Source organism: Sander lucioperca, chromosome 24 (assembly GCF_008315115.2).
Source record: "Sander lucioperca isolate FBNREF2018 chromosome 24, SLUC_FBN_1.2, whole genome shotgun sequence".
Lineage (NCBI taxonomy): Eukaryota > Metazoa > Chordata > Actinopteri > Perciformes > Percidae > Sander > Sander lucioperca.
Window position 1 is genome coordinate 2,143,960 of NC_050196.1, and position 144,179 is coordinate 2,288,138.

A 144,179-nucleotide genomic window follows, 5' to 3' on the forward strand; every position below is an offset into this window, starting at 1 on the left:
CTTGGCAACAGGAGCCGTTTTGGCTTTGCCGCTTGTTGTCATGCTGACCGATTGTGATTATTTGACTGAACTCTCAACCCCACGATGTTTGGGCATTTCTTTTAAAACGGGAATCTCTCTCTTTCTCTTTCTCTTTTTCTCTCGCAGCACCAACTGCTCAACCAAGCAGCCGGCAACCGCAAGTTCAAATGCACCGAGTGTGGCAAGGCCTTCAAATACAAGCACCATCTGAAGGAACACCTCCGGATTCATAGCGGTGAGTGGCGGGAGGGATGCTGCCCTGCTCTTTGAATATTCATAACCGTGATTTAAGAACACCATGAATCTGCAGAAATCCCTTTGGGTTTATTTTGGACCCTCCCTGCTGTTGATGGACACTCAACTCTGCTGTGTTAAGAATCAGTCCAGTCGCCAAATACAGTATTTGCTTAGATGTGTGTGTGTGTGTGTGTGTGTGTGTGTGTGTGTGTGTGTGTGTGTGTGTGTGTGTGTGTGTGTGTGAAGCATACAGTATCAGCAAATTTCATTTCAGTTATTAGTTTGTCAGGGACAATTGATCAGCAGAGACACTAAGTGAGGCAGAGTGTTTTTTGATTGCTTAATTTCCCAAATTACCAAACTTTTATTTCCTTTTTCTTTTTTTTGAAAATATGGGGGAATTTATTACTGCACTGTAACTTTTACTTAGTCTTACTTGTTCTAATGCGTTCCTTTACCTTATGTAAAGCGCTTTGAATTGCCTTTATGTCAAATGTGCCTTAGAAATATTCTAATCGCAAATGAGAAAATGACAAGTTGAGCTTAACTTGAACATGTCATTGTTGATTAATGTGCAGTGTCCCCGTAAAAATAAAAGATATAATTCATATCAGTCTTTCTCATTGCGCAATATATTTTTTTGTTCCAGGAGAAAAACCGTATGAGTGCCCCAACTGCAAGAAGCGTTTCTCCCACTCTGGCTCCTACAGTTCCCACATAAGCAGCAAAAAGTGCATCGGTCTGATCGCCGTCAACGGCAGGATGCGCGGCAGCATGAAGACGGGCTCCTCCCCCACATCTTCCTCCTCCTCGCCCACCAACACCGCCATCACCCAGCTTCGGCAGAAGCTGGAGAACGGCAAGCCGCTCAGCCTCGCCGAACACAACAGCCACCTGAGCATCAAGACTGAGCCGCTTGACTTCAACGACTACAAGCTGATGATGGCGTCGCACGGCTTCGGCGCCCCCGGGCCGTTCATGAACGGAGGCATGGGAGGGAACAGCCCGCTGGGGGTCCACCACAACTCAACGGCCCAGAGCCCCTTGCAGCACCTGGGGATGGGCGGGCTGGAGTCGCAGCTTCTGTGCTACCCGGGGCCGCTGGGGAACAACCTGAGCGAGGTGCAGAAGGTTCTCCAGATCGTGGACAACACCGTGTGCAGGCAGAAGATGGACTGCAAGCCCGAGGAGCTCTCCCGGCTCAAGGCCTACATGAAGGAGCTGGGCTCCCAGGTGGAGGAGCACAAACAGGCGCTGACATCCGCGGGCGCTCAGGTCGGTCTTCCGCTCGTCGATCACAACGGCGCCACTAAAAGCATCATCGACTACACGCTGGAGAAAGTGAACGAAGCCAAAGCCTGCCTCCAGAGCCTGACGACAGACTCAAAGAGGCAGATTAGCAATATCAAACGAGAGAAAGCCAACCACATGCTCGAGGGAAGCGTGGACGAGAAGGTGCAGGAAAATACCATGTTTACACCTTATGCTTGCCAATATTGCAAAGAAAGCTTCAACGGGCCAATACCTTTGCATCAGCACGAGCGCTACCTGTGTAAAATGAACGAGGAGATAAAAGCCGTGCTGCAGCCCAGCGAGAACTTGATGCCCAACAAACCAGGGATATTCATGGAGAAGAACACCCACTTGTCCTCCTCCATGTTGTGCGAGAAGGGACTCACTGGGCCCCTTCACCCTTACAGGGACCACATGTCCGTGCTGAAGGCGTATTTTGCCATGAACATGGAGCCCAACTCGGAGGAGCTGCTGAAGATTTCCATAGCGGTCGGCCTTCCTCAGGAATTCGTCAAGGAGTGGTTTGAGCAGCGAAAGATGTACCAGTACGGCACTACCAGAACCCCACCACTGGAGCACAGGCACAACATGGATATGGTCGCCGGAACAAACAACCACCACACTCCGCAGAAAGACTCTATGGCAGCTAGGTCACCTGTGTCTCTCATGAAACCTACGGACCGCATCACATCGCCCTCCATAGCGGAGCTCCACAACAACGTCAACAACTGTGACAACGCGCTCAGACATTTGAAAAACCACCAGTACGGCACTGGCAAACCCGCAGGTGAAAAGTTGGACCACTCCCGCAGCAACACCCCCTCGCCGCTAAATCTGTCCTCCACATCTTCCAAAAACTCTCACAGCAGCTCCTACACTCCGAACAGCTTGACTTCCGAAGACCTGCAGGCCGAGCCGCTGGACCTCTCTCTGCCGAGACTAATGAAGGAACCCAAGCATGCACTGACTGTCAAAAGCAGACCTAAAGTCAACAGCATCGCCATCGACCATAACAGCATCCCCTCTCCTCGCGAGCACTTCGAAGAGCCTTTGAACTTGGCCTATCTGAAGAAGGAATTCTCAGGCTCTACCAACAACGGAAACCTTGAAAAAAGCACTAGCCCCCTCTTCGGCATGAACCCATTTGCTGCCAAACCCCTGTACTCACTTCCACCTCAGAGCGCTTTCCCACCTGCCACATTCATGCCCCCGATGCAGGCCAGCATACCGGGTCTCAGGCCCTATCCGGGCATGGATCAAATGGGCTTCCTACCACACATGGCCTACACTTACGCAGCAGGGGCAGCTACCTTTGCCGAGATGCAGCAGAGGAGAAAGTACCAGCGGAAACCAGGTTTCCAGGTAAATAAGCCACCTGTGGTTTTGTAAAAAAGCCCCAGGCTCACTCAGATTCCCTAAAATGATCTGAACTCATTTCTGTACTAATTAAAAAAAAAAAAAAAAAAACGATTTCCGAGCCAGGAGCGCGAAACGCTCACCTGAAGTAGACCGAACTGGCAAAGGAGAGGGAGATAAACAGCTGGGAGGGGTGTGAGGGGAGAAGTGAAATGTAGTCAGTGGTGTCATGGAGGAACAGGGGTCTTTAAGAGGTTCAGGTGTTTACAGAGCAGGATAGATATATGGAGGGGATGAGCCCAAATAACAACAGCTTCAGTTGGGTTTTTGCACCCCAAGTTAATGAACATTTGAATCATTATCTGGCGAAAATGCCAAATAATTGCTGTCAACAGCTTCTCAAATCTACTGCATCTTGTGATATATACTGTTGTAAATGAAATGTTTTTGGGTTTTGGACTGTTGGTTGGAAGAGCAAAAAAATAGGCAAATTGAAGATGCAATATCGGGCCCCTGGAAGCCATTTTCTGACATTTCGTCGATTATTCCAAAACATTATCTACCTATGAATTAATAAGAATGCAAATAATCTTTAGTTGAAGTCCTTTATTTTATTTTTTTTTTTTTAACAGCTGTCAGATAGTGTAATGAAACTTGCCTCTGCCTCCTAACTTAATAAGTCTCTAAACCCGGAGTTACATTTGTTGATATTTTTTATAATTGTCCATATAAAGGGTTAAAATATATAGAGAATAATACAATTTTACCATCAAAGAGGTCTAATGTAAGCTTTAAAAAAAGCATATTGGCACAAAACATTAGACAGCATCAGCTTCAAATAAACAACAGGAACGATATTGGCCCTTAAAATCTCATCTCCGTATAAAGTCATAATTGTTACCACTCTGCACATTAAATTTCTCCCTCTGCTGTATGTTGAATACATTAATGCTCCTGACTCCAGCGCTGGCCCTGAACTCAGACATTTTGTTATTAAATATGGGTGAAAGAAAAAAAAATTAAAAAAAATGACAAAGGTGAGCCCCGGAGCTGTGCACTTTCTCTGAAAATTTCCCCGTCGCAACTTTGCTGCATTTTAAAAGCGAGCCACAGCCCAAAATGAGCTTCTCCATGTGGATTAATAATGCACAATGTCTCCATGTTCATTACCACTGAATGCTGAAGGCTGTTTAACATAGAGGGGAACCATTTTGATGAAGAAAAAAAAAAAAAAGTATTAATAATGTTTCCTATTCTAAGTTATTAAATTAGATTTTAAAAATACAGCTACGGGCGTTTAGTTCAAATTGATTGCCGAGTGATATGGTCCCTTCTTAAAACACAGTGTCCTCACATTATCACACACACACACACACACACACACACACACACAGAGAGCTTCATGGCTCAATATTGGCCATTAAGGTGCACCTTTTGATTTGAATCATTATATGAGATTGCAATTTTCCTCCTAATGTTGTAATATTGTTCCCCATCAATTCATAGTTTGAGACTAATCTTCGTCATAAAAGATCATTTTAAAGGAATCTAGCGGAATTAACACTCCTGTACAAAATGAGACCACCATTAGTGGCGGAGTTTCATAATGGCCGAGCGTGTCAGTTATAGATGGGCGATATTACTCCGGAGCTGAAAGTTTTATGAAGAAATCAACGCTGGTAATTAAAATTGCATGAGAAACATGAAGCATAGTGTGTGATTGTTTGGGAGTTCTATCTAGTGACATATATATATATATATATATATATATATATATATATATATATATATATTTTCTAAGAATTAAACTTGGGGTTTTTGTGTTTTTGGTGTTTTCATGTTAACAATTAGCACATGAACACATCTTCTTGTTGTACTTGCTACATGCTACAAACATAGGTGTAATTTAGGGGGGGTTACAACCCCTCCCCCCAACAATCAAAACTGGGCTTTTTTCCCCTAATTTCTTGTCGCTCTTTTGGACATTTTCCCGATGTTTTTGTCACCTTTTTCGAGTGTTTTGTTGGACACTTTTTTTTCGAAGTGTTTGCCGCCTTTTTGAGTTTTTTGTTGTTGAAGTTTTTGTCGCCTTTTGACGTTTCTGCTGGTTTTTTTCGAGTGTTTTTTTACGCTTCTTTCAACATTTTTGTCTCTTTATTTCGAGTTTTTTTGTGACAGTTTTTAGTCCTTTTTTAGACCTCCCCCCCACCCCCAAATGTTAAACCCAAAGTTACGCCCTTGGCTACAAATGACCTTACTGTGCAGCATATAGAAATCACATCAAGAGATTACACAGCTTTCTAGACAAAATAATACGCTAAAAAAACCCTCAAAAATAAAAGCTGAAGTCAGTAAATGTTGCAGCTTTCCTTCAAATGATTCCAAACCAAGTGACTTGCTGAGCGACTAATTTAATAGATAAAGTGCAACCCTTTGTCACGCACCCAACTCATTATTTCTTTGTTTTTCTCTTTTTTTTCTTCCCTCTCTCTGTTTTCTAAAGGGGGACCTGCTCGACGGTACACCAGATTACATGTCAGGGCTGGACGACATGACAGACCCCGACTCCTGTCTGTCGCGGAAGAAGATTAAAAAGACCGAAAGTGGTATGTACGCGTGTGACTTGTGCGACAAAACATTCCAGAAGAGCAGTTCCCTTCTAAGACACAAATATGAACACACAGGTATATACTGTTCTAGACCCTTATTTTAAACCCCATTGCTTTATTTTTTTTTATGTTTCAAATGTTTGTGTTTTCCAAATCCTCTTCACTATGAATATATATATATTTTATGTTACCCCCCCCCTTTTTCTCCTTCTTTCCTTTCTTTGTTTGAACCCTTAAGTTGTATAATGTAAAAACTTGCGTCTTCGTCGACAGGGTTTGAGATTCTTTGACTTTGCAATGCGTTTGAAAGCTTTGTGTTCTTTTTCTAAAATATCAAGAGCCATATATATATATATATATATATATATATATAAAGTCTGTAATGAATGCAGGTAGGCAAGCAAAGGGAGACTTCAGCTATCTTTCCAAGCCATTGTACTCTTTATTTTCCCAATCATATCCTGCCGTATTAACCATTTTGCTATCTTAAAAGACACACATCAATTCACCTAGATATAGAAAGCCAGAAAAAAAGGCCCCCCGAACGCCTTCATCGGCACCCATTATTGGCGATAGATCACATCAGGCGAGTATTGCTCAGAAGCTTCAGAGCGCTGATAACAAGCCTTTCATTGTAGTTATTATACAGAGATCCTCTTTCATGAGGTTGCATCATTTGTTTTATCCGCTATCTGTAGCCGAGCGCTGCGTGCTTCATGCAGCCTCCGCGTTATCTGCTCGGACATAAAAGGAAAGGGAGGGTGCACCGTCAGAACAGTGCGCTGAACTCTTTACAAAAAAAGAGGAGAAAAAAAGGGGGTGCGTTATCGCCACAACGCCCCTGCGTCTTGCTCAGAACGCGGCGCTTTTCATGATCGCGTCAGCGTGTGTGTTTGTTTTGAACACTATTAGAAGTGCAGTTCAACCGGCCACATGTTGGACAGAAGTGCAGTTTTATAAAGCCTGTCGGCTTGCGGACCCTCGATTTGTGTGAGGCTCACAGCCATTTATATTCCCACCCATGCTGAGCGGCAGTGAATGAGGAGATGAAGAAAATGAGATGTTTGGGAAGTTATTAGTAGTAACCCTAACCCTAAAAAACAAAAGATGCAGGTAACTTTAGGTCTAAGAGGAACTCTTAAGTGTAACAGCAGCCGTGTGGCCACATTACAAGCCAGAGGGACAATTATTCAGCCAGACAGTTTATGGCCCCGTGTCATAACAACTAGCTCACCCTGCCTTTGTGGCCAGCTCGGGTTTCTCATTTCAGCTTTGGCATCCAAAAGCATCCCGTCACATTTTGGTAGACGGTGGAGCCCCAGCCAAAAAACCTAACGGAGGGCCAGGCATCCCCATGAACTTGAATTGTGTTAGGAGATAAGCAGGGTAACCCCCTCGGTGCATCGGTGCATCCATTCTCCTCCACCCCCCCACCCCCCCAACAGCACATTTCAGATTTGTTTACTCCTTTGTCGAGCCTTCTGTTTGTTTGCTTTGCGGTAGGATTTCTGTTGCATTCATCAGTGTGGCACGCAGGCCCAAAATAAGTAGTTGTGGTTGAGTTTCTCCATGCTTTAACCACAGGAGGGAATTTCCATAATGTAGGCCCGTGAATGCGAGCGCACTTTCTCATTTTGAATAAACAAATAGCCCTAAGTCGTAAGTCAAAGTTTGATTTTAATGCTCCGTGATGTCATTTTCTTACTCCATGCCATCCAAGTCATCCGAGTTTTTCCTCAACATTTTATGCTTTTCTTCTGACTCGTGTGATGTGTTGTGTAGCAGCAGGACAAGCGGGGCAGGCTCACTCACGTTCCCCCTTCCCCCCCCTTTGGGTTTTGTGTGTCTCTGCAGGCAAGCGGCCGCACCAGTGCCAGATCTGCAAGAAAGCCTTCAAACACAAACACCATCTCATCGAGCACTCGCGGCTGCACTCGGGGGAGAAGCCCTACCAGTGCGACAAGTGCGGGAAGCGGTTCTCGCACTCGGGCTCCTACTCGCAGCACATGAACCACCGCTACTCCTACTGCAAGCGGGAGGCAGAGGAGCGGGAGGCGGCGGAGCGGGAGGCCCGCGAGAAGGGCCACCTGGAGCCCACGGAGCTGCTGATGAGCCGGGCGTACTTGCAGGGCATGACGCCTCAGGGCTACCCGGAGATGGCGGAGCGCGAGGCCATCCTGAGGCACGACGGCGTGAACGGAGGGATGCGAGAGGGACGGAAGGAAGTGGACGGAGCGTACGCGAAGATGGGACGGAGGGACGAGGAGTTCGAGGAGGAGTTTGAGGAGGAGAGCAAGAGCATGGACACGGACGCGGACACGTTGCGGGACGAGGAGGAGAACGGAGAGCACTCGATGGACGATAGCTCGCTGGACGGCAAAACGGAAACCAAATCGGATCACGAGGACGGGATGGAGGACGGCATGTGAATCGGCGAAGGGCGTTTTTTTTTTTTTTTTTTTTTTTTCCTTCGAAAAAGCTTCCCATCTTAAGAGTTTTTAAGTTTCTCTCTTTGGGTTTCAGTATTCTTACCTGCTCGGCTTTAAAACCAAACGCCGTGTTTTAAGCCGTAGACGTGCACGTGCCTGAAGCTTCAGGGAAGCTTTCTTTGACAGACTCCTCGAGGGAGGGAGGGAGGGAGGGAGGGAGGGGGAGGTGGGGGGAGGTAAAGATGTCTGCTGAACAATACATGGACTCAAAAGTCAATCCGGAGGAGGGCGTCGATGGGAAGGGAGGCATGGGTTTGTGAAATAAGCTGCATTATGCAAACCGAACAATGGACAAATGAATACATTTAAAAAAAAAATGTACAGTACTAAGGCCTAAAAATATGTGTGGTGCTAACCTCCTCAAATAACCCCATCCCCCCGCCCCCCGTGTTCCATAGTATTTATAGCACAACTAGTGACTTGTACAAATTGCACTCCGCTTCTATAATCATGAACAAAAATAATAAAAAAGTATTGCCTATGTATATATTTATACAGTGTTGGAAAAAGAGCAGTAGTGTCTGCACTACAGTCCTTCGATATTACCTTTTGTTATCACCTACCTACCTTCCTACCTACCTACGGTGTTGTCTTTAGTTTTTGCCATGTTGCCGGGGCCACAAACATCTCCAGCCACACTATGTTAGGCCTCTGAATCAAACGTCAAAATGAAGGAATTTAAACAAAAAGACTGTAATGAAGGAGCTTTCTTTTTTTTTTTTTTAAAGAGGATGAAGTTTTAAAGAGAGACCTTCGTTTTAAGGGAAAATACAGTTTATGGACAGATGGTATTTCGGGGTGGGGGGGGGGTGAAGGACGAAGCCTTTGTAAGGTGTTTTTGATAAGAAAAAAGAAGCCTTATATGCAAACCTTTTAACCTGTGTGTTTTTCTGCAAGTGCCACCCTCGTATTGTGTAAAAGGAAAGGTTAATTTTTAGTTTCACCAGCTTTCAGTATTATGAAATGGTTCACCGTTGTTCTTTGAAGCATCCGTGTCAGTATTAATAAGACGTGTAGGCAGCAGTTCCTTAGTTTACATTATGTTGTGCAATGTTTTCTCAGTTTCTTTGAACTTTTGTCAGTATTACACCAAACCTTATTTTTTTTTATTTTTTTTTTGAAAACAATAAATTGCATTTCATTTTATTTGTAGGTTGAAAAAAAAAAAAAAACATTATTTATGTGGCCCATTTTATATTTCCTAATTTTATTTATTTCCTACTGTTGTGTACAGTACTATAGTTCTTCAATATATAGATATATTTTAGTAAAAAGGAACATGGTGTCGATCATAGGGGCAAATTTTACGTAAAGAGAGCATTTATTGTGTTTTGAAACATTGTGAAATGCGAAAGTTTAATCTTATTTTATTTTTATTTTTCCTTTTATTTTCCAGCTTGTGGGAAATTCCAAAATTTGGGAACTTTTATACAATTGTGAAAACACTGTATTTTCGACTGAAAAAAAAAATTCCACTTTCTTCATCTTTGTTTTCTTTTTTTAAGCTGAAAAAAAAAAATGAAGAGGGACTGTTAAATACTATGTATGATATCATGACTGAAGAAGAATCTTTCCTGAAAATGTCTTTGTAAAAGTATTATTGAATTCTTAATTTGTAATTTCTCTTGAAAATGAACCCTGCTCGAATAAAAAGTAGCCAAATTACAGAGTACCAAACCGTCAGCGCTTCCTGTTTCTTCACCGAGAGCAAACTCCGCTCACTTTAAATTCTCTCCCAAAAACCGGAGATCTTTCTCTTCTCATATCCACTTTACACAGAAACCACTTTGGAACAAGTCGGTGCTCTCTCATTATTATGTTAATGGCATACAGTTTCATATTCCCGTTTCAAATGGATCAAAGTGAAATTGACCCCGGCCCTGCTGCTTATTAAGTCTCATTTTAAGGAAAAAAACCAGACATATATTCCACATCTTTTCACCTGTATTTGTATTTGTCAGCGGTGGGATGTAACTAAGTACATGTACTCTACTACTGTACCAAAGTCCAAATGTTGAGGTACATTTACTTTACTTGAGTCTTTTCTTTTCATGCCACTTTCTACTTATACTCCGCTAAAAAAAATGTAAGATAATTTTTGGGGCATTTTCGGTATTTATTTTTGACAGGACAGCTGAAGACGTGATAGGGGAGAGAGAGAGGGAATGACATGCAGGGGGGCCGCCAAATTATTGTACATATTCAAAAACTATACATCAGCCTGTATCCAACCTATTTGTAAAGATAAATATTTTTTTATTTTTTATTTTCCACAACATTTATGAAAGGCTTACTGGCCTATAGCTAGTGTATATATATATATATATATATATAATTATAATATATATAGTAGCCATAAGGTAGCCATCCACAGATACAGTTAATCCTAAGGATTCACTGTGCCACATTTCAACATTAAAACATGATGTATAAATATATGAATATGTTAACACTTATTTGAATAGCTTAGCATTGTATGCGTGATAAATTGGTATGTGTAAAGGCTCTAGGCCACCCTACACGTTATTGTAGGCCCAGTTTAATATGCAACTTCATTTTATACAATATTATTAGAAGGGGGTTCCTGCTCCCTCTGAGGTCTAAGGGCATTTTCACATAACTTCTTAAATTTACCTTTTTAAGGTATTTGCATATAACTGATCCCCCTGTGTTTCATATCAAAATGATCAGAACAAACTCAGCTTTCTTTACACTTGTTCCAGAGCAAGGTGTAAAGAGATAATTTGGCGCTAAAGCCGAGACGTTGACATCCGCTTTTTGAAATTCCTCAAATCTCTTTTGAAAACAAACCTTAACTTATGACGTGTTGTACAAATTGTTTCGGTGCTTGAACTGAGTTTACCAAAGTCTTTAGGTTATATATGATTAAAGATAGTAAATAAATGTCTGAAATGAAATGTGACATCGCTTTTTGAGTAGGAGTGTTGTCAAACATCGTGTAGTGGAGCGTCTTTCGTCCTCAGAGGGTTAACGGGTCCTTGGCCTAAAAAAAAACAAACGCTGTAGACCTCTTGGACTAAATTAATTATCAAATACCAGAATAATGCAAATCTAACCGATTGATGACATTAACTGCTAGCTGCAGCCCTGAAATGATCAGTAGTTGTGTGCGTTGCTCACTGAGCGAGACAGGATCGAGTCGTCGTTCCATTTCTGCTTTTTCCAAATCTCATTTTGGAAAGTTTTCTTCAGGGCCTGACAGGTGGACTCCAGCAGCGCTGAAGGAGACGCTCGACTCCATTAGCCACTCTCACTGCGTTATGCAGATTCAAAGCAACATCAAAAGGGCCGAGATGAAAGCGCCGAAAGGTTGAGGGATGCCAAACATCAGAACGCGATTTGCATATTCCGATTCTCCTATCGATCGGCGTGCCATCGGATCATTCACCGACCGTCTCGCAGATAAAAGAGCGGGGTCTTAAATGATTAGCTGATGAATTTGATAATGTGCTGTGAACCCCGCCTGAACAATTACACATGCGGAGAAAAAAAAAATATGTGCCTGCGTGTTCGAGGCGAGCCAGAGCGAATCCTCTGGAGGGAATTGCTATCACTAAGAGAGAAACTTCAACCTTCCTCTGCTTTCATTTACATTTCACATCTATTAGACTCGCACACAAGCTTGGATTCGCAAGCAACTAACAGAAAAGGTCAAAGGTCGAGATGGGTGTGATGAAATATTCCTGCAACCGTAGAGTAGGTAGAGGCAGAGGAAAGCAAAGAGAGGATGCAGAGAGGACTCAGCTTCAGGATAGGACACAGAATAACTCCACTGCCATCCCTCTGTGTTGTCCGTTTGGATTCCAGTTGTCACTCTTTGAATATTGGCTGATACTGATGTTGATCCAATCCACGGATCAATACTGTCTGAGGCTATTAGCCCGGGCTCAAAGGAGGACGGCTTTTAATTGCATCGGGGCCGCATGATGGTGCCCTCAATCGATTTTTTGTGTACGTAATCATTTTGTTTTTCCCATAAATATGTTTTAATTGACGCATCATGCGCTTCATGCTTAATTTTCAAATGCAAAAAAAACATGAGCATTGCATCAGACAGTGATACTGAAAACTGATTCTAGTGTCCTTCTAGTCCTCTGAATAATCTGCAGCACTTAATCCCAGTCCTAGGCATTTTAAAAACATATTTGAACAGATTTGTATGATTGTACGTCTGCAGTTAAGTGCTTTTTCAGTCCTGATATGAAAGCAGTGCAATGTAGATGTTAGAAAACACATCAGAAATGTAATCAGGATGGTCCTCGCGCGAGGCAAAACATCCATTTTTTTTCATGTTTTACATTCTGCAAACATCTTTCAAATGCTTAAACCTGATCAGACCTCTTTAAAATTGTTCATATGTTGGAAAATGCAGACCTGTCTTGTCTCTGTTCTCAGTGCAGAGATTGTGATGTCTGCTCTGATGTAAAAATGGCGTTGGGAGTGCTGCCCGCCCGGCTCATAGAACATTTAAAAGGGAGGAAAAACAACAACACGAGCGTGTAGTAGTTATTCATACGAGTGTCATGCAGCCATATGCCTGGGCCAGATTGGTGGTGTATTTTGGACAGCTGAGCGCTAATGATTCACTGCTGGGCCTTGCATAGACCAAAGCTAAGTGTACATTTTGCCTCAGGCAACTCTGCTGCCTCCACAGATACACTTAGTAGTAAAACCGACTTGTTTGCATAGAAAACACTTCTCTGTCTCGTTTTTACTCGTCGTCTTCAAAACGTCCTCCTCTACCTGCATTTCTCAACTTTCTAGGGACAAAAAAAAAGACCATTTGTCATCATGCGGTATGTAGTTAAAGGCGCAGTGGCTCTCGGTTGTCAAGTTGACTTTATTTACACACCGCTTTAAAAACCAGCACGTAGATGTGCTTTAAGAAACAGGAGGGTTACAATATGGAAAAAGGGAGGCAGCGCATGGAACATCGGCAGCGAAATGAAGACGTAAGGGGGGGAAAAAGAGCACGCTTTAATGCACAAAATAAGAGCGATAGAGCATGACAGAACACGTCGGAGGCCAGTGAATGAAATGAGGTCTGAGGTTTGGTTGCAACTGAGGATTTGAAGTGTATGTTTTCCATGTTGAAGTCAGTCGGAGCTACACTGCAGAACAGATCAGTCTGTGAAACGGAACAAAAAAGTGACTCAGTGGTAGTTTTTACCACCCATGAAGAGGAGAAAGCTGCTCTCGGACGAATCAGGTAAACACTGGATGCTGCAGGGCAGGTGTAACCTACCAACACATTCTCACTCCCATCGCGTCAGAAAGTGACGCTTGGTCAGGTGCATTCGGCGTTTGTTATGGACGCAAAAAGTCTCCTTGAGCGTTTGGCCGGGACTCTTGGCATCACTTTTTGACGCTCTGGGTCGGGACGTATGTTTAACTGATATGCTGCACAAGAACGGGACAGTTAGGTTTAGGGAAAGATGGTGGGTGGGGTTACATAATGTATGTTTCAGTGACACGGGACATGAACCCCGGTCTCTTGGGTGAAAGTCCTGAGTTGTTTGATCCATACTACTCTACTGTTGTCTCTCTACATACTACTCTCTACTGTTGTCTCTCTACATACTACTCTCTACTGTTGTCTCTCTACATACTACTCTCTACTGTTGTCTCTCTACATACTACTCTCTACTGTTGTCTCTCTTCATACTACTCTCTACTGTTGTCTCTCTTAATACTACTCTCTACTGTTGTCTCTCTTAATACTACTCTCTACTGTTGTCTCTACATACTACTCTCTACTGCTGTCTCTCTTCATACTACTCTCTACTGCTGTCTCTCTACATACTACTCTCTACTGTTGTCTCTCTACATACTACTCTCTACTGTTGTCTCTCTACATACTACTCTCTACTGTTGTCTCTACATACTACTCTCTACTGTTGTCTCTCTACATACTACTCTCTACTGTTGTCTCTTTACATACTACTCTCTACTGTTGTCTCTCTACATACTACTCTCTACTGTTGTCTCTCTACATACTACTCTCTACTGTTGTCTCTCTACATACTACTCTCTACTGTTGTCTCTACATACTACTCTCTACTGTTGTCTCTCTACATACTACTCTCTACTGTTGTCTCTCTTCATACTACTCTCTACTGTTGTCTCTCTACATACTACTCTCTACTGTTGTCTCTCTTCATACTAGTCTCTACTGTTGTCTCTCTACATACTACTCTCTACTGTTGTCTCTCTACATACTACTCTCTACTGTTGTCTCTCTACATACTACTCTCTACTATTGTCTCTCTACATACTACTCTCTACTGTTGTCTCTACATACTACTCTCTACTGTTGTCTCTCTACATACTACTCTCTACTGTTGTCTCTCTACATACTACTCTCTACTGTTGTCTCTCTACATACTACTCTCTACTGTTGTCTCTCTACATACTACTCTCTACTGTTGTCTCTCTTCATACTACTCTCTACTGTTGTCTCTCTACATACTACTCTCTACTGTTGTCTCTCTACATACTACTCTCTACTGTTGTCTCTCTTCATACTACTCTCTACTGTTGTCTCTCTTCATACTACTCTCTACTGTTGTCTCTCTACATACTACTCTCTACTGTTGTCTCTCTACATAGTACTCTCTACTGTTGTCTCTCTACATACTACTCTCTACTGATGTCTCTCTACATACTACTCTCTACTGTTGTCTCTCTACATACTACTCTCTACTGTTGTCTCTCTACATACTACTCTCTACTGATGTCTCTCTACATAATACTCTCTACTGTTGTCTCTCTTCATACTACTCTCTACTGTTGTCTCTCTACATACTACTCTCTACTGTTGTCTCTCTACATACTACTCTCTACTGTTGTCTCTCTTCATACTACTCTCTACTGTTGTCTCTCTTAATACTACTCTCTACTCTTGTCTCTCTACATACTACTCTCTACTGTTGTCTCTCTTAATACTACTCTCTACTGTTGTCTCTACATACTACTCTCTACTGCTGTCTCTCTACATACTACTCTCTACTGTTGTCTCTCTACATACTACTCTCTACTGTTGTCTCTCTACATACTACTCTCTACTGTTGTCTTTCTACATACTACTCTCTACTGTTGTCTCTACATACTACTCTCTACTGTTGTCTCTCTACATACTACTCTCTACTGTTGTCTCTACATACTACTCTCTACTGTTGTCTCTCTACATACTACTCTCTACTGTTGTCTCTACATACTACTCTCTACTGTTGTCTCTCTACATACTACTCTCTACTGTTGTCTCTACATACTACTCTCTACTGTTGTCTCTCTACATACTACTCTCTACTGTTGTCTCTCTACATACTACTCTCTACTGTTGTCTCTACATACTACTCTCTACTGTTGTCTCTCTACATACTACTCTCTACTGTTGTCTCTCTACATACTACTCTCTACTGTTGTCTCTCTACATACTACTCTCTACTGTTGTCTCTCTACATACTACTCTCTACTGTTGTCTCTCTACATACTACTCTCTACTGATGTCTCTCTACATACTACTCTCTACTGTTGTCTCTCTTCATACTACTCTCTACTGTTGTCTCTCTACATACTACTCTCTACTGTTGTCTCTCTACATACTACTCTCTACTGTTGTCTCTCTACATACTACTCTCTACTATTGTCTCTCTACATACTACTCTCTACCGTTGTCTCTCCTCATACTGCATCATCTTACAGCGCCGCGTTTGAGCTGCTCCTCTGCCCGGTGCGTTCCATACAGATGCTAAAGGGGGATTTTGGCGTCGGTATCTGACGCTGAGAGACACTGACCAAGGGTTAGTATTTTACGAGTTAGGAGTGAGAACGGGTTGAGCCTACCAGGTGTCTCTCCACCACTTGCTTACACAGGCTAAACTCCCAAACTCTCAAAGAACGTTTCCTGTTCTCGTCCCTTTCCCATCGCAGATTGGACAGGTCGTCACCTCACATTTCTGGGAATTGAAGTTCCAGCAGTTAATCAAATGCTAGTGTCGCGTTGCCAGACCTTCCTCCACAGCGCTGCGTAGGAAGGTCTGGCTAGTCCACACAGCATTTAAGGATGGGAGAAGGAAAAAAAAGTGCTCTGGTTTATTGGCCTTTCTTTAAACCAATCACAATCGTCCTGGGCGGTGCTAAGCGCCGGATGGAGCCACGGTGCCTCTGGGACCAATAATCAGTCTGGAGGAGACCCAGGGCATTTTTATCAGAATACAGCAGAGAAAATCTGCTTAGAAATATATAAAATATTGGATAGGATAGAACAACACAATGCAATTCTGCTAAATAAAACATCACATTCATTATTCATTTCACTTGTTTTATTTTCAACACATTGTGTATCCAAAACCCATTTTCTATCAGGCTTTTAAGGCAGAAATTTGGATAATCATCATGGAAACATTCATTGGTCATGTGACATGAAACTTGCCTCAAACTTCAACAGAGAAAAGCTTGCTGTACACAGTTTCCAGATAATAGGAAACAGAACAGAAATAAAGTACAATACACAATTTATTTCTTACAGCAACAAGTGCTCTACGGCAAGCTTAATATGTTTCTACTTCTAAACTGGCCTCAAAATTTCAACAAAGTACACAGTTGCCATACAATGTGTGTTTAAAGTTTGGGAGGGTGGGGGCAATCATATTTCAGGGGGGGCAGGTGCTGGCATTACAAGTCGATATTGGACCCCTATATTGTTAGTGTGAACATTCTTTTATTATCCATGATGCCATGGAAGGAGGGTTTGGATGATGAGGGGAAAAGTAGAGGAGACTCTCACACTTTTGACCTCATTAAATTATTTACATATCCCCATATGCCACCCGGGCCATTTCGCAGGGCACATGAAGGACGGGCCTGGGCAAAGACGAGAGAGAGAGAGGGGGGAGAGAGAGAGAGAGAGAGAGAGAGAGAGAGAGAGAGAGAGAGAGAGAGAGAGAGAGAGAGAGAGAGAGAGAGCACTCCTCGGACCTGGCACTCGGCGAGAGAAAGTTCAATGACATGCAGGCAGGGAAAGGCGCAAGTGACCAGCAGGGATTAGCCAATCAGAGCGTCAGAAGAGCAGCCAGCTGTTCATTCTGGCCGGAGCGAAAAGAGCCCTGGAGCAGGTGGTGCAGCCCGGTGCCAGCGGTGCTACAGAGGAGGGGGAAAAAGAAAAAGAAAAAGGAGAGGAAGAAGAAGATGAGGATAAAAGACACTCATCCTCGCCCTAATGTCGGGACGTTACTGCAATACTTTTGGACTCTGTCTCCTCTTTTTTTTTTCTTCCTCTGCCTGGCACTTATTGCTTTGCCTAGCATCATTATGTATAAATATTCCAGGGACACAAGGATGTCTCTGTTTTCTCTAAGATGAGCTATACCCGTCTCTCTTGAAAGGAGAATCTCAGTCTTTATTTTTGTGCCATTTCACTGGAGCAGATTCAAAAGGGCTTCCCAAAAGCACAAACAAAATAATCAATGAGCCGAAAGGTAGGACAGGTGAAAGGAATCATACACAGAAGGTCAACAATGAAGTAAAAGCTAATTATTAAAATGTAATTGAAATGAGTTTAAAAGCAGTATTATTTTCTGATGAAATGATATGTTTCTCAGAGTGCCAAGAAGACATTTGGGGCTCTCTGGGTGAAGGGTTAAAGAAAAGAAAAGAAGTTTATTAAACCCTGGCACTGTTGGCATTAGCATCTTGTTTTTTATTTATCATCGCTTGAGTTTTTATGGTGTTTAATAAAGTCGCCCAAAACCTGTTTATTAAATAAATTGCCCTTCCAATCAAAATTTTAAAAAAGTCTCTGTATTTTATCATTAGTGGGGAACCTATGGCAATATTTGATTAGTCATTGGTGGATTTGAATCCCCACCACTCGCCTCGGTTACAATATTGTTTTTTTTTGTTTTTCCCCAAGTGACCGTACACAGAAACCGTTCAAATATACTGTACATTGTGACCTATTACATGTGTATGTTTTGCAGAGTGAAGCCATTAAAATGAGTTTTAAAAGCACTATTATGTGGCCGGGTTGGTTCAGTAGGTAGAGCAGGCGCACCTATAATTAGAGGTTTATGCCTCGACACAGAGGTCCAGGGTTTGAATCTGACCTGTGACGATTTCCTGCATGTCTTCCCTCTCTCCCCTTTCTCAACTAGCTGTCCTGTCAATTAAAGACAGAAAAGCCCAAAAAATTATCTTTAAAAGCAGTATTATTTTCTGATTTGATGAAATGTTTCTGTAGTGATTTTCCTACGTTTCCCAGAGTGCCCAGAAGAGAACGGTCTCTCTAAGGTGTAGGGGGAGAAGGAAAGAAAAATCTATAAAGAAGTGTATTTTCCCAAGTGAACCGTACGCAGAAACTGTTCCAAATATACATTGTGACTTATTATTTGTATATGAGAGTGGCATGTGAACCAGAGGTGACAGTGTGAGTCTGAGAAGGCCATCGCCACCTCTTCCAGTGAATGCAGCAGCTGCGGAGCGTCACAAAGACAACAATGCTCTCGCCGTCCGAGGGGGGTGTTTGGTGCACCGTGGTGATGTTGGACAGCTCTGCAAAGACCCATGCGTGGAATTTTATTAATTTGCATTTATGGTTTTATGCTCTCGCTCCCACCGAAACACCAGGTTTGGCACATTTGGCCGTGTCATGGTATGGCATGGCGATGGTAAAAAAAAAATCCACGCTCCTGCAGAGATCTGGGAGGGGGAAATAAATAGAGAAAAAAGCCACACTACATAAAAGTGCTTAGTTGGATCAACTTCAAATAACGAGTGAACTAGTTTGACTCGTCATGAATTGTTTTGAGTTTTAACAACTCTTTCTGGATTGTGCGGCCAACGTTACCAGAATAGTTGAGGGTACAGAAATAATTTGTCCCTCCAACTAATTCCCATGTTTCTATAATAACTAATATCAACAACTTGCAATTATAATAGTCAGAACAAGGCAATGTTTCAAGTCCCTTCGGACAAAAATATTTTATTTTGTTGACATAACATGAAATAACATGTATAGCTTGCCTTGGTTTAATAGTAATCTCTGGGAACTAATGAAAAAAAGAGATGCCTCTCTAAAAAGGTTTCTAAAATCGGGGTTTAACTAGTGATCATCTAATTTATAAAGGTCTGAGAAATAAGGTCACAGTGCAGCTTAGAAAGGCAAAAGCATCCTTTTTCCTTGACATCATCAGAGAAGCAAAAGGGAGTAGTAAAAGACTATGGAAGAGCATTGACAAAATAACTGGCAAGGATAAGCCCAAGTATGATAGCACACAGCTCAAAATAAATAGTACTATTCAAAACAATAGCCTAGCTATTGCAACAGAATTTAACGATTACTTTTTTAAATTCTGTGGAACTACTGGGTCAGAATTTTACAAAAAAAACACCTCTTTACTCTTTAGTCTGTGGCAGGGCTAATTTTATTATGACAGGCACAAATGATAGAAAGGTTGGTAAAATACTCTCAACACTGACTAACAGCAAAGCGTGTGTGTGTGTGTGTGTGTGTGTGTGTGTGTTTGTGTGTATTGGGAGAGGTAATGATTTTGATTGCATAGCGTTGTTGGGAAGGGGTAAGGGGACTGGTTTTAGGAAGGGGGAACGATGGACCCTTTTCACAGCAGACATGTTGACATGTCATAGTAGGAAAAGCACAGGTGTATTAAAACCCATTAATGATGGCTGCATTCCACTTAGCAGAGGTCCTGGTGTTGTTCATGCTGACTCACTGAAATAGCTCACTGGGACACTTGATGGAACTGAGCCATCGTTAAGGTTATCAATTTCAGCTGTGCTTTTCCTATGACAAGTCAACATATCTGCTGTGAAAAAGGTCTATTGAGCCCATGTTAGTTTTTTTTTTTATTGTAAATTACGTGTGACTGTGGTTGTAAAATTGTATATTCTGATGTTTTGTATTTCACTTGCGTTGCATATTTATTGTTTTACTGACCTGCCAAGGGACTATGGGCAGAAAATAGCACTTGTGCTACAACCTGGTACAATGCATTTCTCATTTTTATACGAGGTTAATGTTAATTTGTGCATTGTCCCTGTTTAAATAATATAAATTATACTGCTGACTTTTTTTTTTGTGCACTCTGCTGCTGTAAATGGTAAACTGAGGTAATCGTTTAGCAGTTAGAAATAGACCCAAAGTAAAGCAACTTAACGATAGATTCAAGAATGCATTTTAATGTCAAGTTAAGATTTTAGTCCCAGTGTGAGTCCCCTTTTAGTGTAAGTGGAACCCGTTTTCAAAAGATAATCTCATTATTCAACAGTTTCAAGGCCCTGAACACCCACACAGGTGTTTTCAGTTAATGTGGCTGATTGGACCTTTCCCAGGACTGTGTGGGTGTGATTGACATCTTCCTGAGTCCACTGTTAGTGCTGTTGCACCTGTTAGGGCGGGACAAATGACACCTTTTGTCATCCTTATTGGTAGAAAGAATTTGTGACCTAATAAGCTCCTGAAAAGAGTCTAATCAGCCAGAATAACTGAAAGGCTTTAAATGAGCATTGAGGACATATTTGCATCATTTTTTCCAAGCTTGGCCAGAAGCCAATGAGCCTTTCACATAGTTCCTGTTGATGAGCCCCCCTGCTGGCTGACACGTTGCAATAATTGATCATTTAAATAAAGTTGTATTTTAAATTTTTTTCCCCCCAGTGGATTCTAGTCCAGTTTGTCAACGTGATCACTGGGAGAAGCATCCCTCGACATCCTGGTTTGTTGAACCCAGTGGGAAAATCAGCTGCTGTGGGAATAAAGACCACCCAGTCACTGAGGGGGACATGTGAGTATTAGAGATATGTTACCCTCAGGGGTCCAATAGGTTTCATCATAGTATCATAACACATGGTTAGAATCAATTCTATAATCCCAATTGCAACCCACATTTACTTTTTGATATGTTGAAGATTGCAAAGAAAACTCCTGCCTGCACACTGTTTAACTTGCAAAAAATATATAAAGTTTAATAGTAGGTGTTAAATGTGCGTGGTGAACGTTGTTGGAAAATGTGGCACCAAAATGAGTTCTTGGGCCAGATCTGCTTGAATACCTGCGTGCTTTATGTGAATGCTCCCATATTGGCTGTATAATTCCTAATTTTTATTTTGAAAAAAAAAAAAAAAAAATCACATTTAACCGTGACATCACATCAGTTTTTTTAAAGCCGTGTTCTTCTTAGGGTCGACGTGTACTTGGCTTCCTCCTGCACGTCTCCATTCAGTCCTTGTGTGCTCTCGGGCAGCGTGTGTGTGCGTGCGTGCGTGTGTCGTTTTTTCTCTCTCTGTCCCTCGTTCTGCCCTCCTCCCTCTCCATGTTGCACACCTGAGCGTAATCAGTGTTCAGGTAGAGGGGGGGGGGGGAAGGTGATTAGAAGGCAGAGAGTGACGGGACAGAGGCACATGGAGAGCACACAGCAGCACACTATTTTTGTTTGTGTTTCCCAACCTCTGGAGTTTTATTATTTTAGTTTATTGTTAGTTTGGGCTGGAGATTACCGGTAGTTCAGTTGTGGGTCTATTTTGTTTGTTCTAGGATTAGTTTACCTTTTTTTTTTTTTTTTAGCTAATTTAGGGGGAGACGCGGGGAGACGCGGGGAGACTCGGGGAGGGACGGCCCACTGCGAGGTTGGTCCAGCGTCTTCCCATCTTTTAGTTCATTTTGGCCGGTGTCTCCAGTCCCTTTGTTTCTTTGTTTGCTACTTTTGGGAATATTTTTTGCATTATTTAATAAAGCTTGTTGGTTAATTGTTAACCTTGTGACTGGCATCCTTTTTTTATATGTTGCATCCTCCAATCCCTTTTGAGCCTTGGTTTGTTTCTTTAAATGGACGTATAAACGTTTAGGTACTAGGCCATCTTCAGGTAAATGGTGTTACATCCTGAGAAGCCATCTTTTGTAGGAGGGGATGGTTTTTATTGTGTGCACCAATCAACTTCCACATGAAATCAGGCATAAATACATAACATTCATTCACATATCCATTACTATAGATGGAGGATAAACTTAAATACAACACTCTCTATAGTAACCATCATAATATATCATAGCAGAGCAATCTATAGTAGATGGATGTAAATGATGTATATTATTGTTACTGTGGAGCAGGGGGTTCAAACTCAACTTCACTAAGGGCCACACTCTCTCAATGAGAATCACCTTAAGAGCCAGACATGTAGAGTTTATTAACATGCTTTTATTTAATCTAAAAAGTCAAACATCTTTGACTGTATTATTGCATGTCTCATATAGTCTTCTCACCAATGGTTTGGTCAACATAAAGCCCTAAAAAAATCAGCAAAAAAAGTTCCTCAGCCATCATAGAAAAAAGCGCCCCCAAAAAGTGACAACGTCGGGAAAAGCGACAAAAAACTAGGTGGGCCAAAATGTGTTGTGAACCTAAATTTATATGTGGGCCGGATCAAAATCTGCGAGGGGCCGGATTTGACCTACGGGCCTTGAGTTGGACACATGCTATAGAGAGTGTTGTATTTAAGTTTAAGCTCCATCTATAGTAATGGATATGTGAATGAATGTTATGTATTTATGCCTGAATTCCATGTGGAAGTTGTTGATTGGTGCACAAAAAAAAAAAGTCCCCTCCTACAAAAGATGGCTTCTCAGGATGTAACACCATTTACCTGAAGATGCTCTAGTACCCAAACGCTGCCTACTATTAAACTTTATATATTTTTTGCAAATTAGACAGTGTGCGGGAGTTTGCAATTTTTCACCTGCTTGTCCCCCCCCACCTCTGACGCACCTGTCTCACTTTGTAGATGTGCGAAGTTGTTTTCCTGTACTGATAGGAAGCTTCCAAAGGTCTGTTGAAGGCCAGGACATGTTTTTTGTCTTCATTCTTGTCTTTCTAGTGTGAAAATGTCATGTCTAAGATTCTTGCTTTGCTGTGATCATCTTTCTTGCTCTGGTTATTTGTGTAGTCCCGGCACAAACACACCAGGTAAATGTAAAGAACTTGATAGCCAAGTGATTATTTGTTGGTGGTTTTTCTCTGCTTAGAGGTGCCAAAACGTCCTGTTTTCTATATTTTTTTCCGATACTGTAGTGTGTCGAGTCTGACATTGCCGCTGCTCCGCTCACAGAGAAGCACTGAACCCGTAGGATGTGAAACACACAACCTACTAGCTGCAAAAAGCTTTCACGTGACGACAGTGATTTCCTTCAAGACTCAAAGGAAATGCTCTGTCAGTCTGTCTCCCCCCCCGTACCTCTGAGGGGTAAGTGGTGATTATATGTTTAGTCAATGCAGTTTGTGGATATCTTTCGATATGCACAAACACAGATTCTAATGCGCCAGCAAGAGCAGCTTTTTTTTTGGGGGGGGAGTTGGCTAACGGCTGATTAGGATGCCGGCTCATGGCTGAGTCCGCGGGGCCCCAGCTGGGTGCAGGGAACATCGCTCATTACACATTTTCTAGAGAGGGGGAGGCTAATTCACACTGCAGCGCAGCATGCCGGTGTAGGTGTAATCATATCATTCTAAATCAGCGGTCAGTTACGCGCCGGCAGAGCCTCGGCTCGTGCCAGAGGGGCCGGCTGGAGCCTGATTAAAGCTCGGCCAAAGACAAAGTGACACGTCCTCAACCTCATCAGAGGAGACGTTAAGCAAACCATCACTAACCGTCAAGGTGCGAGGCTCGCCCCTCCGCCCCGATTGAATTTTCAGCCTCTTCCTCCTCTTTTTTTGTTGTAAATTAGAGCTTTCTTCTCGGGGAGCTGCATGCATTTTTTATGAAGGCATCATGGCCGATGGTGGATGGCTGCCTGGGCGTTCCCATCACTAATACGCCACTGTCCCTTTTGATTTAATTAGACGTTGGCCCCCACTATTTTCGACAAAGAAATATCTGCTCTAATTAAGCGGTATACTTCACCAGAGAATGAACAGACAGTGCAATTCAACGCAGGGTTAATGTGGTCATAAAAAATCCATGATTTCTTGCCCTTTGCCCTCCCCTTTTTCTGGCGTTTTCCTCCTAAATTCTCAAGAAAATGAACTTCAAATGTGTCTTTTGTCTCTGTGTATTTTTGTCTTCTGAACAGGCCAATTACTTTTTTTTTTGGGGGGGGGGTTTGGTTTATGATTATTCATGCTAGAGAGACTCCCGGCCATTAATGGACTTAGCACTGTTTTGTACTCTCTCGCTGGAAATAGATAATTACTCCATTGAGGAGGCGAACCTTCGCAGTCCAACCTTCCTGTTGAAAAGGAATGAATGTAGCGTTACATGTATGTAATTTCTTAAAGGAAGCATTGCCTCTGTAGCCTGCAGGGATTAGGCCTAATGACAGAAGTTAATTATATTAAGAGTAATTTTCAAAAACAGTTCATGAACTGCAAATTATACTTAAAACTGCTCCTTAATGCTCTTAACTGTAATTAAATTGCCTAATATCTTAAGAAAATGAGCATGTGGGATAGGAGTGATGGGTGAGGGAACTTTTAGGAGTTGCGGGGGTTAATGGTCCATGGATGAAATCAGTAATGTGATATTCAGATGGTTGTTGTTTTTTGTTGTTGTTACACTGTTTCAATCAGAAAACAATCGAGCTTGAAATGCTCCAACCCCTGCCCCAGTTTTGGCGACAGGTCCGACTACAGACCTCATGTCTGGGGAGCCAATGTGCAGAGAGTTGATCCCCGGGTGAAAACAGGTTTACTTTCCCTGCGATTTCATCTCTTATAGGTGAGCCTGGGCAGCTCACCTGGTAGAGTGTGCGCCCCATATACACACTCTCAGGCTACAATTACATTGCTAGGTTTTTGGTTTAAAAAAAGTTGAATCTTCTGCTACGTTTCCCCCTCTCATTCCCCCTGCTCTGGCGTTTCCCCCTCTCATTCCCCCTGCTCTGGCGTTTCACCCTCTCATTCCCCCTGCTCTGGCGTTTCACCCTCTCATTCCCCCTGCTCTGGCGTTTCCCCCTCTCATTCCCCTTGCACTGGCGTTTCCCCCTCTCATTCCCCCTGCTCTGGTGTGTCCCCCTCTCATTCCCCCTGCTCTGGTGTATCCCCCTCTCATTCCCCCTGCTCTGGTGTGTCCCCCTCTCATTCCCCCTGCTCTGGTGTGTCCCCCTCTCATTCCCCCTGCTCTGGTGTGTCCCCCTCTCATTCCCCCTGCTCTGAGTTGTGTTTCAGTCTCAACGGCTGCAAACGGAGACCTTTGGCAACACCGACACTGAAGCCAACGTTTCTCCTCCTGATTGGGTCTTACCGGTCACGACATGTCGTTCTCTGAGACTAAAGCTACTAACGTTACCATGGCAACTACCAGAAGCAGGCGGAGTCTCTGTGTTGCCTCTTGTTTATGCCCAGTAATGTTGATGAGATATGAGGTTTGGGCGTGTTAGTTTAAACAGAGATTAGTTCTTCTACTGGAGATAAAAACACTTGTGTGCACAGAGATCACTTTTGGCTCAAATTAATGTAGCCTCATGCTGCGTGCTTATTGGCTCACTGACGCTGATGAGATTAGTTATTGTTGGGTATTGAATGACGAGGCATTTTTCGATACTTTAGATGCAATTCATCGGTGTCAAAAAAGTATTGAATTCAGTACCCATTCCTTCCAGTGAGTTGAAAGAATGCTTGAACAGCTAGCTTGTCAACATATAAATGAAGAATGTGGATCCTCCCACTCTCTCTCGCAGTTGTATCGCTGACAGCATTCACCCATAATGACACGCTAGTAGTAAATTCATAAATGCATGAGATGAGTCGGCCGGGTGTCACCGTCTGTGTTGCAAAGACTCGGGCTGTGCCGCTACTCCAGACGCCTCCACGCACTCCACTGCAACTGCTGTCCTTCGTGGAATTAGTTTTATTGTAAAAAAATTAAAAAAAATAAAAAAGAATTCTCTCCTCTTCAAGCCAGTGAAACCTCGACACGTAAAGTGAAAAGTGCTTGAGCTGTTGTACGTTTTAATCCCTCAAAAACGGTTGACGACATGCATTTTTTTAAGCATTTTTGAGCTCTACAGGAGGGGGGGGGGAGGGGGGTACAGGAGAATGATGTGCATTTATCTGCCCGTAATTAGGTGTATTTCTTCCCTGAGTTTTTATTTAATGATTGGCTTTTACAGCGAGGGCCAGCACTTTTGAAGTGTAATGAATCTCCTCTCAGGCGACTTAAGAGTTAGAGAAGAAAAAGGGGGATGAAAAAAAAGAAACTGCCGTCATTCTGCAGCTTTGAACAACCCTTAATCTGTACAAAATGTAGGTTTGCTTTGCTTTTTTCTAGATCAAAGACTCACGAGAAAGTATTATTCACTCATAACTGGTATGTTAAACCAGCAAAACGCCATTGTTAAAGTACTTACAGGAGGTTTTTCACCTCAGAAAGAGAGGTTTTGGAAGCTTTCCGAGTCATGCCATTTGTGCAACTGTGCATATTAAATCTACTTGGAATTTCGCGTTGCCGGGACTGTATGTTCTGTGTGGCTGAAGTGCACGTGAATGTGTGTGCGAGGGGGGGGGGGACTTTTTTCCTCCCTCTCCCACACTTGCATGCAAAACTAGGCTATGCATGCACATAAACACACTCGCGGTGTGTTCCATCTCCGCCATGAAGCCAGACCCCCCTCGGCTTTTCTCACTTGTAATCATGTCCAAATTTGCACAGGAAGGCAGGGGGAAGGGGAGAGCCATGTGAACTTGTGTGGGTGTTTTCTGTTTCTTTTTTTTTCCTACAAAAACCCGCTTCTGATTACCACCGATCTCCGATGCCCGGGCTCTAAATTCACCTTCTGAAGCCTTTTCAAAAGGCTGAAAGGCTCGAAAAAACATTTTTCCTCTCCGTTCTTTTACAACTAAATGTGAAATTTGGCTCGGGGAGGGAGAAACAGTAGATCTGCCAAGCAACAAGTGCATCAAATATAAATGTAAAGAATGCAGAGAGAAGTCCTCGCTGTTCGAAAGGCTTAAAGGTAATTGGTAAACTAGTACAGGAAGTGGAAATGGCACAACATGCTCCTGGAACATTTGAATGAATCCAGCAGCATCTCAACACAATCTCAAGTCTGAATCTTTTGTGCACCAAATTCGCTGCAGTGATATTTAAGCAACTCATGAGGCAGATTGCTGAATTTGTACTGTAATAAAGCAAATAAATAAATAAATAAAATGCATCTGCTTTGCATCATTAAAGTGTCAATTAGCATATTTAAAAAATCTCTTACTTTGAATTTAAACGCACCACAAGTTGTGTAGTTCTACTCCTGTATTCTCTGTTTTATCTCCATCTCCTGGTCTTATCTCTGTGGACCAATTCCTTTCTTCTATTCTTTCTAAACGATTAGTTATTGTTAATTATTAAGTTAATCATTGTACTGAGTTGCTTTTGGCAGTATTTGTTCTTTTACATCCTTGCTTGTGAAGCCTATTAGACCTGAGCTGATAATTAAAATTAGCTCCGTCGTTGGAAAACGTGGCACCAAAATAAGTTCTCGGGCCAGATCTGCTTGAATACCTGCGTGCTTTATGTGAATGCTCCCGTATTCGCTGTATAATTCCTAATTTTTATTTTGAAAAAAAATCACATTTAACCGTGACATCACATCAGATTTTTGTTTAAAGCCGTGTTCTTGTTAGGGTCGACGTGTACTTGGCTTCCTCCTGCACATCTCCATTCAGTCCTTGTGTGCTCTCAAGCAGCTTGGAGGAGTGTGTGTGTGTGTGTGTGTGTGTGTATGTGTATGTGTGTGTGTGTGTGTGTGTGTGTGTGTGTGTGTGTTCGGGCAGCTTGGAGGTGTGTGTGTGTGTGTGTCTCTCTCTCTCTCTCTCTCTCTCTCTCTCTCTCTCTCTCTCTCTCTCTCTCTCTCTCTCTCTCTCTCTCTCTCTCTCTCTCTCTCTCTCTCTGTGTTCGGGCAGCTTGGAGGTGTGTGTGTGTGTGTCTCTGTGTGTGTCTCTCTGTGTGTTCGGGCAGCTTGGAGGTGTGTGTGTGTGTGTGTGTCCAGGCCCACCTTGGCAGGGGCACTAGCTATCAGCAGGGCCCAGCCGGCGTGCTAGCAGTGAGAGCGTAGTGTTTGTAACAAAGCCGGTCTGACTGTAACGCTTCACATTTGTCCCCTGGGCGAAGCGAGGTGGTACCTTCCAGAAAAAAAGAGGCTCTAAATGGATCTGTAGAGGGCGGCGGTGAGGGTGGCATCCGAAGCTGCGCAGGACGCAGGCGGCCATGTGTGCTGAGGAAAGTCTGCGACGCCATTCGGACCTCGCTCATAAACACACAGCCAGGATGCCGTGCCAACGTGCCACACGAGACGCGACAATGACATGGAGGAAGACTTCACTCCATCCGGAGCAGTTTTCTCTTTCTTTCACCACATGGTTTCCTTCCCTCCAGTTTCTTTTTCTTTTTTTTGACATTCATTCTTAACCCTCCTGTCAACTTGTAGCACATAAAACACAAACAGAAAATGTAAACTAGGGCGTAATTTCCACTTGGGGAATCAAATTTGTTTGATATTATTTAATTTAGACATCTCAAGAAAGTAAGACATATTTTTCTTATACATGTAGTTCAGTACTAATCTTTCTAGAATAATTTATCATTATATCAACTGAATTATTTCCTGGATTTTGTATCATCACAGTCCCAAAATGTATGGAGAAATGGGATTCAAATCGAAAACATTTCTGTTTTGTGTGATTTTGACTAATAATTAACCCTCCTGTTGTCAAATTTGACCCATTTTCAAAAAAGATTCCATATCAGAAATTTGGGTTTCTTTCAACCACATTGTTAAAGAAATAAATAACATGGATGGTTCCCTACAACGCTCTTCACAAGTAAAATAAATGATCAGTTCACTACTTTCATTGAATGTGAGTGTTTTATTCAATTTAATAGCATTTAAAGTGAAAGTGACAAAAATGTCGGCGATAAAACAACAAAAACGTCAAAAGCACAGGAAAAAAAAATCGACTTTGGGAATAGTGAGAAAACGTGACAAAAATGTCGGGAAAAGCTTCAAAAACTTGGTACAAAAACGCAGAAATAGTGACAAAAACACCGGGGAAAGCAACAAAAGTGTCTTCTTGTTTTCATATAAAAATTTAAAAATTTTGATTGATTCATTCATTGAATGGCAGCTGATGACCGTTGCCGGGCCAACTTGCCCAAAAACACATCTGCGACATTCTCCACACTCTAACCACCGCGGCAGACATTCTACATGTAAAGACCAAAAATACAACTGTGAATCACTTCTATGGAGAATGTCTGTTAAAATGTACATACATACAAACTGTTAATACACAGATATTTCTTCAAGTGTACTGAGAAGTTTGTCAGAAGTTTTCTTCATTACAACGATCCGTCTTTCATAAACACCCCTGCTGCCGCCCTCATTTGGGTGATCACGGCGAGCATCAATCTGCTGTCGGTGACAATGTGGGTGCAAGGGTATGACGCTGCCTCTGATCGGGTCTGAAGGCTTTAAATAGCTACGTGGCTCAGATTGCAGGGTGTCAGGGCCGATTGGCCGAGGCAGGGAGGATGCTGATGGGGATGGGGATGATGATGATGATGGGGATGGTGGTGTAGGTTGGACTGGCTGAAGTGGGTCAGGTCCGAAGTGAGCGGACATGCGAGTGACACCGGCGTGTGTGATGTGACCCGTTAGCGGTGAAGGGGTTGGATGGACTCGGGGGCAAGCTCTCGTCCTGGCTGTCTCGGCCGATCCAGGACGCTGGTAGCCACGGGGCAAACAAATCACACAGAGTCAGAGTGATGCTGGCTGAGAAGTTTACTGCTCGGAACTTCGCTGCACTCGGTGTCCACTCAGAGCTGCACAGTCTCTGCTGTAGGGTCCTCACACACTCTGAGCAAGTAGCTGTGTATTAACCCTACTGTTGTCCTCGGGTCAAATTTGACCCCAAAGTTTCTATGTCAGAAATTTGGGTTTTATTTCAACCAAATTGCCCAAAAATAACATGGATGTTCCATACAACGCTCCTCGCCGGTAAAATTAAGGATCGGTTCACTACTTTTTTTTTTAGATTATTTTTTGGGCCTTTTCCACCTTTAATTTTGACAGGACAGCTAGGTGAGAGAGTCGAACCCTGGACCTCTGCGTCAAGGCATAAACCTCTCAGTATATGTGCGCCTGCTCTACCACTGAACCAACCCGGCCACAGGTTCACTACTTTCATCAAGTGGTTTAAATGGTTTCTAGAACAGTATCCTCAAACTAAACTTTGACCAAACTCTTCCTAACTTAACTATTAGTCCAAATAATTCATAATTTCAGCTATTCTAACACAAAATTAGATTAAATCAGGTTTATTGACCACAAATTTGAAAAAAATAAGTGTAAAACTATTGGTAATAAGTTGGTGTAAGTGGTGTGTACAGTATACTGATGGTAGTGTAAAAAGAAATAAAGGAAATGTTGAAAAAAGCGTCAAAGAAAGTGTTCAATTCCTGCATAAACTGTATGCAATACCTTCAAATTGAAGATTATAAATATCTTTACCTCATGTTCATTTTAAACATGACTTATTATGAGTAATGCAAAGTTTTCTAACATTCAAGTTTACAACATATGACTCTTGCTCGTCTTTCACAAACCGAGGCTGCGGGCCGTATGAAATCTGGCCATGGGCTGTGATTGGCCCCCGGGCCGGACTTTGGACATGTCTGGTATATACTGATTTGGTCTTTTTTCATACTTTGTTTCTTCACTTATTTCATTTTTTTCTCTGTTATTGATGTATTTCTCCACATGATTTGTATATTATGCAAGACTGGAAGATGTCTGTTAAATAGACTGGGGGTGATTTGTAATCCCCCATATTTTCTTGATTTATTAAATTAGTTGTTTGGTCTCAAATATATCCGAAAATTGGAAGAAAAATGAATCATTGATGTCCTTAAATGTCTTGTTTTGTCCACAACTGGAAGATATTCAGTTTACACTCTAAGAAATATCTGTGTACGAACAGTTGCATGTCTGTATATTTTAACAGAAATTGACCGTAGACAGTGATTCACAGTTGGATTTTTGTTTTTTACATTTTGAATTGTATTTTTTTGCTCCCATAACTTTTTTCATTTTTTTTTTTTTTGGAGATAAGAGAAGTTCACGTTGTCACTTTTTACTTTTTTTTAATTTTTGAAGTTTTTCTTAAATGTTTTGGTCGCTTTTTTTGACGTTTTGATGGTTTTTTTTTCAGTGTTTTCAGAAGTTTATTAACTGAAGGAATTTTATAAAGGCCTAACAGAAAATGTTAAATTTTTTTTATTTCACAGATTTATTTGTTAGAGTGCACAGAGGGGGGAAGAAAACTAGAAAATATTCACATTTAACAAGCTGGAATCGGAGAAAGTTTGACTTTTTTCCATAACAAATGACTCAAACTGAGTAGTGGATTATCAAAACAGTCGGCGATTAAATGAATAGTTGACTGATGATCTTAACTAATCGATTAATCTTTGTAGCTCTACTTGTAAACGAGTGCAGCTGCAGGAGCACGGAGAAAGACACGGCACAACAGAGCTCCAACAAAACCCGACAATAACCACTTAAAAAGATATCTTTTGCTAATTTGTGAACGTTTTCTTTTGCTGCTGTTGCGTCTCTGAAGGGCCAAACCCAAAAGACTTTGGCATTCCAGTCAGTGTTGAGCGATGATTAGATTGCTTCGCCCAATTCCTCTATCATCTGTCTCCCGGTGCCTTTAATATGCAAATTATAGGTATGCAAAGCTCTGATGCTTTTATTTAAAAGACATGTCCTCAGGCGATAGCAGTGGGCTTCCAGGGAGAGCTCTGTTTCAGCATGAAATAAATAGTTGTTAAAGGGATCACACAAGTTTGCATCTTGGAAGATGAAAAGCTAATTGACATGAATAATTTATTTGTATTGCAGTATCTTAAAGATATGAAGTAGCGTAGGATAAATACAACTTTGAGTTCAGACACGTTATCAAGTCGGTGCGGCCTTTCTGAATATATTCAGAGGGAATTACATCTTTCAGATTAGTCGTGATCCTTCAAACTCATAATGGCATTTGTCCTAAGGTCACTCGGCTGCAATTATCAAATATTACCAGAATACTCAGAGGTATTAGGAATAATGATCTGAATATGAATCATTATGTTGCTGCTGCGGTTCAGGATGGTAACGTCAGGTTTTTTTTGTTTTTTTTTTTTGGGGGGGGGGGAGGCATTAATGAGAGATGAGATTCAAACTTGTCATCAGGTGTACAGTCACTTTAGAGTCTGACACAGCAATGGACTATTCCACAGAGTACGTTTACATGCACACTGATATTCCACATGTATTCTGAACATGAAAATATTCTGAATTTGATACCGGTCATGTAAATAGCATATTCTGTTTAGATATTCAGAATAAGACCTGTTTTCCAAATTTAGCATTTCTCAGATTAAGACGTGTGATATTCTGGTATTATTCAGGTTTTAGAAGCATTCTTTGGACATGTATACAGCGCGTTTAGAATATGCGTCTCAACTGGGGTTTTTACTTGGAGTGTTGAAATTAATTATTGCATCGATGCATCGTGATGTGAACCTGGGCGATTCTGCATCGATGCAGCGACAGACCATAAGGAGTTATTGCCTACTGATGTTACTTGTTGATTTTCCGGCTGCTGCTTTTTCTGTGTTTGCTTTTTGTTTGCTGTCTGCTGTGTTCAGACTCTGCTACATTCAGGAGTGTCTTTTTTTGAGAGCAGATACAATAAAAAGGGGAGTTTGTGTGTATATATATATATACACACAGTATGTGACTGCTTGAATTTGTTGATGTAAACCATGTGTAGCAATATATAATAATTTTGAGGATGCATCGTGATATTGAATCGATGGAAATCATTGACAGGATAATCGTTATCGACTCGTGAGACCAGTGAAGTGTTACTGGACACAAACCAACCAGCCGACAGTTTGCAGGGCCGCGGTAGAGATGCACGGCCAAAAGAAAAGAAGGAGGAACACAGCTACTTTTAAACATTATCAGAGACTTGGATATCAACAGGTTTTTGGATATGAGCCGACCTTTTCTAGAAGCTGGTTGAAGGAATGTTCACACCGCTGGAAAACTTAGAAAAGAATCCTATTTTGCACGGCTACATGTAAACGGAAATATTAGTGGAATATTCTCTCTCATTAGCCGTGTAAACAGCTTAGTCGGGATATCGTCTTTTTCAGAATAAGAGCAAAAACCGGAATATTATGTGCATGTAAACGTAGTCATTGTTTGACTTTTTGCTTCTCTAATGTGCGTTATTCCACTGTGTCATAGTCCTTCCACCTTTTTAAAATGGAATTACATTTGGAGAGTTCATATTTCAGTTGCCGCTGTGAATTAGAAAGGTCAAAGGTCAACATCAGATACATAACAGCACGCTGGGAACTGGAAGGGATTGCACTTCACGGATGTCTTCTCTAATGTTTAGACTTTTTGAGGACGTTTTGTTACAGATAATTAGGCCCATTGTCTTCTTGACTAGGCGATAAGATGTCAGAAATGTGAGATAGTGAGGAATGTCCCTTACACTTTAAGTGGTGTTCTACTTTCCCTCTGTGACGTTTTACTTTCCCTACGTGACGTTTTACTTGGTGCAATACATGGGCTGTTGGATTGTTCAATATATCATTGTGTACTGCATAGGTTATGTGGAAATGTGTCATTTGTGCAATATGCAGGCTATTTGGGTTGTGCATTGTTATTTGTGCAATTCGTAGGCAATTGGGGTTGTGCAATATGTTAGTTGTGGAATCCGTAGGCTATTGGGTTGTGCATTAGGGGTTGGTGATGGCGCAGTGGATATGACACATGCCTTTGGTGTGGGAGACCCGGGTTCGAATCCCACTGCGATACATCAACCAATGTGTCCCCTGAGCAAGACACTTAACCCCTATTTGCTCCAGAGGAGTGTGACCTCTGACATATATATATATATATAGCAATTGTAAGTCGCTTTGGATAAAAGCGTCAGCTAAATGACATGTAATGTAATGCATTATGTAGGCTATTGGGGTTGGGCAATATGGTAGTTGTGCAATATCTCATTGTGCAAGGGCTGTGCTATACTTATTGCGGAGAATGCAGCCGACAGGGTTGTTAAATTAAAAACTGCCACTGAAGGACTTAATGTGCTTACTCTATAGGTATCTTTCTAATGTTTATGGAAGCATGTTTTGTGTTGCATGAGAGTATGTGTTGAGAGATACTTATTTTCTGTATTTTGTGTTGTCTTTGTAAAGCATCGGAACGGATAGAGTCCAAAACAAATTTACCTTTGAGGACAATAAAGTATATCTTATCTTATCTTATCTTATCTTATAGAGCCTAAGTTAATGTCTTGAAACAACTTTTCCAACCAATAGTCCAAAACACAATGATTATCAATTTACTATCACATAAGATTGGTAATTTCTCACAGTATAAAAGTGAGATGTGACTTCAATTTTGAAATCTTCGGAAAAGTGATCACTTTCTACTCACATAGCTTCTAAAATAGTTTTTCCTGACTGAGTCGTCGCTGGAGAAGTTGCATCACCGTTTTGACATTGTTTGAGTTCTTTCCAGGCTGCTGTTCCCACCATGGTTTTTTATTATATCGTGTTAAAATGACACATAAAGCACCTTTTTGTTACTTTGAATTCTGGTGGGTTTTTGGCTTTTTGAGAGAAAACTTTTAAATAATAAGCTGAAGCTGCTCTCAGTTTTGGGAATAATTTATGAGAAAATGTACGCTTGTTCCCACTGATTTCAGTCTGACGTCCAATCAAATCTCTTTCTGTGACCGACTGACATTTACACAAAATGACGAAGCCCGCCCACCCACCAAGCCCTCCGCCCGGGCTAATAAGCGAGCGTTTAGAGTATTTTAAAACTGCAGTTTGACCCCGGCACAGAGGAGGGTCCACACACTGAGTTAAATCCTACTCCATATCTCTGTTGGCATAGTTAGAATTCAGAAGTGCTCGGCTCTAACTGGAAGGTCCTTCTGATTAGAGAAAACCCACAATGCCCTCTATTGTTGCTGTGAACTTTTGACTGCGTGGGCTGGGGCCTCGACAGCGGCGAGCTGCGCTGAGGAGTCGGCAGCGGGGCGGAATACTTGACATTTCTCCGTGATGACAGCCTTGTTACTACTCTGGTTTGCGTACTGTATGCATCCTCTCTCTCTCTGTGTGGACCCACATCTCCTGTGGCAACACAAAATCTGATTTGGATGACAAATGCTTTCCGGATCTTGAGGGTGGATTGCTTTTGACAAACTCCACCCAGCTTGTACTCAAATTTGAAGGCCTGGCCACTTTATTTTCAAGGACTGTTTGACATACGCTGGGCGTAAATGTATTCCCCTTAGGGACACAGCGAGCATGATTAGGATAAAGTATCAGAAGCTTCTTTTTGTTGTACACACAAGAGGTGCGAGAACAACAGGAGCTAAGAGAATACACGTCATGTACAACACTGTAGTTATATGAATACCTCGCTCCAGTTGTGGTGATGTAAAACCCTTTAAATGACCTGACAGGCTGTTATTTGGAAAGGCTGACATTTTGGAGATATTCTTTCCTCTTCCTTAACACCCACCCAGACAAAAATCAAGAAAAAAATGACACAGTAACGACAATATTCAAGACCATTCAACAAAATAGTAACAAAATAGACAATAAACCAAACATATGTATAAATGAAAACACCATAAGCCCATCATACACGTCTCTCCCCGCCACAAAGCTTCTTAGGAGCCCTCTAGAAAGCTCAGGTACATTCCCCGTTTTCTAGTGTAGACATCTGATCTGGCAAACCGTTAATAGGACATCTTTCCAAACTCCGCCACCCTAGCCCCCTAGCCATCTCACAAGCCCACTCCTGGATTGAAGGCGGCACCCCTTCATTCTTCCATCCTCTTAAAATAATCTGTCTGGCTATCATTGAACTACTCTGGACCCACCTTCTTATGTGCTTATCCATCCTGTTTAGGATCGACCCATCTCCTAGAACAAATAATCTCGGGCTGAATGGAACCTGGGAATCCCTGAAATCCGACATAAGTTATCATGTATCCCGGTCCAAACTTCCTGGACCTTATCACAGGACCATGGGACATGAAGTAATTGGCCGTCCTCTGTCGACATTTTGATAGATTAGATATGACGTTTTTATCTGTACAGAAGGAATGATGTGAAGGAAAATTACTAACATTATTTCTAGCAGGACTGCTTCTGCCAGTACCACTACTTTCACTACTGCAGCTGCTACAAACCACCACTGTTACAACTGGTGCTACTACTGAAAGAAGTATTCAGATCCTTCACTTAGCCTAAGTAAAAGTACTACTTCAACACTGTTCAAATACTGTGTACAGTAGTTTTTTAAAGGCTAACTACTGTTTTTTTCAACCTGGACCTATATTCCTATGTTTTTGTGTCTAAGTGACTGATGGAAACAACAAACAAAAATGTAACTGGCAGCCACAGACCGAGCTGTAATGTAACCCTACAGGACTAATGTTCAGCATCAGTTAGCGTCCACTAAAAGTTCTGTTGTTGCCGCTGACAGGCTCACATTAATATTCTAAGTGTCTGACAACATTATGGAAAGGATCCCTACAGAGATAGACCTTTAAAACCTCATTAAGACCTTTTTATTCAGCTCTGAAGTCGCTAGTGCTAAACCCACCAGACTCCATTTAAAAAAGCAATACTTTTAGCGTGTATAGAGCCAACATATTTTCACATTCAAATCTGTAAACTATGTGTTTATTTCAACCAAAACTAGAGTTGTGATGGTTGAAAAAGTGGAAAGACAGACCCAAAACGGCTTTTCATAGTTTTATTTAGTTTCTGTCGACTTTGAGTTAAGTGTATTTAACGATGCTAAAACGATACTGAAACTGATTTTCATTATGCGTTAATCTGCTGATTATTTTCTCCATTGATCGATCTTGTTTGGTTTGTTAAAAAAAATCTGAAAAGTGAGGAATGCCGTCACAAATACCCTGAGCCATTTATATGTTTTGTCTTCATAAATCTTAATTTGTAAAGTAACTGAAGCTGTCAGATGAATGTAGAGATTTTTCTCTGAGATCTAGTGGAGTAGAAGTAGAAAGTGGAAACGATTCAAGTGAAATACAAGTATTTCAAATTTGTACTTTAGTACAGTACTTGAGTAAATATACTTGGTTACATTAACGCTCCAGTTATGACCCATAATAATAAACTAGTAGACGAGTAGATATATATTTCAACTTTTTAGTTATGTACATATTTTGTACTTTTTCTGTTAATGTATATTAGTTATATTATACAGTTTTATGTTAACCTATTTATACTAAATATACTATACATATTATTTTATATGTATTTATTTATAACATTTTTTAAATGTGCGTATTTGTCTCTGTGTAGCTATATCTTTGGGGAGTATTTTATTTTCGTTATGTGACTTTGACACTGCGCTCGAGTCTGTCAGTAACAATCAATAAAGTTGAGAAAAAGGAAAAAAAAAAGTCAGTCGGTCACGGCCACGCGGATCGGGTGAGGGTTTGTTAGAGCTATTGTCAATTAAGTGTTAAAACCTGAGATAACCGCTAAACAGTGCTATAAATCTCACCGTGTAGACTCCTCAGACTTTGTCCAATGTTGTTGTATTGTTTAAATTAACGATGCAAAAGCATTTAAGCGCACAGGGCTTGATGAAAAAACGCTAATGTAGCTAGGCTACTAGCTCGGTTAGCTTTAGCATGCAGGTGAATCGCAGTTTTCAATTCAAGCCGCTTTAGTGGCCTGAGAGCTTTAATAACAATGTTGCCAAAGCATAAAAATAAAACTTATTCGGAGAGTACACAATAAAAGTGAATATGAACACATTAACACAACATTACGATTGATTTATATCAGTTTGTCTGGTGTATTCGTCTGTAATGTAACGTTAATAACTGTCCACACTGGGACACTTTTTGGCTAACGTTCTATCAACATATCTGTTCAAATACTAATAGAAATGACCTTGTACAGTAATGTTATCAGTTAATGGTGTCAAACTAAAGTGTAACTTAACTTTCTCATGGTAAGTAATATCGTTTTAACTATTTACTTTAGCTTGTGTTTACAAGAGTCGGCTAACAGGAAGATATAAGCGGTGAATAAATTATAAATAAATAAATATAAATTATAAATAAATAAATTATATTACACCATGTGCTACCCTTGGCAATGTCCAGCTGTAAACAAAAACAAAATGCTTAAATTAATATCAATGCTGTCACACTTCCGGCACCCTGCTGCGGTTCTTCACAATAAAAGACGTGGTTCTACAACTCCAAATTATGCAGTAAAAGCTTATGTGCATGTTTCTGTTCAACGTTATGTGCCTGTTCCTGTGCACAACTTAATTCACACATTATGAAATATTAAAGTTACTCTTAAGACATTTTTGTGTGTGTAATAGTCCGTTTTGAAGTGGTAATTGTAATATCAGGAAGGGATATGGTTTCACAAAAACTCTGATGGATGTAATGGTGCACAGACATATATTTTAAAAAAACTCTGATGGATGTAATGGTGCACAGACATATATTTTACAAAAACTCTGACATATATTCAGTCAGACCCTGCAGCCCAGTGGTATGGAGTTCATGTACTGACTTTATTTTCTTTTCCTCCAGAGGAGAGAATAAACCCCTGGCTGGCGCGAGAGCAGCGGTCCTCATCTACTTCACACAACGCAGATTTTGCAGCAACATGAGATGCTATGTAAGGTAAGATGAAGCTACACAGTTCCAAAGCTTTCTCTAGAATGTTTAAATGTGAATATGTATGTTTCTGTTACTCATGTAACAAGGCTAGTATTGATAGTGTTGACGCCAATACAAATGCTGTGTATCGGATTGGAGCATCAATAATGTCTACTACTGCTGCTAATGTTACTTGTGCTTCTACAGTAGTACTAGTTAAGGGTGTAACTTTGATTTGAGAAGTGCGGGGGACACAAAACGGGGCCTGGGGGTCCTCCGCCAAACAATGTTTTCGATTTCAATTCCATTTCCTGCCTTTCTACATACATATGTAGGGACTATGGTGATACAAAATCCAGGTAATAATTAAGTTGACCATAATGATTAATTATGCCAGAAAGATGAGTACTAACTGATGTTTCTTTTTTGCTTAAAATATGGGCCAATCACTGAGACTTATAAATAAAATAATATCAAACTAATTTGAAAGTGGAGGGAACACAAACGGGATTTCGAAAAGTGTGGAAATTACGCCCTAGTGTGTAACGATACATAGATGTGGATCAATTGTATCGATTCCATCCTCAACGATCAAAGTATCGATACATATCGTCATCTTTAAGATGCGCCTTTATTTTGAAATTCCCACTTTATATTCTTTTCTTTTTTTTTTATCAAAAAGAGTAGTTTGTTTTTTTTAATTTAAATGTCTGGAAAAGCTCAGTAAGGAAATTATCAAATCATATGTTAGTTGCTTTTTGTAAAAATATATAAATGTAACTGATTGTGGTAAATGGGCTTATGTATCGTCTCGTATCGGCCGCAGGTCGCTTTGATTGAATCTAATTGAAATCGTATCGTGGCAGACTTTGTGATATCAGTAAAGATTATATCGTTGTCCTTAGAATCGATGTTTACACCCGTTGTACCTGTAGCACTAGTACTTTTGTACTTTTAAGTGTATGACATGAAGCAGTTCTTGTCGAGCCTATAAGAAGTACGGGAGCACTGATTGAAGGAAACGTCTTTAACATCCACCGTGTTTAATATCCAAGCTACATTTTTCACATAGGCACTGACCCAGAGGACCGTTACAGTGATTAATGTGCATTGGTAGGAGCTCCTCACTGCTTCTTTACTTCAAAACAAGTGCGATCATACGACCTCTCTGCTGTTAAATCACACTCTGAGCCCTGAAATATCCTCTATTTTGAAGTCCCGCGGTGCACAAATGAAACCCAGCATGGTAGTATGAAGCAGGATATGTAACCTCACAGCTCCTCTGGACCAAATAGCAAGTGTTAAATGAGAAAAGAGTGGAGTCTTTGAATAAAGAAATACATTCTTATTGGGGAGGTGAGGAGCTGACAGTGAACCCCCTCGCTCGTAGTTGAGCCTGCGAGAGGCCGACTTGTTCATCCCTTGTTATGCCGCTAATGTGTATGATTTAAGGGGGAATTATGCACATCTCAATGTGCCTATAAATGACATTATTCATGCACAGGTGCTGCACTAAGCAGCTCCTGAATGATAATTAAGATAATCTTTCTCTTTTTTTCTTCCTTCACGCTCGCTTGCTCCCTTTTCTCACGGATCTACTTTGTTCAGGCAATATCTCCTGTGTCAATACCTCGCTAGACTGCAGCCCCTCTCCCCTCAGCCATTGTCTGATCCTTATTCAGCACTAAAACCCGCACTAACAAGTGAGACCACGTCTATGTTTCTCCCCCGAGCCCGACGGTATTTCTGAGAAATAACGTGCCAAGTTGAATTAAAGTGAGAGAATAAAAAAGGGAAGGGGAAAAAAAAAAAAAAAAACTTTTGCAAGGCAGAAACTTGGCTGCAGCATTCCCGAGGGAATTCACCGCGCAATGAATTTCTCAAACGAGAATATGAAGACATTGATGTCGAGCACTTTGCATATGATAAGCTCTTTTTCCATAAAGAGAAATGATTAGTTTTGGAATGGTTAGGAAATGTTGCTGGTGAAAAAGTGTTCCAGGCTCTCGGATATTAAGGACATTTAAAAAACATTTAAAAAAAAAAAATAGATAAATTTTGTCATAGTTAGGAGGTAAGTTAGGCAAAAATTATAGTTTAAACTCAGGTTTTCTGATAAAAAATGCACTAAAGCTAAACTATCTTTATTTGCACAGAAAGGACACATGACTCACATTTTTCGTGATCTGTTTGGACAGTAGTGAGGCGCACGGTGCCAAATGACAGAGATAGAGTTAGTGGATCCAGCTTCGTTTGTGTTACTGGGGAGAACCAGAGGCTTTTGGGGCTGGAACCCCTCTCCACTGTGGTAAACAGTGAGTGATGATTATCGTCGCTAACCAAGAGGAAATCCAGCTGTATTGTTTTAGCACGGCCACTTGTTTACAAGAACCTCTCTCCAGTGGACGGCCGGCGCTGTATTCAGTTTTCTTTTGTGTGCAAATCACTCGTTTTGTTTGTATTTTTTCGATTTTCTTGTTGTGTTACGCTCGGAGTCGGCCCTCTCTCTGGCCCATGTTGTCAGGGAAGCCATCCAGTGTCTTTGCGGCCTGCAGCTGGGTTTCATTACCCGGCTTTTGCCACACCCTTTCATTTGAAATAAACACACTGGGTATGGATACCGGAGCAGGGAAAAAATAGGAGCTGCAAATAATTCACAGCATTTGTTTGAAACTGCTGGGTGGAGTTTCTTGGACTGCCAGGTGAGGAAAAGGTTGCATATCAGAGATGGAAAGTAACTTAAGTACTGTGCTTGAGTGCACTTTTGAGGAAGTGTATTTTACCTGAGTATTTGCTGTAACTTTATAATACTATATCCCACATCACAGAAATATTCTACTTCGTACTCCACTATGTTTACATCTGAAAGCGGTAGTAACTTTGCAGATTAAGATTTTACATATGAAACAAACACTTAGCTCACAAAATATTGCAATAATCTATATTAAAGCAGAACTAATCAATATTTCTAAATTGACAATGGATCCAATGACTGCGCATGTGAAATAGGTAGTTTTAGTGATGAACCCGCAGTACAATACATGCTTTTACTTGTTATGGAGTATTTCCACGTTGTTGTGTTGCTACTGTGTCTTAAAATAAAATAGTGGAACACTCTTCCCTCCACTGCAAAATCTGGATTTTAAACACCTCTTTGGGGCTGTGACACACTCCACCCATTTGGTTCTCCAAAGAACTTCTTCGCCAGTAAAGTTTGGTCTCAGATGGATGTTTGGATTTGTTTGTTACCGCGGTTTTGCTGCAGTAGAATGTCATTGCAAAAGTCAACAAGCCCTCAAAAGCTGAATGGCAAAACAGGCTGCTTGTCTTTGCCTTCCAGCATTTGCTGATCTGCCATTATTGTCAGAACAACAGCATTTGTTCGATACCATCCAAAATGTGTATAATGAAAGAAAAAAAGATCAGTTTGTTTTCTGATCTCATACTGCAGTGGTTTAGTTAAGGTTAGGTCACTCTCCAATACTGCTTTCTTCAAAGCCAAGGTAGGATTAAAGCATAATTAGAAATCTAAACCAAGAGAATAATTTGAATTAAGCACAGTTACACAGCAATTAGTGACACTTTACAGGCTCAACAGCAGCTCTTACAGTACTGTTAAAGGAAAACCTTGGACCGCAGACTACATCTGTCATCATTGCAGTCGCAAAAGGCAGAATTAACTTCCTCTAAAACCCAGATTTCCTCTGCAAATGACACTGAATCATATATATTTGATCCGTGCCTCCTGGCTACAGCGTGTCCTGAAATGTCTTTAATAAGGATGAGGATGTTAAGGGGCTGGTATAGCTACAGTTTTAAATTAGAAATAACCCGGCAGAACACTTGACTTACAGAAAAGGTTAGGTTTAAACACAACACATTAATCTCTGCTTCTCGTTTGCACATTTATGGATCTGTGTGTGTGTGTGTGTGTGTGTCTGTGTCTGTGTGTGTTCTGGACAGAAACACCCACTGCCATTAACCAAAATATGAAAAAGCAATTACAGAAATGAGAGTGTGCAGGGGAAGTGTCCACTGATATCCTGACTAAAATATGAAGAAGCACATTTTTAAATCAGTGTTTCTGTGGAGGGTGGTTTGTCTGCGCTATCAGCTTAATCTAAATATGATAAGGCAAAGATAAAAATCAATAATTATTTGGAACATAATATACTCGGAGGATGGGGCTGTGTGCAGCACGGCCTTATATATCAGCACTCCCAACAGCAGCAGGAATGCGTACACAGGCCTCACAATTTCCACCCGATTACAACGATAGATGCTTGTATCTGTTTTCACCGGCTGTGCATCTTTATTCCCCTTTTTTTTTGTGGCAGAAATTGCAGCTTTTACTGATGACAGGCAATTTGAAAGTGCCCTTGTTGAATAGTCACAGGTGCTGTGTTTGAATCAAGCAGACTGGCTTGCAAATAGCTGAAGTGGTTTTTATTTTTTTCCAGTGTGCAGGAAGAGAGCACACAAAAGTCCATTCAGAATGAAATGCTATTTTATGTGGCCATTAGCAGATTGGAGTTTTAGTTACAGTAATATTTTACTGTGGCAGCAATAGTCTCATTGGCTGAGTTGAGCCACACAAGCAAAGAACCACGATTTGGCTTGCGGCTTAAAGGTGTCCTGTGGACTTTTTGACCACCGGTGGCGCAATGGAGCAGGCCCGCCTCTTGTTGTAGCATGCCTGCTGATGACCACTGAAATGTTTAACGTCACCTTCGCTCTCATGTTTTTACTATTTCCACTAATGTTGAACATATCCAATTAGATTATCTTCGTCTCCAAGACTGAAACAGCGCCTGGAATCAGTTGTTTGGCCACACATTTACACAATGTATGTCGCCTTGAAGTGCTTCATGGCCCACATCTGCATTTCTGCAAAATGCTCAGTTATCTTGTCTTTTGTCTTTCACCTATGTTGCACTGCTTTCAATCTGCAAGAAAAGAGTGTGAAGAGTGTGTGTGTCCCTGTTTACGGTTCCATCCCCAATAAGTGTATGCGAGTTTGTGTTTGTGTCATATCATTTTCAATATTCTCATCTCTAAGATCATACACAACAGAATTAAGCAAACATTTGAAGGAGAGATGTGTGCAGGGGGGGGGGGGGGGGGGGGAAACATCTTTGTTCCCTCTCCTCTGTAGAAAGCTATAGCCGGCCCGTCTTCACTGAAGCATACAGGATGTGCCTGATGTTTCCTTGGCAAAGGAAAAGGTAAAAATAGAGAGGATTCATCTGGTTTGAGTTCTGCGGCACCACATTACTTTTTTTTTTTTTTTTTTTTGCTCTTTTTTTTGTTCAGCGGTCCTGGGCCCTTTTGTGTGATTGAAGCTCAAACGGACCAGGAAATGCAAATAATCCTGGTTCTGAAGACGACCAGTGACGTGATTGTTGGGACAGTACGAGGAGGCTGGCCGGCTCGCCACATTAAAGGCAGAGTTTGAGCGAGAGATGAGTGGAGACTGGGTTAAGTTAAGCCAGAGGAGAGGACTTCAAAGCCTGCTAGGTTTGCCTGCCACATTGGGAGTGACGAGATGTGTCTTTTATTAATAGCATTCACCAGAGGTTCTTGTTTCGGCTCTCAACTTCTCCCATTGTTCTACAATCACCGCAATGTGGGGACAGAATGAAAGCAGTCGTTTCACAGCTGCAGAGCAAATTACACCTTGATTACATGGGCGGGAGGCAGTTGAAGGATTTACAGTTTCATTGTTAGACATGTTCTTGTTTTTATCAGATTTTAGGCCCTTTGCCACTCTGTTAAAAGTACTTTACATTTAACTCGACTTCCAAGTTGCAACTTATTGCGAGGGCTCAGTTTAACACGACATGCTGCACTACTTCATACTTCATTCTACTTGTCCATAGTTTAACTCCTTTTTAAAATTGGATGAATTGAACGCTTTGAAATCATTATTTCCTATTAGTAATAAAAAAACTGTAGAAGAAAAACTATAGTGACACTATGCTTTCTATATTCTTAAGTCCCTGTGCACAGTATATTGTTAGTAGGAACCTTGCTAGTTCTCCTGGATTCCATAACATGAAAAAAATGTATGATAAGAGTTACAGTACAGTAGAAAAATGTAAGACAATTAAGAGGAATATAAAATGCAGCAAAAGTAAGACCAGAAACAACGATAAATCAAAGACTGAATTGATACAACTGGCAAGTCTGGACCCCTCAAAGGGTGGTTGTGTTATTGTGTATTTTTTATTTGGATATTTCAAAAAAGAAAAAAAGCTTTTTTGTGAGATGTTGGATGCTTTTGACTCATCTTGGCTCCAACAAGTATTCAGATGATCAATCTGGGAAGCATTTAAGGGATAAATTAGAGATGTTCCGATACAAGTATAGGGAAAGCCTTCGATACTGCCTAAAATGCTGGTATCGGTATCGGCAAGTACAGATACCACGTAATTTAGCCCCAATGAAAATCTACTTTAAAGTAGTTTCATTTATGTTCTTTTTTTTGTTATTACTGACTGTCAAACTGGATAATAAAATAAAAGAGAGTTCTACGGTGTTCATTGTTTGTGTTTGTTAAAGGTCCAGTGTGTAACGTGTTTAGTTGTTCATTATCAAAATCTGTGTTGCCCGTTCACAAACTTGTCCTTTTTCATGAATATTGACCACCACCATCAATTCCAAGTATTCCTATTGGCTTGAAATTGTACTTTTGTGTTTGCATGAACTGGGGGTAGACGCTCCATATTCATGCTCCATCTTGAAATACGTTAGCCGGTAAGGGACATACAGGACATACTGCTCCGCCTTTGTGTGTGTGTGTGTGTGTGTGTGTGTGTGTGTGTGTGTGTGTGTGTGTGTAAGGGACATACAGGACATACTGCTCCGCCTTTCGCGTTTTGGCTGTCACATGATAAACTCACAGGTGCTGCTAATGCTGCTAACGGGTATCGTAGCTTCCCGGCCCTGGCATGTTTGAAGAAGGAAACATGGAGTACCACACGTATTCAAAATCCAAATTTCAGGAACAGGAGTCTTCTTCGCCCAGAAAAAGGAGATTGAAAGGAACAAGAGACCGGCTTTCTGAAGCGTGAAGGCTACCGTAGCTGTGATACGAACTTTGAACTGCGTGGTGCGAGAGAGTTGATTGATATATGATCTCAACGCTAGATGGGAGAAACGCATTGGACCTTTAATGAAGTATACATATTATATTATACACATAATAAAATAAATGACACACTGCTATCAGATCAGGTATCAGAATCACAGCATCTTGAGAAAATGGTGTCCATGAAAGTCAGTTTAGTCTTGACAGGTAGCCAGGAGATGTTGTATACACAATGCAGAGCTAATCTAGCAGCTCTGAGGTCTTGTTGTCCCTGAAATGTGGTCAGCATGTTTTGATTAAGCTCTTGTTATGTCTCTACATCAATGTCACCGAGACATTTGATGTACTTACTAGTGATTGTTCTGCATCGTATCAGCCTTAAAACAAATAAAGGTTTAAAAATGCAATCTATGTCAGGATGAGAAGATCGCTACGGAGATCCACAGAGGGCGACATTTGCGGCCGAGTGTTTGGGTGTTACTTTATTTCTTCTCTACCAACACAAGTTTTGCTTTGCCCCCAAAAAACTCCTCAATTATCATAATAATTTAGCATCAGTGGTCTCATTTTTTATCCACTGCTGCACAGAAGTGCATCAGACATTATTTCAGAGATGGCTGATTTGCATATTATGATGCGAGCACTGCCCATCATCCCTTCTCCTCATTAAACATCCGGTATCTCGCCTTCTTTTCGTCTGTTTTTAGAAAAAGGAATAAGAAGAAGAGGAAAAAAATCTCGATTCAGCCGCTTTAATTCTCCTCAGCGGACTTGTAATTGGTGTTTACGTGATTGGCTTTTACTCCGTTCGCTGCTTTCCCCATAAATCCTTGTCAATCTAAAGTCGGTCTAGCATGTTATCAAGCGTACAGAAACAAATAACGCCACAAAACACCACAGTAAACATTCCATAATTGACTGTTTAGGAGCGCGATCATCAGTTAGGGTTTGATTTGAGGATGTAATCTGCTTTTGTGGATTCCGGGCCATCCAACCAAAATGGACCCGAGAGTTAATGCAGCTTTAACCTCTGAGCCATTTATGCTCGTTGAATGTACTTGTATTGATTAAGTTTGAAAGAGCCATGTTTTATCATTGGCCAACACAAGACTTGACAATCTTAAGACCTTCAACTAGAAATAATTAGGATCTATTTGAATGCTGAGTGTGGTGCACAGTGCTGAGACAAGAGCTAAGCTTGTTAACGAATGTGGTGGCAATTAAATGACTCCCCCCCCCCCTTCTGTTTATGTTTTTTATCACCTGAAAATTGATTATAATTCTCAGCATAAAGTTTCAAAATCTCTGCCAGCGTAATTGAAAATGCCCGTTCTAATGCTGCGACTGAGCATTGTTTTTGTGAGGTTTTAAATTGTTTCCCCACAAAAGACCAAAAGTATTTTTAGTCGCCGCAGATCCCACATGAAACCTGAACTGGCGACATGGTTGAAATTAGTCCGTGCTGCCTATTTGAATGTCTCTCCTTCCCCCCCCCCCCCCCATCCTCCTTGTTAATTTCTCCACATAGTTTAACATTAAAAATCAGGTCAACCTTTAAGATTTATGAGCAGAGAGGAGAAAAAAAAGAATTAATGGTATGCTATTTTTATTCAGTCAGTCGTCTGTTAATTTGGTATGACCTTAGTCAAAGGCGGTGAAATAACAAACTCTACTTACTTCTTCTTAAGACCAAACCCCTGGTCTCCCATGTTGCTTTGCCGAGGATGTGAGAAGAGAAGGGCCCAGTGCCAGCCTCTGTTTCTTTAACTCTTATCTGCAAAACTCAACACACAGGATTTTCAGGACTTCAGTGGCACTAAGAAACTAATACTCTTTCATCTAATTTCATAGCGTATTGTTTCAATTAAGCATTTGGTATTGGTCGATTGAAAATCTGTTTTTGAAACAACAAAAAAGCCCCCTCAAGCAGCATTTAGACACATTTAGAAAAGACACCCTGACCCATCCGATGATGTCAAAGAGGTGGCGAAAAATGGTGGCCATAAAGGTTGCCGCGTCGTCTCTGAGCGTCTTTGTCCGCGAGCAAAAGCAGAGGTGCGTCACCTCCTTTTATTTCCCACCTTTTTCTGGCTGATGAGTTCCCAGTGTGACTCTCCTCGTGACAGCATCCAAACTTTGCTGCCTCAGAGGACTGAGCTCTCACAGCCCCCCAATGAAGCATCCCTGCAGGGGTTTTCTTCACAGAGAGGCTAGAGGGGAGGGGGTGAAGGTGAAAGTTTGGCACCGAGCGACAGATCTCCAACAGCGGAGGCCTTTGTTGCCAGGTTGCTCACACTCTGCAACGTGGAGTCAGGTGGCCTCTGACCTGACCTCTACTCTGGGGGAACTGGTGGGCTCAGAGGCTGAAATAAAAAAATGAAAGGAACGGGCAAACTTGGTTCTTGGTTGGAAGAAAGGATCGGATTGGAGGAAGGGGAGATTGTGGGGGGACGGCATGAAACAAAGTGTTCAGAAATAGGTCAACCAGTATCTCATTTTTCTTGCTAAGCTTGTAATCACCCTTGACAGGCACACTGTGGAAAAGGCTATTCAGTTGGAATTCAGGGCTCATCGCTGAATTACGGACCCTAACCATCCGTCTCATGATGTAAGGGAACATTTAGAAGATGGAAGTTCTTTGTTCTTTCTTCATTTTGCTGACAAGGACGAGTTGCCTGTGTTACTCTGCATTAGTTGTGATTGTCTCTTGGTGGAGCCAACATGATGTTTTCTGTGTGCCCACAGAAGGGTTGATAGCGTTGATGTTTTGCTCAAGGGCACCTTTACGAGAGACAAAGGTATTTTCATTCACTTCCCTAGACCTGTCCAGCTATCTTTTGACTGACCTACGTTTTGAGACCTCTGTCACTGAGATTGAGTGGTTTTCTGTTTCCTCGATAGAAAGTAGTTCCATTGAAAACTGTTCTCATCAGGCTTTATGGATTATCCAGAGTAACCAGGACACTGTTTCTGGAAAGACACACTGCTATTGAATTTATAATTGTCATTTTTCAATGCTGTGAGAACTGACTGCAGAGGCCGGTATTAAACCAGGGCAAATAAAACCCAAACTATCCGCCTGCCTTGATGCCCCTAAAGCTGGATGAGAAAATTTGGATTTGTAATTTAGTTGAACTCACCCTTAAACCTTTTTATGCATATTTCACCAGGATATCAATAATATCTTTATGCATTTTTCACAAAACTAGATCAGAAATTCAAGCAGCCTGGAAATAATTGTGTCCTGCTGATGAATGTTCATCAGGAAGCGATTCCCTAGGTTTAAATGTGATCTTGTTAAGCCACCAAGGGACTGAATCTCGCCCATGGGTGGCCAAAGGATACTCTGTCGCTAATGAGGTGTGCATGGGCCCCATGGGTAATGGCAGTGTCACGCCAAAGCCTTCTGACACCTCGGGGCAGCCGTACAGTATGGCCTAGGCCTCGGCTGTCGCTGGCATTCATTTGACGTTGAAACAATTAAACACGTCGACCATAAAACTTGGTGTTCATTGGTAGTTGTGATCCCTTCCACTCTAAATACCCATTTTAATATGCACTTTACCCATTATGTCTGTGTTAATAAGAAGTCTCTTTGAGAATGTGCCCATTGTTGAGTGAGTCTGTTAATTATGACAGCTCAAAGTGCTGCTGTATTCTACTGACTCTTCCTCATAAGAAGCATGATTATTCATCACCACGATAAGAATTAATATGCAGCAAGGCATGCTCCCCAAAATATATTGTTTTTTTTTCTCCTTCACCAAAATTGAATGCTCCAAATTACACATTCAATCCATCTTTGTTTATGTATTTAACCCTGTTAAACATGGCAGCACTTTGTGACTTTTAAAGACCCGTGGCTTATTGGACTTGGAGCTGGCATTGCTAAGTGACAATTTGGATTGTGTTTGCTATCAAATAAACACTTAATGTATCTGGGGATGTAAACAAATGTTCGTTCTCCGCCGCGCATCTGCTGGAAATAAAGCCGAGCTTCAGAAGAGCGTTACAGTGCTTTCAACCAAAATGACACCAGTTGTGATGAAGTATTCACGCCTGCTGTATTTTTGAATGATTAGAACAACCCACTATAGTCATGTTCTGATGATATAATGGATTGGCCTCGGCTGAAGGAGGTCAGAAAGAGAGCAGCACAATGAGGGAAGCTCCGTGAGCCCTGAAAACTATAAGTGAAGGGATCAAAAACCCCTGCTGTTTGTACTTAGAGCATTTAATCAAACTGGCATTAGTTCAGCACTCTAGCTTAAACTTTGCTTACCTCCCAATCCTGGCCGGGAACTTCATATTGTTGACAGTAGCGCCAAATTCAGCCATAGACTCAGCAACTAAAAGGATAAGATGGGCTTAAAGGGCTTTTTATAACCTGGCTATTCACCCTGAGACACTGTCAGTCCGAAGGACACACTTCCTCCCAACACCTGTCTGAGAGCCCAGGAAGCTTCCAGCCAGGACAAAGGACGCATTTCAAATTAATTAACATGCAGATTTGTTGACTGTTGATTGCCATTTTTTTTTTTTTTTTTTTTTTTTTTTTTTTAAACCATCCTATGACCAATAAAAGTGTGTCTCAGGTGTTGGGGCATACACCTATTACACTTTTTACCCAGCGCCCCCACCACCCGTTTTGCAGTTTCTAAAGAAATCAAAACCATTTAGTTCATTTTTGCGTATCAGCACCTTTGTGAAAGTGTCTGCTGCTGTACGGAGCAGAGTAGTAGGAGTCTGATTTTAGTCTGCTGACTTTCCAGCATGTCATTGTCTCTCTATACCCTTTGACTTATCACCATCCACCATTTATACTTGTATATAATGTTGCAGAAATGCCTTCAAACTATCACGACTTTAGCAACCCCGAACATAGAGCAGAAGCAGCATCTGACTGGCTGAAAACAATTTCAACTAAATGCAGCAATAAGACAAACCTTCCATCAGCTCGGAGCATTCATTTGATATCCCTGCAGCCAGTAAAGAGGCTGCACAGAGCAATGTGTTTGTCAGCATGTGTGTGTATGTATGAGAAGTTACGTACCCGCGATAATATAACTAAGAATCGTGATGCAAGCTTTTCGCCCAGAGTGTTTTTGAGCTCATTTTCAAATGGTAATTTGCCTTATCCGAAGCAAACTCACTGAGTGTAAGTAAGTGATTATTTGCATGGCTGACAATCATTCGGCACGCCTGCGGTCTTTTTCCAAACTGCTCCAGTTTGTCCAGTCTTTGAAAAAAAGGGGAGGGCCAGTTCTCTTTGAAATGTCCTTTCATTTACCTTATCATTAGAGACAAATGTGGCATAGTTAACAAAGACTGAAAAAGCCAGTACTTCTTCATAAGGCCGATGAAGGCTTTGCAGCCAAAAAGTGTTCTTTGTGACTGCTGAATACATACAGTTAATTATTTTCAACAGCTACTTCTATACTTTTGGTGTATCTTTTTGCTTAAACCTCCAGGGTTTGGACTTTTAGCAAAAAGCCAAGTTTCCGTGCCTCTGTTTAATTGGTTATTATCACATTAAAGGCATCATGTTGGTCAGTAAAGTGCAGTAATGACAGGATGCACAGACAGCAGAACAATGCAGTGATTTAGTATCTGCACTCCCCCTCAATCACACTCAAATGTCAGCCACAGACTCATCAATGCCCCTAACCCTGAGCACACCCCTGAGACACACACACACTCTAACACACCAGCCCAACATCAGGGCTCGCAGAAAACCAGGCACGAGGATACAGTTGAAGATGGATTTTTCAGAGCTCCCTCTGTCTGTTTTGGTCAAAGTCAAACCCACAGCACTCACCATTTTTGTTATTACAAGACCAGAATAGTATCATTTTTCCAATTTCAACTCTGTCCCTTTCAGGCAAGTTTATAATGACCAAAAATGTAGATTTATTTAAAAGAATGGTCGGAGGGGACTTTTGTAAAGCTGTATTTTAAGATGTTCCCTACTGTGGCTGGAAGATACTGGAGTGTTACTCTTGCACATGTTAGCATTGGTCTATGCTTGCACTCTTGTTGCTCGTACAAAGGAACAGTTAAATTCCTTGTCTGACATAGAGGCACGTTAATGCTTTGGTAAAATAAAGAGTAACCCTCTTTATTGCAGTGCAAGCAACTTTTGCTTTTATGTGACAAGTGTCCTTTTAAAAATTACACTTTGCTCAAAATCACCGTCACATTTGAGTTTTGAAAAGCTGCTAAATGCTACTTTGTTTTAGCTGAAATATATTACTGTTTAAACATACTGTATGTTGATAGTTTTACCCTTTTTACTTGTACTTCTAAAGGAACAATTAACTTCCGCAAGTGACAAAATGCTCTTTAATTCTTTTGCAGGAGTACTCTTTGAAAAGGTACTGACTGGAAGCTACTGGTTCTTTGGAGATGATGTGCTCTAAAATGGTAAATGAAGGGGCCCTGTAAGCTCAAAGGAAAATAATAAAACAATGTACCCTTTTGCTTTTAGAGAAGGCTAACTATTAGTGTACTTTTGTGAAATCATTAGTGACATCTGTAGAAATGGTCCAGTGTGTTTTTTAGAAATGGGTACAAATCTTTTACTGATCACTGAAACCATTAGAAGCCCTAGGGGCAAGAAACATGAACACAAAAATGAAACGATAAGAAAACCACCAAGAACAGTAAAGGAGGGAGGCCGCCAGCCTGCATTCAATACATGTCAATAACAATCTGGTCTAGGTTTCCCCTCGCACTGAGAAATCTGTGAGGGGGAAACAAAAGTCATAGGAGTCCTTCATTTGCCATGCTCATCCATCAATCAGTATTTAGGACATTGGCAAGTGGTAATTTAATAACCAGTGACCTGGGCTGGCAGGAAGCCGGCCTGACAGACAATACAAACTCATTTATCATTGGGTGGGGGGAGGGTTGGGGCGACGGTGCTGTGCTGCTGTGGATCCTCTCTCTGATCCTGTGATTGTCGCTGTAGGAGTCACCCTCAGCGAAACACTGAGGGGGTTAGCACACATGAAGCTCAGCTCACAGATAATACATTTTTAGTGCAGCTGGATATATGGAAGCTGTGAGAAAAGCTGCACAGAGTCTCGAGACTGTCTCTGGTCATGGTATTTATTGGAAGTTAGTGCAAGATTTTATCAAGAGGCTTTAAAGGTTGTAGAAAACCCTTTTTTTTTTCCACAGTGTGAGTCAACATGACAACCATTCCTTACAGCTATATGATGCTTATATTGAGTGAAATGTTCAAACACAAGATTCCATGATTTTCTATAGCTGCACCATTACATCAGATGGAAATATTCTAGATGTCTTTCCACAAACAGTCGGACATGTTTAGTATCTGTGGAAACTAAAGTACTGTACGAATTAGTTTTGTCAATTTGAACAAGTAATGTACTTATTTTTGATACATTGCTGGAATAGTTTTTGAAAAGAGGTGTTATTAACTTTGTCCATGCGTAGAAACAGTTCTCCCCCCACACGTTGCAACCTTTCCTTGCATGCAAAAACATGCTGATCTCCAGAGAACATGTGGAATAAGAGGAGGTTATTTCTGTGAGTATGACTGCATTTTCACGTCTTTACTGGCAAGCCAGGGTCAGCTCAGGATGTTTCTTCGCCGTTGATTGGTTTAAACACTCTGATCTTTGTTTGCCCACATACAGTAACATCATATACCTCTGTGAGCTTCTGATCACGTTGCTGCCAAATTGCAATCAGTGGGCAGGCGTCCACATGAGCTGCCATTAGGCCACGGTGTGGTGAGTTAGCGGGCCTGCCGATGACTCACCCAGCGCGTTTGACTCCTGAGGAGGCAGCAAAAGCTGTAATGTGGATTTTAATGTGCTCTAATGATCTTTTGTACGTCTTGGGTGCTTTCTTTTCCGGCCGAGCACCGCTGCACTCGTGTTGGAGTCGCGGTGTCCTCTGCCATCACCTGTAAAAGTGACCACGCTAATGAGGATGGTGATGGTGTTGATGATGTGTCAAAGTGACAAGCTGCTGCATAATAATGCCCTCGCTAACCTGGTAACCTCGTTTATCAACTCGGGCGGGGTTAGTTATGTCAGCGGCAATGCATGATCATATACAGCATGATTATATGGAGATATCATGTAGTACTTAAAGTGGCAGTGGCTTTGTTTTACTTCAATTTGTCATCACACTTTTAGGTTTTGAATGTCAAATGAGACGTGTACCTGGTAGAATAAAGGAAAGTAGAAGAGTGAGCGACTTAAGTCCCAGCCAACTCCGCTATGATGGCTAAAGGAAGCATTGTTTACAGGGCCTCTGCAATGTGTCTGGCAGATATCCATGAAGCCAAGAGGATAAACCTTTACGACTTTGGTGATCCCCTGACTTTCCCTCTAGAGCCACCATGAGGTGATTGAACTATTGGATGGATTGTCATGATATTTGGCACAGCCATTCATGGAACCCAGAGGATGAATCCTAATGATAATTGCCCAACTTCCCATCTAGTGCCACCAGGAGAGTTCCTCCTATCCAGTGAAATATCTCTACACCTTCCGGATGAATTGGTACAAGTTTTGGTAGAGACATTCATGTTTCCCAGAGGATGAACGTATCCAACTTTGTTGACCCTGACACTGATTTTTCCTCTAGCGCCACCAGCAGGTTGACATTTATTGAGTGAAATGCAATGTGGGGCTGATTTTTGTGAACTTTGGTGATCCATTTACTTCTCATCTAGTGCCATTATGAAGTAAAAAATTTAGTTTGCCCAATACTTGGGTTTATATAACAGTTCAATTTTCTTTACAGTGAGCATTACAGCATCACATAGCTATAGGGCTGGGTACCGAATTCGATTTTTAGGCACCGACCGAATTGCCTCTAATGTATCGAGTATCAAAAAATGCCTCGTCATTCAATACCCAATTTCAATACCTAAGGAGTAAATCTCATCAGCGTCAGTGAGCCAATAAACACGCAGCATGCTTCTACCAAGATATAATAATGTCTGTGATTGGCTGTCTTAACGCTACACGTCGTAGAGACACGCAGGAAGAACTCTACGTTACACAGAGACGGTTCGCACAGTAGGAGCTGAAACATAGATAAAAAGATTTGTGCGGTAATGTGTATGTTGTAATTTCTTTTTGTTTTATAAAATTGGTATCGAAAAAAGTATCTTCAGGAACCGCTATTGAAGTTACGGTATTGGTATCTGTACTAGTATTGAATATCTTTGACCGATGCCCAGCCCTACGGAGCTGTCAGCGTGGCTGGAGATGTTTGGCCTTGTTTGAAAAAAGATGATCTCTGTATTTGTGAGCCATTTATTTTGAGTTACATGTTCAGTATGAACAATTAAGCTCAGGGCTCTATACTGCCAGCTTTTAACACTGTGAACACTGAAGGCAGTCCTCGAGTCCAAATCAATGGGACTCTGATTAGTGCAGGCCAAAGGGACACTCGTGATTATTACCAATAAGGGGAATTAGATTAATGATTTTTTTTTTTTTTTGGGTTAGTGGACTTCAAAACCTGCAGCTTGATCAAATTTAAGATCAAGTCATCAGTGGAATTGCTGTTGATTTATAAATAAGATAATTGGTCCCCCCCCCCTTCCACCACCACCTCACTCCGCTCTGTGTTTCTGCTCTCGCTGGCAGTCCGACACTTTTATTGCTTAGTCAAACCTCCTCCTTCCATTTTTAAATTGCCTATTGAGTGGATATCTCTGTGGACTTGCCAGCCTACCATTAGTATCACCTTCATGCAGCTTTTTTCCTTTGGTGAGGAAATGTTTAAGGTATTTACTCTGCGTGGCATCCATCTCTATGTAATTTAATTGTCAAATGATACAAGTCATGGCCACATTTAGGTACAGACACAGTTTCATTACCCCAAGGCACATCAAATCTATTCAAAGCCAGTGATCATATGTCATAAATGCATCGCTACAAGTATAAATAAAGGGCTTAGTTTATGAATTTCAGAAACAATTTGAATTTATTACAAAGGTATAAAAAAAAGCAGTGAAGGGTTTAGTGTTCTCCTGTCGGGATCAAACCTGTGACACCTCAAATTTAAGATTTGTGACTCACAGACTGTCAGTCGTGTAGTCAGGTGCTTTCCCCATGGAAGGAAAAAACACATTCCCTGCTGTCTAATTTGAAGAAGTGTTGTCATTTTTACATTTAATTCTCAAAGACAGAAAAATACCTTTCAACACTTCTGCCGTTTGTGATTCGTACCACAGCATTTTTCTCAGCACGGCTCTTTGCAGGTGATAATTTTGTCTCCGAGTTGTGCGTTTGATGTCAGTGTTGAATGAAACATCACCTCGATATCTTTTCTTCTCAAACAGTATTATCTCATTACAGATCTCTATGTGGCATCTGCACACAAAAAAAGGATTTAGAAATTTAAAGGGACCTGCATAGAAATCCTTTTTACTATTCACATCTTTATGGTTTTTTAAGTAAAATCTTTTGTCTCAGTTCTCTCTCTCTCTCATTTCTGAAGAGATGTGTGCATTTGTATCTAGAGATATTGCCCTTTCAGTATGTAAGGAAAAAAGTAAATCCAAGAAAAATTAAATAATTACTAAATGCCAAAAGTATTGACAAGAGTTTAGATTTCACGCAAGGGCTGCACAATATGAGGTAAATATCTAATTGTGATTATTTTGACTGATATTGCGATTGCAATATAATTCACGATATTGGAGAGGATGATCGTTTTTGTATCATTCTCATTTTCATTGAAAAATATTTAAATTAAAGTGATTATAGTGTGACTTATGCGAGCATCTGTACCAAGCAAAGATGTTTTCTTTAGTCTGTAGGATAGGATTTGTAGGCTGGAACGTCTCTTCAGCACTAACACCCCAACAACCCCCCCCCAATTGTGATTAATTGTGCAGCCCTAATTTCACATAAAAAGTAGTACCATTATATGTTACAAAATTAAATATAGCCCACTTAAAAAAAAGCTTTGCTTTTGACAGGACAGGAGGGTTAATTCCAGTCACGTTCGGTTCAAAATATTTGAAGTAAATGAAAGTCCTCACAGAGCTCGATCCAGATTGGCCGTCAGCAGCCGCTCCACTAATTCAAATGAGGTAACCCTGCTGAGTGGAGGCTTTCCAGTTTAGCTGCTGCAAACTGGCCTGATTGGACATATTTCAGACGTTCTTTAGTGGTGGGAGCCAATCAGGACCAAGTCCAGCTGTGATGCACATCTTGGATTTTGTCCGTAAACTGCCTGGAAAGAAAGCAAACCTCCAGTTGTCCCTCTCAAGCCCAATCAGATTTAACACTGCTTCTGTTAAACATCTGTTATCGTCTGTGTAAAGTAGGGCTGCACGATTTGGAGAGACAGTCATATTGCGATTGCAATTTACAATATTCCGATTGCGATATAATGGTATCATGAGTTTACTTGATTATGAAGGAAAATGCAGAAACTAAGCCAGCAAATCATGTTGTTATGCTTTGGAAATGATCAGCAGTCATGCAAAGCAAACACGATGCAGGACTATGTAGCTTCCGATAAACAGCGGCCTCTCAAGCCACAAGCAGTAATGACAGGATAATGGCACCGTTTTTTTTTTTTCATTTTTTTTTTCATTTTCCAAGATTTTCTTGAGTCAGTTGCCTTTAAGACATCATCATCATCGGGTGATCGGATTGAGAGCCAGTGGAATGGGGCTGCAAGCACATCATTGAAATGTTCATCTGTGACACACTGAAACGTTGTGTAACAGAGGCCCAAGTTGAGAAGAGTAGTAAAGTCAGCAAACATGCAAGCATGCATGCAATAGCACTGGTGTAGTCTTTTTTTTAGCTTACGCGGCTGCCTCTTGTCAGCCTTGTGAGGCAGAATGAATTGCCACCGGTGTAGCTACCTGCTCCTGCTCTGGGGTTGTCAGTATCATCTTCCTGTGCTCAGGGACTAGCCTCACCTCGCTAACAGCTGAGACCCCCCTCCTGGTGTTTATGTGTGTAAGTCACCTGGAAACCCTGTGTAGCGGAGGTATCAGTGGGGCGCAGGTTGCACTCTCAGCCCCAGGGAGCCAGAGTGTTGTGGGGGGGTGGCGGGGCTACACATCCTCACGGCTCAGATGGGATTACAGGTTGCTAACACTTGATGACACAAGCTGTTTCCAACATCTCGCCCACCTTGTGTGCTGAACACACGCGCCCCCGCCCGTAAGCTGCCGTACTCATGCACTGAACCCGCGCACGTGTTAAATCGCTCATAAAATTGAAGTTGTGTGTGCATGCGTGCTGGCTTGACTTCTTACGTGAATGCACGGACACACACATGCTGCTAGACACTCACACATGCGCACACACACAGACACACACACACACACACACACACACACACACACACAGAGCGAGTAGACAAATGTTACATAAAATTGTATTTGTGCTGGGTGGAAGAAAACAAGCATGCAACCACGAGTTAGCAAGTAAATTGCACCGTCGCATACGCACATGGAAACACACACACACACACACACACACACACACACACACACAGGCAACACAATCTTCTGCTCAAAATTGTTGTCATGTTTACACGCATGAATGTAAGAAGGCAAGCATGCATGCAGAAATTCACCTCATGCATGCACAGACACATTTTATACACAAACTCGATAACCGCACAGCTCATCTCACTAATGGAATCAGTTTGTGATGTTGCACTAATATCCACCACTGTATGATTGCTCATGGCAGTATCTGTGTTTTTTTTTTTTATTATTGACCCTTTTTATGATAACTGGGCTTCAGATGATGTACGTTGCTGTGGATAACGTCTGATATGAATTACATTTTAAGAAGAGACCTTTTTTTTGACTCTCAAACAAAGCTGATTGGATAGACATTGTAGTTAAAACAATAGTTTTATTGGCCCCAGAAGAGTTATAGTATTTTGGCATTCCAATTTTAAAATGTGTGGATAAATACAGATGTGTATATACTGTATATATGTATATATGCACTGATTGCAAGTTTCTCTACCTATGTGTAGAATTTCCATTTGGCCTATGTCGATGTTTTCTTTTGCCCCAGGTAAACAAATAAATGTCGATTATAAAAAAAATAAATAAATATTGAACCATCTTCATCACACTAACTGTGAATGAGAAGAAATTCCCCACCATTAGCAAGTGTACCTGAAGGCAGCATGGAGTCCCGTCGGAGCCCGTCGGATCCTTCGTTGTTTGTTTCATTAACTCACAGGGAAGGTAAAATGTTGCCACACGGTGACTTCAGGGAAGCAGGAGGATTTTCTGTTGTTTCTCAGTCATCTCAAACTCCACCTGTGGTCATAGTGTCTGGTATATAGTAAAGCTGCAGGCTACAGGTAAGCTAACGTTAACCTGTGTCTTTAGCTGCATGCTATCAGCCAGTAAGCTGCGCTGTCGCAGGGATTTCACCTTCTCGAATCCTGTGGTTAACATGGGCTGAGTCGCTCTGTCGCATTGTGCTCTCTTGGCCTCTTTTTGTCCTCATCTCTCCGTTTTTTAGGCAATTGTTGTAGACTTGAACATTCTTTTTTGAAGCTGGGTAGGCTGCTGTTGTATGAGTCATACCATTTAACAAAACATTAAGGCAACGCAAACTAGATGAACATCGGCTACTGCCATTGGCGCATGTCACCTTGTTTGCCGATGACAGTAGATAGGGCAGACATTGGCCGATTTCGATGTCCATACGATGCATTGGTGCATCCCTAATTATTTACAAAATACTTGCTACACCGAGCTTTAATACAACATCACTGGCGTAAATAACCTTCCAAATAGCATGTAATGTATATAACCTATATTGTACAATGTATTCTGTTTTTGCCTTACTTGCCTTTGTATTTCCAGTATAGAAGGAAACAAAGTTCGAAAGAGATGTTACTTGTGCTAAAATTGCTATGCACGGTTTAACCCAATCAAGCATGTCTGGTTGCCCTGCTAGACTCACGACGCATTACCATCCCACCCAAGACTTGTCCACTTCTAGGTAGGATTCTAAACCGCGATCCCTAACCAAATAAGGCAGTCATGTATTGGCCCGGAACACCCCTGTGACATTCATCCACAGTTGATCAGACAACCTGACAAAGTCTGCAACATGATCATCCGATGTTTGGATCATTACTTAGACACTTATGCTCCAACTTGTACCTGTCTAGGCCTAAATGATATGTACCATGCCCACAGAAAATACTTGTTTCTGATTGGCTGTCAGGTGTAAAATGTTTGTACAAAGCTCTTCAAACAGAGGTTCATATATTAGAACACACAGGGTGATATATGAGGAGATATGGCCTCAGTAGTTTTAATAACGCTTTTAATTATTTTACTGTATTTATAAAACTATCAGAGTGCATAAATTCAGAAGCAACAAAGTTTGATGACCTGCACTCACCTCGATCTGGCCAGCACTGCAGGCCTCACTGGCAGGGTAAATTAATTTTCTCCTCTCTCTCTCTCACTCTCTATGCCCACAGTTATTTAATATCCACTCCGATTCAGATTCATTATTACCTGCTCACCCCCCACGCTCCTCCACAGCCCCTTCAGATACCACTTTGAAAGACCACCGTATCTCCGAGGCCTAATTAGAATTGAAAGTCTGCTCGTTTAGAATTGTCAACTCTCACCTCAAGCCTGGAAAACTTTGCCTTGAATTTCAAACACACCCCGTAACACTTACTTCATGGTGTAAGACAGTATATAACTGCACTGACCTTTAGGGGAATGAACACCGGTGCATGTAAGCTCCAGCTTCTGTACGTGTTGTGTGGGAGTAAATTATTAAAACTGTGCTCTGACATTGCGTCTTCTCCTGTACTCCCCCCTTTTTTTTTTTTTTTAAAATGATACCACAGAGGGTATTTTCCTAACTCAGCATGTGGCCGGCAAACATCACAATCCATCATGGATGTTGGGGGAGGGGGGGGTTGAGAGGGGGGGTGGCAGGGGAAAAAAGATGGTTTGTTTTCACACTTAAGGAAGACATGAAATAGTGTCCTTAACTTAATCACCACCTTGTTTTACCACATTTGCATACATTTACATATTAATTGGACCACTGATTAAAACTGGTTTTGTAATTTTAATTAAGTGTCCACAAAGGTATATGATTAGCACTGTTTAAAATACAGCCTGACATAACTAGACGCAAAAACGGCTCTAGATGCAAAAAAGGAGGGGATTACTTACAGGGAATGCCTGTTTCATGATAAAAAATTTTTTGTAAATCTGCAGTAGATTAGGCTGCCATGGAGACTGAGGGGGCTGGTGGTGGGGGCGGGGCCTCCGAATCATTGAGGATATTTAAAGATTGATATATTGTAAGTATTGTAAGATAGCGTTGTAGTGGCAATAACTGACTTGTGAATTAGGCTGCGTTCGCACTGAAACATGGTTCTGATGCATCTTTTTTAGTGTAAGTTACATGAGTTACAATAATCATCCAACGTGTCTGACATGATTATCATCGGCCCCAAATCTCTCCCAAAAAACAGCCACACAACTTCAGTCTCTCCGTCAACAACTCCACCCCGTCTCCATCCCCGCACATCCGTAACCTCGGAGTCATTTTCCTCAGCAGTCTCACTTTTGAACATCACATCAACCACATCACCAGAACTGCCTTCTTAAAAACGGTGCCTGTCTCCACCCATCACTCCCCTTCTCTGCTGCCGAAACTCGGATCCACGCTTTCATTACATCTAGAATCGACTACTGCAAAAGCATGCTCCATGGTTCATCTGCAGAAGCCTTAAATAAACTTCAATACATCCAAAACACTGCTGGCCGTCTTCTCACCCACACCCGCTCCCGTGACCACATCACCCCCCCCATCCTCCAGAATCTCCACTGGCTCCCTGTTCCCCAACGCATTCACTTTAAAGTCCACCATGCGTCTTTTTAGTGTCAGTTACACAAGTTACAATAATCATCCAACATGTGAAAGGTGGTGATGGTCTTCCAGGGGCCCACAGCTGGAAAGGGCCAACAAAACTCCCAGAAAAGTCAAAATGATAGCTTTATTTTTTCTGGCCAGAATTCCTGACTACGCCTCAGTGGTTGTGTAGTGTCAGCATGCAGCCTACTGTCCCTCTCTGAAGTGTATTAACGTACATCACAATGTGCCAAATGCATGTTAAATCCCATGTAAATTTACCACATTATTGGTAAACGTTCTGCAATTTCCTGTAATTGTAACCCTTATATCAGACAAATGCAGCATATGTCACTTGACTTTGTGTGTGCTTAAGTGTTAGCATGGAGGCTACTTTCTTTGCCAGCAATGTGCTGGGGACATATGGATGATTTTGGGGGATACTGTACTTCTGCATGTTGTGTTCTCCTCTATATGCACACAAAGCCTTCAGCTGGGAAAAATTTGAGAAGTTTTCTCTCCCACACTCTTAATGAGCGCAGCTTTTGCCAAGTCAAATGGCCTGACATGTAACAGAGAGAGACTCGCGCACCATTTTTCTGATGCAATTACAGCAGAGTCAGGGTATCATACTGGGGACTTTTCAGAAACGTAATATTACCTCATTTTGTCTTTGGTGTGGTCTGGAAGGTTTTTGAGAGACATTTGGAAGCATTTTACTCATAAAATACTTAACCATTTAAGTGATAGGATACTGTTTCCTGGGTTCTGTCCCTGCTGCCAACCACAAAAGATTGAAAACTGAGTGGAAAAAAGTACAGTAGGTTGGTACGTTTCCCCTTGTCATCTATTATGCCCCTTTCTCTGTGTCTCAGAGACACACAAGAATCAACAATGCTTTGAAATGTAGAGAAAACTGGAGCTCTGTATTGGTGTATATCACGTTTCCATCTGCATGTTGCAGAATTGGTTTCTTTATTCCCACTCTTGAGCCGATGTAGCTTTCAACAGACAAAAGGAGGCCTCTACTTCGCTGGGTGCAACATGTCCATAATAACGCCTGGCATGGAGCAAGTCCTCCTATTACCAGCGCTCATACCCACCTCTGTGATGACGAGCCTTTCTGTCATCCAGTCCAATCCTCAAAGCTGTCTTTTGGGAGCCCTCAGAGTTGTGGCATTAGTTTTTCTTTCTTCCCCAATCCTCCCTCCCTCCCTCCCCTTCTCTCAGACTTAAATTGCCGCTTCTTGAGTTACTAAGCTGCCCTAATAGGTACAACCTGCGCCGACTCCCTGTCCTCAGATGGGACGTACCTCTCCCGATTGCTGTTTTGCGGGCAGAGGATAAAGAGCTATCCCACGATGCACCCTGTCACACGCGATGCTGGGCTCGCGCCGTGATTTTGCCTGGCTCCTGAACACTGTCCTCAGCGCCAGAGATTTAAATGTGTTTCCTATTTCTTGCTCCTTTGCTGTTGACATCAGAATGTTTCCAACCTCAGTGTTTTGTGTGTGCATGTACCCCCCCCAGAACATCCAAAACACACACGCATACACATGCATAGGACACTTGGCATAATTAAATACGTGCATGCAGAACACACAGGCATCTGCAAACACACTTACAGTCACAGTCAAATAAAGCCACATGCATGAGAAAAAAACACATGCAGGCTGGGTGATCATGATATTTTATTGAAACAGAAACGTTTCACATTGCCAGCAGACACCGTGGAGGCCACCACATCCCACGGGTCCTGGAGGTGGTTTATAGGACCCTAATCAGCATGCCAACACACTCTGGGGATGCTGGCTTATTTATACCTCATAAAGGATAAGCAGCCATTGATTGCCAGGTGATTGGTTTGGTTTTATTCTGTTTTAAAATCAAATACATATGCATCGCATACTTTTAAAAATGCAAAGAACACAGACTCACCAGTATGTGAGCCCAAAGAATGAAATGAGCTAAATGGAACTGTGGTAACAGGGAGGGGGACGACATTGTTAACCCTAACCCTCTGTTATTCCTCGGGGAGTGTGGATAATCACACCTCTTTCCACCACCCAGCGGCTAATCTAGGGATTGAGAGCAAAATGACCTGCAACGAGACGCCTCCGGTTTCTCGGAGCATTGTCATGCACTCCTTAGGGTGACAAGAGTCACACTTCAGGTGTGTTGGCAGCAGAGACAAATGAGATCACGCCTTTCTGCTTGTCCTGTCCAACGAATCAAACTGCCTTTCTCTCAATTTGAGCCCTTTGAAACCAGGATCAGTTTGGTTCTCATGAGTGAACAATTTACCTGCTGCCTTCTTGGACTCTTGTAGTAAATAATACAAAAAATGAACACTTAAAAAAGAATGTCAGAGCTCATCATTTTATGTTAGATGTTCATCATTCTGCATGTTTTTGCCTGTAAAAGGAAGAAAAAAAAACCCGGATGCCACCTTCACTTCTCCGCAGGCCCGTGGTGAGAGGGTGATGCTGAGTGCTCTGTACGAGTCACAGACGTATGCCGCACACTGTCAGGCCACATAGGTGGCACGGTTGATGAATGCCACTTCCCTCCCGTGCCTGAGCATTATCATAAATAAAATGGAGTACAAACGCCAGCCTTTGCGCACTAATGGAATTTGTCAACATGAAAGAAGTGTTATTGAGCTTCGCCGCTCGCTCCCTCTCTTCTCTTTGCTGATGCCTTGCCAAATACTTATCCCCTCTCTGGTGAGCATTTAGCGTTAACTCGCGGCCGCTCCTGGGAATTGCATGGGCGTAATGAAATTACCTCGGCACAAACAAATAGGGTCAAACTCTCAAGGAGACGAGCATTAGGGCCGCATTTTGCTAATTACGTGGTGCGTTCTTGCCGTCGTCTCACGGAAGCTGCACTGGATAGCTGGGATCTGCGAGACGCCACCATGTCCAATCCTGAATAACCATGCCACCAGGAGAGGAGTCGAGGAAATTAAACTAAGCAAAATGGGATTACAGTAAACAACACCTAATATTTTGTTGATTTGCGGTTGATAATTAAGCAAATTTCATGCCGATTTGCAGATGGAGAGATGAGACATGAGCAGGATAAACACAAAGCTGGAAGTCTGTTCTTTTGTAATGGACAAAATGTCAAGGCGGTCACTTAGCTACTCTTTGTACCTGCGTAGAGAAGAGAAAACACATGCATCAACATATGAGTCAATATCAATATCTCCCCCTCCCCCCCCAGTAGCAGTGTGCTACCCTTCATCATAATGGCATTTCTTTACCATAACAATGCTATCAGATCTGTTTTCTGCCATTCGTCTCACCTGTGTTATCGCTGCCAGCAGAGCAAGATATACCATTACCTACATGACCGTGACAGAGCGTTTTGTAATTATTGAGCATGCCTCTGTGGTAATTACTTCAGTTTACTGAATTATAAAAGCTGGAAGGAGGGGAGAGAGGAGCCACGGCCCTGAGCTGAGATAGAAATATTCTTCCGGAGGCTGAAGAGCTGAGAGACTTTCCTTGGCAGCGGTATTATCACATACACTCATCTGCCAGAGACTGTTGACAGAAAATATGCCCTATCAGCAGAAATAACCACTCTTTTTCTCTCTCTGTCTCCCACCGCCCCCCCTCCTTTCGTCGCCACCGTGCGCCCTGACAGTCTGACGAAAGACGAAGCTCCCCAGTGAGGGATATCAATAAATCAGAAAAAAGAACAACAAGAGCGGAGACCACCTATTTCGTCTACATCAGCCTCGCTCGAGATGCCGTCGCGGGCGGCGTTGCATGTTTTTATGTTTCTCTGGCATTTGTTGGCCACCTACTCTGGTGCTGCTGACAACAACTACCCAGTTGGTAATCTCTCTCTCTCTCACTGTTCCTCCTTTGCGCCTGAAATGAGCGAATCAAGGCTGGATTACGCCTGCTAACATGCTCATAAATTTGGGATTTATTCAGAGGCAAATTGGGATCGAAGGAGAAAGCGCTCTTGCCTGGTAATCCCTCCACATTGATGGGGCCTGTAAGCTTGCTGTTGTCTGTGTGTGTGGTGAACATCCAAATAGAGAATGGAGGTGCTCATGAAGAACCAAAGAGACAACACAGGCTGAGGAATAAGTCAAACATTTAAATAAAAGCCAGAATAATTATAAAGTCACTGATCACATTTATCAGAATCCGATTTACATCGGGAGAGAGGGCAACAGGTTCTTGGCAAATGTGAGGAGAAACTGCCTTCCCCAAACTGTTAACATACTGAAACATGTTGTTAAATCTGTTAAACTCTGTTTGATTTTCGCCTATTTGCTATACCCAAATGGAAAAGCTTATAGCAGAGGAACTGCAAGGCCAACATGCATTTTTGTTTGGTTTGTGGTATGTATAGTATGTTGTAGCATTAAGATTTCCCCTCACTAGACCCAAGGGGCCTTCCACTTTCTATGAAAAACAGTCTCTGGAAGTGCCCATTCAGTTGAGAAGAAAAAAAGTTTTCCTTCTTGCAAATAACTTAAATACAAAAATACAGTTTTTGGCCTTGGACAAAGTCACAACATCAAAAGAACCCATTTTTTCTTCAAATGTAATGCTTTATTGTCATATTGTTATCATGCATTAAGCTGCTAACATGAGTTTTGACACAGTACAAATGAAGGTTTTTTTCTCTCCTTCTAACATGGAGGTCAAAGGTCAGGGTCCTGAGCTGATAGCTGATTAGTGCCTTGCACAAGGACACTCTAGTAGTTTGAGGAGGGGATTGAACCCTTCCATCCCCTCTGTATTATCCCCTCTTGAGCCCAGCTCAGGGCCGGAGTTCATCCTCCAGATTGCGGTTATCCTTGTGGCCCTCGGCCCTCGTTGGCACTCCAGCCTGCGGGATCAGAGTGGGTGAGCGCTGCTTCCTCTTAGAAAACATCCCAGAGATTCAAACTGGCAACCGTCCAACCAACCAACTGGGCAGCTTGTCTGGCCTCCAGCCCACTGCTGCTTGTTCACTGCTGCTAACAGGTATCGACGGAGCTGATGGGGCAAATCAGCATCTGAGAGATTTTTTTGTTGTTGTTGCATTGCTTGCTTTCACTCCCATGGCGCTCAGAAATTCCTGTTCTGGCGGCCTCCGATCCAGAGACTCAACTACCTGGAGGGATTTCCAAATGTCTTGCAGAAGACGAAATAACCTCCACCTAACAAAATAAAACCCCCAACTCTCTCCCTCCTACAACAGCATCAACACAGAGAGAGGAAAGGAACACGGACTAACTGGCAGTGAAGGCAATTTGTCGCTGGAGCTTGCTCCCCCTTCTCTCCTGCACCATCCAGATTTCCCATAAGGAATGTGCTTTGGTGTAATTCATCACCGGGCCCATACGGCAAACCGCTCGTTCTGGCGGTGAAATATGAGTCAGTGCGGGGAGGCATTTTCACACGGTAGCTGCGCTGAATGGGGTATTATTTTGGCAAGCTCCCACAAGATCCTCCAACACCTTTTTTCTGCTGTTGCAACACGCTGTTTATCAAATGTCTCTAGACACAGGAGGCGCACAATAAACATCAACCGCCGAATTACAAGCTTTGATTTCCGGCATATTACGGTGTCCCATAAATAAAGGTACTGGGAGAAAAACACAGCACTCCATCATGTTATAATAACATGCCTGTTTATGAAGATGGAGGATGACAACAACATACCTGCCTGCGAGCGTGAAGCTCGAAGATAGTATTCACGCTCTGGGAAGGGACATGAGGTTGTGCAACATGAATGTCACTCTGCTAATTAGCTGCCTTATGTGGAAAACTGCAGTTCAGTTTAAACTGTCAAACCCACAAAAAGTGTGTTTACTTTTCAGGCATTCAGCAGATGTGCTGGTGCATGGGCAGCAAAAGAATACGCTTCAATTTAGCTTGTAAGAAGTAATAAATAGGAGGTCAGAGGTCACAGTACCCGGACTATATTTTTGATAAACATTTCAGTGACTTGAAGGGGAAATGTGTATGATGTAGTGGCAAAAGAAATGAGTTGAAAAGACGTATGGTAAACTGCTTTTTTAGAAAGTCTAACTCATGACACTTTAATTTAAATATGTCAGTTTTGCTGCTGTCAATTACAGATAAGAAGGGCTTTTTTGCTGCAAAAGAAAGCGATGCATTTAGTGTTTTTTGTGGTTTGTTAAAGAGAAATGCTGGCCAGTCTAATTCTCATATTTTTATTTAGTATAACTATTGATCATGGAAACATTTTAGCTTTGAGAGCTTTGATAGTCAACACAGAAATTAGTCCCCTGGAAAATCCCTGTAGCTGTTGAAGAGAAGCAGATCCACTTCCTGGCAGTCTTACCTGCTGTATTCATGCAAGCATGGCAGTAGTCCTATCGAAGGCGACAAGATTTCTTGTTTCAAAATTGCAATATAGAAAATAGAAAGGTACATGCCATGCATTTTGTATATAAGACACTCAATTTGTGGCTAATTGCTCGACAAATTGACCCAAATCCAAGAACGATGAAGCACTCGTGAATGTCCAAAATTGTAACATCACCAATAGTCATGATATGAGAAGAAATAGAAAGAACTAATTACATAGATTAACCAGCAAATGTAGCCACCGTAAATGGAGACAGAAAGATACACAACAGTATCGATATGTGCACCAAAAAGCACAATAATCCTAAAAAAAAGGCCACGCGGCCCACTCTGACTTTGTAAGAGCAGAGATCGCCGTCCCCGCCACGCCTGCCCTGTCCACTTCCTCACGTGGGATTAAAAGCGAACACCTTCCTGTGATGACTCGGTCTGAGAGGGCTTCACAGCGTCAGCAGCCTCTCCTCCTCTCAACCATTTTTCTCTTAACACTGCGAAGTTTAGGAGGCGGGTGGCGGCGGGGGGGGGGGGCATTTAATGCACAGCAAACAACTAAAGCACTTCAAGCCTTTAAATCCCGACAGGAGGTGAGAGAGAGGGAGGGAAAGTCGGCTAGAGATGTGATGAGGGAGGGGGGGGTGCGGCGGCAGCGAAGCCAAGGGAGAGTCTCTTTCCCAGTGGGAGATGACAAATGCCATATGTCCTGAGCACAGCGCTTGTGTTAATCCTTGGCGGGTCCCGGCAGGCCCACATCCGACTCTGCGACCTCTGCGCGCCCCCCCAATCCTCTCAACCTCTCCCTCTGCTTCCACTGGGCGGGTGGATCAGTCACAGAGGAGATCGGGCCTTCGGATGGGAGCGTAGAATAAGACTGGGAGAGCACCCCATCCCCACTAACTGAGGTTCTTGTTTAGCCAGATTATATTCTGGGGTTGCTATGGTTGCAGGCCGACAGGAAATGACCCAACAAACCTTTTTTAGGAGCGTGCCAGGGGTGCATTTGTCAGCCGTTTTCCCCTTCAAAACATAACCCAATCCATCACAGTGAACATTTCATCTCCTTTGATTGGTCGTCAAGCTTGTGTTTGCATCATGTGATCATGGATTTGTAAGCAGAGTCTGTTTTTTTAAGCATTGTCTTTAACTTGATGGTGACCAAAACATCCATCCCGACCTGCTCCCAAAGAGGTTTTTCAGCTCTAAAAAATAATGGGTTCCTGCAACGTGGGATATCAATCTCAAAATAAGCAGTACGCTTTGGAGAAATGATCCGTATTGTTGAGTAAACGCAATTTGTTGATACTGGGCTATAACATTTAAATCCATCGGTATAGTCCTTCAAGCGTGGAACCCAAACTGGCTCCAAAACCGAGTGTGCCAACGTAAGATCCCTTTCCTCTGTGTGTAGTGTACTGTCATCACCTTTCAGGATTTCTGGATACTGGAGTTCAAAGCTTTGCCTCTGCCAGCCACCACCATCCAAAATCACCTGAAGGGTCTGTAAATATTTATCTCTCTTATTTCATATCAAGTTAAAATGAGCAGAGCCCTCGTTTAGAATAAACTTCAGTCCTCAGTGCTGGTTATGCCAAACAGATTGATGACTCCAGTGTGTCTGTGTTTAGCCTGCATTTCGAGACTTTTGACTGTTCCAGTCATTCGTCTCTGCTCCGAGCCCGAACAAAGCTCTGCCTCAGCCTTCACTGAACCCTGAACAGCACCCAAAGTGAAACCTGGAGGCCGTTCAGCTGTAATGATGTGGTTAAAGAATGAACTTTCCTCACTTACGAGCTGAATCAGCTCCTTACTGTACCTCCGTGAACCCACAGTCAGTAACTCTGTTTACAGCTGCAGCGTGGCTCCATGCTGCAGTCTGCCTGTAATCACACAAAATAAACTCAATAAGTAACTTAATTTAACTGCTTTACATTAGTCAGTCTGCTAAGTCCTGTAATAAACCAACAGTAGAGTATTTTCCAAATCATGGTTGAATCGATAATGTGTTCTTTAACGTTGGTTTATGATAACAAAACATATGCTTTATGTATTTTTTGAGGTTTTCCGTGCAGGTGAAGCTGAATTGGTAAACAATTATAGGTTAAAAGGGGTGAAAGGTTCATGCATTAGCTGCATATTTTACCATTCAATCATTTCACCTTCTTCTTTATGGACGGCGAATGATATAAATGCAAAATGAGGTGAAAAATTGGTAATTAATCCGCTGTGGGTGACTCTGGCAAGGCATTACCCAGGCCTGCCCTGTTTGTCTGGCTAACATTAAGGGGCTAATTTTCAAAATCTAGCGTGCAGTCAATTTCCCAGGATGCCTAGGGGGGGTGGGGGGTGAAAGGTAGGGAATGACAGGAGGGGCTAATTTTACCCGCCTTATTTACCCCTATGTATCATCCGGCGGCTCTCATCTGACAGGAGTGACGGTGGGATTGAAATTAGACCGACTGTGGCTGGCGTTGAGAATTTATGACGCCGCCCTGGTATTTGTTTGTACGATGTCTGTGCATGTGCAAAAAGTGTGTATTCAGAATGTGTGTGTCTAGTGAATACATCAGAGAAGAGGGAGAAAGAGAGGAGGCGCAGGGAAAACCTGGGGAAATACATCTTTTTAATAACAGTCAGTGAGGTTAATGCAGCTTACCTTGGAGTGCCGACAGCAGCAGCAGCAGCAGCAGGAGGAGGAGGGGGAGGAGAGCAAAGGGGGGAGTTATTTGACAGGGGGGAGACAGACGGCGTGCAGAAAGATGTTTAAAGCAGAGTTTACCTACACAGGAGTCAGGCCTCTGTGTCTGATCGCTATTTGTCGTACAGAAGAGGAAGAAAACAAGCAGTAGGGGGGAGGACGTGGAGGCAGAGGGGTGAGCAAAAGGAAAGGAAAAAAAAAAAAATCAAACTCTTAATACTATTGTGTGCCTATAACCATCTGTCACAGCTAGCCTGGAGATGAGACCGAGATTAGGAGGAATAAACGTCGGGGCCGTAGAGCATCGGTATAGCCTTCAGGGCAACAACAACAAAAACAGGGAAAAAAAAACATGAAAAAGATAGGTGGAGGGGGTGTGAGAAGAGAAACGAGCCGAAAAATAAAACTCACGGGGGACATTCTAATTCTGAGGCAGTCATGGATTACAGATTGTACCCTGCGCTGACAACTGGGGGTAAAAACGACGGGCAATATTACAGCGAGACTTGGAGGGGTCTCAATGATGATGTTGATGGTGGCGGCAGTGGTGATGATGATGATGATGATAGTGGCAGTGATGATGGCGGTAATGACGGCACTCGCGCGGTTCCATCTTGCGTTACTTCAAACAGAAATGAAAAGGCAGTGGTATGGAGGAAGGAAGGAAGGAAGGAGGGAGGGAGGGAGAGAGGGAGGTGGTGTGGGTGGGGTTTGAAAGGAAATGGTGTCTTCTTCTCCTTCTTCTTCTCACTCCTCCCTCCCTCCTCCTCCCTGAATGCCGAGGGCTTAAGGAAAGGCATTTGGTGGCTCCTGAGGCATCCGCGGATCGCCCCTCCTCAAATTTACCGTGAAGGTTCTTAGACTCCCTATTCAGACAGGATATTCTCGTTTATTGCTTTTAGAAGACAAACCTCACAAAAGCACAGTGTCATTGCTTCTGGAGAGCAGAGCCCTGGAAGAATACTGTGGCACAGAAAAGGTCTTCTTTTTTTTTTTTTTATCTCCCTTGAATTATTATTATGTCCAATATGACACAGAAAGCAGCAGAGGTTTCTTAAGGTGCTTTGCATTCTGAGAATTTAGGAACGGAGCCCGATGACGCAAGAGAGCAGATATATGCAATATAATGTTCTCTATACAGACTGCTTTTCCTGTGAATTAATTTGCACCCAGCTGTACTCGATCCGCAGAGAACATAGAGGAGGTGGACGAAATAAAAGAAACACCTCATCCTCATTTTGTGTGCATTCATCTGGGAGTGTTTGTTCAACTCAATGGTCAATTTTGAGGCCTACTATTGTGGTGCTCCTCAGGAAAGATACAGTTTGTGTCTTTCAGTGTAGTGATGGGCTGTGCGTCTTGACGAACATTTCAGTAATATATTTTTTTCACCTTGACTTCATAGTTAAACTTGTAAGTCTTTAAAAAGCTGTGATTTTAAGTTCAGAGCCATATGTCTAACTTACAACTAATCTCTGCTCGGAAAATCTGTGACTCATAATTAGCTGCTGATGGACACACACCTAGGGAATTTGGGTAGTTTGCATCCACCTTTTCCCACATAATATCAAACCTTGTGAAGAAAAGAACAGGCTGGACAAAGCCAGTAGAGGCCAACCAGCCAGATGGCTCCCAACACCACAAAAGGATGACGATGGTGATGATGATACGTCCAGTCCTGTGGTTATGGGTGAGTCAGACCTGTCCCCTCCAGTCCGGGGAAACCGAACGCATTCATCAGGAACAAACAGGAACGTCATGTCAAACTTGCAACACACAGGCCAGGTTTTCAGGTTTGTTTAATGGTGTAACAGCATTCTGTTAATATTCAGAACATCACTCTGTTAATTGGTTTACTTTGAACCATGAGCCTGAATTTGCTTCATGTACACAAACCCTTGCACAATTAAAATCGGGCTTTGTGACTGACTGATGATGGAGGTTTGGGTAACTGCTGTGTCTCAGCATGGTGGACAGCTGAACTGAGTGTTAGGTCAGACAGGGCTCATCTCCTTCTACCCATAATTCCTTGTGTGTTTGGGGTTGTTTTTCTCCAGTTGTTAGGGATTTCTTTCTCTTGGAGGAGGAGTGACACTTGTATTTTGAGGCATTTCTGTCTCTAACCCCAGTGTGTACAACAGTGTGCCTGTCTGCAAGTGGACAGGAGCGTGATCGCGTGTGTGTGTGTGTGTGTGTGTGTGTGTGTGTGTGGCTGCCCTTCCCACTGCCCTTGTCATACTGGTCCCAGTGCTGCAGGGCTCGTAGCTGGTTGGACAGCTCGGGTCAAGGTCTCCCCTCCCCTGATCTGACCGACGGGCTGTCACGTCAACAGCCCGACCACTGGCCGAGTCTGCAGGCTAACACACACGCACACACACGGTTTGCCCAATGACAAGCTAACACGCACTGAGATAAACAATCATTTGCATGTACACACTGTCTGAAAAGCATACAGAAATGAACTGACAGTACACTGTATCCATGCAGACACACACACACACACACACACACACACACACACACACACACACACTCACTCACACACAGAGGCCCCCGCCCTCCTGTAGATTGACAGTAAGGTTTATTGCTGCTAATACTCCCAGCTGTAAAGGCAGAGCAGCAGCATCCTAATGGGAAATGGACTCATTTCCTAACACGATGAGTACAAGGGTGCGGCACACGCCCATATTTGGTCAACGGGGGCGGTAAATCCATCTGACCTCCTCCCTATTGGTCTGGAGCCAACCATTCGACCATTCTCTGTCCAAGTTTTTCCATTTCTTCTCTGCTGCACAAGAACTGATGTGGTTTCAAGTTTGTTTGGGATAAATGGAAGAGCAAACGGTGAGAGAATGCCACCTAGAGAAGGGACGTTAATCGGAAGTCCAAAGGAAGATGATTGCCCCAGCATTTTGATTGATAGATGATCTCTGGGAAATGTGCAGAAATGTCTACAAAAATGAGAGCTTAGCATCAAAGATGCAAACTGAAGGCAAGACTAAAAAAAACACATAATTTTCACTTTAATTACATGTACGCATGTTATTTCAACACAAAGAATTCACTTACAATTGAAATTGTTATCTTATTGTAATCTAAAAAACACAGGAGTCAATTTTGACAAAAGACTAAATTCATTTTTATCTCATGAACTTTTCTATTGTCCTTTTTTAAAAAAGTTCCCCAAAACCTCACAAGTTTGTATTTTTGTTATTTCGTCCCATTTCTAAGACAGTTTGATGCTTGTTTTGGAACCAAACTGAAGCTCTCTCCCTGCAGTGATGCACCGTGGCTGCGTTGGCACCGTGGCTGCTGACATGTTTCTGCATCTCAACAAATCTGGTGCTATTTTGGACTTTTCTTCATTAAAGCCATTAGTGTTTCATGAGGCTCTGCAGTGTCCTCGTGCTAATTAGGTGTCTATATTTCTATATCTCGTTATTGGATTTATTTTATATTGTGCTTAATAGTAAATACTGTTTGAATTTTAAAACACACCTCTTGGGTGCAACATAAAGGGGAATTTTTAATCACATTTTCTGTAAATGAAAGGGCCCAGTCTGCCTTTTTTTTTCTCAATTTATCCGAATGTGTCTTAATGAGTTTGCAGGTTTCTTAAGCAGATACACACTCTGATTAGATTGTTATATATTTTTTATGTGCACACACACCATCCCCTCCCTACTCTGGTCGCAGCAGGAGACAGTCCAAAATGAGAGCTGGGGAGAGACAGGGGGAAGGGGTTAGGTGATCATCATAGTCATCATCACACGGGGGGTAAGAAGAGGGATGCTGGTGGGAGGAAGGGGGTGGGGGGGAACATAGTTGATGATGTGGCCGCCAGTTTCCTCGGCAACCTTCTCTTTTTTTTCTTAATTTTATTTATTTTTTCATTATTTATTCCTGGGGCCCCGGTGATGAGGCGCGTTAATGTAGTGCGCCGCCTCTACCTGCTGATGGGCGAGGGACTTGTCTCCCTGCGTTTCAGCCTGGCTTGACAATTAAGACCTGGGCGACTGTAGCCAGGGGTTAATACCGCTCATTAAAAGAACTAGGTCATTAGCGAAGAATCAAGGCTCTTAAGGCGGCAGGGGATGTGGGGTGGGGGGGTGATGGAGAGGAGTAGGAGAAGGAGGAAGAGGAGGAGGGGCGATGGCAGCGGTGTAGTAAACTCTGCATCTCGGTGAACACGCAGCCCCTTACATTAATTAACCTCCCTTTTTCCTTGTTCGGGAGGTGTGGGGGGGGGTTGGTGTTTCAGGAAAAAAATCCCCTGTTATCATATATGCACATGGCTGTACACCAATTAATTGCAGGGTGGAAAAAAAAAGAGAGAGAGCTAGTTTACAGTCCTCCCTGTGGTCGCCCTGTGTTCCTGTGTGAGCCCCAACTTACATTATTTCAGAGAGATGAAGGGTGGGAGGGGTTCGTTGGGGGGGCTCTAATGTCTGTATGATGAGTAAAAAGGGTATTAAAATTAAGGAGGGAATCATGGCAGAAATCAGCCTTTGCTTTACCACAGGGGAAAGGAGCAAATAAAAGCCACGGAAATGAAAATAAATAAGCTTTGCTAATACCTCACCTTAAGGAGCCGGAGCCGTACCCAGCTGAACTGCGGCTGTTTGCCGGTAATTTGTTTGCGGACGTTATTATTAAGCTGTTAACACAGGCTGTTTGACCTTCAGTAAGGAGAGCTGGGAAAGGGGGCTTTTTCAAACAAATTCCCCCCCATGTTAAAATGGTAAGACTCCTGTAATGTCAAGTGACAACAATGCAATATGATCCAGTGGCGTGTGTCCGTGACGTCGTTTAGGCTGCGGAAACAATTCAAAAGGCAGATTCCTTTAGCAGTAATTCACCTGTGTTGTGTGGGGAAACGGTTAGGATAGAAAAGTAGAAAAAGGTTTAAACGACTTGTATTCAGGAAAGGCGATGACACAGGTGTGATTGTCAGAAATAGTACTATTTTCAGACCAAAATAACCCAAGAATTGGTAAAAATAAAAAAAAAATAAAAAACCGCTGAGTGCCATAAGTGAAAAAAGCATTTTATCTCCTGGTTTAAAAGCAGAGATACAGTACATGCAGTTGAATTCCTTTTTACAAAGTGGAGTCCTGCACGGGTTAAAACTGAGACCTGAACCTGGCCCATGTCCTTGTCTTTAGCACCAGACCCAACTGATCCTACCAAATGTGACACCTGAACCTGATCCAAACCCAACGTTATGTATCTGCTTTTTTTAACCTCCTAATGAATGTTAGTTAAAGCAACACTAGAGAACTTTTCCCACTTTGGTCCCCCTACAGGTTGGAAGCTGAATTGTCCATTACATTACATTGTCCAGTTCATTCAAACTACAGATCCGCTACCTGATCTGGCAAACTTGCATAATGTAATGGAATGTAAATTGATTATTTATTATTTTTTTAAATGACTTATATCTGCATTTATGTCAAAACCTAGAGATTTTCAAACATCAAAATGTAATTTATTAAATGTATTCGTGTCAAAATTACATATAAACATCTTTTCATATTTTATGTTGCCTGGAAACGTTTCCAACACGCTTGCGTGTCGCGTGAAAAATAGGTGTCGGTCCTATTTCTAGCAGGCACTCGTTTTCGGCGCGTTTTCAGCGTGGCTCGAGCCGCGTCTGAGACGTGCATGTCACGCAGACAGTGTGCACGCTCTGACCTGTTAACATGGCGGCCTCCACGCAGCTGACACGCTCACGCCACGCAGCCAGTGTGAAGCCGGCCTAATGTGCATAAATAATTTTCTTGATTACTGTGTTTTTGTGATCAAAAGGAGCCAAAGTCATATTCGAAATTAAAATTTTGATTAATTCAGGGGATTTTCCTGGCTCTGATTGGGCCTTTGGGGGGGGGGACTACGCACGACAGTAAGCATGATCGGTTTGCTTACTAAAGACAGCGAGTCTGTGTTACCTTATTTGACAGAAATCTATGTATTTTGGACAATTTGATAAACTGTGTATTATGCTTGAGAAAATAAAACCCCAGTTAACAAAACTGGTTTAACAAATAATGTTAATATAAATCACCAGCAGAGTCCAGTATACAGCCCAACTTTGGAGTTAAAACTGAGATGAGCTCTCATAAGTTTATGTTCTGCTTGTTCAACGGTTGTTTGGTATATTGCTCTTAAACAGATTAAGAGAGGATTTGAATTGCTATTTTCGATTCTTATCACTTTGGTGCTGGTGATTTTTCTTTGGGGTTGGCTAAAATCTCTTTGGGGGGGGCGCCAAAAATTCCTCTTTGCAGGAAAAACCTTGTAATTGCACACCCCTATAATGGAAGTTAATTTCTGTTTTGTACAGGCAAGCACACATTCAAGCAAACAGACCTATAATTGTACTTCACCTGTCCAATGTATCTACTCAACACGTCACTGTCACACCATCCTTATTTGAAGTTTCAATAGAAAGAGCATTTTAGATATAAGTCAGAATATATATTGTTTTGAACCTAATATAACCTAGCGTGTATGATGGACATGCTGCCAAAGAGTCCGAGGGCTTTATCTGTCTTCCTGCAGGGGCAGAAATGTCAAACATTATCTGGATTTTTGATAAAAAGACTTATGTAGCCGTTGATCAACAAAAGCCTGAAGGCGTGCTGTGTCGGACTCTGTGTGTGCCTTTCAACACGAGACACAAAGGTCTTCAGATCTAACGGCCTCACTAATATTCTGTAGAGGTTTCACTTTGAAGTGTAATTTGGGGAGAAGTAGGTGTCGTGATTTTTCAAAAGGTGGATATCTCAATTTGGAACGAAACTCTTAATATCTAGAGGCTTTGGAAGGTAACTCTTCTTTCATTTCCTACAATAAAGTGTGAAGGGGGGGGGGTAAATTAGCCTTAATATCAGGCCTGTATGACAGTGTTTTCATCTGCTAATTTCTCAAGCGTCATAATGAGACGGTACCGAGCGATGGAGCGATTTGAATTTAAATGATATAATACTTGAGAAAGCCCTAATTCACCCATACATATTTAATCTGACATATTATCTCGCTGCTGCGATGCCCTGATATGATGTGACAGCTCGGCCGCTGCGCCGGCAGGAAGGAGGGAGGCGCGGCGCGGCGGTTTTGAGAGTGCGTCGTTAAGAAGAAAGGTGGTGGAGAATTCACTCTCTGCAATCAGAGCCACTTTAGACGCCAAGTGGGTTTGTCAGAGATCTACTGATGGAAAGAGTTTTATACAGTATGATGCTGATACAGTACAGCAGAGCAGAAAGGTAAAAAAAAAACATTCTTTCTGACTAAATTACAAAATTACCAACACTATCAGCCCTATTAATTTATGCTATTATTACCAGGTCTTACTCAATTCAAGAGCTATGTTCTCAAGAAGTGCTATAATCTACTTTTTCTCCTTGTCTGCATCTTATTCGTTGATTTCCTACATTGCCCAGAATGTAGCATTTTTACTCGGGATATCACTAAATTGCCTCTGCGTTGTCTAATTTTATGTGTTAACACCATTACTGTGATTGCATGTAAAACTTCTGCTTCAAATGCAACCCATAACTCTTTTATAATTTGAAATGTGTTACTGTTAACCCCCTCTTAACACGCATTCCCAAGAAAGTAAATCTCGGAGACAGAAGAAGCAGCTCTGGCTGTCTGGTCTTGGTCTTGACTCGGTCTCAACTCCTCAAAGTCTCGGTCTTGACTCGTTCTCGATACACTTTAGTCTTGGCGATGACTTGGTCTTGACTACAATGCTGCTGCATGCTGTGTGGATTCCAGCTGATGTAGAAATTGTTCTTTGTATCTCCTGTGATGGCTGTTTACATGTGAACCGAGCAAACGTGGTGGTTCTTAAAAGAACCTGTTGCTCTTTAGATCCTCAGGACCGACATGTATTGTAACTGCGCAAATGTTTTAGTGGGAAAGTTGAACTCTTCCATGTTTCCTGCAGGTTTTTACCTCTTGTGTTGGATGTCCCTTCAGTGGCCTTCTGAGGAAAACCATTCTTCCAAGCAATTCATTCTCATGAACGGGTCTGTATGATATCGTACGGAATTTTATGCAAACCAAAACATAAGATATAGCACGAAACTGTGAGACTGCCGGCTGGTCATGTGACGCCGGCTGGCTGCGAGCTTCACGATGCGGAGCGGCACTTGCGAGTCGTTTAAGCTGCTACAGATCTCCGTCACAACTCTGTCGCATCAGCGGCAGTTTGTAGACTAGGTAAGTTTAGGAAAAAGATCGTGGTTTGGAATAAAACACTCCCAATGCACATACATTTCCTGGGTGAAAGTCTTTTGTTTTCCCCGGGAAGCGAACTCCACTCCCTGGCTTGAAAGTCCTGTGCTTAAACGCTCACCCTTCCACCCCGACCTCGTCCCTACGTAGCCAGCGGCGCTCTCATACTGCAGCACTCAATGTGGTGCATACAGCGAAACAAACAGGGAATGCTTACAAATTACAGTGCTTTACTTTTCGTAGCTTTTTTGAACGAATGTTTCATGAGAACAGGCTGTTCCAAAACAGTCCCTTATCTTGGTCCACAGTGCTTGTTTGTCAGGTTGAGATCTGGTGACAGTGAAGCCATAGATTTACATCATGATGACCATCAAACCTCCAAGAACAGCGGTAGCCTGTGTGGAGGTTCTAGCATAGTGGCCAAAGTTGGAGCTGCTGGTTAGTGATGCAAATATTACTCTTTGTATTATTAGAATTCTTAGCCCTTAGATCCAATGCTTTTTGCCACACGTGTCCGATTAACATGGCATCTAGTTCTCTCTACACCATGATGAATACTGAACACTTTCTTGCTTGACTTTCGCGGGAACGGTGTTTGACTAGCAGCTGAAATTCAACGTAACCGCAGACTGTATAGTCAGGAGGGGACAGCAGTGAACTCATTTGCTAACGAAGCTAAACTCTTTCGGTGTCTGCAAGAAAATGTTTTTGTAACTTTTTAACAAACTCTTATCGAGAGTCTTAACTTTTTCATTTGTGTGCTGGTTTAATGGGCTGTCTGTGAAGGACACAAACTGTCTAAATAACATTGTTATTTAAGGTGTGCTGGAGTCCAGCAGAGAGACCTCAGCTCTCTGTGGAAGAAAACGAAAAAATAACTCAACCTGGCCATGCACTTTCAAGTGAATTTCTAGAAATGCCGTCAGGCTGCACGGAAAAATAATCGCGATGCAAATTCCTCTATTCCTTCATCCATCAGGCTACTAAACACAACCGTTGATCTGTGCACTTGTCGTGCCTGGCAGGTTGATGTTTTGATTGTTGTCATTTATTTAATCTACATGGATGGGATAGACTGTAAAAATGAGTTGCCCCATGGGGAGAAATAAAGTAAACTGAATCTCACCTGAGTAGCCCAACTTAGAGACTGTGTGCACACCGCGGGAGACCTTCTGTCTCTTGAAGTAAAACCAGTTTAAAGTTTGTCGCACAGCTTTAATCACCCACTGAACTGGCAGGTGCTGCTGCCCCATAACACACTGAAACAATCACTCAACCTGCGCGGCGCTCACCTCAGATGTCATCTCTCCCGCATAGGCCGTAAGCAGCCGACTACGTTTCTGTGCCAGGGGATAATTGCAGCTATAGGAGGGTAAGAAATAAGAGATTTGCTCAATTAACCAATACAGCACAGCTGAGGACAGCACCTGTGCATACTGGAGTCCCTGGTTTTTTGCGCAGATAACATGGACGATTACCCTGTGAAGTGTGCAGCGACCGAGCTCGGTCTGTTGCCTCCCCTACCTGGTGCAATGCAGGGGGTACTGCATGCAACCACATTGTGTTTAATTGCTCTCCGGGTGTTAATATGCACTTGTGTTTTGGAGTGTTTCATTTTCGCCCCACCTGGTGTAATAAGCAGATTGCCAGTTTTTAACAGTTGGATAAAATCTCAGTCGTTGTGGAAACCTGCAACTCGCTGGAGCAGGAGGAGAGATCCTGCTGTTTTTCTATATGAGCCCAAATGAAACAACCTGTTTACATTCAGCGGGCGTGTTAACCAGCAGGCTGCTACTAGAAAGTAAGTAAGCTGTGGAGAGCTGGAGGGAGATACCAGTGTTATTTTAAAATACAGGTATTTATACGGACTTCATAGGAGTCTCAAAATACACCAGTGATGTGTTTTTTTTTTTGTTCAAAGTAATCGTTTTAGATTGTAGCGAGTATAAAGTGGCAGGAAATGTGTGTAGGTATGAAGAGAGGGGGTGACGTAACAAAAGGCTGACATTTTTGATAAAAAAAAGCAAAATATACTCATAAATGGAACTGTTTCAAATTAGGGAGTCAAGATAATAAGTACACTGGTGTAAAGCAGGATAGTTGGTGGGTTTAGTTTTACAGCATCAAAGATTTCATCAACATTACACTGAAGCTACAGAGAGAGCACATACACTGAAATACTTTTGCTATTTTGTCGACAAAAAACACCAAATGTCTATTAGTATTAATACAGATGGGCAGTATTATTAAAATGTATCCGACATCGCATAAAAAGTTGTCGCTGGCTTCAATGAAGCCCTGTTAATGAAACATGTACCAATAATATATCGGTACATATCAAATACCATCATTAGAGGCTTGAAAGTCCACTTTCTTCTTCAGCTGCTGCCAAATGCCGCTTTTACTCTGAAGCCAATAATTAGCTTTCCTGTCATTCCACCCCCTATATGCTCTACATTACATGGGATCACATCAAATGGTAAAACACACTAATCTTCATGTCGGAGGAGTAAAATAAGCGGTGTGCACCGGTGCTCATGGTTCCCCAACCCAAATAAACCAGACGATCTCTGCCGGCAAGATTGCCTCAATAAGGAGATAAAAAATAAAAGTTGGTTAGCAGATGTCAGTTGTTGTGTTTATCTCGGCGATTTTCCTTCGCTCATGCATGGATCTTCTATCAAAGAGGACTTATACGAATAAAGTGCTTAAAAGCTTTTCAGACGCCTGGTGATCTGAACAATTTTTGGCTTGATCTGCAGACTAAACAAACCATAATGATGCAAGCTTGTGTAAAGATGTACACAGCAGTCGAGCAACAAACGCCTGCGCTTGATGTTTTTATTAATGTTTTCTCGTCTTCTTTTCATCAGCTTTTGTTCATATCTTCTACTGTGTTGGATGTAAACACAGGGGTAACTCTGTGTTTGCTCCTGCAGATTTGCAAAGCAAAAGGACAGTCATAAATTCATGCACCAAAAAAAAAAAATAGGCAAAGAAACGTGTCATCTTCTGCTTCTGTCCTGGCGTTGAAAACTTAAATTTCCCCCGGGACGGTAAAGAGGATTGCAGTGTGTTCTGTGGAAGACGTAATCAAAAATATTCAAACATTCCTCCAATCAGTTGGGGAACGACAACAATCCTCGCCAAAAAGGTGTATTTTCTAAGACGATATAATAAGCCTACCGCCACTCCTGCTGCCGCAGAAGTAAAAGCGACAACGGCATTAAGTTTTTAACACTCTGTATTTTGTAACAAGGTTGGTGTGTTGAAAGAAAGTTGGCAGACATCCTCTCAAGACCTGCCGGTCTCATTTCAATGCAGAGATAGGAGCGCCGAGTCGGGGGGCGCTCCTCTGAAGTCCCAACTTCTGGCTCACATGACGGGAGCGAGACGTGGCGAGATCTGCTCGCTAAAGCCAATCAAAAGACCTGAATTCTATTTGTTTTGTTTCAAGGGAAGACGACAAAGGGGGCCTCAAGGTCTTCTTCAAGATGGCTCTGAAGCCTGAAAGGAGAGAAAAATAAAAAAATAAAAGGGGGGGGGTGAGAAGGAGAAAGAGAAAGAGGGAGGACCGGGGCTTTCAAGTGCCCGTCCTTGGTGGGACCTTTGCCGCGGTGCCAGGTACACAGCTCTTTAAGAAGGGGACGGGTGAGGAGGAGGGGGCTGTTTTTTCATGTTAGTGCGTGGTTGGGAGTTATTAATATTCTCAAAGACAGAATTTTCTCCCCCGGATTGAAATAATGGATCATACTTAAAAGGGGAAGAACTCATTTCAGGTTTTAATACGGTAAGCCTGTTGGAACCAATTATTGGAGGTGCTTTGCCATTGTCATCTTGCATTTCTCCTTGAGGAGATTAACTGGCAATGCTGAAAAGGCCTCGCAGTATCCAGGATTTTGCTCGTTCTGAGAATCTGCCTGAAATGGAATATTTTTCTTGATTTGTGTGTGTGTGTGTGTGTGCTGTACGTCTGTGTGCGTGTCAAGTTCCAACGTGTTTCACGTACTTTGGCTTCATGTTCTACCTAATTATTGCAATTTGATCCTAAAGCAGGAGTGGCCTAATCCTCTGCTGTACTGCAGAAATCCTGTTTCAGAAACTTTGGTAATACATTTGGCCTGTTTTAATAGAGACTGGGAAAGTAGCACTGTGACGGCAGAAGGACGGCCTCCCCGGGAAGCTCCTATGTTTCCTCGTATGCAAATTCATGCGAGGAGACAGTGGAGGCAACTCGCAGAAAGTTGGAAAGTTGTGGAAGGAAGACAGCAGAAATCCCTCGTTTTCTCATGTTTTCTTCTCCATTTCCTGACTGTCCCCTGAATGCTGAAGGCTCGGCCTATAAGTGTGTGTATGAGTGTATGCATGCGTGCGTGTGTGACAGGGCAACTTTTGCACCCACACGGTTTGTCAGCTTGCCCAAAGCAGTATAGTTCAAGCTCTGTGCTTGCTTCTACAAGCAACGAGTCTGGTATCGGTATCGACATTTTTTGAACGATACCCAGGCCTACTCCAGCTGTGATGATTTCTTGAGTGACAAATCTCTTCCTCGTGTTCTTCAGGACACTCGGGAGTAGGGTTGGGCATCGTTTGGATTTTAATGATTCTGATTCCAATTCCGATTCTTCCTGTCGATTCCGGTTCTTATCGTTTCCAATTCTTTGAGGGGTGGAGTTGAAACGGGTCACATGCTTATTTCACAAATAAGAGGAACGTTTTATTTTGATTCAAAGGTGGTTTGCAGTTGTACAGGGCTTTTTCAACGTAAAATAAAGCCCCACTAGAACGCTGCTTGCTGTGCTCCAAGGCTGCAACACAACGAGCGCATGGCTGCTCCGGAAACCAAAACTTGCGCATGTTACATTTTGAAACCCATGATCAGATTTGAAACCAAATCCTCCAAACGATTCTAAACGATTCCAATAAAGAAACGATTCCACTGGAATCGTAATTTTTGAAACGGTTCCAAGTAGGAATCGGTTCTCGATGCCCAACCCTACTTGGGAGAGATGGCTTTTGGCTCAAACTCTGCCTAATAACCAAAACGTAGCAGTGGTGTAAATGTAGCCTCAGAAGCACAGGCCGGCGTGCCTCTGCCTCTGACTGTCTTCTATCAGACTAAATCACCCAAAACGGAGTCTGGACTCTTTTATCACAATGTAATATTACACATGCTACCTAAACCTCACTCCAGGACATGCTCCTTTTGTTATTTTCAGATTCCCCCCCCCCACCCTCTTCTCTCCCCCACGAGTGCCAGGAGTGAGCATCGTTCTCGGATCATTACTCCTCAAAGAAATTTAAGCACGGGATGCCATTTAATTTTTTTTTTCTCCCTCCCCAAATGCAGTCCGTCATTAGAAATCCTAGCTGTCACGGTGATGCCATTTTTGGTGCGGAGTGTTTGTTGCCTCATTTCTTTTAATTTTATCTCCATTAGCTTAATTCTTTTTTAATATTTCCATCTAACGAACTTTACAGTCCATTTTGTCTCAGTGTCTTGCTAAGCGAGTTTTATGAAGCAGGCAGTTGGCTTTTCCATTTGAGAGTGGGTGAGGAGGGGGAGGGAGGCGGGGGTAATCGAGGAGGCCCCCATACCCCCCCCGTGCTTTTGTCAGCTTATTTTTGGCACCTTAGCTAGCAGTTCTGCTTCTTCGCCTTGATTATACAAGCAAACAACTGCATGAAGTTCATTAACAATAAAGCACAGGCTAATTAAGCCGAGCCCCTTAGACAAACCAGCGCTGTCATCCCGCATGTGTTCAGAGCTGATTGAGCTGTTAAAGATTTACCTTCACTCGTCTTTTACCTCCTCTGCTCCCTCGCAAAAGGGCCTTCGCTTATTTGTCTCCGAGGGTGCGGTTAACCTCACAGAGAGTCAGCTGCTGCCGTTTGGCCCGTAAACACTTTTACTTTAAGGTAGTCTTACAAGGCCAAAGTGCTGTTTACTTCCTGCTTTCATTATGCTACAGACGCCATCGAAGCGCCCTGCGGAATTCTGTCTCTGTCTATCCATCTATCTACATATCTATCTATCTATCTATCTATCTATCCCCCTCACAACGCTGTTGAACCTGTTACACTACAGGCCATAAATTACATGTGAATCAGTCCCGCGTCTACCCAGAGGTTGTGAGATACACCATTAGAGAAACGGCCCTACGGCCCTTTTGTTAATGCAATTTGCTTAATTGCTCTGTATCAGTATACAGATGAGACATGTCCGCTTGCCGAGGTCCGCAGTGAGCGCTCTGGACACATTTAGTTTTAATACTTGTATCCTCTTATGGGGGCTGATCCCTTTTTTATAGCTTGATGTCCAATGATGACACTCTGCAGTGGATAAGGCGGCCGTTCTGGAGGGGCAACAATTTGATCCAAATGCAAGGTTTAGGTTTCTGCAAAAGAACTTTGACTACAAGGCAAATCAAACATTTATTTGCATGAAAATAAATTTGATTCAAGACAATATGTACAAAGAATATGGCCCGTGTCTCGCTATAACATCTCTAACATTGATGTACTTATTCTAAAGTCAGACAGATGATGGCAGATATCCCGGCGAAGATTAAACTTGATCGATAGCTGCAACAGATTTCGTGGATTCAGGACTTAAATAAATATATCTATAGTTTCAGCTCAAAAACATTTTCTCCTTCAACACTACATCGTATCACATGCACCACTGTAATCTCGAGTCTAGGGCTAGCAAAAGATTTTGAAGAAATTACAACATACACATTACGCTGAAATCTTTTTATTTTTCTCCCTCTGTCTCTGTGTAACGTAGAGTTTTTCCTGCGTGTCTCTACGACGAGTAACGTTAGACAGCCAATCACAGACATTATTAGATCTTGGTAGAAGCATGCTGCATGCTTATTGGCTCACTGACGCTGATGAGATTTAGTCCTTAGGTATTGAAATTCTTGAATTTGGTACCCAGGCCTAATCAAAGCCTAATGCTGCACAGTAAGCATCCCCGAAAAAGAGGTTGAGTGCCTTGCTCATGCATTCTGGGACAGCTCGTTAGGGGAAGGGAGAGGCTGGATAATATGGAGACCTGAGCAGTCTACAGGCCTTTTGTATTTCTCGTAAGCTTCGTGCTACCCTTAGCTGCAGCTTCCTCCTCCATCTCCTCCCTTACTAGGGAGCTGTAACTGTTGCTTACAGCATACAGTGTCACTCTCACTTCATGCAGTCTTTGGGTGGTGGCTCTGCTTCACCTCGGGGAGCAACATGCCGCCCTTCCCCGCTGTGACGCCTCCTCGCCGGTTCTTTAATTACCGGGTAGGCTGAGACGTCTGCCTCTCCGGTGATGTCGATGGAAGAGAGGCAGAGGGCTAAGCAGTGGAGGCTTGGCTTAAAGGAAGTGACCTTAAAGGGTAACTTTGTTTATTTTCCCATGTTTTTGTGTCTAAGTGACTGATGGGAACAACTATCCTAGGCATTGGTCCAGTATTAAGCAAGAACGCTGCTGTCGGCAGTCAGAGAAACAAGCTACAATGTGAGTTAATGGGCAATAATTGTTAATTGTTAATTGTGCAGCTTGTATTTACGTCCACAAAAGTGCTTGTTTTGCCGTTGACAGACTCAGATTATTAAGTGTCTGACAACATTATGGAAAGGATTTCTAACGAGGTTGACCTGTTTTGGGATGTTTTTTTAAGGAATCATGTACATCTCAACAACAAATCTGTTGTAAAATGAGACTTATGGCGTTTTTCCATTACATGGTACCTGCTCGACTCGCCTCGACTCTACTCGCCTCGACTCTACTCGACTCGACTCGACTCACTGTGCGTCCGTTTTCCATTGCAGATTTTAGTACCTCCTCAGCGTGGCTGGTCGTCTTGCCGGCTCGACGCACACGCCAGCGCACAAGTATAAACATCAGACCACTTGAGCTTGTTTTATAGTTCTGTGGAGGCTCCATGCAGAGCTTTCACCGTAGCCTATGTAATATGTGGCCTGTTGTATACATTTGTCAGCTGGTGTGTGCGTCGAGCCAGCATGTGTGTGTGTACGTAGGATGCGGCGAAAGCTCTGCCTGGACTGGAGCCTCCGCAGAACTGTAAACAAGCGGCGCTGTAGTAAACTGCCGTGACCTAACGCGACACACACACAGAACGTCGAAGGTGTGTGTTGTTGCCAGAAGACACATTTTATTTCAGAAGAAGCTGGAGGCAGCAAAAACACAAAAAGGTGGCTAAACTGTTTAAAAATAGCGGGTTTGTTCAGGACACCCCCGTCTGTCGCTTTCACGTCACCTTTTCGGCTCGCCTCAGCTCGCTGGGAACCTCGACTGAGGAGGTACTAAAAAAAGTACCTGTTAGCAGGTACCAGGTACTTTTTTTCGTAATGGAAAACCAAAAAAGGCGAGTAGAGTCGAGGCGAGTCGAGCAGGTACCATGTGATGGAAAAGCGCCATTTGTTAAAGCCAGAAGCTCCAAAGTTTAAACCTACATGTAAGACATTTAAAATCACAAGAAATCACATCTTTATTATTCACGGCCCCTGTGTGTTCTTTAACCCCCCCAGATGTAACGCAAGTACACGCAGTTACTGTTTTCCGTCAGATCATCATCATTTCCGACCGCATTTGAAGGCAGCTTCATTTCACGGAGAAAGAGAATTATTACATTTTAAATATGTAGGGCGGGACATATCCCCTGCATTCCCCCCCAAAATCTACTCCTATGTGTGTGTACATACACACTGCAAAAAAACGTTGATCTGAGCCACGTAAAGGACAGAAAGCCCTTACTAGGGAGCTGTAACTGTTGCTTACAGCATACAGTGTCACTCTCACTTCATGCAGACGAGTTAACAGTGAGCACCATAAATGTGTAGATTTACCGTAAGAAGCCAAAGTCCTGATCCAACAGCGCGTCTGCTGGTAGACACTTTCCCTTTAGCACGTTTTTTTCTTCTTTTTTTTTTTTTTTTCAAAAGCTGCTCCAGAAAAGAGAAAGTTGTCTGTGATCAAAAGCAGTGAAAGGAACCTGAACAAAGACATAGTGTGCCAGTTTTAAAGGACGGCCGCGACATACGAGCCGTCAAAGCGGCGATATGAATCTGCGCCGTAATTCAGAGAAAAAGAGATTAGAAGAAGATAATGGTCTCATATCTCAAAAGTTAACAGTGAGGCCCGCGTGAACTGTGAATAATCTTATAATTACTGATCTAATGCCATTAGGCCTGACAGAAATAGAGAAAGCAACGCTTGGATGGGGCGCAGTTAATCAACTGTGCGCTCCTCGTTGGATCATCAGTACCCCCGCGCACGCTAAGGCCACGACTGATGATAGGTATGAGTTTAAATGACAGCTTAAAGGAACATTACGCCGCACTCATATTTGGTTAACTTCCCCTTCCAAATGGTTCCAAACGTGACATTTTTTTAATGTGCCTTGCAGCCTTCTGTCACCCCCACGATTTGTGAGGGCTTTTTCTTCCTTTCTTTTTTGTGCCGCAGGCTATTCTGCAGGGGGAAATCCAGACCGACTGGAGTTCCCTCACCTTGTGTGCTCGTTTGATCCTCCGACATACAGGCAGACTGCTGATCTCACCGTGTTAAGCCTCTGTTCCAGGTTGTACTTGCAATGTGAGCATGATATAAAAAAAAAAAAACAGCCCTGGAGGCTCCCCGTCTCTGATTCACGTTGTTTTGTCTTTTATTCGGCTGCGTGTGGGAGAGAACGCCCGTGATAAAGTGCACACCCAGAGTTTGACAGTTTAAAGAAAAGATCCACCCTCAGATTGTCATCCACTGTTTGATCTCATCAGCCTGTGATGTTCAATTTGATGGCAAAGTGTTTTTGGTTGAGACAATCTGTCCTCTGTGATTGTTGTCAAGTAAAATGCTCATATTTTCTAAATTTGACCATCCGTGGGAAGAATAATAACCATTTCAATAGAGCTACAAAATCTAAAATAGCTGCTTTGATAAGTGTCAAAATGTCGGATCTTTCCTTCTTTGCTCACTAACAAACTTGCGAATGTTGCTGAAGCACTTCTAAGTTCACCAACAGTCAGCACTTTGAATAAAAGCTTTAACTTGATTTGAGGAAGCATGATCATTTGAGTCCGATGGCTGAATCAACCCAGGACCCGAGTCACGCCGGGTCCAAATTATACTAGGGCTGTACCCAATACCATTTTTCGAGCTTCGAAGGTTCGGTGGCAGCACCGGGGGAAACCAACATTTCCCATTGCACTTGAAGGCAATCTAATTACTGCTTTGTTGTTGCTGGAAGCAGTCACCTGTTGTGGCTTTGAGATGGAAAACAAGACGCTATAAGAATACTTTTGTTCCAGCTGCAGTTGAATTCCTAAATAATAAGAGAGAAGTTTTAGTACTTGACAGTTTATATGGATAGAGTATATGTATGTGTTATGGCGCAGTCTGTCATGATGTCTATTTGTTTACTTGTAAATTTGTACGTGAAAGAGTTGTATGTTCTTATGTCTTTTATGTGGATGACCGAATTCTTCTTTTTATCTGCAAAACAATTTTACCTGCGGGTATGAAATAAAATTACCTTGACCTTGACCCAATCCTGGGCAGTTCATAGTGTTTAAAATGTTTTTGTGACAGCGGTAGCAAGTGATATTTCCTGTTTACTGTAACGTTATGGGGCTTGCACGCCACGATGCCTAGACTGAAGAATCCCATAGCCGGTCACATGATTGCTCACCACGCTGCATAAATTAGCCAGCAGCAAGCAGCTTAATCCCAACAAAACACCACAGTGAATTTCAGCCTGCATGCACCTTTAAAAAAAACAACAACAAATATTCAAATCCCAAAATTGAAAATCAAATACCTGCCCATCGATGGAATATTCGGATCCAGCCCCAAATTATACTCAGTCTAATTGGGTCTAGGTATGGTCCAGTTCTGGTTCTGCAAGACTCAGGTCTTTGTGTCAGTATGTCAGATACCTAAGTGACTTAATATTGCTCTGATGCTGTGGCATTGTCATATTCAGAGGCAGAGAGTTCATAGATTTTTCAGGCTGCTGGTTAATTGGATTGGCTCCAAGCATCTGTCTGACTGTCCTCTGGACCCTTGTGGATTCTCTTCTTGTGGAATTCAATTCATGCATGTCGGGTTTTTGTCAGAAGGGGGTCCAAACATTTTGAACCTGTAAACACTACTAAAAACCATACGTTAGGGGTGTTGAAATTAATCATTGCGTCGATGCATCGCGATGCGAACCTGGGCGATTCTGCATCGATGCAGCGACAGACCATAATCGGTTATTGCCTACTGATGTTGCTTGTTGATTTTCCGGCCACTGCTTTTTGTCACTGCTCTCCGCGGTGTTCAGCCTCCGCTACATTCAGGAAGTGTCTTTTTCAAGAGCAGATACATTAAAAAGGGGAGTTCATACATATCTGACTGCTTGAATTTGTTGATGAAAACCATGTGTAGCAATATATAATAATATTGAAGAGGTGATGCATCATGATATCGAATCGATAAGAAACGTTGACAGGATACCTTAGGATTCACACCCCGACTATACGCTGACCTTCAGAGGAAGTTAGCACGGTACTTTTTTTCCCCCTCCACCTTTTAATGGACCAGAGCGGGAGTGGAGAGAAAGAGGGGTGTGACATGCAACAAAGTCCCTGGCTGGAATAGAAGCAGGGACATTATTGCAGTTTCGTGGCTGTCAAGCTGTAATCTTTGAGCTACCAGATAGGGCTGCACAATTAATTGCAATGTTATCGAAATCACAATATGGACTAGTGCAATATCCAAATCGCAGAGAGGTGCAATATTTGTTAAAGGCAAAATATGTGTCAAACCGTTCTGAATGACGTATTGTGGTGCTGCAGAGACGTCCAAGCCTACACATCCTATCCTACAGACTACAGAAAATATCCTTGTTTGGTACAGACCCTCGCAAAAATTACACTCTAATCACTTTATTATTTTAAATATTATTTTTGGGGTGAAAATGACAATAATGATACAAAAATGATCATTCCCACCAACATTGTGAATCATATCGCAATCGTAATATCAGTCAACATAATCACAATTAGATATTTTCCTCATATCGTGAAGTCCTACTACCGGAGCATTCCTAAAGTTGTCTTTAGAATGTGACAAACTGTATGACGGTAGAGCCAGACTTTGACACTTTTCCAAGTAAAAACAATAAAATAAATAACACTCTCTGATTTGCATAAACTGTTTGATTTCTTTACTGTGTGATATTCATTTGATGGCAAAAGGTTTTCAGTTGAGCCCATTATCTTTGTACAAGATTGTCACATTGTCTGTGCTTGAAGAAAAAAAGAATATTGAATCATGGACCTGGACATGCAAAATAAATAGTTGTTTTGATATTTGTGTCAAAGCGTTTTAGACTTTTTCTTTTCTACATGCCTAAAGCTTCCAAAAAACACAGTTTACCCAATTTGATCTTCATGTCAACAACAGAAAGCGCTTGGTTTGATAGAAGTTGCACTCAATTTTGTGTAAACTGGATAATCGGTGGGCTTTTTTCCGTGGCTTCCTAAATGCTGTGGCCTGCATTGTGACCTTGTGGGTTATTAAGATGTTTATTGACTTTCCGACTTTCCAAAAAAGGCATACATTGTTTTCTGTCTCAAGGGAAATTGCAGACTTCCTATGATGTTAATAGTGTAAGTTGTATTTCCTCTGAAGCTAACATGTTCATTTGCGCTTTGACTATATTTCTTCACCCCATGTTTTCTTAACGGCTGCACAACAAGTATTCATTTCACTTGTAAAAAGGATCCTACCTTTTGTATATCTCTGTGGGTTTCCTCTGACATCAGCAGCTCAGAAAAGCTCCAGGAATAAACAAATGTGTCAGAAGTCTTTGACGCTAATGGTGTCTCCCCAGATGAGCGTCCAAAATATTCAATTTTCATTTACAGGCGGTTGCATTTTGGGAGCCCCGAGAGTAAGACTTTTGATTACACAAACCTGCCATCTCTGTTGGAAGTTGGTCTTTCAGGGAATAAACATGGAGCATAATTAGGGAAACATGCAGATATAGTAGATGAGCAGTGATGGTGGCGGGCTAACTGGACTGGTCTCTGGGCAGGGAACGATAATGAAGGCGTTCGGAGTTGGGACTGAAAGTAGACTGATGGGCCCCCGGCTCTCCCCGACCATTTGGGGAGCTTTCAATTGATTCTTTTTTCAAGACTGGGAGCTTTGTTCTCCGTCACGCTGGACATACTCAGTGTGTGTTTCTGTGTGAAGTATTATGGAGGGACGGCACATCATGTGCAAAAAAGGAACGACACCTGCTTTTAATAAGAGGATAACTCATCTGTAGCCAGACTTCTTTTCCCTGACGTTATCATCAGCCAAGTTTAGAAAGCTTTTACACACTCTGCTACTAGATGTAACCAATGTGCACGGCGTGGACAAAATAACAGGAACACCTTTTACAGTGTAAAAGGTATCAGTCAAAGGTCCAAATCGGATTTTTATTCCAGGTCTGAGGTCCGGAACGATTGGCGATAACAAAATACCATTTCATCAACTCACCTTATATCAACATATATTCAGCTTGACCTCTCTGTTTTCCCTGCGCAACCTTTTGCACCGTTTTTGGTACCGTTACCTGGACATTTGTCACCGGTACCCAACGGTTACCTACATGCAGAAAAAATGTTTTTTATCACTTTTTAAAGACGGGTTTCTCTACTTTTGTGCTGTGTTCTTTCAAAAATATTTATCTTATTCTTTTTTACGCTTTTCAAGAATTTCTTAGCCTTTTTTTTGACATTTTCTAACCTTTTTCATCGTTTCCACAAAAGCATTATGTTGAAAAAAGCAACAAAAAGTCCATTTTTTGACATGTATTCAACATCACTAACAGTGTATACAGTAGGTCAACAGAACATCTATTTCAAAATAGAAAAAGTTAAACTTGGTAAGGTTTGCACTGATAACACGAGGTACGGGCCGGGATCAGACTTTGAGAAGCTCTGGTGTAGATGATCCAAACATTTCTGACACAGTCTCTTCAAATATAACTATATCATTCCAATTCAAATCTCAAAACACTTCACAGATAGAGACATTATAATTTACAAATACCCAACAATTCCAAGTCATAAGCAAGCATTTGTTGCCACTTTTGCATGATTTAAGTGAGTTCTATGGAAGTTTGAGAAAGCACACACAGCGAGGTGCAGACCAGTGTGGGCTTTAATGGAAGTCCACCCAAATTGAAACAAGTTGCATGTCTCTTTCCCTTTTTTAATAGGTTTGTTTGACTAAAGCACACAATGATGCCTGCTGTACTGGAGTAGAGTTGTGTGATGTGTGTTTTAAATTCTGACGGACGGCAGACACAATTCTCTTGGCGCGAGTTTCAGTCAGTCAGCCAATCGGATTATTTCGGTCTCTCCAGCAGCTCTGGTTTATAGAAATGTTTGTACAAATAAAACTTCAATCTGTGATGAAATGTGCCAGAAAAGACAGTGGGACCAAAGTCTGTATTCCCCCCCCCCTCATTTCACGTAAAAAAATCCTCTCCACTCGTCTTTCTCTACAAACATGAAGCAACGCTGAACTGTGACTTCCTCTCACCAAAATAACTGACAGCACTCTGAAACGACACATACGATTTAAATCTGTACCGTGTGTGTGTATGTGTGTGTGTGTGTGTGTGTGTGTGTGTGTCACTGTATGCATATGAGTGGCTACAGTCACACACTCGCAAGTTTGCAGGCTACATGGTGTCACTGAAGGTGTGTGTGTGTGTGTGTGTGTTGTGTGGAGTGACGAAGTGACGGCAGCAAGCGATCCCACGAGAGCCTCCATGTCATGTCGAAAATACCATAACATGTGCATTACACTTAAGTAATTCTTCTTCCATCTGCTAAGTATGACAGCATTAGCATACCCATTTAATTAGCGCCGCGCTTAAAGCATTCCTCCCTTTTAATCACCTCATTGTATTTACTCAGCCACTGGTAGCAGAAGGCTCTCATTTAAAAAAAATCAACACAACAAAACAGTGTAGCCGCTTTGTAAAAAAAGAGTAATGGTCTTTCTCAATATTGATAGACATAACTGCTTGTTCAGCTCTCCCGAGTTCAGAACCAGTAATCTGTAATGTAGTATTTTGTAAGAATACTTTTTTGGAGGTTTTCCTCCATTTATTTTCTGTATTTATGGGTATTTTTTTTCCGTCTCTATGCATCTGTAATACTCAATTATCTTACGTTAACTTGGCAGCTCTATCCATAGTGCTGCAAAATAAAGGTGTCATCCTCTTTTCATCTTTATCAGAACAAAACCAAGCCATCTGATCTCCCTCTCTTTCTCTGTTGTCGGGCCTCCTTTTCAAAAATCAAACCATCAAGCGGGGGGGGGCGGTGGGGCTGCGATTGAAAAATTGGGAGCCTCTTTGAATGGCTTGCATTTACATTAATGAACTTGATTTGAATGGAGGTTCATATCAAGCCTCATAGATTCCACACTGTGATTTTATTAATTGCAACAGAGGCGTCATTGTTTGTCGTTTTGACGCCAATTCAATTAAAATCCCATTTAGAGGGTAATAGATTAGGCAGTGTAAACTTTATGTGACGCTATGAAAGGGTCTGCTACCAAACCAACTGCTGTGTGTTTTCATGCACGTGCATTCACAGGCAGTACATATATATCACCCGTGTGTGTGTGTGTGTGTGTGTGTGTCTGTCTGTCTGTCTGTCTGTCTGTCTGTCTGTCTCTGTGTGTGTGTGTGTAATCACTGCCAGCATCTGTGCTGCTCGGCTCACTTTGGTTTATAATTGGTCGTCTTTTGAAGAAATTAGCGGCTTGTAATTCAATAATTTTAGTTTTGAATATCCACTGTAAAGATATGTAGGACCCACTGTTATGAAATAATTAGATTTGTATAGTAGCCTTTGGTTGTACTGTGTGGAAATAGGTTCCATGCGGGATCAATAGGTTGCATGATGTTGTCATTTGAATGTTTGGAAGTTAGGGTGAAAATGTGAGTATGACTTCTTTAAAACTCAATTATTGTTGTTTGAGATTTAACAGCTAGTTACGCTATTTTAACTTCATGCAAATGTCTTAACCCTTCAGCTGTGAATTATTTAAAGGAAATTTGAATTGAGGAAAGTGTTGTTGTGTGTGCTGGTTCACCTAAATTTTGGCTTCTTAAAAAAATACTCATGGAAGCCTTTTCCCACCAGGAAAAGAGAGAATAAGCAAAAAGGAACAACAATTAGATTTTCGCACTTTATTGTATATTGTTGAATGTTTTTGCTTGGTGTTGAGTTTTATTTGGTGTTTCTTTTACTTTTTATAAGACTTACTTTAGTACAAAGTAGTACTATCACTTACAGCTCACATATTCCCACGATTAGGTCACGTTTATCACGATTTGGGTTAATTGGCCCAGGAATAAATATTTTAGGTTTAGTACAGGAATGCTGAAGTATGAAGAGACATCATTTGGCATTGTCATGGCAAATAATTAGCTGTGCGTTCTTTCATGTGAATGAAAACATATACGTTGATTTAAATATAAAACATTATCATTTCAATTCTCCAGAAGATTTTTTTTGAGTCATAACAATGATGTGAAGTCCGTCCTTCCATGTTTTTAATATGTCCTTTATTTGTAAAGTCTGTGTTCTGCTCACTGTATTAAACATAATCCTTTTTATGATGATGTGATACAGCTGTAATGATTAGGGGTCGACCGATACTGTTTTTTTTTTTAAAAGATTATTTTTTTGGGGCATTTAATTCCACAGGACAGCTGAAGAAATGTAAGGGGAGAGAGAGGGGGGAATGACATGGAGCAAAGGGCCGCAGGTCAGAGTCGAACCCACTACGCTACGTTGAGGAGTAAACCTCTATAAATGTGCTCCTGCTCTACCAACTGAGCTAACCTGGCCACTGGACACTGATTTTTAAAGGCCGATACCTATGATTAGGATTTGATGGAACCCATATTTGGATCCGATATGCGTTTACTGTTCAGTAAAAATCAAAATCTTTTAGTCAAAATGAACAATTTGGAAATGTTACAAACTCCAACACCAAAGTTTGTTTAAATGATTTAAGCAATTAGGCATCAGTTAGCGTCACTAAAAGTTCTGTTGTTGCTGCTGACAGACTCAGATTATTATTCTAAGTGTCTGACAACATTATGGGATGGATCCCTACAGAGATAGACCCTTTAGTTAAAGAGTAAGATCCTTTTAGTTTAACATGAAACTAGGGCTGCACAATATATCATTATTTTATTGTCATCGCAATATTAACTGGTGAAATAAACACATCACGAAAGACACGCAGAGATTTGTTTGTGTTAGTTGAAAGAAATTAGAAAACGGCAGTTTTAAATCTAACTGTTATTGGTTTTTTTTTGGTGGTGCCTTTTATATTCAACTCAGTGTTAAATTTGTTCAATAAAAGTGTTGGAAATTATTTAATTGTATGTGTTTTAAATTCAACAAGCAATTTGTTGCATTTTAGCAGAAGACTGAAAGCAGCAGAAATGCAGAACTGAGGACACTTAAATATCTGTTTATTTATCACAAGTCGTATCGTTATGGCGATATTCAACAACGTTATCTAAGGGTGCACGATTCAGAAAATGTCACAATTCGATTCGATATCGATTTTTTTTAGGCTCACGATTCGATTCAAAATTGATTTTCGTTTCAAAAACAATTCTTGATTAAAAAAACGATTCACAGTATGTAAACGTAGTTACTGTTCCCATGTGATTGCAGTAGACATACAATTTAAAAAAGAAGAAAAAAAAAAATTTATGAATCGATTTTGAATCGGTAGAGCTTGAATCGCGATTTCAATATGAATCAATTTTTTTTGCACACCCCTAACGTTATTGCATGTCGCATATTTTCCTCGTATCGTGCAGGCCTACATGAAACAGCTCTGAGGTTGCTATCCCTAAACACACCACAAACTATATTTTGATCATTTATAGAGCCAACATATTTTCACATGTAAATCTGTAAACTATGTGTTTATTTCAACCAAAACTAGAGTTGTGATGGTTGGAAAAGTGGAAAGACGAACCCAAAACGGCTTTTTATAGATTTATTTTGTGTCTGTCGACGTGTTCTACGAAGATACAATGACAGTTTGGGGACTGTGTAGCAGACTGCTAACAGAGCTGTAGCGGAGCCAAAGTAGCGGCCTTTTTAATGAATGAACTGTATTGGTAATCAAATTAAACGCTGATACAGATAATCTGCAAAATTGCCAAATATCGTCTCTGATAGTCAGCCAGGGTCGATAATCTGTCGATTCCTATTAATGATACTACTTTTCTTTAGTGTTACAGCCCAGGTATATCGTGTACTCCCCCGTGTTTCACTATCGGCAGCCTTTTCCCCTCCAACAAATGTTGTCTGCCGTACTTCCAGCACACCCTGTCTGAGGCACCTGTGCAGGAACTCCTGCCAATACAAATTCACCGTGTTTTTCCTCATCTGCTACAAGTCTGCTAATTCACCCGGAGGAGTCGAGCAAAGTGCACACAGTCATTCCGAGGGAGTGTTTTGCATTAAAAATCCTTTTGAGCCGATGTAAGTTTGAGAAGAAGAAGAAGAGGAGGAGGAGGAGGAGGAGGAGGAGGAGGGGAAGAAAAAAAAAAAATCCGTCTTTAATAATGCACAATGTGAGACGGCACAGAGCAATATACATTTTTAATTACTAAAGTGACTAATATCTAGGTTTGGCTTTGAGGTTTTTGTTCCATAAAATATGCATTTGTATTTTGTTCCCCCGCAGCCGAGTTGGATACACACACCTGAGCAGAGCCGAGGGCTTTTAGCAGAGACGAGGAAGTTCACTAACACGTGTTCAGGTACTACGTGCAAATAAGTGAATGTGAATTTTATGAAGAGGAAAAGTAAGCCATGCATACCTAAATAACTTGTCAGGTTGTTGGAACTAGTCCTAATAACAGCCACACTCCACATTTCATCACATACACTCCTCTTTCTGACATCTTAAAGCAGCAAATGTGGCTCATTTTGTCTCCTTTCAAGTTCTTAAAAAATGTTTTTTTTTTTGTCCTCTTGATGCCTAGAATCTCTTTTTTATTATTATTTTTTATTACCAAAGCAACACAAGACAATAAACACATTTAATAATGTCATGAAAAAAAAGAGAAAGAACAGCGTAAGGATGATATTTCTCTTTCGGATATGAGAATAAGAAACCAAAAACAACTTGCTTTTTTCATGTCTTTAACCTTTAATTAACCAAATAGTCCCTCTGACATTTGGAAAATCTAATTTTCAAGCAACTCGGGCTGCAGAGAGCACTATCATGAAAATGTAAAAAGTTGTTGAAAAACAACAAATTGCAATGTGCAAAAAGCAGAATGGGATCACAATGAAGAACAGAAACAGTTAAAAAAAAACTTCTTATAGGTAGTCTGGTATGCTAAACTTTTAAAATCAACACTAGACTTGCGCAAACTGGATTTAAAACACAACAGAGCTGAATGTAGCACACTGGTGCTTAAAAAGGCTCCAAACGAAACCGATTTTAGCTTTTTTCTTGGACTTGATACAGAGTACTTGTGCACAACAGGGCGGCGAGAAGGGACAAAAAAAGAGACTTTTGCTGTATGCAAAGTTGTGTTTTTGTACATTTTCCATTTTGTCTGTGCATTAATTGGAGAGCCTTCCCTTTTTAGATGGAGTGCATTATTTATGACGCAGCCTCAAACGCGCAGTCAGAAGGCTTCCACACACACTCTCTCTCTCTCTCTCTCTCTCTCTCTCTCTCTCTCTCTCTCTCTCTCTCTCACATACACACACACTTCCCTACCAAGACAACCGAGGCTCTCCTGACACCAACCTTGTCTCCAGAGTGAGCTGACGCGCGCCGATCCAGCCTTACCTTAGCGTTCCCCCCATAAATTAAAGTTAAATGAACACGAGCAAAAAGTAGCTGTGGCCTTTAAGTGGAAAAGTAAGTCATTAATCAATCATGTGTCTCGTCACTCCACCCACACCCCCTCGTTTTGAAAAACCAATGTCCAAGGGAGAGCCGGCTGCTAACCAACAGTTTTTACATCCCACATCTTGTGTTTTTACAAAGCTCTGCGCCGAGCCCAGAAGGGAGAGTCAACCTACCTCATTTTGAGCGAGTTTTGATAACTTATTCCATTTCACACAGTCCTAATTTTGATGTCGTATGCCGTTTCAGTGCACTTAGCTTCTCCTTTCTTTCACACCAACTCCCTGCATTACCGCGAGCTACTCTCTTCCCAGACGAAGCAGACAAAGACGACAACCTTCCTGGCTGAAACTGTTAAACAGCGTCTGGTCCAAAACCAGAACGCAGCAGCGACAGGGAGGCTTTTCCCCACACGGGTCGATGCGTACCGGTGGGGGAAGAAAGTGTTTACCACGACTTTTTCAAAGTTCAAGTCGACGCAATATGATGTCAATTAAAGGTGACAAAAACTTTAACACTTCCATATGCGGCGGCAGCGCTTCAAAACCACAGAATCTGACTTTCGGAGTGGAACTATTAAGCGCGTGCCAAAAAAATGTGCCAAGTGTCCATATGTTTCACAAGGTGCACTTTTTTTCTTCACTTTTCTTAGTGAGATTTGTCCTCAACAACCCCCAGACTTTTTTCATCAGTTAGTTTGTTAGAAAAGAAGAAGAAAAGGGTTTTACTCCTCCGCCTTTTCTCCAATAATTTGTTTTAATTGTTTGATTCTTTTTTTTTTTTATGATTTGAGAGAGGCCCATGTTTTCTCCTTCTTCTCCTGGCCTCTGCTGTAGTTTTTTTGCTTTTGCTTGGCTCCTGTTGGCAGATTCTTGGTCGCGTGTAAAACCTCCCGTCTGTTTCATTATCTCCTCATCGCATCCACTCCAAGGAACGTTTGCAGAGTTTTCTTCCAAAAAATGAGACATTCACCACTGTCTTGTTTCCCTCCCCCTCTTTTCTGTGATAAACCTCACAACTCCAATTCTGGTCATTTTGAATGTAGCAGCTTCAGTATAAAGGGAACATGCCGCTCTGCAGAGACGAGAAAAAGCCACAACTATCTGGCTCATTTAAACCTTTCAAAACGCAGCTTAAGGAAACCAAAATGTGTTGCCGTCAGGTTCAGTAAGGCGTAGGGTTGGGCAATATATCAATACAGATCGATATCGTGTTATGAGACGAGATATCGTCTTAAATGTTGGATATCGTAATAGGAGTATATAATGTAAGTGTTGCCTTTTCCTGGTTTTAAAGCCTGCGTTACAGTAGAGTGATGAACAGACTGTTCTCTGTTATATTATTTGCCTTTACCCACTTAAGCCCTATTGACACAGGAATAGTATTACCTGTTGACCTTGGCCCTATTCCACGGGAAATAGGGCAATAATCAATATATCCACATTACTGATGATTATTTACATATCTCATTGTGTTAATATTTTGTGAAAGCACCGATAGTCACTACACACACTACACATATACATATACACTACAATATTGTCACAATATCGAGGCATTTGGTCAAAAATATCTTGATATTTGATATTCTAGTAAGGCGTTTTTTTCTGAGATTCGAGAAAAGTGGACTTGGAGATGCAAGGTTTCTACTCAACAGCGGAAATTTTGGAAAAGAAAGAGACCTAAATCCAGCAAACATTAAGATTAAGCGTAGCTAGATGAAGTGACAGCTTGCACTAAAACCTGAATAAATCAAGAACCATAATGAAAGACATAGTCCAGAAACGCTCTGTCACCTGACATGTACCTCCTTCTGATTCAAATGTTACTGTGGCAACGTACAGGGCTGGCCCCAAGCAGTTAGTAAAGTTAATATGTTGAGCCAGTGGCGCCGGCAGGATTCTAATGCATTGTACGCACAAAAAGAAGAGGATAACTGTGCCAGAAATCAGCTGTTCTTATAATATTCAATGTGTATGAGAAGAGGGAGAGAGAGAGAGGACAGGTGTCAGCGAGCCTGTACAGAGATATGAATAACCTGATTTCTTTGGGCCCTATTTTAACGATCTGAGCAAACGGCGTGAAGCGCCTGGTGCAGGTGTGTTTAGGGCGTGTCCAAATCCACTTTTGCTAGTTTGGCAGCGGAAAAAAGGGTCCGTGCGCCGGGCGCATGGTTCAAAAGGGTTGTACTTAGTGTCTTCATTAATCAGAGGTGTGTTTTGGGCGTAACATGCAATCAACCAATCAGAGATCATCTCCCATTCCCTTTAAAAGTCAGGCGCGTTTGGACCTTTGAGCATTGCTATTATCATGGAGGATTTGCACCGTAATATTTGTATGCGCTGTGCACGAGTCTAGACGCACTTTACTAATTTGCTGTTAAAATAACAATGAAATGCTGCGTTATTGACTTTAGACCAGGTTTTTGTTGGTCAATGGCGCGATCACTTCCCGCTGCCTCAAGATAGCAATACTCCCAGAATGCACCTGAACACACCTCCCTGTAAGACCAGCACGCCCAGAATGCACCTGAACACACCTCCCTGTAAGACCAGCACACCCATGGGCCACAGATGGGTGCAGGTGCATTTGCTATTCAAACGACGTGGACGCTGGACGGGAAACTGACAACTGCGTAGCAAGGACACTTGCATCGGGCTTTGCGATGCGCCTGGTGCAAGATAGGGCCCTCTGTGTGTAAACATCATATCCTAAATATGATCGAGATAAGCCTCATAACCGCAATGTTCACGCTCATGTTAACACACATGAATCAAACAGCATGTTCCGTCGGCGGGTTCAGCGATAGGCTACTCAGCGTCCAGCAACCAGTTTATCTACGGACCGAGTCATAAACATGAACATTGGGATTAATAGTGGATGGGTTGTTGGTGAAATAACGTATAATTACTGAGAAAATGATGACTGTGAACAGAGCAGAGAGCAGAACTGTCGGCTGCTGCTTCTTTGCGCATTGTTATCATTAAATGCGTTGCATGTTTCGGCGAAAAAAATGTACGCACAGTGCGTACAGGATTATGGCTGCCGGCGCCACTTTGTTGAGCTAATAGCAAAGTTGCCTATTAACAACTCAGCAGACACAGAGCAACATTAGCTTTAATGTTCATCACCTCTGCCACACTCCATCATTTCTAACATACAGGAGTTACAGGATTGCTCCGTACATGCATGTCCCCGAACACTATGACTCTGACCTTTGACCTCCTCACCGCTGGCTCCTTGTAATCTCGACATTTTGTGGATTTTTCGCTCCTTCCTCTGCTGCGCACATTAGATCTTTTTCTGGATAAAAGCATCAGCTGAACAAAAAAAGTCAGTCTATATTGCGGTGATTCCTGCTCGCTGATCTGGCGGTGCTTCGCAGGGCTCTTGAAACAGGAAATAGCTCTGGGAGGAACCAAACCAGAGAGGATGAATTAGGCATTTCCTGCGAGCCGCTGTTAACCCTCGCTGTGCTGCTCGGAGGGCTTTGTCATGAACAAATGTTTGCGTTGGATAAGTTAACCCTTGTGTTGTCCTCCCCTGTTGCAACACTGTTGTCACTTTTTTCAGTTTCTGTCAATTTATTTGTTTTAAGCTTTTCCCATGTTTTTGTCACTTTTTTCCTACGTTCTATTATCAATTTTTCTTTACATGCTATAAAATTGAATAAAACATCCAAATTCAATGAAAGTAGAGAACTGATCATTTATTTAACTTGTGAAGAGCGTTGTATGGAACCAATCATGTTATTTTGTTTAAAAATTTGGTTGAAAGAAACCCACATTTCTGATATAGAAACTTTTTGAAAATGGGTCAGATATATCACGGTATTTTAAAGCAAATACATCAATATCAATATTATAGGGTTGACAATTGGTGCTTTCACAAAATGAGATTTTACATAAATAATCATCAAACGGTTTCTAGTGAAGTATAGAGAAAAAAAATCATAATTTTCTCCCAGCTATATAAATATCGAAAGACAATAAATTATCATATTGAATTGTTGCATTCCATCCATACTTGCAGCTCGATGTCTTTAAATCCGGCTGTGAAGACTTGTTAGGAAAGAAGACGAGCGTTAGTTTCCTACTAGCTTGTTAGCTGTAACCTTCTAGGTTGATAGGAGTGAAAACACATTTTAAATATGGTATTTTAATTTGAACACCTTTATGTGGCCATATGTTAGGTACAGTGTAACTGTGTTTTGTGTCATCCTTCGTGGTGTTCTCAAGAAATGATTTAGCCTTCATTTAAACCTGCTGTTCCAGATTTTTAACAGGACTATGTTAGTTGTGATTGGATTGTTGATCGTTGATATAATACCCCAAGCTGCATCTGCAACGTTATTTTCTTCCAGTTTGACAGATTCTTAATACATCGTGTGGAAATGTTATGTTTTTGTGTCATGCTGCAGAATTTTACTTACAAAAAGACAAACTGTGATGTCATTGTCACTTAATAATGACTTTGTCATCTCAAGGAAACAAACTTAATCACATAACAATCACATAATAACTTTGTCGTGAGTATGATGCAACAAAAATCCTCTTCACGACCCCCCCCCCCAGACCCTAATAGGCCATAATAATCAAATATTATTTTACCTCAAAAAGCTCCTGAAAGCTGAGCGGTTACAGTACGGAGGGATTTAGGTTTCATTGGCTGATATTTTCAAATGAAGTTAGCACCTTGACTGCTTTCTGCGCGTGCAGCTAAGCAACACAGATAAACACCACTCGACAAATGACAAATACCAGACTGTAATCTTAACGTATGTAGTCACTACAAAAGCAACGCAACTCCCCTCTCGCACCTCCACTCAGTTTTTCTCCCTCTCTCTTAGAGAGAAAGAGGAGGAGCAGGAGGAGGTGGCGGCGGAGGAGGAAGAGGAGGAGGTGTGCTCCCTCCTGGCAGCCGAGGCCGCTGAAGATCTGTGACAGATGGGGCCGAGTCACAAAACTCACAGCCTCGGGCGGAATTTATCCCCCAGAACTTTCCAGATTTACCTGATCAGAGAAGTGTGTGTGTGTGTGTGTGTACATTCGTTCCAAGAATGTACAGAGGAAGCCTGGCCGCCTGTCATGGCTGACACAGAGCCCATCTGCCTCAAACCTGTGGCACCCTCAGGACCCCACACACACACACACACACACACACACACACACACACACACAAATACACACTCCAAGCGGCCGTCATTCTCTTTGCCACAACCTCTCCACCCCCCGAAAATGAAACACAGATAGACACAGACCTTATGATGGCTACACATGTCGCCAGCTTTGCATACCTTCAAATGCACCAGGACTCTTACTTAGAAACACACACACACACACACACACACCACACACACACACACACACAGGCTATAAAGAATGGAGCTTATGTGTCCCATATGTGATGCCACATTGAATATCCGGTCGAACTTGTCTTTGCCTTTCTCTCCATTCCTCCTCCGTCTCCATTTAGTGGATGACACTGTGCTGCCGAGATTCTTGCTCCTTTCCATCCTCTCTAAAACCATGGCTATGGCCGCCGATTCCGCCATTGCAGAAGGTTTCTGATCCTGCAGAACAACTGCACGTGTGTTGCGTATAGCTCCATGAGCGGGACATTCATTTTAAAACTGAGGTTCTTTGGTTTCCAGCGATGTTTTTGAGTTTCTTGTTAGAAGACAAATGAGATTTCTAATCCAAATGTTGGAGGTTCCTTGTTTGTTAAAGCGTAACTCTCGCCAAAATGCAACCTATGGTCTTTTTGTGAATGTACCCGAGTCAAACTTTCGTTTAAAACCATATTTAGGACGGAATCGCCACTTTTAAGATTTACCGTATTTTCGTTTTTGGGTCAAATGACCTTTTGAATGGTAGTGCTAGGGACACTTTTATGCTAACCTCAAAATAGCTATTTTTAAAACTAGTGTTTTAAAAATAGCTATTTTGAGGTTAGCATAAAAGTGTCCCTCGAGAAGGCTCGACACAACATGAGACTTTGCTCCAAGTATCACCAGGGGCTCTACACCTTAACCAAAACGTTGACAACATTGGTTGTGTTCAGAGTTTACTAAAAAGAAAGGTTTTGAACAACTCAGCGTAGGGCTTGTTGTTTCCGGCCGCAGCCATTTTATCAGTCAAAAACAATCGATTTCTGAATGCAACGTAACAGGGAGGAGAGTAAAGATGGAAAGCTCCTAAAGCTTAGTTCCATATAAATGCACGGATTATTTCTTGTTTTGTCGTTATTGAAAAACATTATTGACCTCATAGTTGAAAAAGGAGCCTCATATGGAGTCCGTTCATTCGACCCTAGGTTGCATTTGGGCGAGAGTTACGCTTTAAGTTCTTCAAGGAACTGACTGCAGGGTTTGCACGGCGTTGTTGACCGTCTGCTGTAGTCGCCTTCATTCAAACAATGTGACATGATAAATCCTCTCAGCTGACAGTTTCTTTGGCCACGCTGTATTCAGATTGTCGTTGTTCTTCTTTAACATTTGTGAGTAGCTGCTTGAGACGCGCTCGCTTGCCCCCCCCAGTGGTTGACATGTGTCACGTCTAACAGAGTCTGGATCAACAACGGTTTGGGTACGGGATAGTTCTGGCTGGATGTCCCTCACGTTTCGCTTTCTTTGTGTTTACTTTAGACTTTGGTCGCATCGATAAACATTAACCGGAACCTCTAAGCAATGTTACATGCTGAAAATGGCAAGTTTTAAAGAAAATTTGGATCGAGCAACAAGGCAGACCTGCTTCTTTCTTTCGGTGAAAGATTTACAAAGAATTTGTTCACGGCATTTCCTCTCTAACTGGGGCGTTTTGGGACCGAACCATGCATCCAGCTAATTTAAGTAGCTCATGTTACTGCACTGTGTGAACAGTTAACTTCATTTAATAGTGTATGTTGTGTATTTTGAAGAGCCACGCTCGCTGCTGTTTCCAACCGTCGCCACAAGTGTCGCTGAACCAAACCAAGAGGGAAATCATAACCACAATTTGTTTTCAAAAATTAAAACATCACAGTGAAAGACAAAATAATAAAGCTAAGTGGATTTGTGCAGGGAAGGAAGAAAGCCAAAGGGTTTATACAAAGTCGCCCCCCCCCATATGAAAAAGAGATTAAACATCAGACAACAATACAGAACAAAGAACAACATAGAAGAAACAATCCAATCAGAGAGATCATGACGTTACAGACCTTTTAAAAGTTTGCAGCACTATTAAATTCTCCTACAAAGAGCTGAACTCAAATGTTACATAATTAGATATATTTCCATAAAACCATTCTGGAACAAAATATAACGTACAAAAAAATCGCTTTTGCTAATGGAAAGATTTCAATACCAACACAATAAACCAAGAAAAAAGTAATTTCATCAGAATTATGAGAGTAATGAATCGGGGGAATGTCTAAACTGAAACTTGGTAGTTTGACAAGACAACCGCTGCATCTCAGGATCAGAATCAGAAAATGGATTTATTGTAAGTAAGTAACACTCATAAGGAATTTGCCTTGGTGGATGGCGCATACATAAGCATAAACATATGAAAAGGAAATAAACAATACATGTAAAAAGAAAGGATAACATAAACGACAGATGAGGAGTCGCGACTTACGGGGCCTCTAATTGGGGGAACAAAGGTGTGTTGTTGTGGCTGTGGTGGCAGCTGTGTGAGGCGGTGATGGTGTGTGTGTGTGTGTGTGTGTGCGTGTGCGCGTACCTGCGTGCGGGGAGGGGCGACCAATTTCTGCTCCTTTTTCCGAGCCGTCCACTTTTTTAGCGCCCGCTGCACTCTGTAATTAACACCTGCCTCTTCAGTATGGCAGAGTGACGGTGCTGCGCCAAAATGCCCCGAGCCAGCATACGTGTGGTTGCGCGCGCACGCGTGTGTGTGTGTGTGTGTGTGTGTGTGTGTGTGTGTGTGTGTGTGTGAGTGACACACACACAGAGCAGACTTAAGTTAGGAGAGAGATTGACAGTCTTATCATTAGTTGTTCTGCCAACGTGTGTATAAATATGTAAAATGTGTGTTTGAGAGTTGGTGAGTAAAGAGTCAGCATATCATTAGTGGCATTGTTACACACACACACACACACACACACACACACACAAATTTGTCTTCTTTTAGCTTGTGGCTGTGTTTTCTGGTGGCTCTTTTTTACCCCCCCTTCCCCCAATATATATATAAAAAAAGTGCTGCTGGTGCCATCAGGCCGGAGAAACAAAGAATGTGTGAGTGAAGACACTTCCCAGAGCAAACAGTGTGGAGTTGTTAGCTGCTGAACATGGCAGTTATGAAACTTAAATGTCAGCATTAAAACTAACTAGCTTTACCTACAATTAACTCTGGTCCGCATGGCTCTGCAGTAACTTATTTTAACAGTCGAGTATTAAACCCACATTTTTAGCTTCAAAGTGTCCCCTAACAAACCTATTGGATAGTTGTAGCGTGTGTGTGTGTGTGTGTGTGTGTATGTGTGTGTGTGTGTGTGTGTGTGCGACGCAGAAAAAGCACATATGATGAATGTGATGCTAAAAAAAAACCAACCGCTATCCAGTTTTGCATGTGTTGGCGCGGAGCAGCATGTGTTTCCTTTGATCGGAGTGTGTGTGTTCAGTTTGCCTGATTTTAAAGCTCTGGGGAGTGAGAGAGTGATGGGAGGGGTTTAGCTTGTACGGGTGTGTATAATAACGTGTGTGTGTGGCGCAAGATGGCACACGTATCGTCCCTTTCTTTTTGAAGAATTAGATTTCCATTTTGATCGTGTGTGTGTGTGTGTGTGTGTGTGTGTGTGTGTGTGTGTATGTTTTGAGTATGTGTATACTGTCACATTTTTGGCTGAATTTGAAGCTTTAATCCCCAAAAAATGAGATTGCATTTACACAAAACTTGAGGTGCATGCAGGTGTATGGATCATATCTGTCTCGCCTAAATGTGTCCGGAGATGATGAAGGCTCATTACTGCAACAACTCCAGTGATGATAATAACAATAAAATTCACTCTAAATAATAATAAATATTCATTATTTATGTTTAATCTGATCCAAAATTCCCTTTCAAGTCGTTGTGGGTCAAGTTCTTCCCAGATAGAAAGGGAAATATTTATAGAAGAAACAATTAAAATGGAATCAATAACAAATCAAATGTGAATAAAACTGAATTATACGCAAGGATTAAATATGTCAGCCACAAAGAAACAGAAAGATGTAACCCAGATGTGTACGAGTGAGTGTAAATACACGGATTTAAAATATTTATATTTATATTTGTACACGTGAAAGTGTAACATTATCCTGTGTGTGTGTGTGTGTGTCCCTCCCTGCAGGACAGGGTTTATGATTTTACTCTCTGTATTAATAGCCTTAGCTGAGGTTATGCGGGCCCTTGGGTGCCTGGTAAAAAAAACTGTCCTCCCACACAATTGAGCATAGAGCCGTAATGTAGCCCCGGGCTCACCTACCCACAGCCACCTAATGCATGCTGGGTATTCACATGTGAAAAACACCAGAGTGGGGGAATGGTACTGGGAGGCTGCTTTCACTTTGTGTCCTCATGTGTCATGTACTGTGTGATGGGAAGCACTCACTGTAGCTGTTGCAACTTTTAATATTTTGCCTCTGATCTGTAAATTGCCTTTAGTGTTGTCTATTTAGGGAGGCTGTCATTGTCATGTTGTTTTAAAATGATATTCATTGTTGCACTTTTTAGGAACATTACCTGAGATACACGTGCATTTGGATGCACACATAATAATTGTGTTGTGTTGGGGGTTAACATGTTCAAAATCTTTGCGTGTGTGGTTGTAGATATTGCGAATTTGCGCTTGTTTAGGTAAAGAGAATAACATGTCAGGATCATATATGTGTAGAAACACACACGAGTACAGCATTGTGAAAATAAAATTTAAGGTGCTGTACGTTCTACATATTTGTCAGGGTTTCCGTGGGGGTCTTAAAAAGTCTAAAATATCTAAATAAAAATGTTAAGCCTTAAAAAGTCTTTAGTTCGCTCAAGTATTGTTTTAGCTCTTAAATTATTTCCAACAGGTCTTAGTTTCAGTCTCTTTCAGATTGTACTTCAGAGATTAAACATATTTTATTTCAAGTTTAGACATACTTGGCCTGAAAAACAAAGATTTTAGAGCTTGGTTAATGCTGTGATAAAGGTCTTAAATTTCACTCGTAATGGTCATAATGGTCATAAAGGTCTTAAAAAGTCTTAAATTTGACTTGGTGAAACCTGCAGAACCTCTGTTTATAATTTTTGTAAATGCAATTTTCAGGATTAATAAAAACCTGTTTAATTCAGAAGGTCTATACAGTTCTTTCCTACAGTAGATTTTTTTATTGTGTACACAAACATACAAAAGTGCCCTCATTCATCATTCAGATTACACAAATTGGAAGAAATATTTTCAAATTGACACATTTATAGAAACTGTGAAACTAAACTAAAGAAGCTGTAATGAATTGATTGATGCAGACTTGTTATGAGGGCTACACCTGTCGACAGGACTTGAAAAGCCTTCAAACACATCTTGAGTTGTGCTTTGTTTTTTGGCACACACCCACTCGACACACACACAGTTTGTTTTTCATTCTTCTCTGGGGGGGAGGGGGGGGCGCTGATGGCCTTTAAAAAGCAGCACAGTGTTTAATCTAATGCTGCTCATCACTTCATTGGCGGTTGCTGTCACTCGTTTTTAAAGGATCAAAAAATCTCTTGGACTAGAACTCAAATCAAAAGTCGGACGGTGGTCAGTTGAACTTCTTTCTTTCATTGTGAAGAATTTATTTTTTTATCGTCATTTAAATGTTGGACTGCTTCAAAGTTTTTCCTGTTCAGTCTTTCACTCTTAATGATCCACCTTCCACAAACCTCTCTGGGTGAAGAAGTCACGTCTCTGGTCTGCATCGGCTCCGAATCGCCCACAGTTACCGCCGCTTTCTAGGAGTGGGGAGGGGGTTCAGTGTTCAGTTTTTTTGGTTTAGTTTTTTGACCAGGGGCTGCTGAAAAGGGAAAAACAAAAAAAAAGCCTCACAAATCTGACTTTCAGGAGTTTGGAAACTGGCCAACTTCATCAGAAATGACCAGAAAAAGAAAAGCTCAGACAGTTTCATATGGAAAAAGACACATTCTGGTGAACTGCACACTTAAAATAAAGGCCTCTGCAAATATTGAAAGTATCTCTGAGCCAAATATCCCTCACAGACACATTTTTATATATATATATATATATATATATATATATATATATATATATATATATATATATATATATGGCATTCCCCTGTTACTTATCAAGATCTCAGTGGTTAACATGGGGGCAGTTGGCAGTGTATATTCAGTCTCCCTCACTCCATCTCTCCCTCCCAAACCCCTCCCATCACACATGATGGAGTGTAAAGGCTCTGAACACCCGGGTGATGGTGATCTGATGGCTGAAAAAAAACGGATAGAGAAAAGAGAAAAATGAGGAACGAGCAAGGAGAGGACGGAGATACAAGAGTAGGGCTGGGTACTGAATGCAGTACTTTTTAGGCACCGACCGAATTGCCTTTACACTATAAATTCAAAATATGTCTCTATAGTATCGAAAAATGCCTCATCATGCAATACTAAATTTCAATACCTAAGGAGTAAATCTCATCAGCGTCAGTGAGCCAATAAGCATGCAGCATGCTTCTACCAAGATCTAATAGTGTCTGTGATTGGCTGTCTAATATTACACGTCGTAGAGACACGCAGGAAAAACTCTACGTTACCCACGTAGTAGGAGCTGGAAAATACTTTAAAAAAGATTTGTGCCGGAATGTTGTAATTTGTAAAAATGGATTTCATAAAATTGGTATCGACACAAGTATCATTCAGGAACCGGTATCAAAGTCACAGTATTGGTACCGGTACATTTTTGAACGATACACAGCCCTAAACAAGAAAGAGAGAGACAGAAGGAAAGATGGAGATGGACGGCAAGAGAGGCAAATTAGGGAAAAAGGAAAGACGGAGATGCTGCAGTGCAAGAGAAGAGAGGGAGCGAGGAGGATACAGACAGAGAGGGAGAAGTGTGTGGCGGACATGTTGGCGGTCACGCTCTGCTGTCACCTTTCTTTTTGACCGGAATTCATCCTCCCCTGGCGAGTTTCTCCCATCTGTTCCTCCACCGAGCAAAAAACTCTGCAGCTCCCACTGCTGCACGCTGCTTCCCCCACACGACAGACCAAACCCAACCGCAACAATAAAAAGAAAACATTTTGGAGCAGGACTGTTCACATTAAATGGACGTTTGTTTGGCAGCTTCGATAAATCTGCTGCATGAAAAATATTGAATCAAACACTGTTTTTTTTTTCAACCTGGACCCTATTTTCCTATGTTTTTGTGTGTAAGTGACTGCATGGGAACAACACTCTTTGACATTGGTCCAGTATTAAGCGTGAACGCTGTGATCAGCAGCCACAGATGGAATGTAACCCTATCGGGCAAATGTGCAACATCAATTCTGTGCACTAAAAGTTCTGTTTTTGCCGCTGACAGTACAGATTATTGTTCTAAGTGTCTGACAACATTATGGAAAGGATCCCTACAGAGATAGACCTTTAAAACCTCTTTGAGACCTTTCTGTTTAACCAGAAACGGCTCTGAAGGCGCTAGCGCTAAACCCACCAGACTCCATTTGAAAAAAACAATACTTTTAGTGTGTATAGAGCCAACATATTATGTGTTTATTTTAACCAAAACTAGAGTTGTGATGGTTGGAAAAGTGGAAAGACAAACCCAAAACGGCTTTTCGTAGTTTTATTTTGTTTCTGTTGACTTTGAATAAAGTGTGTTTTACGATGCTAAAATTACTGTTTATTTACATGCAGTCTGGTGGGGTTAGGAAACACAATTTCGCGGGTGTTTTTATGTTTTTTAAAAAGGATCTTACTCTTCAACTGAAAGGTCGACCTCCTTAGACCTCCTGTCCATAATGTTGTCAGACACTTGGAATATTAATCTGAACCGGTCAGCAGCAAAAAAATTACTTTTGTGAACGTAAATAGAAGCTGCACAAATTTATGAATTACCTACATTGTAGCTTGTTTCTGTGACTGCCGACTGCAGCGATCACGCTTATTACTGGACCAATGTCAAAGATTGTTGTTCCTTTAGACACAAAAACATAGGGAAATAGGATCCAGGTTGAAAACAACGCCCTTTAAGTATTGAGTATTAGCATGTATTTATGTATTAACCGTTTCATCCCAAACTCACTGACAAACCGTCTGCTTGTTTTTGTGAACATTTTTGAAAATCCCTCCACCAAAGAAGAACAATCTCCTTTTAATTTCACAGCTTTAAAGGAAGTGATGGCTTTAAACATCACCGGGGGGGGAAGAGTCATCCTTGTGTTTTTTTTCCCCCCTTTCTATCTGCTAAAGACATCTTACTGAAGGAGCGTTTTTGTATTAACTTTTTAAATTCCAATTACAAAGGAGGTTTTAAAGATCTCTCGGTGGAGTTTGACTTAGAGTCCGTGTTTGATCTCCCGTCCTCCGCTGGGACCTCCGCCTCTTCCCCCTCTCCTCTCCTCTCCTCTCCTCTCCTCTCCTCTCCTCTCCTCTTCCCCCTCTCCTCTCCTCTCCTCTCCTCTCCTCTCCTCTCCTCTCCTCTTCCCCCTCTCCTCTCCTCTCCTCTCCTCTCCTCTCCTGCCTCTTCACCTTCTCTATAACTCTTTTTCACCCTTTAAATCCTATTCACCCTCTCTGTCTTTCCCCTCTTCCTTCCTTCCTATTTCACCTCTTCTATCTCTTTTTCTTTGGCCTCCTTATTCCTTTTTTCCTCCCTTCCCTTTGTTCTTTTCCTTTTCTCTCCCCTTTCATGGCCTTTGTTCCCTTCTTTTGACATCTTTCCTTTCTTCCTCTTCCGGTCTACTTCTTCTTTATGCTCTCTTCGTTTCCCCCCTCCCTTCTGTCACACCTCAACTTCCTCTGTACCTACCCCCCTCTTTCTCCTCCCTTCATCCTCTTCTTTTCTTCTTCCTCGTCCTCAAGCCCCCATTTCATATCTATCCTCTCTTGCCACTTCCTCCTCTTCTCTCTAATCCCTTTCCTTCTTCCTCCCCCTCCTCTCTCCCCTATCCCTCCTCCTCTCATCATACTCTGCCTCTGTGTCTACCTTCCTCTTCCTCCCATCCCCTTCCCCATTTTCTCCATCTTTATCTTTCTCCCCCTCATCTGCCTCTTCTTCCCTTTTCTTCCTCTCCTGCTCTCACTCCTCTCCTCCTAGCTTTCCTTTTATCCTCGTCCCCCTCTGCCACTTCTACCTCATTCTACTCCTCTTCTATTTACGCTCTCCATGCTACCTTTTCCTCCCCCCTCCCTCCCTCCCTTCACTCTTTTTCTTTTCTACTCCCCATACTTTCCACTTGTTCTCCTCCTCTTCCTTCCTTTTCCTCCTTCCTTTCCTCTTTACTCCCGGCCTCCACGCCCTTCCTCTTGCTCAGTCTATGCTCCTTGTTCACTTCCAGGCTCTCCTCATCCCTCTTTTCCCTCCATATTTCCTTCACTTCCTTTCCTACTCCCCTCCCATCACAATTGTCTCCTCCTTTCTCTTTCTCCCCCTCTTATTGTAGTCTTCCTTTTTCCTCCCTTCTTCTGATTCTACTTCTCCCAGCTCTTGCCTTCTGTCCGTGCATGCGTGCGTGCGTGCGTGCATGTATGCAGTGTCTAATGTGTGTCTGTGTGTATGTTTGCGCTTGCTGTGTGTGTGTGTGTGTGTGTGTGTGTGTGTGTGTGTGTGTGTGTGTGCACACTGTGTCCTGTGTGTGTGTGTGTACACGCTGTGTCTGGTGTGTGTGTGTGTGTTCGGCAATCCTCCAGTGTCTGCTCAAAGCTCCCTTTGTGGCTGGAATAACAGCAGGCGACAGCTCACACCTTGCTATATACCTTCACTAACAGTGTGTCGACAGTATAACGTGTGTGTCGGTGGGTGTGTGCATGTGCGCGTGTGTGTGAGACAGAGCAAATCCGAGGCTACCTCCCTACCTATTCGACTTAATAAAGGAGTGTCTCGGTAACCATTACCCCCACAGCCATGCAGAACAAATTACATTTAATGGGGTTTCTTTGCCCCCACAGTGGTTTTCACCGTTCGCTTCAAAATTTCAATTTAGTGCTTAATGCTAAGGTTTCCTTCAATGTATTATAGAGCAATATTATACCAATTACGGCGCGTGCGAACATTAAATTAAATGCATTAGCACAATATTGGAGAGAAAAGGCAGCCGTTTGAAACAACTTCTGTTCCAAAGCGATGCAGGCAAATGATCCGGGATATGAAGCAGCGCAAAGAGGCTTGACATCGAAATGCAATTATGGTTGTTGTCTTACAGTTTTTTATCTATGCTGAATCATTTACTTTTTTTATATTCCATATGGATTCTGTGGAGCCGACACTGTCTTCATTTAGCACGGAGCGAATCACTGAATGAATACGAAGTCAGAGTGTGGAGGCTCTATCGGGATCATCTGAGATTAGAGTTCACAGGAGGGAGGGGAACGATTAACCCCGGCCTGATTAGTGGACACATTTTGGTCCTGCTCCTGTGCTTTAGTGGCTGTTCATGTACTAGCACATTTATAGGTTTTAAAGAGAGTTATTGTAGTATGTTTTTACAGGTATACAGCTGTTATTGGCATGGGGTACTTTCCATAAAATCATCTCTCAATGCAAATCAAACCAGCTATTAGGCTAAAACATGGATGTAGAGTTTATGACGTCAACCAAAGATATGTGAATGAATGATGTAGGGTTTACTGCTATTTGCCTTCTTGACAGCTGTACATGGACCCTGCATGGAGCTGAGTTGTATGACGAAGACTAGGGATGTTCCTGTCGACTGATTTCCCTGGGGTTTAAACCAAAGTTAAAATTTATTTTTATTTAGAATTTATTCGACTGGTCTAAAAGTAAGAAAAACACTCAGAAAGCACACCAGATTGAGCACACGTTAAAGGGTAACTTTTTTTCAACCTGGACCCTATATTCCCCATGTTTTTGTGTCTAAGTGACTAATGGAAACAACAATCTTTGACATTAGTCCGGTATTAAGAGAGATCGCTGCAGTCGGCAGTCAGAGAAACAAACTACAATGTAAGTTAATGGGGTAATTGCGCACCTTCAATTTACATCTACACAAGTTCTTGTTTTGCCGTTGACAGACTCAGATTATTATTCTGTGTAAGTGTCTGACAACATTATGGAAAGGATTGCTAAGGAGGTCGACCTTTCTGTTAAAGAGGAAGATCCTTTTTTTAAACATAAAAACATCTGCGAAATTGTTTTCGCTAAACCCACCAGACTCCATGTAAATAAACTAATTTTAACATTATAAAACACACTTCATTCAAAGTCAGCAGAAACAAAATAAAACTATGAAAAACCGTTTTGGGTCATCTTTCCACTTTTTCAACCTTTTCTTGGTTTTGGTTGAAATAAAACATAGTTTACCGATGTGAAAACATGTTGGCTCTATACACACTAAAAGTATAATTTTTTTAAATGGAGTCTGGTGAGTTTAGCGCTAGTGACTTCAGAGCTGTTGAACAGAAAGTCTCAAAGAGGTTTTTAAGGTCTATCTCTGTAGGGATCCTTTCCATAATGTTGTCAGACACTTAGAATAATAATCTGATTCTGTCAGCGGCAACAACAGAACTTTTAGCAGACGAATATAGGGTTACATTGCAGCCCGTTTTGCGACTGCCAACTGCAGTGATCTTGCTTAATGCTGGACCAATTTCAAAGATTGTTGTTCCGATCAGTCACTTACATACACAAACATAAGGAAAAAAGGTCCAGGTTGAAAAACCCCGAAATTACCCTTTACAACTAGCAGGAAAGCATCATGTCCATAGTTCTCCTGAGATTCTCTCAAAGGCCACGTGTGCGAGGGGATGAACCAACGTTTACAGCGGCGGAAGTGGTGAGGGTAAAGACAGAGGAGGAAAGAAAAAAAAAAAACAGATGGCGGGATGGGGACCAAGTCGGGGACCGGTCACGTGATGGGGCGGCGTGCCATGGAACTTCCTGCGCACTCTCCCTTTCTGTCGCAGCAGTTGGCGTCACTACTCTCACCGTCTGCGTGAATTTCGAAGGCCCCGGCTGAACAGATTGGCCAGTCGGTGAAGGATCATTCGCAGAAAACTCTTGCTAATCTCCCACCGGCTGCCTCGACCACACTCCCATACACTGTCTCTCTTTCTTTTCCTTCCTCTGTGCAGACTTCTCCTCCAAACTGTGTCGAGGGAGGGCCGAGGATTTAGAAAACATGTCATTGTGAGCTCAGTTCCAAACTGAGATATCCACCGTTTGGGGGGGGGGGAGAAATGAAATACCTACTCTTACAAAATAATGCTTTGAAGGTTTTGACCATCTTAAAGCAATAATACATCACATGTATGTATGTGAGTGTAGTCGGAGCCTGGACTGCTTTGTGCTACTTAAGTAGAGGTTTCTGTTTATGTATGTTGTGTATTATTCAGTTGTCAAATGCATGAACAACTTCCCTAAATCATAAATTTAAATGGGTAACATTTCACTTGAATTGTCATTTATTAGAAGGATTATTAATTAGGAGATGTTTCTTACAATCAGGTTACCCGCAGGGTCTTAAAAGTCTTAAAAATGTCTTAAATACAATATTTGAAAAATAAGTCCCTATAAGTCTTACATTTTGTTCACAAAGGTCTAACATTTATATTGTCCTTTCATATGATTACCTCCATTGTTTAATCACAAAGCATGTATGTTTCGAGTATTACAATAAAATGTTGTATTAAGTTCAAGTATTTAGTAAACAATTACTTTGATAGCCTAAAATTCATTCTGATATTCCTTTATATCCTATATACTTTTGCCAGTATGTTCATGAAGTTGGTATTAAATTTCATTCTAAATGGTGTTAAAAAGTCTTAAATTTAACTTGTGGAAACCTGGGTGTACCTTGTACAATAGAATCCACAAAATCTAGTATTGCACTGCGCTACAGCTGCATTTACAGTGAACTAGATTCAAACATACAATGAAGTAAAATACTTCCCTCTTCTCTCCACACAATAACTCCTGTTTCCATCTCTCTCTGTTTTCCTTCAGCATCCTTCCTGCATCCAGCCTGGTGGGCTTTTCCTGTGTGTGTGTGTGTGTGTGTGTGTGTGTGTGTGTGTGTGTGTGTGTGTGTGTGTGTGTGTGTGTGTGTGTGTGTGCGCTGTGTGTGTGTGTCTGTGTGTGTGTGTGTGTGTGTGTGTGTGTGGTGTCTAATGTGTGTGCACGCTGTGTGTGTCCGTCCGTGTGTCCGTGTCTGTGTGTCCGAGAGCGGAGCCCGAGCATGAAAGTGACTTCCTCGATCATCTCTGCAGCCCGCGGCGTCCGCTCAATCCCTCCATCGCCATGATGGACATGAGGGTCACGATTCGCTTCCTCCTGGAAACTCGCCTTTACTGAGACTTAAGATGGTGAGTACACACACAGACACACACACACACACACACACACACACACACACACACACACACACACACGCATACGCATACACACATACACATACACAGACAGACACACTCATGTACACAGACAGACACGTAGACACACACACACACACACACACACATACACACACGTACACACAAAGATTACATTTAGTGGTATATGTTTGAGGGTAAGTGTGGTTTATGTATATGACAATTGCTTACAGATGTACAAATATTAAAGTCAGACTATATGTTTTGAAAATCTTCTCGACAATTAACAGAATTTTTTTTTTGTTAAAATGAAAGCAACTCATTACTTTTAACTAAATGTAATGCATCTTTCCCTCTGTCTTAATTCAATTCATGACAGGGACACTAAATCGGCACAACATTTTCATGGGAAGCGTGTTACCAGCACAAACAAACAATGGTATTATACAAAGATAAAATACAGCAAATAAACCACGGAAAAGTAGTCCCATGCATCGAGAAATACAGTACAATCAGAGAAAGATTCTTTGAGGTTATTATAGTATATATAAAATCAAGATGAAAGATGTACATTTTTCACTCTTTGAGGTTTAAATGGGTTAGCCAGAGGACTCGAGCCGTGCGACGCCAACAGCTAATGACTCCATAAACTCAGACGCAACGTCGCTGCTCTTCTCCGCCTCAAACAGCATCTCTCTCATGAATTTAATAAGAACCGCAGTAAAACTCTGTAAAGCTCAGTCGCACTGCTGTGTGACATCGCTGTGTGAGCTCTTTTGAGTCTTTACAAGGAAAAGTCTCCCCATTAAAGGGTCACTCTGTCATTTCTCTTAAAAGAATGAATAAGAAATGGGCCGAGGACAGTGCAACATATCCGTGCTCTTCTTTTGTAACGCAAGGGGCTGTTCCTTTCTAAAGGACAGGTCTAATCATGGGTTTTCAAATCCAAAAACTATTTGAGACAAGCTTCATTTTATTTTAAAATTTTGGTCAAACATTTTCCACTTGAAACAGCACCCACAAGATGATATATTCTATAGCTTTACACCCAGAGTCGTCATATACAAAAAAAACAGGGCAACGTGGTAAACAATCACTTCTCAACACAAACACACAGACACATCTGATCTTTTTAAAAGTCAAGTTTTCGACCCCAGAACATTTGCAGTCATCACACGTCTTGTTTTTAGTTTTTTTGGCACATGTCTGAAAGTGATCGTTTTGCATCAAAATCACGTTTCAGGCTTTGGGCTCCTGCTTGAAGTCCAAAATCTGTACAATTACAAGGAACAAGAGCACGGGTCAGAGTAACAGAGTGGACTTAGTGGTTTTTTTACCAAATGCAAATTAAATTCATGTTGCTGACCTACAGTATACAAAGTAGAAAACAACCAGCATGGAGATAAATCAAAAATCATTTGTACTTTCAGAACATCATTTATTATTCCAGAGTTTTTTTTTCTTAATAAAACCCCCCCACAAATTGTATCAGCTACATTATTGTGATACTACTCGCCATTATACCCTCTTCTGTGTGGATTTAGGTCACACTGACACAAAGGCCTTTCTGATATGTTCTGTATAAAGCCATGAAAGGCCTTTTATTTGCTGTGATGTTGACAACCCTCCGTCCCAAAGATGTTACCTGGAGGTGGGATGTTAACATGAAGTTGATGCCCTAAGGCAGCTCTCAGCATCTCATCACATTTTAAAATCGCCTGAGCAACTTCAGGGTTTTATTATCTGCCTCTTGTGGAGGAGACGGGCAGCACTCTGACTGCGTGTTCACCTTTTTTCTATTACTTATATGTGCATGTAGGGTTGTGCTTATGGTAAATAGACTATGGTTAAGGTGGGGTTGAGGTTAACCAACAGATGCACTCTGAGTTGAGGAAAGACCATGGTTGTGGCAAATATTACCTGTTGGGTTGGGATGTGAACTGCTGTCTTTTCCGTTGATCTCCTTGCAGAGATGTGGACTTGAGACTTGGTGACTGTGACTGGAGTTGACTCGAGTCACAGTTTTGGTGACTTGCACCTTGACAAAAAATAAATGTCTTGAGACTCAACTGGACTTGTAAGTTAATGACTTGAGACTTGACTGATGACTGCATATTATCATAAGTTTGAATGTTAGCCATTAAATATAAAATGATATTAATATTAAATATTAAATATAAAATAGACTATACTTGATAGACTAACTATCAAGTATGCTCTGCAGCGGCAGTGCGCGGTATGTGATTGTCATGATTGGATGACTCCTCGCTACAGCAACGTAACATTAAAAACCTCTGAAGTTACTACAGGTAAGAGTTCTTTATCTTGGGTGTAAAACAAAGGTGACCTGATTTGGTCTTGACTTAAAGGAACACAGCGACAGAGAGAATGTTATTCACCGTATCCCCCAGGGTTAGATAAGTCCATACATACCCTTCTCATCTCCGTCGGCGTGTTCCTTTAACCTGTGACTTGACTTGCCCCCCAAAAAATTATTCGAGACTTGGACCAAATGACTTGAGACGTACTTGGGACTTGGGCAAAGATGACTTGGTCACAACACTGCCTCCTTGACTTGAGGACACATTACATTTTTGCATTAACACAAGTGCTGGCGTTGGATGTAAATCGCGTGCTGCAGAATTGTCCAATATGAATGTAATTCAAAGGACAGGTTAGTTAAGTCAGTAGCAGAGCGCCTTACTTAGTTGTTGACTTTTTCACTGCTGTGTCTAATGTCACTCATCCATTAGAAACTGTTAAAACCGGACTCTGCCCATTTTAATTTAACCCCCACCAATGAGATTAGGCCTGCTCCTGCCCTCGGAGCAGCTCCGCCTGCAGAGAAATGTGTGTACAAGTGAAACTCCACCGTGCGACAAAGCCACACTGGATTTATTAAAATCCACTCAAAAATGTACTCGTGCTTTATCCAGCAGAAAACGAGAGCCCCCAGTTTATACCTCTTGGCGGCGGGTGAGAAGACGAGCACCCAGTGTACTTTAAATGTGTGAAATGTGGCGCGGAGAGGCAGTGGGGACCACCAGGTGCTGCCTCTCCACCTCGAGCGGGCCGCGGAGCGCTTCTCCTCTCCAATAACCCAAAGGGCTGAGATGCCACTCGCAGCAGCCGAGCCAAAAGACATTTCAAGTGTGCACTTCAAAGGGGCCTTGGATTATGTTCGCGCACAGTCTATCCTGAGGGGATCCTTTGAAGGGAAACTTACTGCAGAGCCACTGGTGGCCGCTCCGTGTGTGTGTGTGTGTCTGTGTGTGTGTTTGTTTGTTTGTCTAAACCCATTTTACCCACTGCTCTTGCCACTGTGCCGTGGTGTTGGGAGGGGTTTCATCTTGCAAAAGTTTAAATGTAAACAGAATTTCAAGAGTTTTATTCCAAAAAACTCACTTTGGGAATATGAAGATTAAGTTCTGCATTATAAGGAGCACATTTTGTACATAAATAAATCATCAATACCTGCAGTGTTGGGTGTTGTGATAAATTTGGATGCATGATAACTTTTGGAACATAAGAGCCAGGAGGAACATTTATCAAAAATGAGTTCACAATGTGAATCTTATGGAAGTCAGAGGTTACTACAGTATCTGTTTTATGTAGTACAGAGAGAGATCCATTTTTACTGCGAGTCATGTATAGTAGTAGAACACTGATGGGAGTTAAGTAAAGATTTGCACGGTTTTAAAATGATCATCATTAAACCTGCCACCTACCTAATTACCTTTTAATCATTTGGTGTTAAATAGACATTCTTTGACCAAACCAATATAAGACCATGTATCAAAAATGAATATGAAAATGCATTTATAAGATGAATCTAAAGATCACAGGATCAAATGTTCTTTAAAAATATTGGAAATCCATGTTCAAAGGTTGTTGTTCAGTAGGGAGAGATGCAGTTAGCCATTTTGGAAACCAAAGAGCTTCATTTGCAGGTTTCCAGCGCCCCCGATGTAACATCAACTTTTGATTCGGTTCAGCATTCCTGCACGTGTCACTGCATCAATGCAAAATGCGGCGGCTGATTAGCAGCTAACAAATTGCACGCCGCCGAGGGGATGCAACCAAACATCTGTAGGACACCTGCACCCGCGGATGCCAGGATGTGAAACCCCGTCGAAAAGAAACGGAAGGGGGGTGTTAGGGAAAGCGAAACAAGAGCAACTCTGGCAGGCGATTATCATAATTAAAGCCGCATCAATTAAAGGGGTCAATCACTGCACGGCTGCCACCTTCCTCCACAGATGGTGATATTCGTTTAGGGCTGCCGCTACCATCCTCCCGACACTGCTGAGGGACAGAGACAGGACTACTATCACTGGGAGAAACACACAGATGTCAGAGCAGGACTTAAAATACCATGAGATATTATGAGTTAAAGTAGTGCTGGGCGATATGGAGGAAATCAGATAACACGATATTCTTGACCGAATACATCAATGTCAATATTGCGACGATATTATAGGGTTGACAGTAGGTGCTTTTTACACGCGTGCACAAAAACAGTGTGATGTTGAAACAAATCTGCAATTCTTCAAATGATATTCCCTCAAAATGTTTCACAACAGAATTCCTGAGAAAATGGAGTCAGTATGTGCTTGTTATTATCAATTTAGACAACGTGATTGTAAGGGTTGGCCATCGTTTTGATTTCAACAATTCTGATTCTTCCTTTTGATTGCGGTTCTTATCGATTCTCGATTTTGATTCTTTGAGAGGAGTTGAAATGGTCCACATGCTTATTTCACAAATGAGAGGAAAGTTTGGTTTTGATTCAGTGGTGATTTACAGCTTGTTGCGTCGCCTGTGAAACTGCCCGCGCCCCCCCTACCTACCCACTCACCTCTCATTGAAAATGAATTACGAGGCGCGACAATCGCCCCCCATGTGAAAAGGACTTTAGGCTTGTAATAACACACAGATATCCTGTGCACAGCACCACATGTAGACAGGCTTGTGTATGTAGCCAACAAAGATATGATGAAAGTGTTGAAGCAATTAACCAACTTGGAATCAAACTTTTTATTAGAGCGATCGGATTTGGGGCAGTTATCTTCAACATATTCATATAAACGTCTCATTCTGTCATTGCATAACATGGATTATATTCAGGGTTGAACTTTGGAACCTCTATTGGCCCGTGTAGAAACACCGGAGCCGTTATCAGGCAAGTAAGAAGCTTTGTAGTGAAGTACATTATAGTATTTTGCTCAGAATGTATTGGTGTAGTGAAAACTGATTGAACAATACGGTGTACATTAAAAGCTAAGCTGCTCTAAGAACTTTAAGATGCTGTCAGATGATGATATGGACAGATGATGGATAATTATTGGAACATAGAACATACCATGTGGACATTTAGCAATTATCGTTCATATCTAAGGCTGTATTACTATAATAAACCACTGTATGGTATAGTAATAGTAAGGGATTTAGGGATGGAAAGGTTGGATTAGATTATATAGACTTTATTGATCCCAAATTGGGAAATTTCAGTGCTACAGCAGCAAAATATCAGACACACAGCACACCTACAGAATACACAAGAAATAAAAAAGAGGATAGAAGACCAGAACAGCTATTCAAAAATAAAGATAAAGAAAATGAGAGAATGTACAAACGTAAATACAAGTTGGAAATAAAAATGCACAACTTAAATATTATTTATAAAGATGTAAGTAAAACCTATTATCTTTGTGTTAAATACAAAATGTTTAATATCAAGTATAGACTAATCTGGGGGAAAGAGGGGTTCCATCTTTTACTGGCAAAAGGATAACGTTTTAAAGTTTTTGTCACTTGTGATGTTGATCGGGGACTTCTTGTTGATGAGCTCATGTGTTCAAAACATCACTCACCATTTTTGCATTGGGAGTATTTCATGTGATGTGATCCATTTGGTTTTTTTAATTCTAAAGCTAATATTTAGCACTTTTTTGTTGTTGCAAACTCTTATCCCCCTCGACTTGCACTCAGATGTTACTTCCATTTTGCAGGGAGATGCTTTGAACTCCAGCAGGATTGGAGTGGAGCAGGATTTGCTCTCGGTCCCGGAGGTCCACCTTAAAGCAACGGGGAGGGATTAGCCGCGACAGCTTCGGCCAAGGTAGGTGCTGCTGCTACATAGCCGGCATTTTGCATTTTAATCACGACAGCCTGGTGACAGGAATTGCAGAAGAAGATGGGGGAAAGTAACTAGCCGTGGCTCAGTTAGACCAATTAAAAATAGCCTCATTGCATTGAAAACACGTTATGTATTAATCTAATTTTGTAGTAATCGGTTATCGGTAGTTACAAATCACCGAGTATCGGTATCTGCCCTTTCATGGACACTTTGTCAGCTGATGCTGGGATTAAACGTAACTATTAGCCGTGAAGTGTTCTCAGATTCTCCTTCGCCGCGAGGTCATCTCTCCCCCAAATTAGAACAGTAAACAAAAAGGGGCCGGGCTGTGAATCTGGACTTTCCCTCTGGAGCCAGGGTGTAAAGCAGCCGCTGACCCTGAGAGGGGAAGTGTGGGTGGGTACAGCGGCCGCAGGGCCCCAGCGGGGGGCCGGCTTCAACCCAAGATGAGGACTGACACCGGGGTTCAGGGGTTAATTTGTGTAACAGGCAAATTTGCATACAAATGAAAAATGACAGAAATTTTCTGTTCTCCGCAACTTTCAATGTCATTCGCATCAAGCTGGGCCTATCTTCCACCACCCCCCCATCCCTCCCTGCACGCCGTTTGAAGAATATTCATTACTTGTGAAGCTGGGGCACCTTGTTTGCTATTAATCTCCACCGCAGGTCAATGACTTAATTTGCTCAACTTTATCAGTGGTGCCATTCACTTTTTCTTTCTTCCTTCCTCCGCCCGTCCGTTCCCTTTGTAGCTTTTTCTAAAGTGTTCTCATTGCTTCTCTTCATAGAGGCCGGCTAAGCTTTTTAAAGCACAACAAAGGCACAGTAACTCTGGTCTCTGAATGAGTTTTGAAGACATAAATGAATTACTTGAGAAGGAAATATACGCCGGCCCTCTAGATTGCTCCTTCTTCTCTTCTCTTCTCCCCGCATCGCCCGACAACTTCTGGAGAGATTTCCTCTCAAATCTCCCTTCTTTTTCCCTCCCCTCGTCTCTTAGTGTTGATTGGATTGATTGTTTTTCTAATCCAGGGGAAATTAATCACGGTGAAAATAGTGGAGATAGGAGCGAAGTGAAGAGAGCATTTCACTGATAGGAAAAAAAACAGGAAGGCCCAGTTAGGTGAGTCCTGCGTCCACTATGTCTCGCCTCTACTCTTTCACCAATGAACACACGCTGAAGCCTTGTTCCAACACATTTACTGATAATCGGTGTGAAGCAGGTCCCGTGGAAATGGGTAAGAACTGCATTAATCAGATGTCGATAACAAATCAAGTCAATTAGTCCTCCCCAAACCCATCTCTACCCCAAAACCTTTATGCCACCCAGAGTTAAACAGAGAACTGAAAGATGCTCTGAGAATCTGAGAGGAACTGCACAGTCGTGTGTCTGCACGTGTGTGTCGCTATGAGCGACACCTTTCCCATTAGTCATTTTTTTTTCCATTGCTAATGCAAAAGCTATGCTAGTGCAGCTTTACAAATATGTTGGATGTCTTCCTTAACCCTCCTATTGTCCTCGGGCACATGTGACCCATTTTCAAAAAAGGTTCTATATCAGAAATTTGGGTTTCTTTCAACCAAATTGTCAAAAAATAACAACGTGGATGGTTCCATACAACGCTCTTCACAAGTCAAATGAATGATCAGTTCACTACTTTCATTTATTTGGGGTGTTTCATTCAATTTTATGGCATTTGGGGGGGGGGAAATGATTAAAGAACGTTAAAAAAAAAAAGTGACAAATGTCGGGAAAAAAAGTCAAACAAAGGGCAGACAAAAAATCAACTAAAGTGACAAAAACATTGAAAACAGTGACAAAAACGTCAGGGGGGAAAAAAATGACGAAAACGTTGAAAGAAAAAAAAAAGTTTTGACTTTTAAATTTGGACCCAGAAAAACGAAAAGTTGCACGGTCAACAGGAAGACAACACAAAGTCTGACAATGTAATATGTCCAAATTCATTGCAAGGGTCTAACAATCAAATATTGTCTGTTTGTTTACAGTTAGATGGACACAACCCCCCCCCCCGAAAAGAAGAAAAAGAAAAAAAAGTAGCATGCATGTACAGTACAAGGCTTCGTGATTCATTAGGAAGTGCGTGAGTCAAGCTCAGCTCTAGTGTGCATTTTAAACAATCCAGCTCATTTAAACAAAGCATCTCGGCATGTTTTACTTCCTCATAAATAGAATAAAAGGCCTATATTGTATACTCTGCCGATTAAACTTCTTTTAATCCCCAATCAGTTGTTTAGTAGTTGGGCTTTCCTGAGACGTGCATGAAGTATGAAACCAATAGCGGGGGGGGGGATTAAATGCTTCCATCTTTATTGTGGAGTATTAAAGGAGAATTACACAATATCTGAGAATCCATACGTTTGTTTATCCCAACACACGATGCACGTCTGGCAGAGCGGTGACGTCTGTTTACCTTCAGCAATATTTGAGAATCTGCGAGTGAATCCTTACATATGAGCAACCGGAGCAGCCCGTTGTACCATCCAGCGAGGAAAAGGAAAAGGCTAAAAGCGTGCTCCGACAGAAATTACTGTGACTTTTTGATTGTTTGCCTCCTGCAGGCATTTTGAAACCGCTTCATTAAATAAAGCCCAGTCCTGCTTCTTCAGGAGAGGGAGGTTGAAGGGAAGGCCGAAAACAAAAGTGAAAGAGAGAAAGTATAAACGCATAAGCAAGCGAGTGAGGGTGGAAAAAAAATGTCTTGTGAACCATTGTTTGGATCTTTATGCAAAAAAAAAAAAAAAAAACCCTTTGTGTTTCAAACTCTTGATCCCCATAGGCAAAGGAGAGAAGCGTATTGATCTGTGCTGAAAGGAGACGGCCCTTTCATCACGCTTTTCCTCCTCACCTTAGACGGCTTTGAGCGGGCGCTCCTCCAGGATCGCAGCACCCTTGCCGGGCTACCGGCCAGAGATTAGCGCGGCGATAACCTACCCAACCCTAATAGGTAGCGAACGAAAGCAGAGGCTGTCTAATTAGCGCTGATCAAAGCGGAGGACTTTATCCCCAAAACAAACCTGCACATTTGAATGTGCTTAGGAGCCGGGGAATGAACGGGTGGAGGAGGTGAAGGTGGAAGGAGGAGGGGAGAAGTTGGGAGGTTTTGAACTTCGTTTTTTGATGATGATATGCACAGCCTCGCTCGTTTGCCACTTCTTCCCTTTCTACTCGATGTGCATGCAGATATGTAAGCACAGAGAGGGCTGTGAGCAGAGGTTATTCACAAGCTTTTGCATAAAATCTTTACCTGTATACAGGCCGTGATTTTCCTGGGGGGGGATGCATTTTTTTCTTTCTTTCTGGTCTATATATCCCTGCCTCTGCTGAATCATTTTTATACCCGGGACAAAATGTCATCACATCATATCCTGTACACTCAGCTACTGTACCTGAACATCTTCATCACATACTGTACACTCAGCTACTGTACCTGAACATCTTCATCACATCCTGTACACTCAGCTACTGTACCTGAACATCTTCATCACATACTGTACACTCAGCTACTGTACCTGAACATCTTCATCACATCCTGTACACTCAGCTACTGTACCTGAACATCTTCATCACATCCTGTACACTCAGCTACTGTACCTGAACATCTTCATCACATCCTGTACACTCAGCTACTGTACCTGAACATCTTCATCACATCCTGTACACTCAGCTACTGTACCTTAACGTTTTCTCTCTTAATGACAAGTTTGGTGTGCAACCAAAGTGTTGTGACTGGTGTTATCTGTCGATCCTAAACACAACAGTGAAATGCAAAAAAAATTAAAAATTTCATTTTTGTTGCCAGTCTCCTAGCAACAGTATTCTCAAGACTGGAAACATTTGAACAACAAGCAGAATTTGTAGAGGATTTCCCTTGACAAATACAGATGGGTGACAAATGAAAGTAAAAACCAACATGGCGTGTCTCGGCGAGGTGTTGGTCGACTACTCCAGTGCTCCTTTTCATGGAGTCTCTGCTCATCTTCTTCATCAAACGATTCATCCGACTTTTCTCCACTCATTCAGGCTTTACCTTTTTATTGTCTCACTCGTCTGTACATCCTCTTGGTTTTCTTTTGAAGGCAGCATCTGTTCTCAAGTCTTTCCTCTTGGTTTTCTTTTTGAGACTGAGTGCAGCTCCTCCTAACCACAATGAAGTCATAACGCTGGAGCTTCAAAAAAAGCCCAAATGTGACTCCTGTCTGACTGCACGTTGAGATAAGAATCTTACTTAAGGTTTTTTGTGCCGGATAAACACGCCAAAAGTCATATGTGAAAGCAATTAGTGTGATTGCAGAGAGGAAGGAGAAAAGTGCAAACGTGTCAGCGCTCAAGACATCATACGCTAAGCGTCTCGCTTTCATGACGGAAACTCTTTACGGCATGTGTCAAACTCAAAGGCCCGCGGCCCAAATCAGGCCCCTCACATATTTTGATCCGGCCCACATATCGACTTAGTTTCACAATAAATTTTGGTGCGTTGTGCGCCAAACCAAAATGACAGGAAACTGTTTCTCAAACTGCAATTTACGCCACACTCAAAGCAGAATTTGGCAGCTTTCAGACTTTGAGACTCAGAAATTCCCAAACAACCAGAGTAGTTTACATACTCAGGCTGTGAAACAGGTTGCTGGGAGCCGGCTGTGTGGTAGCCTGCTTTTAAAAAATGTAATCTTTGTTTTGCATGATCTGCTAAACTCTATTATGGCTAAGGAACTTTTTTTGCTGACTTTTAGGTCTTTATATCGACTAAACTGTAAGTGAGAAAGCTATATGAGACATGCAATAATACAGTGAACGATATTTGACTTTTTCTATTGAATAAAAGCATGCAAATAAACAGTGTCTGGCCCTGGATGTGATTATCATTTTCCAGCGTGGCTCTTAGTGAAGTTGAGTTTGACATGCTTGCTTTAAGTTTTCAGTTTTGGATGCAGAACAGTGGCTTTTTTGAACCAGTTTTCTAAGACCACCAGTAAGTTTTTGGTTTACTGTCACAGAGGAGCGAAGCAACTAGAAAATATTCAAGTTTGACTCTTTTTTGACTCCTTTTCCAGTGTGGCCCTTAGTGAAATTAAGTTTGACACCGGTGCTTTACGGGGACTAGACGGCCGTACACGGAGGTATGAATTTAGAGAACCTGGTGATGGATGTTGCAGACGGAGATGAAAAGCGGCATGGCCGACATCCCCCGGGTCTGGTTTGTTTTTGTCAGGCCGTGTGTGCCATGCATCCATTCATCACATCATCTGCTTTGCACTTTCAATCGGAATTTAAGTGTTTTCTTCATTAGGCGCCGTTTCTGTGCAGGCAGGAGCCAAGCAGCGCTGATGAGGGGGGCTGAAACGCTGCCGCAAACGTGTCGAACCTCATCCCATTTACTTTCAGTCGACCCCCAGAAGTTTGATGCAAATGTACAAATTGCCACGACTGTGAATGTATTTGAAATATGATCACATTTCATACCCGCACGCTCGGCCCTCTGCCCCCCAGAACTTCACTTACCATCAAAAAGAACATACAACGCCCTGAGTTTTCTCCTAATGAATTCCTGATAAAAGGAAGTTTATTTTTCCATATTTTTTTTTTTTTAACTTTTTGTATTAAATTGACACATTGCCAGCCGTTCAAGGCCAGCCAAGATATATGTGCCGTGTCCTAATCTTAATGGAGGGAGCAAATTTGGCAGTCCGGTTTTGCATACATTTCCCAAAAATATGTTTGGCCTCACAGCTCAGGAAAAGTTCTGACTTTTTAACACTCAAACTAGATGAACACAGACCATTTTCTTCATGCTCTGATTTCACTTTCCGCTGTCTCTTCGCCCTGTATTTAAGATCTCGTCTACCTGTGATCCCCGACACGCGGAAGCCATCTTTCCTCTGGCATTAAACATATGCTCCTGACATATGTTCCATGCAACATATGCTGCGCTAAAGCTGCTGTTGGCTTCTGTTTTGTGCAAATATACAAGTGTGGATGTTGAAAATTAGAATGCCAAGTGTTCAGCACCTTTCTGTGATTTGAAATGAACTCTGAAATTAAGATCATATTGAAGAAAAATTAGGAATTTCACGCCCTGTAACGCAAAACAGCATCCAGGGAAGGCATGTGAGTGCAGTATGCATATGTCTATTTATTTGTGTGTGTGTGTGTGGCCAACAGGCAGTGCATGTGTGTGTGTTGGAGGGAGGATTATTACCCATTGCCTCCGTGCATTAAGCCTCCCCTCATCCAGTGCCAAAGGCCTGACCCAAATATGGCTGAAAGACAACATGTGACCTGCTTAGCGTCTCTTCCCCCCCCCACCCCCAGCTCGGCTCGCTCCAGGCTGTGGTGGTGGTCCGGTGTAGGGGGAGGTGGGGGTTTGGCGGTGTGCAGGGAAGGTGGGAGTAGGGGGGGGGGTTCAGTCTATTAGTGGGAGAAAGCACAGATGCCGGCAGATGGCTAACATATTGTCCAGAGCTGACCCGAGCGCGGAATAATTACTGTAAAGTTCAGCGCTCTCAGGTCTGCAGCCTGACTTCACCTCCGGTCACCCACTGTTGGGAACACAAAGGAGAAATTAGTATACAATCCTTCTGTTCATTAGTTCTAAATATGATGCTGAAAAGTCACTTGAAAGAACGCCTCCGTATTGCTACTGTAGTGCAACAAACATTCTGTATTGTTTCTTTTTTTGCGATCCAATAGTATTGAGTATTGTGATTTTCTTTTCCTTCTTTAACAAAAACACAAGTTGAATAAAGCACTTCTAGAGACAATATATGATGAGACATTTCTAATTGTTTTCTAAGAATAATGCACATCACATGTCAGTCAGTCTGACGTTTATTTCATTTGTAAAGAAGAACATAACATGGATTTTAACATGGTTTTGCTGGAAACAGATATGCTGTAGTCCCGTCGGAGGTACCGTAGAAACAGAAAATGTATACTTGTGTACTTTAGCGTCCGCTTTTCATTGCTGAAACTGCTGCTCATGAAACTGCACTTTATTTGGTGATCCTCTGAAAATGTACTGTTTGCTTCTCATGTGGCTCCTAGTCGAGCCACTTTTCTTATCAAACCCTTTTGTTGTGATCGCGCGGTCCGGAAATTATTTTTTTAACTTTGCACAATTGCTGCAAAGGCTCTTGATGGTTTGTTGAATTCAAGTTTTTAGCTTTGTTCAGCCATCATCTCCAAACAACGAAATTGATACAAATGTATTTCTACCAAACATAGGATAAGGTAAGGTAGGACCAAAGCTATTTAAGAAGAAATAAAGCCAATAAATAAACATCAAAATATAGTAGAAAGGTAGCTTCAAAATGTTATAAAAAGTGTGCAACAATAATATTGCGTTTAATATCATAGCCTCTTTTATATTTGACACTCAATCAGTGTCAGGAAATGCCTGTACTACTTTTCTTACTTAATCAAGTATTAAAATCTGCCTGTGTGGTAAGTTTGTCTTGATTCCTGCACAGTAGCCAGCTTTATACTTTCTTGTTGAAGTTGATTTATACTGGAAAAGGTTTAATATATCCTCACTGCACAGGCAGATTCTCCAACGTGCTTTAAGAAAACAAGGTTTCAGGACTCCTTTATAGACAGGAATGAGTTGATAAGATGGAGATTTTGCTGCAGAAATGTAGTTATGAAAGCTTTTTATGGAGGAGCAGTAATGCACAGCTCAGTTTCGAGGTACACGCTTATGAGGTGTAACATTAAGTCTGTGAGCACGCTCAATGACCATAAAATAGCAACTTTAAAGCACTTTCCCGTTCACAGGCTGTCTTATGAAAATCTGAACTATTGTGTACTCCTATTTCAATGACCGTGCAGTACTTTGTGTTGCAGAAACATAAATAACTCTAAGAGCAAAGACACATTGGCACATATGCAGTAGGGCTGGGACAATACGCTTTTGTCTCAATTCAATTCTTACGATAGACGATACATGGGTGCCAATTGGATTTGTTGTGTGATTTTCATTCATGGCGATTCGATAATATTGAGTGTTGCAATTTCCTTTTCCTTCTTTAACAAAAACAAAAGTTGAGTAATACACTTCTAGAGACAATATATGATGAGACATTTCTAATTGTTTTCTAAGAAGAATGCACATCACTTCACATGTCAGTCAGTCAGTCTTATTTCATTTGTAAAGAAGAAAATAACATGAATTTTAACATGGTTTTGATGGAAACAGATATGATGTAGTCGCCATTGGAGGTGAATGTGTGTGTGTGTGTGTGTGTGTGTGTGTGTGTGTGTGTGTGTGTGTGTGTGTGTGTGTGTGTGTGTGTGTATATTTGTGTGTATGTATGTGTGTGTGTATGTGTGTGTGTATGCATGTGTATATGTGTGTGTATGCACGTGTATGTTTGTGTATATGCACGTTTATGTGTGTGTGTGTATGCATGTGTATATGTGTGTGTAAGCAGGTATATATGCATGTATGTGGAAGTATACATATATAAATAATTGAAGAATTAAACTCTAACTAAAGTAGAAAAAAGGAGGTAGGAGCAGAATTTCTTTTTTTTTTACGTTCTTCCTACTCCTTTTTGAACTTTTACAATCATTTTGAGTATTTTTTTTGTGTGTTAATTTCCTTGCTAGCTTTTATTTTTAACATGTTCAAAATAAACTTAATCAAATCAAAATATCCTTGCTGAAACTGAGCTGTTTATGAAACTGCACTCTATTTGGTGTCCCCCCCCACCCCTCCACAAACACACACATGGATGCAAATGTGTCTTTTGGCTATGAAAAATCTGTCTGTACTCATTTGTAGTCTCCGGCCCGAGGATACATCAGATCACGGTGATGGCGGCTCATCTGAGCGCCCTCTCCCCCAGCTCGTGGCTACTGGCCCAGCCGGGGCCCAGGTAGCGCTGGAGGGGGGTCCTCCCGGTTCAGTCAGCAGGCTGCAGATGCTGCTCTCCATCGGGCTCCGCGTCCCCCAAACGTCCCCGATGCCAGGAGACCAGACACGTTACCGTCGGGAGTGACATTAAAACCAACAGAGAGGGCTGTAAAGCCCCTGGAACCCACCACGCAGCCAGTCACATCAAATCCCTGTATCAGTCTTTTCATCCCTTTCTTTTCAAAATAAAACTCAAAAATCAGAAAAGCAAAAAAATGACTTGTTTTCTCAACAGTCGTTTCCAAAACGAATAACGACTCGTTTTTCCAATTTCCGATATTGTGCTCGAATATAAAAATGGAAAAAAAACGGATGACGAGCGTTTCATCCAAATTTAATATTTTTAACTTCAAATTGCGTGACCCGGAAGTGATACTACTCTACTAGTAGATACATCCATGTATCCGAGGGCCCGCAAAACCAAGTATAAAAAAAAAGATGTTTGGTTTTATTTTGAAAAACTAATGAACGACCGATACACGTATTACATCACTCTCTCTGTTAGAAACTGGAGATGGTTCGATACCATTTCTTTTTTTTTTACTTCCCGACACCGACTCCGAAACCTGAACTTGTGTTTTGGCCGAGACTGAATACCGATCTGATACCAGTGTGTCATATATTTGATTATGTTTTAACAACTGTATAATACTATCCCTGCCTGTGTGGATGTTGTGGAAGAAAAAGTTCTCTCAGGTCCTATTGAGTGGCTGGTTCAGATGAGTTGAATTCACTGCACAGTGGAGAAGGAGTTAACAAGATGCTGTAGGATTCTCTCTGACCAGAATGAGATTGTAGCCAGGGTTTTATGCAAGGTTACAGGACACAACAGAATAAACCAAAGCTGAGAAGACATTCATCTCAAATCCGTCTGCTCCAACTAATCAAAAGTGCCTTGATCAGTTAAGGTGTTTCTGTTATCGTTTTTTTTTATTGTCATCGCACTATCCACCTGCGCAATATACACAAATTCAACAAGTGATTTGTTGTAATTAGCAGAATACTAAGAGCAGCAGAAATGCAGAATTGAGCACACTTCAATATCTGTTTTATTTATCGCAAGTAATATCGTTATTGCAATATTCAACAACGTCATCGCATATCGCATTTTTTCCTCGTATTGTGCAGCCCTAGTTGGAGCCAACCTGGGCTCCAACAAAAGGTCTCACTCACACTTATAAAAGCAAAATGCTTAGTCTTAACACTGAACTAAAGCCAAGGCAGACAGACTTCATTAAATCAGGAGACTGTAAAAGTTGTTGATCAGGTAAAACTATAGGAACTTTATTAGTGAACAGGAAAGAGGATAAACAGGATCAAATGAGAATAAAACTGTTAGGTAAATCGTTTTCTTCTACAATGTGAAATGAACTGGGTAAAACTCTCGTAGAACTTTTACTATCCAGTTTGACAGCGAGTCATAACGGAAAAAGAATTTCTTTGGGTTCTGAATTACATGGTATCTGATTGGTGCATAAACTCCAGTACTTCCCGTTATGATACCAGCATTTATCACCAGCGCTATCAGTTTCGGAACATCTCTATTAGAAACATGAGTGAATATAGCCTTTATTATTCCCTCCGCTGCAGCAGACACACAGTAATGTATTTATGTTGCTATAATACAGACCTGGCCCCCCATTGATGCCTCGGAATTTATTCACCAGCGCGCAATTGATACGGATGGCGAGTTGACCTGCAACACTCTGCAGACATTAATGTAAACAAGGTTGATGTTTTGCCAAGGCCGAGATATCGCATGGAGGCGGGTTCAAAGCGGCGCACGGCGGCGGCTACAATAACAGACAAAACAAGCCCGTGGCTCGACGGCAGGATGAATAAACATTAACTCATAGCAGCAGCCCCCCCCCGTCCCTATTTGAAAAGGCCAGAATTCATTTCATGCTAATGATAATGACAATAATTCACAATGGACGAGAGGGAGGCCTCGCAAAAAACAAGTGCGTTCCCCTCTTAATATGATCAGTCGTGATGATTTTCTCCTCGATAATGATTCATCAAACGATTCTGCAGCGGTCACAAAAGGGCTTAAGTCATTAATAAAAGAACAGAGTCAAAGCACCTTGGGGATCCTTTTTTTCTTCGTCTCCTCTCTCTCTCTCTCTCTCTCTCTCTCTCTCTCTCTCTCTCTCTCTCTCTGCATTCGGACCTACTTATCATTAAAGCAAAGTAAAAAGTGACTGCTCCCTCTGAATGAAAAGCTCATTGTCGGATTTTAAGATGTGAATAAAATTCCATTTCAAATTAGGCCCCATTAGCATCACTAAGAGTGGTAAGATTCGGGTGACCTTTTTTTTCGATCCGGATGTCTGGATCTTGGAAGTGAAGGGAAGGTCTTCTCTCTTCTTTCTTCCTTCTCTTCCACTTTGAGATTTGACCTCCACATTGAGATATCCAGCATTTGACCCACAGGGGTGAGACCTATCTTTCTTGTATGTTTTATGGAGCAAAATGAAAACAAAAGCTGCGCTGATCCATCACACTGTTTTTCATGTTTAGATTAACACCTGTCAAACATTTGGTTTGATTTTCACCACTGCTGCACATCAACCTGGTGCAGTGCAGCGTGAATCCTGACGTGTCTTTGCTAGTTTAAGACCGACGCAGTTGTCAGTTTCTCGTCCAGCGCCCACGTCGTTTAAATAGCAAATGCACCTGCACCCATCTGTGACCCATGGGCGTGCTGGTCTTACAGGGAGGTGTGTCCAGGTGCATTCTGGGCGTGCTGGTCTTACAGGGAGGTGTGTTCAGGTGCAGTCTGGGCGTATTGCTATCTTGAGGCAGGGGAAAGTGATCGCGCCATTGACCAAAAAAACCTGGTCTAAAGTCAATAACGCAGCATTTCATTGTTATTTTAACAGAGCATTAGTAAAATGCTCATAGGCTCTTGCACAGCATCCACACACTATACTTGTTACACACACAGGGCCGCACAGCAGATTACAAATAAAAATATTACGGTGCAAATCCTCCATCATAACAGCAATGCTCCAAGGTCCAAACGCGCCTGGCTTTTAAAGGGAATGGGAGATGATCTCTGATTGGTTGATTGCATGTTACGCTCAAAACACACCTCTGATTAATGAAGACACTAAGTACAACCCTTTAGAACCATGCACCCGGACCCTTTTTTGGATTGTGGAAGTGGATTTGGACACGCCCTAAATGCACCTGCATCAGGCGCTTCACACCATGCGCTCAGATCGTTAAAATAGGGCCCTTATTATATAGTTTTTTTATGGATTTAGTTTTTATTTTTGTTTTATTCTCCCCACTTTCTTTTTAACTTTTAAAGAGCCATTTTAGCAGTTATGTAGTTTAGTACTCGTCATGAGGAGAACTACTCAGCTTGTTAAACGGGCAAGTTTATAACAGAAAGAGTTTCAAACTGGGGTCAGAGTTAGTTAGAAAGGCAAGGATGCCATTAAGTTGCATTATTGGAATTGTAGCATCCATCTATTTCTGAGCCTCACTCATGCTAAGGATTTCTGGTGACGATTATGTAGACCTGCGAAAGGAAACACCTTCAGGAACTGGAAGGTTGGATAGTATTCAGTGTATAGCAGGGAAATTTAATCTGCGGGCACATGTTTGTTGGGATGGGAATGAAGTCGGATGAGAGAATAGGACAGGAGGAGAGAAAATAGGAAGAAGAAAGGATGGGGGGGAGGGAGGGCGGGTAGCGGTTCGGAGGTCAGACCAATAAACAAACATTGCATTGATTTCCTGCTGCTCTCCGCCATTCGTGGGGAAACCCCCTCGCCTCCACCATCAGGTTACACTCATCTCCACTTATGTTGAAGACACTCCTCGCTGGGGGAAGCTTGCCCCCCCTGCCCCGTCCCCCCTGGTTAATAGCATCCTTCGGACATCTCCTGGGGACAGTGCATCTGAGGTGAACCCACTACCAGAGATTGGTAATTGTTTTATTAGAGGAAGTTGGAGCCGGGCTTCCACTCAGAGAGACAGATAAATGGCTGGGGCCTGCGCATCCGAAGCGCTCAGCCTTTTTTACATGAAGGAAATAAACAACGCAAGCAAAAAAAAAAAGCCCCGATCCTTTTCTCTACTTTGCCCTGCATCTTTTAACGGCACTACGGAATTATTATTTGCCCCAATAAAATCCCCAAAACACTTGTACAACAGCTACTTGTGATATGTGGCCCCCCATTTAACATTGTCTGTAAATAACTGTTGAAACGTGGTCAACGTGATGTCATGACTGCATATTTAACAAAGAAGAAAAAAATAGTAATGCTTAAAAAGTGTGACGTCTTTTTCATTCATTCTAGACGCTTAAGAAGGCATTATGGGTCTTTTATGGAGCCTCCATTCCAAGTGTAACAACGATACACGAACAATCTGTTGAGAAATTGGCAATTTCTGTAAATGCTTTGCAGCAACAGGACTGAGGACTTGTGCACTTAAAGGGTATCTTCTGTTTTTATATCCTGGACCCCATTTCCCTAAAGCTGAAGTGCAACTACACATTTCAGATATTGGGTCGTTTTATTCTGGTGTAGCAAGAACATTCTGGACTGCCAAATAACAAACTACACCGCTGTCTCCAGTCCTCCATCTCCATTCTTGAACTTATGACTTGTCCTGAAGAATAGTGTAGACGGTGCTCGCCGACATGTCTGTGGCCAAAATGAAAATGATGGATTTTGAATTAAACCAATACCCGTTTTTCTGAACAAGTGTGTTCATTAAAGTACTCATAACATACACTCAATCCTGGTCATCCCAGTCAATAAATATATGAACAAGAATTTGCACTCGGACTAGTATGAGACAAGTCCGAGTGCAAATACCAACGAGTCCAAGACAAGTGAGAGACGATAATAAACGGGCTACACGTACTACAGCACTGACAGCACAGATCAATCACATCCAACAGGAATACTATAGGTGGACCACTGGCAGGAAATAACCTCACACCTTTTATTTTTCTCTTTAACTTCACCATCATAAAGTGCTGAGCTTTCTTCCCCTCTCATTTTATTGCCCATCCTCCGCCAAGTAGAGAAATGTAAAAGCTTTTTCTCTGTGTTTTTAATCCCTTTGCACCCTAATTGGCCCCTTTTTTTTTTTTACTGTGAAGTGAGTTCAATCTGCAAGCAGATAAAACAAGTGTTGGGTGAGGGCGCAGGCACCGTGGCACTGTGTTCCCAAGCATGAAGTGAGCGGTTTTGAACTAATATCCAAGCCTCTGCAATTAAAAAGGCTCCAGAGTTGTTAAAGTAAGTAGTTGCTTTTATTCTCTCCTGGACTAGTGCTTCACCTATTCTCTGCTGATGAGCCGGTGATAGGCACTCTCTCTTGTCTGTGTGAATGCAGATTGGAACCGATTACAGGCGAGGATTTCGTGCCTGTTGAGTTCGTCATTTGCAGCCCAAACACGGCCTTTCATGGCCCCCGTAAGTCGAGTATCGAGTGGTGCGGCGTGCGATGGCGTGCATGACCCTTTTGGAAAAGGCGAAGAATGGCAGGACAGGACCCTTTTGTGCGGGGGGTTGATTTCTTACCCAAGCTTTTTGGCCCACCCATCCAAACACAATGGCAGCTGTTGTGTCGGTACCAGGATTATTAACGACTGGTATTGATCCGCCGTTTCTTCTCCCCCTGTCCAAATGAGAGGTCGCTCAATATCTGCAAGCTTTGATTTCTTTGTGGCGGTCTCAGTCTCTGAAGAGATTCTCTAAAGCTGTCGCCGTGCAGGACATGTTTGATATGATGGTTCCTCAGCAGACGTCTTACTTACAGAAGCACTAAAGCAAAGGAGACTAATTTGAAAATATTAGCCTTTTCTTCAATATTAGCTGTTTTTTTACCCGGGTTTTCAACTGGGTGCATCTGTGCTGCGTTCCCGCTGCTTTTCGTTTTTTTTGTTCCGTCCTCTACGACGCGCCGCACCACACCAGGAGCATCTCAGAAGCGGCGCATCTTGCTGCCCGACTCACACTTTTATTGTCTCTACAAGCTAGTATCTACCTTCCACTCCAAACATGATGTCTATAATGTTTTTCCATCTCCGAGATGAATTTCTTGTTGTCCATGGTGTTGTAGAGGAGACGTATGTGATGTTGGGGGGGGGGGGGGGGGAAATGTCTTTTGGTAAACTGACTGGATGCTCTCGCTGTTTCACTTCCTGCCTCGCTGTCTGAACGTTCCGCGGCTCACGTGAAAAATAGACCTGGCGCGTATCTTCAGCAGAGCGGCGAGCCGCTTCACGCACGCTTCTGGGACGCGGTGTGACGCGGCTGGTGCAATAGAAATCATTGACTTAAATGGCAGCGATTGCTTGCTGGGGCCGCAGCGCCTCTGGAACTCAGCGCAGACGCGCCTGGTTGAAAATAGGGGTCAGTCTACGTTGTCTGCCCATGATATGATGGAGGTTCATCCCTGAGCCGTGAACATGTCACTTAGTGCGGCTCACTGATGGGCTCTAAGTTTTTGGACAAGAACGGAGCTCTATGGCACGGAGGAAGGCGATATATCCGGCTTTGGATGCACAAACACTGCTTGTTAGTAAGATGCATTATGGGTTGATCTTTTCATGGAGTTTATTTGGCAATAATAAATCCATTTAATACTCTGGTGAGTCAATTCCTGACGTAAAGTTGTTTCACATATGGATGAGAGGCAGTTTAGAGCACAATATATTTTTTTATCATCATCGCGATATCAACTGGCGCAATAAACACATCGCCAGTGGCTGCGACATATCGCGAAAGACAATCAGAGATTTAGTTGAAAGAAAATATCCGTAGAAAACTGCACTTCATAATGTCATTCTTTTTTTTAGTGCTGGCTTTTATATTTAATTCAATGTTTGACTAAAGAAAGTTAGAAATAATTTCTTTTCATTCGTTTTAAATTCAGCAAGCAGTTTGTTGTATTTTAGCAGAACACTGAAGCAACAGAACCGAGTACACGTTAATATCTGTCTATATATCGCCCGTAACGTCGCAATATCGCAATATTCAACAACGTTATCGCATATTGCACATTCTCCTCATATCAGTTCAGGGAAACCCGTATCTTATTTATCAACAGATTTTAGATAGCAGTAACTTAGATACAAGTGGTCCATGTCGCACAGACCTTGTATGAGAAACAGTAAACACAGCATGTCTTATTGCACGCAGAACATTATCAAGAAATTGCACGATTCACATGGAAGTTAAATTTCTGGCAGAACAACAGCTCTTTACTATATGTGCTACTGTGTGCCAGATTAACTGGAGGGCACTTAGAATACTCTTTAAAAAGCTTATTTGTTGCTTTCATGTTCATTTAAAGCTGAGTTTTGAACTGGAAATATCTAACAGCAAGTTAAAATCCAGATTGTTTTTGCCCCCGTCTTTGCCACAAATTTTTGGCAGAGCCTCTGCAGTGCCATAATATCCATATTCGTTTATTCATTTGTTTGTCTGTTTACGTTATATGTTTGCTTATTTATTCAACTCTTTATTTTTTAATGAGTTGGAAAATCCACCAGAGAATCCGGGGCTATGAAAGTTTAAAACGTGTATAGTAGCAGCGCAGGGGAAAATATTTACATTGAAGCTGGCCACAATCTCAGAAGATCCTCAAATGTAGGTTAGAACTGCAAAGTTAATATGCAAATGTCCTTATCTGCTGGGATTCACAAACAACCGTCATCCTGATTGATTTAATAAACTGCTTTTATCTTTCAAAGTGTTAATTAGGAGAGATGGGCCTCGCTTTGAGTCTCAGCTTTTCTGTGGCACATTTGAGAGCTTTCAGACAAAAGAGAAAACTTTTCCGTCCCTTAACATTGCCGAACTCGCAGCTTCTTCGACACTTTGCAGCGTTTTGTTGTTTCAGAGGCACGAAGCTTCCCTGTGACATACACAAGGCTTTAGTGAAGTTACAGACTGTCGGTGTCGCCTGCCGCCCATCGACATGCTTCTTTAAGTTTGATTACATACACACATACATACACACACATATATACACATGCATACACACATGCATAAACATATACACATGCATACACACACACACATATACACATACACACACACACACACACACACACACACACACACACACACACACACACATGCATACACATATACACATGAATACACACACATATACACATGCATACACATACACATGCATACACATATGCACATGCATACACACACACATACACATGAATACACACACATATACACACACACACACACACACACATGCATACGCATATGCACATGCATACACACACACATACACATGCATACACACACACATATACACATGCATACACATACATATACACATGAATACACACACACATATACACATGCATACACACACACATATACACACACATATACACATGCATACACACACACACATGCATACACATATACACATGAATACACACACACATATACACATGCATACACATATGCAGATGCATACACACACATATACACATGAATACACACACACACACACACACACACACACACACACACACACACACACACACACACATATATACACATACACATTTTCTTTCTTTTCCAGCTATCACCTACCGGTTATGATAGTGGTATTTACACAAACGTGAGATTAACATGCTTTTCTCCTTGCACTGCCTGGACTAGAGATACATTTCCGTGACGCAACCCCCCCCCCCCCCCGTGTGTGTGTGTTTTGCTGAAATTACTGTACAGGTGGAGAAGGTGTTTCAAGTGAAAGGAGCCAGCAAAACATGACGCAGGTGCAGCATTTTTGGCTCTGACTTTCAGGCAGCAGCCAGTTTTTGTGTGTGGGTGTGTGTGTGTGTGTGTCCCTTTCTCCTCTGCCAACCTGCAGGGCACAAGAGTTCACATTGTGAGGCGACATACTGGTGAGCCGCATGCCAGTGACCAGAAAAACAAGAAAAAAAGAGGGATTCCCCCTCCAGTCAAGGGAACCTCGACATGAAATACTGGAGCTGCCAAGGCCCCTGAAAGCAAAAAACCAACCCGGACATGTCTGAAAGCTTCCTATCATCCATGCATGTGTCTCCTGGTATCACAGAGTTTTGATCTCATCCGGTCGGACACTTTGAGGGAATATTTTTCTCCCCGCCATCCCAAAGCAATCTGAATAATTTTCAACTGCATATTTTAACTCTCAATCTTATCTTTGATGTCTTATTTGTGTGATTATGTCTCCCTGCTTGCAAAAAAAAACAACCAATATGCACCGACCGTCAACCACTCGTGGCACTTTCCTCCTCTTTTTTTTTCTTTCTTCCCAGTGCATGGTTGGGACTGTTTTTGATTATTATTATTTTTTGGAGGGATCAAAGCAAACTCGCCTCACGCTTCACTTTGAGTAAACACCAAACGGACGAGATGAAGAAACTTGTTGAGGGGCGTCCTGTTGAATCGGAGCCTCTCATGAGAGGCATCTCGACGCTGCTCGTCTTTAAACGAGCTAAGAACTTATTTTTTTTCTTTTTCCGATGGCGTGGGAGGCCATCTTAACCTGAGCAATTAAAGCCGAGACAAACCGCAGAGGCTGCAAGAAAGCCGGCGACAGCGGCCGCGCCACCTCTAATTATTGACTGGCCCCTGGCTCGGCAGCGAAAAAAACCCAAAACTTCATTATTCTTCTTCCTGTGGTAATTTGTACTTGCCTTGACATTCATCATATATTGTCGGTAACCTTTAATTCATCTGCTGTTAGCACTTTTGTCTGCTGAAGTAAGGCTCCGGGCAGGCCGTAAATTGGCAGTATGGAAAACGTCTGAAAACTTTTCACACAAACAAATAACACACGAGATGCTATCAGCTTGGTTACTTTATTCTCCTTCTAATTTAGCTTTTTTCAAATGTTTGTAGCCCAGATCAGATGGAGAGTTGTGGAGAAAACAGAGGGGTCAGGTTGTAGGAAAACAGCAAATGTTCATTGATGATTCAACTCTACTTACTTACTTCCTCTGTCCAAGTTTATTTTATGTATTTAGCACGTTTGCGCCAAAGTGCTTAAAACCATGTACTCAATCGGGGTGGGGGAAAAAATCGATACGGCATAGTATGGCAATATTTTCCGTGGCAATACTGTATCGATACACAGACGCCAAGTATGGATCTTTTATTATATACAGAATGTGTTGGTCAGTTTGTCTGCTTGACAATCCCATTTTGCAGCAATACAATTGAAGTGAGATGAGAAATGTATCTTTTCAGGTAAAACAGATGATGACAAAGTTTCCTTTTGGGGACATCATTTGATCAATAAATTGCAATATATTGCAATATGTTTATAAAACCAATAATATCGTCTCGTGACCCTTAAAACCCTGGTTAAAACAGGATATACATGGTAGGGGAAGAAAAAACGTTTTTGCTTTTAATTTCCTTTCTGCTTCCTTTCCTTTCTGCTGACTCTTCCTCCCTGCTCCCTTTCCTCTTCCTTTACTGTTTGTTGTGCTGTCTTTGTTCTTTTCTTTCTTTCTTCTAACTTCCTTATCTTCCTGCTTTTCTTGCTACCTTTTATTCCCTTTATTATTTTTTTACTTTCAGCACTTTCACTCCATCCTTCCTCCCCTTCTTTCCTTCCTAACACATATCTTCTTATTGCTCTTCTTATTGTCTTTTTGTTGTTCTCCTTCCTCTTTCTTTCTCCTTCCTACAGCCTTTTCTTTCATCCCCTTCTCCTCCTCCTCTTATTTGGTCCGGCAGCTGCCTAGCTAACTATTTTTCTGGCTTGTTATCACCTCTTACAGTCCGAGGCTCTGTCTCTGGGACGGACAGCCAATGTGGTAAACTCCTCCCACCTGGTTCCTCCCAAAAGCGCAAATCAAACGCTCGGGATTTACTTCCTTTCATATGTGACCCAGGACTGCACGTCTGCCTGTCCAAGCAGCACCTTCATCCATTTTTGAGTCACTTCCAAGCTGTGTAAACACTATCCGAGTGGAATACTAATGTCCCATCCCGAGATCAAAGCGGCCCGCTCGGATTCCTGCAGGTTGTTTGAAAAGGCTGAAGCCATAGGGATGAGCCCTTTGTCAGCACTATCCCTGCCCCGAGACAAGACCCAATTCACTCTTATTTAAAAAATAAAATAAAAGGACAGCAGTGAGTGGGCAGTGCAGCGTCCGTTTGTTAGAAAATATTTTAGTAGTTTTCACTGGCTGAACTTTATCACTCGGGCGGATTTTAGTTTTTCCTTAAACGTTTTCCAGATTTGAGTGTGTTAGTGTAAATGCATTCCCTATAACCTGCAGGCCTTTCCCCATGAACCATTCATTCACAAAGCCACGAAAAAGTTTAGCACTGTAATTCGTAAGTATTCCATGTTTTTTGTCTGCTGTATGCACCACATTGACGGCTGCTGTACAAGAATGCGGCTGGCCGCGTAGGGAGGAGGTTGGGGGGGTGGGGGGTGGGTGGCTCATCAAACATAGCACCCTGAGGCCAGAGAGCAGAGTTCGCTTCCTGTGGAAAACCAAAGACTTTCACCCAGGAAATGCGTGTTCCTTGGGAGTGTTTTAACAGTGGTGTAGTCTAGTTTTTTGTAGT

At 41.9% G+C, this 144,179-nt stretch overlaps 1 protein-coding gene and 1 long non-coding RNA gene across 6 annotated transcripts in view; both read left to right on the forward strand.

The window, feature by feature from the left end:
• zeb2b (zinc finger E-box binding homeobox 2b) overlaps positions 1-9,677 on the forward strand; it is a 107,985-nt gene extending 98,308 nt beyond the window's left edge. For 2 of the 5 annotated variants that reach the window (XM_031297790.2, XM_031297791.2), the window contains exons 7-10: positions 148-256; positions 908-2,913; positions 5,411-5,591; positions 7,371-7,945. In XM_031297790.2, coding sequence (XP_031153650.1) covers positions 148-256; positions 908-2,913; positions 5,411-5,591; positions 7,371-7,945 — 2,871 coding nt within the window. Of the gene's footprint in view, positions 1-147; positions 257-907; positions 2,914-5,410; positions 5,592-7,370 lie in introns of all 5 variants that reach the window. The other 3 variants (XM_031297793.2, XM_031297795.2, XM_031297789.2) reach the window with 2 other exon arrangements.
• Positions 9,678-38,718: 29,041 nt separating this feature from the next.
• Positions 38,719-117,258, forward strand: LOC116048639. The gene is made up of 3 exons (XR_004104708.2): positions 38,719-38,808; positions 97,841-97,916; positions 117,158-117,258. It is a non-coding gene; the product is annotated as an uncharacterized LOC116048639 (long non-coding RNA).
• Positions 117,259-144,179: the final 26,921 nt, after the last annotated feature.